At 47.3% G+C, this 143,075-nt stretch overlaps 2 protein-coding genes across 3 annotated transcripts; both read left to right on the forward strand.

Moving 5' to 3' along the window:
• The first annotated feature begins 6,395 nt into the window (after window positions 1-6,395).
• On the forward strand, window positions 6,396-23,772 carry MAPRE1 (microtubule associated protein RP/EB family member 1). Of its 2 annotated transcripts, none has more exons than XM_063147462.1 (7): window positions 6,396-6,507; window positions 10,590-10,713; window positions 14,213-14,358; window positions 16,293-16,500; window positions 17,674-17,792; window positions 19,876-20,028; window positions 21,996-23,772. In XM_063147462.1, exons 2-7 carry the CDS (start codon window positions 10,593-10,595, stop codon window positions 22,050-22,052), a joined length of 804 nt encoding a protein of 267 aa, XP_063003532.1. In that variant the 5' UTR covers window positions 6,396-6,507; window positions 10,590-10,592; the 3' UTR covers window positions 22,053-23,772. The 2 variants fall into 2 exon arrangements, with proteins under 2 accessions (XP_063003532.1, XP_063003533.1); XM_063147463.1 differs by having other exon boundaries at window positions 6,425-6,520.
• Window positions 23,773-26,975: 3,203 nt separating this feature from the next.
• Window positions 26,976-108,807, forward strand: EFCAB8 (EF-hand calcium binding domain 8). Its single transcript, XM_063144221.1, has 27 exons — window positions 26,976-27,076; window positions 30,321-30,384; window positions 35,528-35,708; window positions 36,795-36,913; window positions 38,854-38,957; window positions 40,465-40,648; window positions 47,253-47,358; window positions 50,614-50,698; window positions 51,604-51,716; window positions 53,689-53,762; window positions 55,244-55,374; window positions 66,061-66,128; window positions 67,303-67,451; window positions 71,550-71,687; window positions 72,602-72,701; window positions 75,044-75,267; window positions 77,443-77,513; window positions 79,565-79,772; window positions 81,977-82,210; window positions 84,198-84,335; window positions 90,269-90,490; window positions 92,236-92,394; window positions 96,051-96,219; window positions 99,256-99,388; window positions 102,030-102,234; window positions 105,144-105,242; window positions 108,592-108,807. The coding sequence occupies exons 1-27, from the start codon at window positions 26,976-26,978 to the stop codon at window positions 108,805-108,807; spliced, it is 3,795 nt and encodes a 1,264-aa protein (XP_063000291.1).
• The last annotated feature ends 34,268 nt before the right edge of the window (window positions 108,808-143,075 follow it).

Consider the following 143,075-nt stretch of genomic DNA (forward strand, 5'->3'; position numbering starts at 1 on the left):
CCTGGATTACACCTATAGGTGCTGGACAATCATATCCATTTGATGACATTCTAGAGGACATTGTATGTGGCCTTTATATGTGCTGTTTTGACTTCTTTGAAATGTCAGGGCTTGAAATCGCGGCCCTCCCATGCGTTGAGCCGTTAACCTTGGCAATGCGTTGAATTTGCTGCCATCTGAAAGGTTCTTAAAACCGACGTGCTGCAAGTGAGTGAATGAGCAGGGACCACATGGAATCCCACAGGCTCAAGCCTTGTCCATGGCTGAAACAGAAATGTGAATACATATAATTCAAGAAAGGGAATCAACCGTATGTGCCTTCTGCTCGGTTTCTCTCCCCACAGCTGGTTTTGCCTTCCAGACAGACCTTCCATCTCCAATTCTGCAAGTACATTGAGGCTTTCTGTTTTTCTCTCTTCGTTATTAGAATTAAACATTCTCAACCACAGGAGGATGAGTTTTGGAAACCAAAGTAGAACAAGGACAACAAGGAGACCTTGTTCTTCTTGTTCAATAGCTAAAAAGTCTTTTCCCGGACAAAACCCATCTTTTACCTGCATTTTTAAAAAGATGTATTTCAGAAAACGTCATTGTGTTTAAAAGGACTTCCCCTTATTTTGTTGGTGCTATATTTTTAAACTTTTTAACGTCAAGACTGTGTGTGTTTTATATAACCTTTTAAAAAATGACAAAACTGTCTCTTTTTGTTTCAATTTCTTAAATGAGCTTCTTGGATCAGAAGTTCAGTACCAAAGCAAACAACGATAACTGAGCCTTTTTCGGGGGATGGGGGATTATTTTCTTTTTTTACTGGAAATGATAAAAAAAAAAGTTTCTACGAAGTTTACTTTGAACATTTATCATTGTTTTATTAAAGTCAGTGTTCTTCTATAATTGAGCATTCTCTTGTCCTTTATTAAATGACGTCTCTAAATGGATGTGGTTCATTTCTCCAACTGGAGGGGGGAATTGCCTTCTAAGTTTACATCTTAGAAGGCAAATCGGCCTAAAATATGTTTGGGGATTCCACCAGATCACTGAAAGGAAAGGAGATTGACCACATGTCCAAGGCCGTAGCTAGACCTAAGGTTTATCCCTGGATCATCCAGGGGTCAAACCTGTTCACCTAGTTGACACATGGGATCCAGTGCTCAGGCAGGGGCGAACCCTGGATGATCCCAGGATAAACCTTAGGTCTAGCTGTGGCCCAAGTGTTTTTTAACTTGATCATCAATGATCTGGAATTATTGATGAAGAGGGTGGCCAAGGGGTTGTGAAGAACTCCAAAAGGATCTCTCCAAACTGAGGGAATGGACATTAAAATGACAAATGTGGTTCCATCTAAGCGAGTGTGAAGCGATGTACACTGGGGCAAAAAAATCCTGACTTCTTGTATATGCTCATGGGGGTTTCAGCTGGCAGTGACTGACCAGGAAAGAGAATTTGGAGTTGTGATGGATAGTTTGATCAAAATGTTGACCCAGTATACAGCTGCTATGAAAAAGACAAACTCCATGTTTGGGATCATTAGGGAAAGAATTGAAAATATAACTGCCAGTATCATCATGTCTTTATAAAAATAAATTGTGCAGCTACACTCGGAATACTTTGCGCAGTTCTGGTCACTACACCACAAAAAGGCATGGTAGAGCCAGAAAAGGTGCAGAAAATTGGCAACCAACGAGCTGCACTGAAAACGTAACATTTGGGGCTATTTAGATTAGAAAAAAGGCAAGTTGAGGGGGGGGGTGACATATAAAATTATGCATGGTATGGAGAAAGTGGAGATGTTTTCTCATAATACTAGAACCCAGGATGATTAGGGGTCTGGAAACAAAGCCCTATGAAGAGAGATTGAAAGAACTGGGCAGGTTTAGCCTGGAGAAGAGAAGATGGAGGGGAGACATGAGAGCACTCTTCAAATACTTGAAAGGTTTTATTTATTTTATTTTGTTACATTTATATACCACCCCCCAGCCGAAGCTCTCTGGGTGGTTTACAACTCTCTGGGCGGTTTACAACACTCTAAGTTGTCACCCAGAGGAGGGCCAGGATCTCTTCTCGATCTTCCCAGAGTGCAGGACACAGAATAACGGGCTCAAGTTAAAGGAAGCCAGTTTCCAGCTGGACATCAGGAAAAACGTCCTGACTGTTAGAGAGGTTGTGGGCTCTCCCACACTAGAGGCCTTCAAGAGGCAGCTAGACAGGGATGCTTTAGGGTGGATTCCTGCATTGAGCAGGGGGTTGGACTCGATAGCCTTGTAGGCCTCTTCCAACTCTGCTATTCTATGATCATCCAAGTTGAAAGGCTGGTGATTCAAGGCAGACAAAGGAATTCTTCACACAGCACACAGTTAAAATACGTATTTGTTTCTACAGCAGTAGACTTAAATTGGGGATAGGGCATGCACATAACCCACTGCCCCGATGTGCCTGATTGCCTTCTAGATCTTAAAGTGAGATTTTTTAAGTACTTTCTGCCAAATGCACTTGCAGAATACTTTTAAGAACTTTGCGTCCAACATGCCAAGATCTATAAAGCTGCTGGGCAGGTGCACCCATGTCCCCTCCTTATAGATTTAGGTCTATATCCCAATAGGTGGTGGTTGGATGGTTTTAAAAGGGGATTAGTTAAATTCATGGAGGATTTGCCTATCAATAACTACCCATGAGGATGGCTATATGCCACCTGCTGTATCAGTTTATCTGCCTCTGAATGCCAGTAATGAGGACTGCTGTGGGAGAGGGTTGCTGCCCTCATGTGGAACATGGGTGGGAGGGTGCTCTTGCACCATGTCCTGCCTTGTTGGTCCCTGGTGGCATCTAGTTGGTCACTGTGTGAACAGAGTGCTGGACTAGATGGACCCTTGGTCTGATTCAGCATCAGGGCTCTTCTGATGTTCTTATGTTCATGTGGGCTCCCAGAGGCATATGATTGGCCACAGTGTTAGTGAGGGTGTTGGACTGGATAGGCCTGTGGTCTGATCCAGCACAGCTTATATTCTTGTATGCTATGGACTTCAATAACTTCACCAAGGATAAATCTGCATGGACAGAGGAAGGTATAAAGGAACTAAAAGGGTGGCTGAGAGAGGGGTAAACTGAGGTATAAGACATTGTTTGAGGAAGTCAGCAAGGCCTCAAAGGTGAGGAATGATGGGAGTTGTAGTCCAACACATCCAGAGGTGGCAGGTTGAAGGCTAACCAAGGCAGGATCTACACTACTGCTTTATAACAGTATTGACAACTGTTGGGACCCGCGACACATTCTATATACCGTTTTCAAACCACTTTCAGAGTGTTCTGGCCTGCTTGGTGTAGATCTGGCCTGCGTGAGCTCACGGGCAGAGACAATGTAATAAATAAATAAAAATAAATAAAGATTCCAACTGAGGACTTTCTCATTTGCAGCTCAAACTCTTAGCTGCTGCGCTACACTGGATCTCTAGATCTACTGAAAAATGCAAAACCATTAATGCATCACGCAGGGGAAGCTTAAACCAGGACTGCACAATATGCTAGCCAAGAGTGATACTTGCTAGGTATTTCCCCACCAACTACCCCGGCCACCTTGTTTCACACAGTGCAAAGCTAAACTATGGTCTTCACCCCCAAATAGCAGTTCAGTTTACCTTATACAAGGTCATAAAGAGCGATAAATCATAAATCAGTTCAGTTTCCCAACAGAACAGACCGACTTTTTGGTGTTTCTTCTTGCAGCCCTCCCTCTGAGTGAGGAGTCCGCCCAAGGGGCTTAGGGGTTCATCAGAAGAGCATTTTATCGCATGCTTGCTACTGCCCATTCATGGGTTTTGCGCAGTGGTAAAGCAGCAGTTTCTGCAGCTGAAACTCTCCCCACGGCCTGAGTTCAATCCCAGCGGAAGCTGGTTTCAGGCAGCCGGCTCAGGTCGACTCAGCCTTCCATCCTCCCGAGGTCGGTAATATGAGTACCCAGTTAGCTGGGGGAAAGGTAATAATGGCCAGGGAAGGCAACAGCAAACCACCCCGCTATAAGGCCTGCCAAGAAAACGTCAGTGAAAGCTGGCGTCCCTCCAAGAGTCAGTAATGACTCATTGCTTGCACGAGAGGTTCCTTTCCCTTCCTTAGATGCTGCTGTCCGCCTCCTCCTGCTCCTCGTCTTCTTTCCATCACAAAATAGACACAAACACCAAAAAAAAACAGACTTTTTTTAAAAAAAAATAAGAACAGAAGAGCCCTGATGCTGGATCAGACCAAGGGTCCATCTAGTCCAGCATTCTGTTCACACAGTGGCCAACCAGCCATCGGCCAGCGATGAACAAGCAGGACATGATGCAACAGCACCCTCCCACCCATGTTCCCCAGCAACTGGTGCACACAAGCTTACTGCGTTGGATACTGGAGGTAGCACATAACCATCAGGGCTAGTAGCCATGGATAACCTTCTCCAGGAATGTATCCAACCCCTTTTAAAGCCATCCAAATTGGTGGCCATCACTACATCTTGTGGTAGCATCATGTTCTTATGACTCGGTGCCAGATGGCAGCCGCAGTCCGGCTGGACCAGGGTCCTGTGGGGGTGAGGGTCTTGGCCTGCCTGACCCCCCTGCAATTCCAGGCATGCAAACCTCCCCCCCACCCCAGTGCCATCCCAGAGGAAAAGCCTCACATATGTGTCTCCTGTTCTCATCTATGGGTCTTTATTTTGAGGAGGGGGAAGCATTACTTATGGTTTATATAAGGGGATATGCGGTTATTTGATTTTTTTTTCATGAACCCATATATTTATTTTTATGCAACCATTGTGACAGAATCCAGGTAAACGATGCTGAAAATGTATTCTTCAAAAAGCTCATTATCAGGCACTTTTAACTGGGGTGTGAAGGGGACACAAGCCAAGCCCTGTTTATTTATTAAAATATTTGTATCCTATGAATATTTTGGGGCATCAAAGGGTCTCTGGGATTGTAAACCTTAGGGTGACCCCATGAAAAGAAGGACAGGGCTCCTGTATTGTTAACAGTTGCATAGAAAAGGGAATTTCATCAGGGGTCATTTCGTATTTGTGCAGCACCTGGTGAAACTCCCTCTTCATCACAACAGTTAAAGCTGCAGGAGCCCTGCCCTCTTTTGTATCTGGTCACTCTAGTATAACTCCTGCAGTTTTAACTGCCTTGATGAAGAGGGAGTTTCACCAGGTGCTGCACGAATACGAAATAACCCCTGATGAAATTCCCTTTTCTATGCAACTGTTAACGATACAGGAGCCCAGTCCTCCTTTCCTGTATGGTCACCCTAGTAAACCTTAATAATAATAATAAAAACATTCCTGAACTGAAACCTCCGTTAACACGTAATTTAACACCTAATTTAAATTAACACCTAATTTAAATTAACACCTAATTTAACTTAAATTTAAACTTTTTGCTGTTTTTATCTCCTATTTTAACCTATATTAATTTTTTGCTGTATGGTTTTATCCTGGTTGTGCTTTATTATATTGTATTTTGTATTCATGTTTTAAATGTGTTGGTTGTTTTTAGGCTCTTTTCAGGGTTTTAATTTTTGTGAATTTGCCCAGAGAGCTTCGGCTATTGGTCGGTATAAAAATGTAATAAAATAAAATAAAATAAAATAATAAATTAAGAGTGTCATCTTTACCCTGTGTGGAAGAAGATGCACGGGAGACTGGAGCAGGCAGGGACCATCGGAGCCTGCTTCAGTTGGCCACCGGCCCCTTGGGCTAACATCTTCATCCTGGTTGTGCTTTTTATACTGTATTTTGTATTTGTGCTTTTAACCTGTTGGTTGTTTTATTATGGTTTTAATTTCTGTGAGCCGCCCAGAGAGCTTCGGCTATTGGGCAGTATAAAAATGTAATAAATAGATAAATAAATAAATAAATAAATAAAATCCTGTGGGGAAGAAGAAGGAGCTGCGGGTTTGCCCCTCCATTGGGAGATGAGAGGATGGAGCAAGGCCCTCCCAACAGCCTAAACAGTCTCCTTAATTTCTTTCTTATTTTCTCCCTCTTCCCTCCGCATCCCGTTTTCCTTGCGTGCCATGTCTTCTTTAGAATGTAAGCCTGAGAGTAGGGACTGTCTTCTTTATTGATACATTGTAAACTGCTCCCAGAGCCTTTTGGCTGAGGTGTGGGATAAAAATCGCTAAATAAATAAATAAATAAATAGGGGCGGGGAAACGGGGGTTTGGGCGTGGCCTCACCCGGCGGTGGGGGGGGCGCGGCCTCCGGCTTCTGTGTGGGCGGGGTCGCTCACGGCCACCAGCCAATCAATGAAGCTGGGAGGCGGGCGGATAAACGCCGGCCTTGGGAAACGGTGCGTGGAAACCGTAGCAACGCCGCCCCGCCCCCTTCCCTCAAGCCCCTGTCAGCGGCGTAGAAGGGCGCGGCTGCGGCCTCCTCTCCGTGACGCTCCTTCCTCTTCCAGCGGCCTGAAAGTGACGTCAGCGCGCCGGGGTGCGCGTGACGTCAGATCCCGGGCTAAGCGGGCGGGGCCGGTTTGAACGGTGAGCGACTGAGGTAACGGGGCTGAGGGGAGGAGGGCGGCTTCGAGGCCTGCGCCGGTACCGCTACGGCTCGCCTTCTCCGGGGTGGTGGCGGCAGTGGTGAGGGTGAGGCGAGGCACGGCCCCGCCCCGCCCTTGCCTTCTCCCTCCGGCTCCCGAGGAGGCCTTTCCCAAGCGCCCCGTGATCACGGTTTTTATGCAAATGAGCCTCCTCAAGCGCGCGAGGGGGAGGGGTGGTCTCCGCGTGTGCGTGTGAATGCGGGAACGGGGCGCCCACGTGCGGCGGGGAGCGGCGCCCTGGCTGGCTCGCGAGGGGAGGAGGAGGAGGAAGAGGAGCGGGAGCCCGGGCGGCGTCCCCACGAGCGCTCACGGGGGCCCGGGGCCCGGCCTGCCCACCCCGCCCCAGAGACAGGGCCGCCAGCCGCACCTCGCAGCAGCTGCGCTCTGAGGGGGCGGCCGGAGGAGGAGGAGGAGGAGCAGCAGCCCCGCTCGGGCCTGGGCCTCCCTGGCCTGGCAGCCTCGTACATCCCCCCCCCCCCCACACACCGTGTGAATCATAGAATAGCAGAGTTGGAAGGGGTCTACAAGGCCATCGAGCCCGACCCCCTGCTCAATGAATGGGGGGCTTGCAGGTCGATGACACGGCCTTGGAAGGAGGCCGAGGGGTGCAAAAAAAAAAAGCAACAAAGTTCAAATAATGAATGAGGAGAAGCAGGGCTATGGCTGCCCTTTCTCATTCATTACTAGTTTGTCATCGTAGAAAGGTTAGCATCTCCTTAATGATGTATGTACAAATCACAGAGCCATATCCGAGGCCACCCATTATATCTTACAGAGACAGGATTTCATAGAATCATAGAATAGCAGAGTTGGAAGGGGCCTACAAGGCCATCGAGTCCAACCCCCTGCTCAATGCAGGAATCCACCCTAAAGCATCCCTGACAGAGGGTTGTCCAGCTGCCTCTTGAAGGCCTCTAGTGTGGGAGAGCCCACAACCTCCCTAGGTCACTGATTCCACCGTCGCACTGCTCTAACAGTCAGGAGGTTTTTCCTGATGTCCAGCCGGAATCTGGCTTCCTTTAACTTGAGCCCGTTATTCCATGTCCTGCACTCTGGGAGGATCGAGAAGAGATCCTGGCCCTCCTCTGAGTGACAACCTTTTAAGTATTTGAAGAGTGCGATCATGTCTCCCCTCCATCTTCTCTTCTCCAGGCTAAACATGCCCAGTTCTTTCAGTCTCTCTTCATAGGGCTTTGTTTCCAGACCCCTGATCATCCTGGTTGCCCTCCTCTGAACATGCTCCAAATATGGCAGCCAGGTTGGTCACCCGTACATCTAGGGGTGACCATATTACACCAGCTTTAAAATCACTACACTGGCTGCCAATTAGTTTCCAGGCGAAGTATAAAGTGTTGGTTATTACCTTTAAAGCCCTACATGGTTTGGGTCCAAGTTACCTGGGGATCACCTTCTCTCGGATAATCCACCCCACACACTCAGGCCCTCTGGGAAGAATTTACTCCAGTCAGCAAAAACTAGGCTGATAACTGTTACCCAGAGGACCTTCTTTTCTGCTGCTCCCAGACTGTGGAATGGCCTGCTGGAAGAGATGTGTCAACATCAGTCTTCCGGAATTTAAGAAAGCCATAAAGACAGATCTCTTCCGGCAGGCTTACCCAGTTGAATTTTAAGATGCCTTTTAATAATGTGCTACCTTTTAATAATGTATTAGTTTTATATTTATTAGTTTATATCTCCGTCTGATCCAGGGATAGCTTGGGCACGGTGGTACAGGCATTGGTAACCTCAAGATTGGATTACTGCAACGCGCTCTATGCGGGGCTGCCCTTGAAGCTGCTCCGGAAGCTGGAGCTAGTGCAGAACGCTGCAGCTCGGCTGTTGTCTGGAGCTGCCCCTTTCCAGCATGTAACTCCTCTGCTGAGGGAACTGCACTGGCTGCCTATTTGCTACCGGGCCAGGTTTAAGGTTCTTGTACTTGTGTACAAAGCCCTAAACAACTTGGGACCAGGATACCTGAGAGAGCGCCTTCTTCCCTACCAACCTGCCCTGTCACTGAGGTCATCCGAGGGCCTGCTCCTGGTGGTTCCACATAGACCCATCGTCCGATTGGAGTCCACCAGGGGAAGAGTCTTCAGCGTGGTGGCCCCCCTGCTGTGGAATCCCCTGCCTCTAGAGGTCAGGCAAGCGCCAACCTTGTACTCCTTTCAGCGCCTCCTGAAAACATCTTTATTCCAAGAAGCCTTTCCTTAATACGCAGCCTTGAATCTCTGTTTTTGCTTCTTTAAAATTTTGTTTTAACTGTTTCATTCTGTTTTTGTTTTTATTTTATCTTGTGCTCCACTGTGAAATTTTTCAATGGGGAGCGGTATATAAATATTATAAATAAATAAATAAGTCAGGGCTCTTCTCATGTGAATGGGGGGGGAGTTTGCGGGGCAGAGCCTTCATGGCCCTCCTTGCCGAGTCGCGCCCTGTTCAGCTCTCCATCCTTTTAGCCTTGGCCTACTTTGTTCTGTAAACTGGCAGGGACCACGGTCACAGTCTGTTAGCACAAGGGCGACTCCCTTTGCTCTGTCTGGCTCTTGGGCACATGTGCAGCCTAAGGGTTGCTCGTGCTGCCAATGGCTTGAGCTTTAGGAACTCTTAACAGGCCTGAGTTCTTGTTCTGGAGCAAGGAAGACTGAGGGGAAGGATGAGTCTCCTCTTTAAAGTTCACAGACCTACCTGTATAGGCTCATTAATGGCATCTTGGGAACGTTACTGGAACGGGGTCAGCGTTATCCCTTCCAGCATAGCTGGGCCTACTGTAGAAGAGAGGTGATGCTACTTCTGCTGGAAAGCAGAAGCCCTCTGTGATGTCCTTGCACAACTCTCTGTATGGAACGTGATCGTTGTGTTGGGGTTGTTCTTCTCTTCATAAAGTATATATCAGCCCCGGCAATAGTAGAGAATTCAGTCTCAGAATGTGGCATGTTAAGCTAAAGAAATGGGACATGCTGTCTTTCTGAATTACTTCTTCCATTGTGAGGACTTCTCTTATGTTGTTCACACAATATAATTTGTTTTAAGTGGAATGTAAACCGCAGGTTAACCTTCCTGCTCTAAATGAATTTGATTCGTTTATTTAAATTATATTTTAGTCACCTTTTATTATTACACCTTTATAAAGCAATATACAATGAAGGAAAAAGGCAAGACACAAAAATAAAAATGGCCTCAATAACAAGCATACAAAATACCTTGATAAGATGTTTTCAGATATATAAACTACAATTTTGGATTAAAGGCAGCATTGAGGAGGAAGGTCTTCAAGCCTTTCTTCAGTGCCTGTACACGAGGTGTAAGGCAGCAGGAGTGCCACAGTTTTGGGGCCACCACCTAGAAGGCCCTATCTTGTGCATACCAACCTCAACCTCACCACTCTTAACAGGCACTCTGTAAAGACCCCAGAAGCAAATCTTGATGTTGGCAGAATCATATGGTTGAAGTCCACCCTTCAAGTAATCTGATCCCAACCAGGTGTATCAACTGGCTGCAGCAGACTTCATTTTGAGCACCATAAAATGTCTTTTGTCCCCTTCTTCCTGTCGTTAATGCTGATGCCTCTTTGGTTGATCTAGTTTGTGCACGGCAAATGAGCTGACTCTGCTCATTTACACACTTGGGAGTAGAGAAGTGTTCTGAAACAGCTGTTGAATCGGTTTGGTTACCTTCCTCATCTCTAGTGGATCAGGATGACCATTACAGTATGTTTCCTGCTACAATAGGATAGGTTTTCTTACTGTATCAGGGTATGTGTCCAGCATCTGATTTCAGCTATTTATAAATATAGGCTTATCACATTACTGGGGCAGTGAATTTTTGAAAAATGGCTAGACTGTCTCCAGTAAACTGACTCCTAAGGAGGTGGCCTGCATCCAACAGATGTGACTGTGTACTCGACAGCTAAGGAAGGCTTCCTGTTCACTTTGGAGTGTCTGATGGGGGAATGTGAGGTGTGTCAGGGGTTCACTTTACTATCCTCTGTATAAACAAAATCTCTCATTGCTTAATTTTCTCCAGAAAATGGCAGTTAACGTGTATTCCACTTCAGTGACAAGCGATAACTTGAGTCGACATGACATGCTCGCCTGGATCAATGAGTCCTTACAGTTGAACCTGACAAAGATAGAGCAGCTTTGCTCAGGTAAGGAGACAGCTGAGAGCAGAGGAGGCGCTGCTTGAGGCTCTCAAAGCATTTATTTTTCCTTTGAGGAACGAGCTGGCGATGCTAGAGAACTCTCTCTTTCTGGAGGTTGGCGGTTTGGGTGTCTGCCTGCTCTCCATCTTAGGGGTATTGAAGGAATTTTCCACAGCAAAGTGAATACAAAAGTTTTGGGGGCCTTTCTCCATCGGCACAGCCTTCCTCGGTCTAGTGCTCTCCAAATGCTTTGGACTACAACCCCCAGAATTCTTGACCATTGGCTAGAATGTGGCTGAGGCTGATGGGAATTGAAGTCTGAAACATCTGGAGGGTGTCAGTTTGGGGGAGGCTGCTATAGTAATTGGCACAACTTGCTTGAGCCATCTACTTGTAACAACATGTTCCTTGTCCTGTGGGTATCTTCAACCACTAGTGTCCTTTGCTTGTGGTGTAATCTGATAGAACGCTTTTTGGGGTGGATGTCATAGCGCAAGCATGCTTTAACGTTCTCCCAATCGTTCTGCAGTACCGGTGGGCCTTAAAAGTAGATGTTTTGGTCATAGTGTTGGAGTGGTGGCAAAATGGATCTTGCTTGGTTTTATACCTGAGTTCAAACGTGTGTCACTTGGGGACTCTTTAAAGGAGAGCTTCTGAGCTTTGCAGAAGATAAAACTGGGAGCTGTTTTTGCAAACCCTATATTGGTCCCTGTGGAAGGCTGCACAGTGTTAGCCATATTGTTGTAAGGCAACATGATTGTGGCTAAGCCTCAGAGGGGATGAATCCATAGTGATGATGGCAGAGTTTATGCCTTGCAACCTTGTGCTGCTGCTTGTAACGTACAATAGCAATAAGAAAAGCAAAGGGAGAATGAGGTAAATTTTAGTGTACGGAAACTACTGAAGAAATTTTAGGAGGGATTTCAAATAAGATTTGAGTCGTATATAACATTCTGTGTGCACTGATTATCAGTGTGAGAAACTGATTTATGGAAAAGGAAGGTGGTACAGCATGAGCAAAATGAATAGGTGGCAGGGGAAATGTACTGCCAGGGTCGAGTTATACATTTAGTGCAGGCAAGGGGAGCAATGTTGCCTGCGTTGGGTGAGCACTGATTTGCTTAGAGCAGAGCAGTACTATTGCTGAGGGGGAAATCTGGCTTGGAAGAATTAGGAAAATGCAATTTGCTAGATGTTTAGGTTGGGGCGATTGATCTTTGAAGTAGGCAGATCTGCGCAGGGCAGGAACTTAGCTACATCAGAGCAGAGAGCAACAATTGTTGTCTGCTGACTTTGAGTAAAGACATAGTTGGCTAGGATGGAAGGAAATGGGGAGTTCTCAGTCTCAGGGTCAACTGTCAGAAAGGTAAAATGAAGATTTCTAGGTTCAGTTATGTGATTTAGAATTCTCTAATTCCCTGGCCCTCTGTGGTGCCCAAAGAGAGCTAGATTTTGAGAGATGGTACCCCCGATGGTTATTTTTAGTCTGGTCCCTCTTCTACAAACTTTCTCCTCTGTCTGAAGCAAACTTCTCAGTCTTATTCTACAGTCAGAATTTTGTGCAGACGCAACTCTTGAAATCTTTTGTTGTTGTGAGTGAGGAATGCTTGAGAAAGCTTGAAATTTAGAGGCCCCTCTTAAGAATGCAGAGTGGGATCCTGAGAAAAACAATATTCTATTGTGGACTAGTAAAACATTTCCTCAAATCCCTTTCATTTAATTTTAACGGGGCATGTACAGAAAATATTACTGGTAGATTAAGCCTAGTGTTCTTAGGTACTGGGAATATTGTAGTCTGGGAAGTTAAAGTACTTTGCCATCTTCCTGCAACAGGCATACGCTTTTTCTTTTGTTTCACTTGGGTTTAATATATTTATTTATTTATTACATTTTTATACCGCCCAATAGCCGAAGCTCTCTGGGCGGTTCACAAAAATTAAAACCATAATAAAACAACCAACGTGTTAAAAGCACAATTACAAAATACAGTATAAAAAGTATATACAGTGTAAAAAGTACAGTATATGTGTTGAAATGAGTGGAGTAGTGGAAACATTGACTTCTCATTCTACAGTAATTTTCCCCAGCAATGAGCTAACTGTTCAGTACCATTATTCAATACTTGCGACCTCTGCATTTATTTAGCAGGCGCTGAATAAAGACTGTTGCTTCTACATGCCCAGGGGATAGCAACCTGCCAAACCCCGGGTGATCATAGGGGTGGCCAGTCCCTGAACAAAACATACGTGTGGCAGGGTGGAAGCAGGGTGGCTTTTAAGAAGAATGCTTTTCGTTGAACAAAGCAAGAGGCTAAGTTATTGTCATTACCTGGCAGTGCTTGTCCATGATGAAATAGACTGTATATTGACCAGGGTTATTTTTTATTTATTTTATTTAAGGATTTTTATGCCGCCATTCAGCCAAAAAAGGCTTTCACGGCGGCTGACAAAAGTATTTCTTGACAGTCCCTGCCCACAGGCTTACAATCTAAAAGACATGACACAAAAGGAAAGGGGATTGGGAGGGAGGAGGAGGAGGGGGGGAACGGAAAGCAAATTCAGGCACTACAGTCTTAGTTGGAAAGTTCAGCAGTTATAGGTGACAGCAGGAGGGAGGGGGCTCTCAGCTGGAGCTGGACCCAGGCACGGTGGAGAGGTGCCTGGCTGCTGCTTCCTCCCTCACTGGTGGCCTCTCCAGAGACGGTAGCAGGAGGGAGGGGGCTCTCAGCTGGAGCTGGACCCAGGCATGATGGAGAGGTGCCTGGCTGCTGCTTCCTCCCTCACTGGTGGCCTCTGCAGAGACAGTTGGTAGCAGGAGGGAGGGGGCTCTCAGCTGGAGCTGGACCCAGGCACGGTGGAGAGGTGCCTGGCTGCTGCTTCCTCCCTCACTGGTGGCCTCTCCAGAGACAGTTGGTAGCAGGAGGGAGGGGGCTCTCAGCTGGAGCTGGACCCAGGCACGGTGGAGAGGTGCCTGGCTGCTGCTTCCTCCCTCACTGGTGGCCTCTCCAGAGACAGTTGGTAGCAGGAGGGAGGGGGCTCTCAGCTGGAGCTGGACCCAGGCACGGTGGAGAGGTGCCTGGCTGCTGCTTCCTCCCTCACTCTATGTCAGTGGTCCATTTTTGCTAACCCTGACTTGTAAAGGCTGTAGGGCTCATAATCTGCCCTGTCCCGTTCAAAAAGGTGGGCAGTCTCTTGGGTGGCTAAAGATATGACCTTTCTTGCAGAAGTGATTGCTGTAGCCATCTATAAGGGATGCAGTCCCAGAAACAGTTCTAGTGAATGTTTTGTCACATTGTAGTTCTGCAGGCTCATTTAATCTGGTTGCGGACTGGACTGCTGCGATGATCTTTAGATGGGAAGCAGTATAGGAATATTGCAAATAAATAAATAATCCTAGCAATTCTCTAAAGGAATTTAAAGTTTCTTTGTTTTACTTGACCATGTCACATACCGTTTGCTAAGGTTTAATTATCCCACGGATGGATGTTCTGTTCTTTTCTTGGCAGGTGCTGCGTATTGTCAGTTTATGGACATGCTCTTCCCTGGTTCTGTAACACTTAAGAAAGTGAAATTCCAGGCAAAATTGGAACATGAATACATTCAAAACTTCAAGGTTCTACAAGCAGGATTTAAGCGAATGGGTGTGGACAAAGTAAGCAGCCTTGCATTTCAGTACATGCGCTTGGATTTCATCCTGATGGAGCGTTGGCAGTTTTAAGGACACTCATTTAGAGCACTCCTTCCCTTTGGCAGCACTTGGCCTGGATGCTGCTGTGTCTTAAATCGCTAAACTTTTCTACTTATTGTGTGTGCCTGGCAGTCACCAGGCAGTATTTACTCTCCCAGTTTCCCAACTAAAAGTTGATAAGTGTGGAGTTCTATCTGCCACTTAACAGTCAATCAAAACTGCACGTGTTTCTTTAGATTAAACTGAAGCCATCTATATTTTCCTAACTATAGTTTATTTTCAGCTTCTGTTCATGCCTTTTCCAGCTATTTTTTCTTACTCAGAAAAGATGTGTACATATAAGGTTAGCTGCAGAATAATGAAAAATGCATAGAAGCTGTAGGATTACTTTTTTTCATTGTTTGGGTTTGTACAATCAGCGAGGGGAACAATGTAGCGTTGGTTGTTTCCTCTGGGCGTGCTGGTCTCACCACCAGGATTACCCTAATTACCTGTGCCGTGATGCAGTTCGTTGTGTCACTGGAGCCCCGTGCATGGTGCAGTGATGGTGAGTTTTCACCCACCCCACAACCCATAGTTGCAATAGGGATTGCAGGCTGGGTGAAAAGTTAGTAACACCACACCACATACTGGGTCCAGATGCGATGTGGCACAGCCACAATATGGTGCAGATAATTAGGGCAGTCCCGGTTTTGCGACTGGCGGTGGAAACAACCAATGCTGTGGTGTGCACTGATCGTCCAAACACACACAGTGCCTCTTCAACTTTTAGACAGATGGCTCATTCGTGAGGAGATGAATTTTCCAATTCTCCCTGTTTGGAGACTGTCGGACAAGTATGAAAACTTTATCAGCCCAGAATAACAAAATTACCCACCCTTTCTCTTGCAAATAATCAGGTCACCAGGTGGATTTGAGGTATAATTTTTCAAAGGGTGGTGAACAAAAAAGGTAGCCATCAGAGCACGGGAGGGGGAGGATCGGGGTGAGGAGGCAAGACTGGATCTCCCACCAGAGTCAGCTGGAGGATTGAGGTGGAAGGAGGGGGCCATCAAGCCACAGCAAGCTCGATCCTCTGTCGGGCATACTGTGTGTTGTTCAGCTAACAACTAGCCCACCGTGGTTCATTCACAGGTGGCTTTGCATGACGTGCTAACCCACACACACAGTCTCCGTTTGCAACATGTTCAGTTTCAACTGTATCTCTCATCTCTCTGATTACATATCTGTTTTTCCTGTGACTGCTGGGTGTGTTTTTTTTGGGTTTTTTTGTGGGTAGGTTAGATTCCTCGACATGTTGGGATCCGGGGCAGTGATTTAGTGCACCAGCATGCCCAAGTGACAACATGCTGAGATGTCAGACATACAGAAGTACCTTTGAATGGCTGTTTGCACCTGCCTTTAAAGCATTACAGTGGCAGAATAGCTAACTTCCTCAGATATGGACATATTGCTGTAGTCGTCCATGATTTAAAGACTGCATGTACAAGGTTGTCTTGGCCAGATGAGAATTAAACCTCTGCATTTAATGAAGGGGGAAGTTCTTTCATGCATGCTCCTATTCTCTCTTTAAGGGGCAAATCATGTGACATGGGAGTTCCTACTGAGACAATAGTAGCTCTGAGTGTGTGGACAATCTTGATTGTGACAAAACAGGGGTGAGAATACTTAACTTGCCCTGAGTGAAAAATCTCTGATCAAAATTCTCCCCCCTTACCCCCACTATTATTTTTAAAACTGCAGTCCACATTTCCCATGTCACATTTAAATTATCCTAACTTTTAAAATGCCATCTTGAGCTAAGGAATTCTATGTACGTGTCGTTGAAACATCTGATTTGAGTCTTTGAGTAAGAATGTTCCTCCTTTGTGCTAAATATACTCAGTTTCTTTCCTCAGATAATCCCTGTGGACAAACTAGTGAAAGGAAAATTCCAGGATAATTTTGAATTCGTTCAGTGGTTCAAAAAATTCTTTGATGCAAACTACGATGGGAAGGACTATGACCCTGTGGCTGCCCGGCAAGGCCAGGAGACAGCGCCAGCACCTGCTCTTGTTGTACCACTGCTGAATAAACCTAAGAAAAACCTTGGTTCTGGCGGCACAGGTAAATGCAAATACTTGACAAATGCAACTAAGTAGTCTAGCTTTGCATTTGGGGTCACCCATGAACTGATGTTCTAATAAACTTCAAAAGGGTCTGTTCAAACGACACTTCAGGTGCAACCCGGGCTGTCGCACACAACACTTTAAGCCACGGTTAGACCCGCTAACCCTGCTGCAGACAGTCCGACTGTGGTTAGCGAGTGAGCAGGGTTTAGCAAAATGCATCGCACAAGATACCTTAAACACGGCAGCTTAACCAAAAGCCTTAACACCAGCAGGGTTTAAGACGCCTTCTGAACTGGCCCATTGTGAGAGAAGGAGTTGCATAAGTCCAGATCCTTTGCCTGGTTTTGCCATATTAAGGTGCCTGAGGAGTGGGAGGCAGCCTGAAAATGTAGTTTTTCTTGCAGACTAACCAAAGTGGCAAGAATGACCAGACGGACCACCAGGCATGACCTGTTTCCAGCCTCAGTGTTCGTCTTAATACTTAGTGTGACTATCCATGTGCCATCTGTATCCATATCTGGAGTTATGCTTAGTGTAATGAGATGGTCCAGGGTTGTGCTTGTGCCAGGGTTGTGCTTGTGCATTATGTGAGGATTGTATGCACATCGTTTTGCACCTGTGCAGTCCTTTTGATGTATAGGCCTGTGCATCATTGTTGAAATCAAGTCTCCGCTGTTGAAACTTGTGGCTTCCTAGATTTCACAGAGGCTTCAAACAGGAAATGAAATGCCATTTGTTTGAGATTGCCCTTTAATTCTGCTCTTCCTCAGTCATAGCCATGGTAGGAGGAGGGAGGGGGTTGCCTTGCGTGTTACCTGGGACCAGATGCTCCTATTCCAGTGGCATGCAAGGTGCTTTGGGTCATTGTATAACGGCTAGAAATGCTCTCCTTTTGTAGATACCAGTTATGTACGGACTTCAGAACTGAAGGCTGCAAGAGCAGAATGTACTGCTTCCTTAAAGAAAATGGCCACGATCGGTACTAAACGTCTTGCATTTGGGAGGCATTCTTGAACTGTTCTTTGGGGCTGTAGGGTTTTTCCCCCCTGCTGAAGCACATGGGACTCCACACTTTGGGTGTAGTTCACTTTGGTTGGCTGATATGCAGAGGCACGGGTTTGTCATGGTCGTGTCCTTAGACTGCGGCTCACACAATTCTATATTGCAGCTCCAACACGGCCTATGGTTGCACAGAGGACAACGGTGGCTAATAAAACTGGACCCACCATGGTTAAAAAGCCTCCTGCAGGAATCGGGGAAGACGAGTCTGCTGAATTGATCCAGCAGGTGGGTTTTTGACTGGCTGTACCGATGAGCAAGCAGAGGCTAATGGCACGTGCAGCCTCGGCTTCTCTTAGGTCTTGCCTTGTGATGTCACAACATGTGATTATAGGAGTTATCCAACTTTCCATGCTGATCATTCCTTCTGAATGTAATAAAATATATGGACTAATTTTCTTTGACACAATCTGGATTCATGAGCTAAGGCAGCCTTCCTCAACTTGGGGCGCTCCAGATGTGTTGGACTGCATCTCCCAGAATGCCCCAGCTGGCTGGGGCATTCTGGGAGTTGTAGTCCAACACATCTGGAGCGCCCCAGGTTGAGGAAGGCTGAGCTAAGGTGTTGGAGAGGGAGGAGTTATGAACAGCTATGTTTCATTATTTATTTTATTTAGTTATTTATTACATTTTTATACTGCCCAATAGCTGAAGCTCTCTGGGCGGTTCACAAAAATTAAAACCACAGTAAAACACCCAACAGGTTAAAACACAATTACGAAATACAGTATAAAAAGCGCAACCAGGATAAAACCACACAACAAAGTTGATATAAGGTTAAAATACAGAGTTAGAACAGTAAAATTTAAATTTAAGTTAAAATTAAATGTTAAAATACTGAGTGAATAAAAAGGTCTTCAGCTGGCGACGAAAGGAGTACAGTGTAGGCGCCAGGCGGACCTCTCTGGGGAGCTCGTTCCACAACTGGGGTGCCACAGCGGAGAAAGCCCTCCTCCTAGTAGCCACCTGCCTCACTTCCTTTGGCAGGGGCTCACGGAGAAGGAGCCCTGTGGATGATCTTAAGGTCCGGGTAGGTACATATGGGAGGAGGCGTTCCTTCAGATAACCTGGCCCCAAACCGTTTAGGGCTTTAAATGTCAATACCAGCACTTTGAATCGGGCCCGGACTTGGACTGTCAGCCAATGAAGTTGTAAAAGGACTGGCGTAATGTGATCTCGCCGGCCAGTCCCTGTTAATAACCTTGCTGCCCTGTTTTGCACCAGTTGAAGTTTCCGGACCGTTTTCAAAGGCAGCCCCACGTATAACGCATTGCAGTAATCCAAATGAGAGGTTATCAGAGCATGGATAACTGTAGCTAAGCTATCTCTGTCCAGATAAGGGCGCAGCTGGTATATCATAAATAGATCTTGAGTGGAAGAATTGGAACATCCCATTTAGTGACCCACATAGTTTCTTCCTACAGATGTTACCAGATCAACTTGAGACTGGACCGTAGGAAATGTTGCTTCCACACTATTCTGCAATGTGAATTGGACTGAAGATTGCTGCTGAATTTGTCCAACCCCTACACTAGAAGTGCAGTTTTGTTTAAATTTGCCCATGTTCATTAATGATAATAGATATTGCTAATAGCAGAACCTTGACCCTGTATGGCAGAGAAGGAATAGATTGATACATGATTGATTGGTAAACGTTGCCTTTTCTGCTTCTCTCCTACCCCCTCCTGGAATAGTGACTTAGTGGGGGAATTGGGGGCATTTGCTGTTCAATTCTTGTTCTTGCTCATGCCTTCATCTGGGCACACGTAGAAGATGTAACTCTTTACGAATTTCTGGCCAGTATTGAACATTAATTAAAGGATTTTTAGGTAATTGATGGTCTGTTTTGAAAATTACTTAGCATTTTATATTATCTCTAGCATTTTCCTATTTGAAAGAAGTGGTTTCAACTCAGTCTTAATAAACCAACTACCACTTGTTAGAAGGAAAAGCAGTCTTAACTCTTTTTATGCTTTGGGAGTATAAATACTCTAAATTTGCTGTAGACAGCTTCAATGGCTTTTTAGTAAATGAGACAGTATATAAATGTTGATGTTGATAACAACAACAATTTCAAAACAAGTGTAACTCCCATCCCGCACAAAGGAACCAACTACCATTTTGGCTTGGCTGCTTTTCAGTGGTGGATTAAGTGTAATCCTATGCCTGCCTGCTCATAAGTAAACTCCAATGAATTCAGTGGGACTTACTCCCAGGTAACTGTGTAGTATTGCAGTCTGAAGCCTGCAAGCTGCTTTGTGGTACCTCTTTCATCAGGAAAGTATTGTGATTGACTTTCTTTTTTTACCAGATCAATGTATTAAAGGCGACTGTTGAGGATTTGGAGAAGGAAAGAGACTTCTACTTTGGAAAACTGAGAAACATCGAGCTGATTTGTCAGGAGAACGAAGGGGAGAGTGACCCAGTTCTGCAAAGGATTGTGGAGATACTTTATGCTACAGATGTAAGTCTGTGTGGTTTCCTCGTATCTGGTGGATACACGCACAACTTCTAGGTCAGATAGTGTTTGCTTCTAAATCGACACTTGGGTCTCAAAACACTAGGAAGGTCTCTTGTGCCGGCCCCACTGAAACAAGTCACATCTGTGCAACTCTGGAAGTGCTCCTGCACAGTTTCAGTGAGTCTTACGTCGGTGCATTCCTAGTTGAGTGGGCTACGGCTAGTAGGGCTGCTGAAGTTCAATTACCAAAATTCGAGGGCAGATGAGATCTCCATATTTGGCTAGGGCAAAGTAGGGTGTCAACCAGCAGCACCTGGATGGTCCCATCTATAAGTCTGTGCCACTTTAAAAGGTCTGTGTTTACAGCTGTTTGCTCTTCACATATCTTCCTACTTGCCCGTGCTGCGTTTTGCCCCTGGATGGAGGCTTTCTCTTGCTCATGTTTCCTGTAAGAATGTCAGCTTGTTGGTGACAGGATGAGCTAGAATGCTAAAGCGAACTCAAGAGTTATGATATTTTATGCACCCGTTTTATTTGGGCTTTTATATGCTACTTTCCCATCGTGTGGTTCTGAAAGTGGCTTGCAACCAACTTGGTAAACAATTTGCATAAAATGTGGTTTTATTTGCTCTGTGTCCTTGGCAAACCCAACAGCACAATCCTATGTATGTTTACTTAGCAATAAGACCCACTCTTGTCCCACTCAGATAAGCATAGGATTTGAAGTCATTAGAGTATTTGGATGCTTCCTATGTGTAAGTGATGCCACCTATGCATTTTCCCCAAGCACCAGATCTTAGTAGTTTTCTTAATTTGAAAGGCTAAAACCTATTGCTAAAAGAAAGCTGAGAGTTTGAATTCTAATAAGCTTCTTGAAACTGTACCAAGGTACATCCATGTACTAAAACTGCTACCTCCAGTATCCGAGGCAGTAAGCATTTGTATACCAGTTGCTGGGGGACATGGGTGGGAGTATGCTATTGCCCCAGGCCCTGCTTGTGGGTCCCTCGTTGACAGTTGGTTGGCCACTATGTGAACTGAGTGCTAGACTAGATGGACCTTCGATCTGATTCGGCATCAGGGCACTCCTTATTTATTTATTTATTTATTTTATTCCATTTATAAACCGCCCCACAGCAAAAGCTCTCTGGGCGGTTCACAAAAGCTAAAAACAGTAAACATTAAACTTGAGCATACAAAACCTAAAAACCATCAGAGACATAAAAACAACAGTATAAAAACAGCAGCATCCATTTAAAACAACAGTTCTGGGGTCCATTAAAAAACAAACTTAGCGTTCAATGCCATTAAATGCCTGGGAGGAGAGGAAAGTCTTGACCTGGCGCCTGAAAGATAACAACGTTGGCGCCAGGCGAGCCTCATCGGGGAGATCATTCCACAGTCGGGGGGGGCACCACCGAAAAGGCCCTTGTTGCCATCCTCCGAGCTTCCCTCGGAGTAGGCACTCGGAGGAGGACCTTAGATGTTGAGCGCAGTGTTCTTAAAACAGGCTGGTGGGAGACAGGATCTATTAACTGTGCTTTAAGTTAACTTGTGCTTTTAGCATCACCTATTAGATTCTCTCCTACCAAAGTTTCCATGTGCCACAGTGCTTGGCTCATAATGCTCTTTCCTAAAAGCTTTAATATGAGCCAGTTTCATTGAATACATTCCTTGTTCTTCTCAGTGCTTACCAGACCCCAGCCTAAGGCATCATCACAAGTAGTTTTCTTGCAGCATCTATAGATAGTAGGATTTGCTACTGTTAAAGAGAACTTGGATCGCATCTCGGCATGTCTATTCAACATAGATTGAAGACAAAATACTGTGTGGCTTTTAATACAAGCCCCCAAATTGTTTGCTCCTGAGATAGTGGGGACGGGGAAGGAAAGAGGGTACCCTCCTGCACACATTCGCTGTTGTTTGATCAGTAATGCAGTCCTCTCCCTCCTCCTCCTCCTCCCATGCAGGAAGGTTTTGTGATACCAGATGAAGGCGCACCACCAGAGGAACAAGAAGAGTATTAATGGTCCATCTACTGTACCAGCAGAGCAGCAGCAGCAGCAGAATTCAGAAATCAGAATTCTTTGCCCCAATCATGTGCTTATCTGTAAAATACTCCATTGTATTCTGAGAGGACTCACTGGTTTCTTTTCATAAGTAAAAAGTACCTCTTCAAATGCACTTTGCGTAAGTTTTACTACTTTCCCCCCCCTCTGATGGGTTTTATTTGAGAGCTTTTTCTCACTTTTGTAGCAGAGCAGTATTAACATCTAGTTGGTGTAATTTGGAAGCAAGAGGTTGAATATTTGGAGTTTGCAGAGTTGCTTGGTTGCTGGTAAGTCACTGATTTGTGGAAAGTTTGCTGTACTGTGTTTTTTGGGCGGGCGGGGGCAGGGGAGTGTGTAGTGGAGCAATTTCAGGACTGACTTTTCTGCAGGAAGGTTTGAGCAAGTGTGAAATGTGTTCTGCAGTTACAGAGATGCCTTAAGGGGGCTTAAAATGTGCTTCCAGATGCCAAATTTAAGTAATGTGACGAGAGATTTTTATGTGCTCTAAAATGCGGTTAGAGCAGCTGGCTTTTCTTGTTTTGGAAGGAATTGCTAGGCACCTCCAGCCATGGAGGGCACTGAAAAGCGCCATTAAAACAGCCGAATTACTATATAACATCGTCTGCATGGTTGTTGGCTTTCAGAGGAGGAAGGACCTTGCTGCACGCCGTTGTGGGACTGTTGTGGGTATGTCTCAGATGCCTGAAGTCATCTCAGTCTTACTGTACTGGCTGGTGGTATGCAGTATCTTCCAAAGCAATAAGGCTGTCACTTTGAAACTCTTCGCCTAATTCACTGCCTGCATCTAGTCGTTCCCTCCTCCCCCCCTTCTGCTTCTGTGTGTCTGTTCCTCTAAATTTTGTGGGTCCTTCTGTTCCTCTCTGCACCCCTTCTTCCACCTCCTCTTCCAAGCCTGCTGACTAAACACTGATGCAGGGCTAGACAGCCTGGTGTCCTCCAGATGTTTTGGATTGCAGTTCCCATAATCCCCATCCAATGGCCATGCTGGTTAGGGCTTTTAGGGATTGCGGTCTGAAACATCTGTAGGGCCCTAGATGTCTTACCCTGCTCTGATGGATCTGATACTTCGTTTGCAGTGCTGCACTGAGACCAGCCTTGAGTTCCAGGCTGTGTGCCTGTTGTGTGTGTTCTTCTTGAGTTGGCCTTTCACGTTTAGCCTTTGCTAGTACTCCAGACTACTGGTGAAGAAAATTGATTTGGTGTGCATTAAATAGGAAAGCCAATGCAGAAAATGCAGTGCTGAGATGAATTTTGATTGTTACAGTATTTCATGCTTGACCCTGTCCCTCTGACGTGGAGCAAATCTCCCGCCCCGATTGCTGCTCTTTGGGAGACCTCCTTGAGATGTTGTTGCCCACAGCTGAGACTAGGCCTCTGAGGTTGTGTGCTGTTGTTCATTTGCTTCCGGTGGTTATGTGTCCTAAATGTGTGTAGAAAGCAAAACATTTTATGGTAAATGTTGTGTAGTGCATGAATCCCTATGAAATTCCAGAGGAAGACCCAAATTCAATGAATGCCAAAAAAAGCAAGCCATTATTTAAAACATCAGAGGTGCTATTTCTCTTGTGGCCTTCTAGATACTTGTTGCCCTAAACCATATTCCACCCAGACTCCTCTTGACAGGGTTTTTTCTACTTTTAAACAGTTTTTAAATAAAGTTCTGTTATTTGAAGAATGTTATGTCTGCTGCGGTGTCATGTTCTTGTGGGATTGGTTCTCTTCTTGACTCCCAAAGATCCCATTTTCTTGAGCGTGGAAGTTGCACAACTCCTACCTTCACATTGCTACTAAGTTCACTACATCATGCCCCCTCAGGATACACCTAGTATCAATTTTGTGGAAGAACGTCACGAACCTAAATTTCAGTGTGTTCTTCCTAATCTCTCTTGCCAGAAATTGGGTTGGGAGACAGCAGAGTCTACTGTGATTCAATGTACTTGCTTAGTGGTGGCTTGCATCCTAAAAGACTGGGGTGCCTAGTCACTCACATAGCTAGTAGGTGTGTGTGTGTGTAGGGGTGTGTGTGCTTCCAGTGTCTTTGGCAATTGCTATAATGCCTTACCAAGCGTTTAACTGAGTGCCTGCAGACTCTTGTCCTGCGTGACAACTCTTGAATTACCACTTCTGAAAATATGTGTTTGAGTTCTAAACAATATTGGGGGGCGGGGGGGAATAACAGCTTCGGTCACAAATACTGTCAAGTGATTAATTGACTTAGCTGGGGATTTTAATCAGTGCATAACACCTTGCCGTTTGGCTTGAGATGAAAATTCTCCACTTCTCAACTGAGGATGCTGCTTCTTCCTGCACACTTGAAAGAAAATGTATTGGTTCAAGGCATGAAGCGCTGAGGATGCCAGGAAGCTCCATCTAGTTGATGCCCTAGGAGGACTAGATTCTGCGTTGGCTGGGGTGGTTGCTGGGTCTTTGCTGAAGGGTTGAAGGAAGAAAGGCACGTGGGTCAGTTACCTTTTGAGCTAAAAAATGTGAGTGACAGGCATCTCCCTATTCTAGAAGTGCTTATTTTGGCCTCTTACCTATCCTGTGTCCACTCTGTATTGGTACAGAATAGAAACCGTTTTGGCGTGTAGCAGCTTAACTTGTAGAACTCCCACTTTCTGGCCAGAGAAGGTGGGGTACTGGAGCTGAGACTGCCCTGTGTGGTCTTTTTAGGACTCTGTAAGAAGTCTTTATTTCATCTTCTGGACCAAGAACTGCCACAACGTATCCTCCCCAGATGATTACGAATAATCTGCTGACCTGGTACAGTACCTGATGTGAAGTTTTCGCTTGCTGAAAGGGTTGTTTCACTTGAAAATACAAGTAGCCTTTCTTAGTCTTCTCTTTTATCCCAAGTTACCTGGAAGGCAAGCAAAATAGAAAAAAAGAAAGAGGCATGTACTTTTCTGTACCCAACAGGATATGTCTTTCAAGTGGGCTTGTGGGAGATCTTTTCTTAACTCTGTTGTTCAGTCTTGTCAACCTTCTGACTTGCAATGACAATTCTTACTGTAACTGTCAAAAGACTAAAAAATAAAAACACAAGAATTTCCATTAAAATCTTGCCTTTACAGCATCATGATTTCTCTTGAGTAAAGATTTGTATAAAACTTGTGTCCAAAGTTTTTCACAGATGGCCACCTGTACAACTGTGAAAGAGCTTGTGACTCCCCTCCCCATCCCATTCAGGAATGGAGACAGTAGGGCTGACGGGTGACCCTCTACCGCACGTTTCTTCTATCATTCATTAAATTTATATCCTGCATCTCTACTACAAATAGCACTCAAGAGTTCACAAGTGAGCTACATGTGCAGTAATAGGACGGTAAGTATCCAAATCCGGCAGTCTGCCAGCTCCAAACACACGGCCAGAAACGTTTGCATTTGCTAGTGCAAGCCAGGAAACAAGCTTGAAATTACCACTTCTGGAGTAGAACAATTTAGTGGGGCTCCTTTCCAACATAGTGGCAGCACTGGATAATGCTCTGTGTTGCTTTAACTGCTGCTAGGTTGCATTCCCCAGCTTCATGGGATCTATAAACTGAAGCTCTACCCATGTTCTCTGTCCCAGACTATAAAGTTTAAAAGAAAATATAGTATAAATCAAAATCGTGGAATGTGACACAGCTGTGTGCAGCAAACTAAATCTATTTTATCTAGTAGCTATTTATCTATTTTATCTTTTTATATTGTGTAATGTGATGTTCCCTTCACTTACAAAAGTCTTAGGGTGGCCTTGTCTACAAATTGAAACTGGGATTGTTTAGCTTGGAAAAAAGGAGGCTAAGGGGAGACGTGATAAGAGGTGTACAAAATCGTGCATGGTGTGCAGAATGTGGACAGGGAGACATTTTTCTCCCTTTCTTGTAATACTAGTACCCAGTGGGGTCGTCATTCCATGAAGCTGATTGGTGGGAGATTCAGGACAGATAAAAGGAAGGACTTCTTCACACAGCGCAGAGTTAAATTACGGAACTCACTACCACAAGATGTGATGGCCACCAATCTGGATGCCTTTAAAAGGAGGTTGGATAAATTCCTGGAGGAGAAGGCTATCAATGGCTACTAGCTCTGATGGTTATGTGCTACCTCCAGTATCAGAAGCAGTAAGGCTGTATAAACCAGTTGCTGGGGAACATGGGTGGGAGGGTGCTGTTGTACCATGTCCTGCTTTGTGGGTCCCTGGTCAACAACTGGGTTGAACAGAGTGCTGAACTAGATGGGCACTTGGTTTGATCCCACAGGGCTCTTACATCATTTGTTCTTGAATCCCTCCAAATTACAATTCAGTTTTTGGGTTTAATCCTGCACACACACACACACACACACACACACACACACACACACACACCATAAAAGCAAACCCAAAGCAAGGTGTTGGTGGCAGAAGAAGTCTGCTTCCCTCTACTGATTCAGAAAGAAAATTGTAAATGCTTAGTGGCTGAAATTTGGGAAGATACTAGTAAACAATGCAGGTGACAATCTCTGAAGAAGAACTGCATTATAAGTACTTTGTAAATTATACAATTACTGGGAGCATAGTTTACCCTTCAACATTTGATGAACTAAGTGTAGCCCTTTCTGAACCACTTTCACTTTCCCTACACTTCCACAGTCCCAGTCTAACTACTCATTTGCAGGTCCTCGATCTCTCCCCATTCCATTCCAACCGATTTTCCTGCTAGGTGCACGTTTAGTGGTGGCTCTAGTAGCGAGAGTTCTAGGGCCTGGAGGCCCCTCCCTGAGGTTCTGTGAAATGAGGTCATCATTCCAACGTTTGACATCACAGTTGAGTTTACTGGTACTTCAGAGACCGTTCCAAGCGGTTTGCCAAGTCCTTGGCAGAACTCACAGCAAGAGACAGTCTTATAAAGCAATATGTCTACCTTTGGGAAATCCACCCACTCTGCTGAGGGCTCCTTGACAAGCTCCCGGTTAAGCACACCTCAGAGACTGAGTATTCACCCCTCTGTGACATGGTGAGTGTTGGGTGATAGGGCAAAGTCAACATTACTAAGTGGGGGCTGATGGGTTGGACGGCAGGGCAGCTAATGGTAGTAGGCAGAGCAGAGAGGACACAGTAAATCATGACTAAAAGAGTGCAAAGCAAAGGTTTTGTTTGAGTAGGGCGATTCTCACCCCAAAAGTAACACAAAAGCACTCTTGAACCCACATTTTTTGGGTTCCAGGGCAGGCGCTCATTACACAAAGGGGGCAAGCTAACCTAACATGGAAAGGAAAGGAACCTCTCGTGCAAGCACCGAGTACTGACTCTTGGAGGGACGTCAGCTTTCGCTGACGTTTTCTTGGCAGGCCTTATAGCGGGGTGGTTTGCCATTGCCTTCCCCAGCCGTTATTACCTTTCCCCCAGCTAACTGTCAATAAATGATGGAAGCTTGTGCTTAGTGTGTCCACAGCACTATTGCTCCCTCAGCGCTCCCTCATGTTCTGCTCTTAGGATCTGCACAGAACCCATATTTTTTTTAAAAAAATGAAACAGAAAACTGAGCACGGTTGGCTTGCACATGTGGGCCAGAACCACTCTTACTAATTTATTTATTTATTTATTACATTTCTATACCGCCCAATAGCTGGAGCTCTCTTAATTGCCACTTAATTGCTGTTGGTCCTTATTTACTCGGGACCGAACATGGCCGTATATAGCAGTCAGACTTGAGACCCTGGCTAGTCGGCTCTTCAAAAGAGTGCAAAGCGTGACTGAGGAGGATCATAGAATCATAGAATAGCAGAGTTGGAAGGGGCCTACAAGGCCATCGAGTCCAACCCCCTGCTCAATGCAGGAATCCACCCTAAAGCATCCCTGACAGATGGTTGTCCAGCTGCCTCTTGAAGGCCTCTAGTGTGGAAGAAGGAGCATTTATTTTATTTATTTATTTATTAAATTTTTATACCGCCCAATAGCCAAAGCTCTCTGGGAGGTTCTGGGCTCTCTGGGCATGCACAGGTGGGCATACTGCTCATGTGCAAAGTAGCACCAGACTGTTGTTTTTGCTATGACAGGTCAACATAGCTTCCCCTTTGGAAATTAGACACAGCTGCTTTGCCATCCCACACCTCTCCTGGCCCCTGCCTTGATAACAATGTAGATTTAAAAGTCTTCTGGCAGAGAGAGAGACCTTGTTCCTTTTGTTTTGTACATTACTTCAGATAAAAACCAGCACTAAACAATTTTTTTTAAGGACCCAGAGCCTTTTAATGACGTGCATCATTTCTCAAACGTTCATGAGAACTGTGGTGTTTTTTTAATTTCATTCACTTTCCAAACAGCTAGGGCTGTTACCCAATTAAAGAATTCTTGATAGATCAATCAAATTACAGTCATTAGAAGTGTGTGTGAATGCATACTTTCTTTGTGTGTGTGTGTGTATGTGTGTGTGTGTGTGTGTGTGTGTATGTGTATATGAGCTATGAGAAGAACTTTATATGCTGGAGGTTTTGAGCTGTGAGAAGAACTTTGTGTGGCTAAGCAACAGGATATCTAAACACAGCTGGGAGTGGTTGGGAGGGGATGGAACCCAGAGAGGAGGCTGGGCAGCTCACCAGCATGTGTACAGGCCTCAGGTAAGTCCCTTAGGTTGGTGGGCATGTCGGCGGGGGGAGTTTCCTGGGAGGGCTCCAGATCAGCCTCCTGCCCGGCTTTTCCAGGCTCCATGGAAAAACTGCAAAAGTATACTGAGCAATAAAGTACTAGCGTGCAGATGGTTTGCGCAAGTCAAGCTAGTATTTATTTTTTTAAACATGTGGTACTACAGCTCCCATCATGTCCAGCACGGCCATTGGAATCCAGCATACCTGGAGGGTCATCAGGTTAAAAAAAGATGGATTAATCAATTGAGGTTAGAGCTTTACAAATGACTCTTTTGAGGTTGCTTGGGATCATTCCTATTTTACAGGGGGGAAACTGAGACTGAGTGTAAGAGCCATATCCGAGGCCACCCATTATGTCTTACAGAGACAGGATTTCATAGAATCATAGAATAGCAGAGTTGGAAGGGGCCTACAAGGCCATCAAGTCCAACCCCCTGCTCAATGCAGGAATCCACCCTAAAGCATCCCTGACAGATGGTTTTCCAGCTGCCTCTTGTGTGGGAGAGCCCACAACCTCACCAGGCAACTGATTCCATTGTCGTACTGCTCTAACAGTCAGGAAGTTTTTTCTGATGTCCAGTTGGAATCTGGCTTCCTTTAACTTGAGCCCGTTATTCCGTGTCCTGCACTCTGGGAGGGTCAAGGAGAGATCCTGACCCTCCTCTGTGGGACAACCTTTTAAGTATTTGAAGAGTGCTATCATGTCTCCCCTCAATCTTCTCTTCTCCAGGCTAAACATGCCCAGCTCTTTCAGTCTCTCTTCATAGGGCTTTGTTTCCAGACCCCTGATCATCCTGGTTGCCCTCCTCTGAACACACTCCAGCTTGTCTGCATCCTTCTTGAATTGTGGAGCCCAGAACTGGACGCAATCCTCTAGATGAGGCCTAACCAGGGCCGAATAGAGAGGAACCAGTACCTCACGTGATTTGGAAGTTTGTTTCTGTCTTCCAGGGTATTAGCTATCCCACCCAATTTTGTGTCATCTGCAAATTTGATTAGCGTTCCCTGCACCTCCTCGTCCAAATCATTAATAAAAACGTTGAAGAGCACTGGGCCCAGGACTGAGCCCTGTGGTACCCCACTTGTTGCCTCTCCCCAGTTTGAGAAGGTTCCATTGATAAGTACTCTTTGAGTCCGATTCTGTAGCCAACTGTGAATCCACCTAATAGTTGTTCCATCTAGCCCACTTTTAGCTAGTTTGTTAATCAGAATGTCATGTGGTACTTTGTCAAAAGCTTTGCTGAAGTCAAGATATATTATGTCCACAGCATTCCCACAGTCCACAAGGGAGGTTACCCGATCAAAAAATGAGATCAAATTAGTCTGACAGGACTTGTTCCTGACAAATCCATGTTGGCTTCTAGTAATCACTGCATTGATTTCAAGGTGTTTACAGATTGACTTCTTTATAATCTGCTCCAGAATTTTCCCAGGGATGGATGTCAGACTGGTCTGACTTCCCAGGTTCCTCCTTTTTGCCCTTTTTGATTTCAATCTCTGTTGTCTAGAGCTGGGCCCGTGTCAGCTGTCATCTCAACCTTGGGTCAACGACAAGACTGAAAAGCCTCAATTCAAATACTTAAAAATGTTTTGGCTTCTTTCCAACATTTTTAGGGGCAGCTTGGACTCTGAAGGAGACCTTGGCGTTAAGCAGCAGTCCCCAGCCATACCTATCCCAGTAAGTAAATGACCAACACGGGGTGGAGAGCCATCCTGCTCCTCTCTCAAGCGAAATGCTATCAGTTTTCAGGATTGAAATGGCCGCACTTGTGGGGTGACCATATGAAAAGGAGGACAGGGCTCCTGTATCTTTAACAGTTGTATTGAAAAGGGAATTTCAGCAGGTGTCATTTGTATATATGGAAAACCTGGTGAAACTTCCTTCATCACAACAGTTAAAGCTGCAGGTGCCCTGCCCTCTTTTAAATCTGTTCACAATATAGCTGCAGTATAGCTCCTGCAGATTTAACTGTTGTGATGAAGAGGAAATTTCACCAGGTGTGATATGCCTACAAATGACACCTGCTGAAATTTCCTTTTCTATGCAACTGTTAAAGATACAGGAGCCCTGTCCTCCTTTTCATATGGTCACCCTACGCACTTGTCATAACATTCCCTAGTTGAAGGTGGAAGTTAGATGTTGGTTTCCATCCTAAAAATTTCTGGGATTCTAAGAGTGTTTGTAAATATGTTTGGGGTATACAAAATCTCTGGAGTTTCTGCAAACCGAGGATTGGGAGAAGGGGGATAAATGAAACATTTAAAAACCTGGCCAGGGGACGGGAAAGCAGAATTTGGGCTTCTGCTCACAGTAATGTCAGTGTCAAAGATTTAACACCCTTTCATCTTTCAGGTCTACTTGCAGTCAATTGAATTAATTTAGTAGTACATGAAAGGCTGAATTCTTCCTATACTTTCACTGCATTTTATAGAGTGAGGCATTCTACTAATGTTGGTATGACTTCTTAGAGAATAGCAGGGCAATCCAAGCCCAGCTGTGTTCAATGAGTCCCGTTCCTAGGCAATTATGTGTAGGATTGCAGCTTCAGGCTGTACCCACTTGCCTGAGAGTACTTCTAAGTAGACGCACGATTGTCCTGGTGTGCGCGTTCGTAGTTGTGAGCACAGAAAGAATATGGAGTCGCAATTATTCTGGGTTATTTGTTTATTTATTAAATTGATATGCCACCCCATAGCTGAAGTTCTCTGGGCAGTTTACAAAGGTTAAAAACAGTGAGCATTAAAAAAAAATACGCAAAAATGTTAAACCAACAAAAGCGTAAAAACAACAATAGAATCATAGAATAGCAGAGTTCGAAGGGGCCTACAAGGCCATCGAGTCCAACCCCCTGCTCAATGCAGGAATCCATCCTAAAGCATCCCTGACAGAGGGTTGTCCAGCTGCCTCTTGAAGGCCTCTAGTGTGGGAGAGCCCACGACCTCCCTAGGTAACTGATTCCATTGTCGTACTTCTCTAACAGTCAGGAAGTTTTTCCTGATGTCCAGCTGGAATCTGGCTTCCTTTAACTTGAGCCCGTTATTCCGTGTCCTGCACTCTGGGATGATCTCTGTGTGACAACCTTTTAAGTATTAATTCAATATTAAAACATATCCCACCCTATAGGATCTCAGGGTGGCATACAGATAAAATCATACATATAAATTAGAACAATAAATACATGATTCTAAAACAAATCAAACCTTTAATATGTTAAAACCAGGATGAGATTTCAAACCAGTAAAATCCAATTAATGCAGAATTAAATAGGTGTGATTGTTTATACGTGCTGTTAGTCTGGGGAATCTTTGTGTGAGAAGAAGGTCAAGGAAATATGAGCTGATGTAACCACTTCTAATTCCTCTCTGCAAAAGGCTACACTCAGTATTTCATTCTCCTATTTTGGAGGCCCTCTTCATTTTCTGAAGCCTGGAATTATTGGGATTAATCACGGGTGTATGTGGGGGGGGGGGCAATCAAGGAGAGAAATATGTGTTTTTGGTAAAACTCCTATAAAATGCACTGAGTCCATGAAACAGGGTGTCCTGTCAATATTTTTATAGGCATGCAAAGTGAAGAGGTTGCTATTTCTCTTGAGTCTCACATAGCTAATCTGTTTTTTAATAGCCATGTCTGGCTAGACAATGCTTGCTAAATCTGCACTGACGGCCTTTATTTCTCTTCACTTCCCACCCAAGCAAGTGAAGTGTTGTAGCAGCTAGTAGTAACTACCAGCTAACAATCTTCTGACATTTTTCTTTCGGCAAATGCCAGGACGTGAACATTCACGTAAACGTCGGTTCTTTGCCTTATTCATTACTATAATTTTGCCTTATTAATTAAAACAAAGATGTGTAAAACTACTTTACTTTTTTGACTGGCTTATTCAGCAAACTTGCAGAACCATTTTCTCCTTGCTTTTTGCAGAGATTTGATGCTGTAGTCAAGTTTATTGCTTTTGGCCAATGGCTTTTGCATAAAACAAACAACAACAACAGTAGTATAATCATGCTAAAATATAGAAAAACAAAGAATTTACAGAAGTTAAACATAATGCATATAGACATAATGCATATAACACAGCCTTCCTCAACCTGGGGCGCTCCAGATGTGTTGGACTGCATCTCCCAGAATGCCCCAGCCAGCTGGCTGGGGCATTCTGGGAGATGCACTCCAACACATCTGGAGCGCCCCAGGTTGAGGAAGGCTGATATAACACATGATATACAAAATTTAAAAGTATAAAATAGTGTGTCATGGGTGATCAATAAGCAATATGATGTAAATCCGACATGGTCAAATGCAGCCATCTCCTTTACAATTGACGGCTATCTCTGCTATGTATTTCTTTCTGATCTTTCTGGCAGCTGTGGCAAACAGAGCTACACTCCAAGTCACATATTTATCCGTATCCACTAGGAGGTAAAAAATCGCATCCAGTGGGCTCTGGGAAGGACAATTTTCAACTAAGGGTGTCACAAATTGTTCCCTTGGGTAATTGTATAAGGGACAGTGCAAAATATAATGGGCAAGGTCCTGTGGCTCAGGGTGACCTCAAATACAGGAATGCTCATTTATTGGGATGCCCCTGTGCCTCCCATCTCTATAGGCTGTGTCCATCACATTTAGCCTTAACTCTGAGAAAGCTTTGCGAAGTTGTGCAAATATTAAGTTGTTAAAATAATCTGCACATTCACAAGCCTCTTTGAGTTTAAAATATAATGGTGCACATAAGCAGAATTTAAGTCCTTTTGAGTAACAACCTCCTTTATAGTTCTCTTGATGATGTTTTTCTGTATATTTGGTGGGAAGCCTTTAAGCTGTCAGTGAAAAACCATATTTGATGGTAAATTGAGCTGCATGATGTACCCAGTTTTTAATTCATAGAATCATAGAATAGCAGAGTCGGAAGGGGCCTAAAGGCCATCGAGTCCAACCCCCTGCTCAAGGCAGGAATCCACCCTAAAGCATCCCTGACAGAGGGTTGTCCAACTGCCTCTTGAAGGCCTCTAGTGTGGGAGAGCCCACAACCTCCCTTGGTCACTGGACTGGTTCCATTGTCGTATTGCTCTAATGGTCAGGAAGCTTTTCCTGATGTCCAGCTGGAATCTGGCTTCCTTTAACTTGAGCCGATTATTCCGTGTCCTGCACTCTGGGAGGATTGAGAAGAGATCCTGGCCCTCCTCTGTGTGACAACCTTTTAAGTATTTGAAGAGTGCTCTCCAGTCTCCCCTCAATCTTCTCTTCTCCAGGCTAAACATGCCCAGTTCTTTCAGTCTCTCTTCATAGGGCTTTGTTTCCAGACCCCTGATCATCCTGGTTGTTGCCCTCCTCTGAACATGCTCCAGCTTGTCTGCGTCCTTCTGGAATTGTGGAGCCCAGAACTGGACGCAATACTCTAGATGAGGCCTAACCAGGGCCGAATAGAGAGGAACCAGGACCTCCCGTGATTTGGAAGCTATACTTTTATTAAAGCAGCCCAAAATAGCATTTGCCTTTCTTGCAGCCACATCACACTGTTGGCTCATATTCAGCTTGTGATCTACAACAATTCCAAGATCCTTCTCGTTTGTAGTATTGCTGAACCAAGTATCCCCCATCTTGTAACTGTGCCTTTGGTTTCTATTCCCTAAATGTAGAACTTGGCATTTATCCCTATTAAATTTCATTCTGTTGTTTTCAGCCCAGCACTCCAGCCTATCAAGATTACTTTGAAGTTTGTTTCTGTCTTCCAGGGTATTAGCTATCCCCCCAAATTTTGTGTCATCTGCAAATTTGATAAGCGTTCCTTGCTTATCAAATTTGGTAATCTATTAGATAATTCTATCAAACATTTTTAGGTAGCCTAGTATTATCCATCTGTTGTACCTTAAACCAATTGCTTATTATTATTTTGTCTATTTGGCTCTCTATACTCAGCCCACAGGTTTCTAACCGAATCATAGCAGATAATACATCTTTAGGTAAGCCTAGCAATGCTCTCAAAAAGTAGTTCTGAGGGGGTTCTAAGCCTAATGCCTTCGAGGTGCCCCAAATCTCTGCCCATAAAGGATTTGTGCCATTGTTTTGGCTTTATAAGCAGTTAAGGCAGGGTTTACTAAATTTCCTCCTTTAGAGGCAGCAAACTTCAGAATCGCCGATTTGATGCTATAGAAATGGGTCTGTTTAAATGGAATGTGATAAATTGCTTCCAACCTGGCCTATTATTCAATGCAAGCCACAACGGTCATCCCATGAAGCTGATTGGTGGGAGATCCAGGACAAATAAAAGGAAGTCCTTCTTCACACAGCGCAGAGTTAAATTATGGAACTCACTATGATGGCCACCAATTTGGATGGCTTTAAAAGAAGGTTGGATCAATTCCTGGAGGGGAAAGCTATCAAGGGCTACTAGCCGTGATGGTTGTGTGCTATCTCCAGTATTCGAGGGAGTAAGCCTGTGTGCACCAGTTGCTGGGGAACATGGGTGGGAGGGTGCTGTTGCACCGTGTCTTGCTTGTTCATCCATGGCCGGTCAGCCACTGTGTGAACAGAGTGCTGGACTAGATGGACCCTTGGTCTGATCCAGCAGGGCACTTCTGATGTTCTTATGTTTGCTGAGGGCTGAGAAGGAGCTGGAGCAGGGGTGGAGGTGGGGTGTATGTCTAAGGTCATTTATGCTGCTTGAGGGGTACTGGCATTACTTTAAAGACTTGCCTTGTTTGGGTGCGTGTCTGCTGACCGTATAAAGAAAGGCCAGTGTTAAAATTTCCTGTGCAGAGGGAAACAATGTGAGTAAATGCCCAGGGATGGTTCCCCTGGTCTGACGTTGTGTTCCTTCCAGCCCAAACTTCCGGGGATCCTGAGCAAGGCAGGACGCGAGTGCTCATCTCACCGGCATCTAATGAAGATTGCGGACTTGTGCGATGAGGCCCGCTCCAAGAAGGTGGAGGATCAGATCAACTACGACCACTTACGGAAACTGGAGCGCATGTTCCATGAGGCCGACACTGATGGCGGAGGAGGTGAGGGGCTCATCCTGCAGGCCGCGTCTTTTCTGACACCAGCTGCTCCGTAGAGCAGGCAGCAAGCTTCAAACTGATTGATTGGCGCTGTTGATGGATCAATCCATGACTCACCGATTTGAAAAGTGATGAACTGCATGCATGGTTTGCTGGGGAGGAGAGTGGTCCTGTCCATGCTACTTGGTCACCATGGGCACTTAGAGTGACCCTACAGAAAGGAGGACTGGGCTCTTGTATCTTTAATAGTTGTATATACAGGGCCAGCGCTGCCATAGAGGCCAGTTAGGCAGCCGCCTAGAGAGCCAAGGTAAGGGGGCACCGAACGGCGCCCCCGGAAGTCACCCTCCCATTCCCAGAGCCGCTCTGGCCGAGTGAGGGCAGCTTCCGGGCGCACCGTTCCGAAGCCTTCTGCCCCGCCCCCCAGTGTCCCTGGCTTGGCTTCGGCTGGGGGCTTCCAGCCAAACGCAAGCTGGGACGCTGGGGGGGGGGGGGAAGGAATGGCTCCACGTTCTGACTTCTGGCGCATGCCGAAAGTCAGAACGTGGGGCCGTCTGACTGCCCTCCCCCAGCTTCCTGGCTTGGCTTCAGCTGGGGGCTCCCAGCCAAAGACAAGCCGGGATGCTGGGGGTGGGCGGCGGCGAACGGACGGTATTGGAGCTGCCTGCCCATCCCACCGCAGCGTCCCGCCAAGCCAGGAGGACTTCGGGCGAAGGACAGGTAACCTGTCTCTGCCTACCTGGGGTGGGGTGGGGGATACAGTGGGGTGGGGGGGTGAAAGCAGCTCACCTTGCCTAGGGCGCAAAAAAGCCTGGCACTGGCCCTGTGTATATAAAAGGGAATTTCAGATACAAAAGAGGGCAGGGCTCCTGCAGCTTTAACTGTTATGATGAAGAGGAAAGTTCACCAGGTGCTGCATGAATACGAAATAACCCTTGCTTAAATTCCCTTTTCTATGCAACTGATAACGATACAGGAGCCCAGTCCTCCTTTCCGTAGGGTCACCCTGCTTTCCCCTCATCCTGGTGATATGCTGTCAGGTCCACAGGCATCTTCTGTGCTGAGGGGGATTTATCTGTTGCTGTTTAGGACTGGATATAGAAGAATTCCGAAAGGCCATGAAAAAGATCATGGGGAATATTTCTGATGAAGACATTGATGTCATTTTCATGAAAGTGGACACCAACTGTGACGGCTCTGTGGACTGGGTAAGGCGTCCGGTTTGGTAGAGCGCACCCCTGCCCCACCTGCCCCCTGGGCCTAGAGGTGGGTTACATCGATATTTCCCTGTTTCATAATAACGAGGCACAAAACAGAAGACCATTACACTAACGATATGAATATAAACTGTGCAACTGGGCAACTGAATTAGCTAAACATTTAATTCTTTATTGTCACAACACTTATAGTATATGTATGACCACAGAATGTTATTGAATTTTTTATATATGAAAAATCAAAGGTACTTATTTGCTGTGAATATAATGCACAGATGATATATAATTGTCAAGCAACGTGTTTGCTGTGAAAAACTGCAGAAAGTGAGACGTATTATTATAAAGCACAAATTTGCTATAAAAACACTACACTGAGTGAAACGACTATTCCGGATTGTTTTCACGTTTCGTTGCTTCATCAGTCACTCTGTAACAGGGAAGTTTAGTTCGTGTGTGCGGCTTCATATCTTACTCGCTTTCCTCTCCCTGAGCGTTGTAGATACAGCTACAAGCACAAAGGTGATATTTAATGAGCAACTACTCATTCCTGCAAAACTTACTGAAAGGTTTCTTAACTCTTTTAATAAGGGATTCTGAAACATGGTACCTTCCTACATTAGGACTTTTGAATTTCTTAGAGCCAAACTTCAGTAACGTTCTGCAGGATCTCACCTGCAGGCAAAATTAAAAGGTGAGACAATTATAAATTTAACCATTCTTTTTAATACATTATATATCAAATAACTTGCCTGTCAACGCCATTATGTGCTGAGCTAATAAGGGACATAAGGAGCTGCCCACGGTGGCTTAAATAACTCTGTTGTGTCTTCTGTATTGAATTGTAGATAGAAGGCCTTGAGGGCAGGGGTCTATTCTCTTGTCCTTTGGAAAGCACCACGAGCAATGGTTCAATACCAGCAACTACACCAGGGTGGTGTAGAATCATAGAATAGCAGAGTTGGAAGGGGCCTACAAGGCCATCGAGTCCAACCCCCTGCTCAAGGCAGGAATCCACCCTAAAGCAGCCCTGACAGATGGCTGTCCAGCTGCCTCTTGAAGGCCTCTAGTGTGGGAGAGCCCACAACCACCCTAGGTCACTGGTTCCATCGTCGTACTGCTCTAACAGTCAGAAAGTTTTTCCTGATGTCCAGCCGGAATCTGGCTTCCTGTAACTTGAGCCCGTTATTCCGTGTCCTGCACTCTGGGAGGATCGAAAAGAGATCCTGGCCCTCCTCTGTGTGACAACCTTTTAAGTATTTGAAGAGTGCTATCATGTCTCCCCTCCATCTTCTCTCCTCTAGGCTAAACATGCCCAGTTCTTTCAGTCTCTCTTCATAGGGCTTTGTTTCCAGACCCCTGATCATCCTGGTTGCCCTCCTCTGAATACGCTCCAGCTTGTCTGCGTCCTTCTTGAATTGTGGAGCTCAGAACTGGACATAATACTCTAGATGAGGCCTAACCAGGGCCGAATAGAGAGGAACCAGTACCTCACGTGATTTGGAAACTATACTTCTATTAACGCAGCCCAAATTAGCATTTGCCTTTCTTGCAGCCATATCGCACTGTTGGCTCATATTCAGCTTGTGATCTACAACAATTCCAAGATCTTTCTCATTTGTAGTATTGCTGAGCCAAGTATTCCCCATCTTATAACTGTGCATTTGGTTTCTATTTCCTTAGTGGCTTAAGTGTTGGACTGGGAGTCAGGAGATCCGGGTTCTAGTCCCCACATGGCCATGGAAGCTCACTGGGTGACTTTGGGCCAGTCACAGACCCTCAACACAACCTACCTCACAGGGTTGTTGTGAGGATAAAATGGAGATGAGGCGGCTTATGTATGTCACCTTGGGTTCCTTGGAGGGGTGAAAAGGAGGGATATAAATGCAATAATAAAACAAGGAGAATCTCCCTCTGCCCCGTCCCGCTCGCAGGAGGAGTACCTGAACTATATGCTACGTGAATACCGAGGGAAGGACGACATGCTGAAAAATAAGATGCTCCCAGAGTTCCAGACGCCCATGACATCTATTTCAGTGTAAGCGTCCCCTTGTGCACTGGGCAGGAGGGAGGTGGGTGAAGGCCAGGCTGGCGTGTTCTAGTGACACACTTGGGCAATGGTGATTTTCACGATCCCTTGTCTCCAGGAGCGAGGGATTCCAGCCACGCTCCTCGCTGGCTGTTCCTTTGCACCTCACTTCCCCAGGGGATAAAAAACCCTGCCAGTGAGTACTTCGCAAACACCACTTCTGCGTTTCCGGTGCAGTGGGACCTGCTGCCTTTGGAGTGCGGACATGCTGGGGGCTCAGTCAGGCAGGGAACCACGGAAAGCGAAGGCAGCTGTGTGGGACTGTAAGAAAGGGGTGGTGGTGGTGGTGGTGGTGAGGGAAATGTGGGGCCTTGGGAGGACCAGGCAAGCTGTTTGGAGGAAGGGATAAACACATATTTAACTCAAAATCGTGCTTCCGCACATACACCAGAGTGGGGGCTTTGCTAGACCTATCGCCTAATCCGGGCACCTTGCTAGACATGGACGCGACAGGGGAAAGCAAAGCCCTGTCGCATCCGCCATTTTTGCATTTTTTTTTAAAGGGGCCAGACGCAGGAACGCTCCTGCGCTTAGGTAAGGCCCTTAAAAAAAAGACCTTCTCCCCCATCCCTGGCCTTGAGTCCCCCCCTCTCCTGCCAGCTTTGTTCCCCCCCATCCCTGCCAGCTCCGTTGCCCGCCCACCAGCCCCCTTCTCCCCCTGCCTCTGATCTTTCCCCCTGCCTCCCCCCGGCTCCGATGTCCCCCCCCCCGGGCTTCGCCGCTTGTCCCAGCTACTCGTGAGCGCAGTAGCCGGGAAAAGCGGCGGAATGAGCTAGACGCTCGCAGTCTCGGGCTGAGCCCGAGGCCACAGGTAATACTGGGCCAAAAGAGATTCTGGTTAGCCTGGGCCGAAGGAGGTTTCAGCGCTGGCTGACCCCGGGATCCCCTGTGCGTCATCTGGATGCACAGAGGTGAGCCCGGGGTCAGCCCGGGCTGAAACCTCCGTCTAGCAAAGTCCTGGGATGGGAAAGATTTATGTATACAGATGTGGGCAGCTGGCTTTTGGGAGGGGATGTCCACATGGGTTCTATGCACACCCAGCAAAACAATGTGCATTCTCTGTAGCTAGTTCTATTGCTCGGGGCCATTTCAGGTGGAAGGGTTCGTGTGCAGCTCTTCCTTCCTTCCTTCCTTCCTTCCTTCCTTCCTTCCTTCCTTCCCTTCCCTTCCCTTCCCTTCCCTTCCCTTCCCTTCCCTTCCCTTCCTTCTGGTAAGAGAATGATAGGAAAACACTGGATAGTTACAAAGGGAAGATAAGGTTGTCTGGATTCCCTGTAAAATGCCATGAACTAGGCAGGCTGTTTGCATGATGAAAGCCTCACCTGCAAGCACCCTGGGTCCCCAACAGATAAGTTCAGTTCAGGCAAGATGGGCAAAAGTCAGGGATGGCTGAGAGAGGAACTCAATTTGCGGCCGTAGCCCTTGGCTTCCTCACCCTCTTCTCCTTTTGCTTCAGGGCCCACACGGAGGAAATCGTCCAGATCCAGTTTTTCCCAAACCAGAGCAGGGGGATTGTGGAGAGGAAAGAGAAACCTAGAAAAGGTGTCGTCCGGTCCACACCCGGGCGATTCCTCACTGTGAGCAGGGACGGCATCCTGCACTACTGGAGCGACACCTTCAAAATGCTTCGTACTGTTTATGTAGGTGACCTGGTCAGCAGGGGTGGTGGGGTGGATTGTCCTTGGATCCTCCTGGAAAAGGGCTTTGACCTTTCTCCTTACCAGTTGTCTTCCCCCCATTTCTATATGAGATCCGGCCACTGTTAATGCTTGTCAGGGACTTTGAGCACCAAAGTGCCTCTTCCCAAGGTAGGGCTGAGTAAGGCGAGAGCTAACTGAATGGCATGGAGACTTGCACTGCCTCTTCTCCCAAGAATATAGCGCAGGGCGTGGAGTGCCTTCTACAAACTCCGGTTGGTGGCCCAGCTACACCCCTATCTGGACAGGGATAACCTGGCTTCAGTTGTCCATGCTCTGGTAACCTCCAAGTTAGATTACTGCAATGCCCTCTACGTAGGGCTGCCTTTGAAGACGGTTCAGGAGCTGCAGCTCGTGCAAAATGCAGCGGCCAGATTGATTTCGGGAAGCAGAAGATTCGACCATATAACCCCTGCTCTGGTCCGCTTGCACTGGCTGCCTGTATGTTTCCAAGCCCAATTCAAGGTGCTGGTTTTGACCTATAAAGCCTTACACGGCTTGGGACCACAATACCTGACGGAACGCCTCTCCCGACGTGAATATACCCGGTCACTACGTTCAACATCTAAGGTCCTCCTCCGGGTGCCTACTACGAGAGAGGCTCGGAGTGTGGCAACGAGGGACAGGGCCTTTTCGGTGGTGGCCCCCAGACTATGGAACGATCTCCCTGACGAGGCTCGCCTGGCGCCAACGCTGCTATCTTTCCGGTGCCAGGTTAAGACTTTCCTCTTTGCCCAGGCATATGGTAGCACATCTTAATCACCCACATGTTTAGTTTTTTTTAAAGGTTTTTAATGCTTTATGTGTGTATGCTCTGTGTTTTAGAATTTTAAATTTTGTATACTCGTTTTAATCTTAATTTTAGAATTTCTGTAAACCGCTCAGAGAGCCCTGGCTATGGGAGCGGTATATAAGTGCAATAAATAAATAAATAAATAAATAAATAAATAAATAAATAAAATGGTGAACCTACTTTCCAGGTGTTCCATCATCATCATCATCATCATCATCATCATCATCATCATCATCATATATTTATTTCTTCTCCCTTTGGATTGAGGCGGGGAACAACATTAGTACAAGAATCAATACATCTTAAAAAATCTTGATTTTACATCGATCTAGGTAGGCCTGCCGGAAAAGGCTAGTCTTTAAAGCTGCCGTAAAATCATACAGAGTTAATTTTACGAATCTCCTCCGGAAAGGCCATTCCACAATCTGGGGGCGACAGAAGAAAAGGTCCTCTGGGAAACTGATGTCAGCCTAGTTTTAGCTGACTGAAGTAAGTTCACCCCAGAGGACCTGAGTGTGCGGGGCGGACTGTATGGGAGAAGGCGATCCTACAGGTAACCTGGACCCAAACCATTTAGGGCTTTAATGGTAATGACCAACACTTTGTACTTTGCCCGGAAACTAATTGGCAGCCAGTGGAGTGATTTTAATGTTGGGGTAATATGCTCACCCCTAGATGTACCGGTGACCAACCTGGCTGCCATATTTTGAACTAGTTGAAGTTTCCGAACTAGGTACAATGGTAGCCCTGTGTAGAGCGCATTGCAGAAGTCGAGCCTTGAGGTTACCAGCGCGTGCACCACTGTCTTTAGGTCTTCCGACTCTAGGAAAGGGCGCAGCTGGCGTATGTTCTGGGAAGGCCACACATGTATCTTAAGTCTCTCCAGCTCTTTCTAGTTTGAGGTCCTTGCAAAGCTACCAAAGCCAGGGACAGACCTACACCAAGCAGGATATGACATTTTGAAAATGGTTTGAAAAGTGTCTATGGTGCGTGTCCTGGGCCCCAACAGTTGTCACTACTGTTATAAACCGTTTGAAAAGCAGTAGTGTAGATCCTGCCAAGGCCATGTTTTCGTTGCCTTGAAGAGCGAAAGTCCAAATCCTTCCTTGATGTTACCTCAATTCATTGTCCCTGAATAGGTCTGGGGACGTAGGTAAATCTGCCCCTATTTGCTTATGCAGAGTGCTGGTGCTCCATCACTCGGCTTCTGGAACTACTACTCTCCTCTGGAAGGGATGTTTCCATACTTCATCAGAAGTTTCTAATGGGAACTCAACCATGAAGCTGCCCAATTTGGAACTCCTTGTAAATCTGACCTGGTGCGAGTTAATTAGCCTAACTAATTGTCACTCTGTAGGTAGTTATTAACCAGTTGGTCATCTTATGCCTATTAATCACCAGTGGCTTGTCGTCATGAGTGGGTCAGACCCATGTGGATTGGACCTTGTATTCATTAAATTGGATTTTCTATTTGCACTGCTCTTCGTTTTACTGCTATTTCCTGTTTTATTTATTTATTTATTTATTTATTTATTTATTTATTTATTTATAACATTTATATACCGTCCCATAGCCGAAGCTCTCTGAGTTAAAAACAGTAAACAGTAAAAAAAAATATACAAATTTTTAAAACATAAAAACAACAGTATTCATTTAAAACAACAGTTCTGGGGTCTGTTAGAAAACAAACTTAGCGTTGTTAAATGCTGTTAAATGCCTGGGAGAAGAGGAAAGTCTTGACCTGGCGCCTGAAAGATAACAATGTTGGCGCCATGTGAGCCTCATCGGGGAGATCATTCCACAGTCGGGGGGGCCACTACCGAAAATGCACTCTTATAGAATAATAGAATTAGCAGAGTTGGAAGGGGCTGCAAGGTCATCGAGTCCAACCCCCTGCTCAATTTATTTATTTATTTATTACATTTCTATACCGCCCAATAGCCGGAGCTCTCTGGGCGGTTCACAAAAATTAAAAACATTCAAAGTATAAAACAACAGTATAAAACCATAATATAAAATACAATATAAAAGCTCAACCAGTGCAGGAATCCACCCTAAAGCATCCCTGACAGATGGGTTGTCCAGCTGCCTCTTGAAGGCCTCTAGTGGAAGAGCCCACAACCTCCTTAGGTAACTGGTTTCATTGTTGTACTGCTCTAACAGTCAGGACGTTTTTCCTGATGTCCAGCTGGAATCTGGCTTCCTCTAACTTGAGCCTGTTATTCCGTGTCCTGCACTCTGGGAGGATCGAGAAGAGATCCTGGCCCTCCTCTGTGTGACAACCTTTTAAGTATTTGAAGACTGCTCTCATGTCTCCCCTCAGTCTTCTCTTCTCCAGGCTAAACATGCCCAGTTCTTTCAGTCTCTCTTCATAGGACTTTGTTGCCATCCTCCGAGCTTCCCTCAGAGTAGGCACTCAGAGGAGGGAAGATGTTGAGTGCAGTGTACGGGTAGGTTCATGTCGGGAGAGGCATTCCATCAGGTATTGCGGTCCCAAGCCATCTTTTTCCAAATGGTTTTATTTATTAATTTATTATTGCATTTATAGCCCCCCTTTTTTCCCTCCAAGGAACCCAAGGCGGTGTACATAATCCTCCTCCTCTCCATTTTATCCTCACAACAACAACCCTGTGAGGTGGGTTGGGCTGAGAGTCTGTGATCCAGTGGGTTTCCATGGCTGAGTGGAGACTAGAACCCCGGATCTCCCGACTCCCAGTCCGACACTTCAGCACCTTAAAAGACTAACAAATTTATTTTGGCCGAAGGTTTCGTGGGCGCTGTCCACTTCATCAAATGCTTGAAGCATTAACCTCAAATTGGCAGCTTTATGTACACATGCTAAGGGGGCGGATTTTTTTGGGGGGGGGATGTTAACTCTGTTGTTAAATGGAATTGAAATGCAGAAAGTACAGACAGTGATGATTACCTTAACAGCTGCCATTCCCAAAATGTTGTTCACACCAGTCATTGCCATGATGAGCTGATTAACATATGTAGTAAACAAGACAAAAGCTCAGTCCTTATTCAATTCACAGGAAATGGTGTTGAATTGTACTTCAGCAATTCCGCTTGATATCATGTCTTTGAAATTCCTTTGTTCAAGAATGGCCACCTTGAGAGATTGAAATCCCCTCTCCACTAGTTTCTGAATATTGCCCTTCCCACTGTCAAATTTGTAGATATGGGGACAGAGGCGGCATCTGTGTCCGCTACAGGATCTATGTAGTTCCTGTGTCTGCATCTCTGCTCTGAGGTCTGCTGTGGCTGGTGAGGAGCCTTTTTAGACTGGGCAAGTACAGGGCTCCCACCCAGTGCCTGTGAGAGGGTAGACTGATCACCCAGGATGAGCTGTAGATCAGTCGTGATACGTTTGAGTGGTCTTAATTGAGAACTAAAGGTGATACTAAGGACTGTTTCGTTGTTTTCTCTGTTCTGGGTAGGTATGTCCTATAGTAGATTATTCTGGAGAAGAGAAGATTGAGGGGAGACATGATAGAACTCTTCAAATCCTTAAAAGGTTGTCACCCAGAGGAGGGCCAGGATCTCTTCTCGATCCTCCCAGTGTGCAGGACACGGAATAACGGGCTCAAGTTAAAGGAAGCCAGATTCCGGCTGGACATCAGGAAAAACTTCCTGACTGTTAGAGCAATCTGACAATGGAACCAGTTACCTAGGGAGGTTGTGGGCTCTCCCACACTAGAGGCCTTCAAGAGGCAGCTGGACAAGCATCTGTCAGGGATGCTTTAGGGTGGATTCCTGCATTGAGCAGGGGATTAGACTCGATGGCCTTGTAGGCCTCCTTCCAACTCTACTATTCTATAATTCCTGAATACCAGCCTGGCTGTGTTGATAGTTTTTTTCCAGTTTGTTGCGTGGGTATTGTAGTCTGTGAAATACATTCATTCAGATCACAAGTCTGCTTTATACCACTTAGCCGTTGTGACTTCCACCAAAGAATCCATGGAATTTAATCTTTATTCTTGTGACCGTATTGGTATCCCAGTGGTGTGAACAGAGTGCTGGACTTGATCTGATCCAGCCTGGCTCTTCTTATGTTCCAGTTGCTCAGTTGGGTGCACATGGGTATTGGCCCTTTTTATCTCGACAAAACCCCTTTGAAGTATGATAGGCTAAGAGCATGTGAGTGAACTTCAGAACTCAGTAGGGAACCAGTATATTCAGTTAGTGTTTATTATAAGCAATATGACTTCACAATATAGTACAACACACACACACTCACAAATATATATAGATGGTCAGATAAAAAAACCTCTCCAAACCAAACCAAGGGGAAAAAAGACAGATCATAGATGTTCTGACTGTCATCCGTACTCACTGTCTAATACAGCTGTGGCTCGCCTATTATTTTAGTTTGACAAAGACCCACCGATTTCTCTCTAGTAGTCATGTAAAAGGACAATATGTCATGCGTATGCTTCTTAGTAGCTCCAGGGCTACACAGAGCAGAGCTTTGCTTCGAAAGGTTTACCTGAAAATTCCATAGTTTGCCATCAAGGAGACAGAAAGGCCTTAAAAACATGAATTAAATGATCACAAATGTAATAAGAAACCAGATACTTGAAAGTCAGTGATAGGCAGCTAATCTAGTCTTCATCAGAAATTTAGCTCTAGCAAACAACCTTGTCCTAGCAAAAGCTCCTCCAAAACACACACCTGGGCAGCAATTTGTGGACGTGAATCAACCAGGACTTTGGACAGAGTCTCTTTGTGGCAGCCATATTCCCCTTAAAGGAAAAGGGTTTGAACTCAGGCTTCACCGGTCCAAGCTCTTGCTGTCATATCACACAGGCTCTCATAGTGTGTTGAAGGTGTTGAGTATTCTGCTAAGTATCCTGAATTTAATTATGATTTCTTTAGTATTATTTGCTAGGGATTTTCTATTCCACCATTTAAATTATTTCCTAGGGTGGCTTACAATACAAAATCAAAAGTGCAATGCAGAGCACTGAAAAACATAAAAGTACTGTAGACGAACAGCAGTAGGATCTGAAATCTAAAAACAGTGTAAGAGCCTCACAGAGATAAAAGAGCGACCCTGTTCAGATGACATGCTAAGCCATGGCAGTTAAGCATTTTGAGCTAAACATGATGGCTTAGCGTGTCGTCTGAACCATGATTTAACGCGTCGTGTGAACGATTCCTAACCATGGTGGCTACATAACCATGGTTTAAACATACTCACTAACCATGTGCTGCAGAAGGGTTAGCGGCCTAACCATGGCTTAGTGTGTTGTCAGAACAGGCCCAGTTTAATCATAAAACCTTGAGAAAACCAAAAGGCCTTCATGGGGTGCTGAAATGACATTGAGGTAAGCCCCAGGCAAGTCTCTTTGGGGACAGCATTCCACAACGTCAGGATGCCACCACTGAGAAGGCCCCCTGCCTGGTATCTACGTGCCCCCAAGGTGTAATGAAGGGCTTTAAAAATCCAAAGCAGCACTTTGAAACAGACCTGGAATAGAAAAGGAGCCAGCGTGGCTGGATGGAATATGAACATAAAACTTGGACCATGTCAGCGGTCTGGAACAAAGTGCACTTTCTGAATGGCCTTCAAAGGCAGCATAAGGCTTAAGGTGTTGCAGGACTCTAAGCTGGAGGTTACTTACTAGAACCTGTAGACTGCTGCTGGCCATCGCAGAACTACAGCTCCCAGGGACCAGTGAGCCCATGTAAGATACGGACTGAGGCCTTTTCTCTTTTTCTTTCTCCCTCCATCCCCTGCCCTGCTAATAGTTGGACCAGACCAAGCGGCGCCACAGTTTGAAACTCTGGGTGACTGACATGTTGTGCTTGCCGAATATCAACTTGTTGGCGGTTGCAACGACTGATCAGGACATTGGTAAGCAGACAAGGCAGCGACAATCGGTCCCCCCACCGGGCCCTTCGCAAAGCTGAAAAGGGCATCTCCGTATTGCATTGTGTTCCCTACTTCCCCAAGCAGGGAGGCATGCCAGGCGCTTCCTTAGAGAGCGAGAGAGCGCATGCACTGGAAGACTGTGGCATTTTTCCAGTACGTGTGTTATTTACAAAGTGCAATACAGGGAGCAGAGGCGGAGGGAAGGGCCATGTCTGCCGCCTCCTGTAAGTTCTCCAGAGAGGGCACATGTCGGCCCCAGATGCTGCCAGCCTTCAACTCACACGCCTTCTGCCTCTGTTTCTGAACTGCTTCTTTTGTGCCTTCACTCACGTGTATATACAAAGACCCCCACCCACCACATCTGCTCTCTTAAGAACATAAGAACCATGCTGCATCAGACCAAGCGTCCACCTAGTCCAGCACCCTGTTCACACAGTGGCCAACCAGCCGTCGGCCAGGGACCCACAAAGCAGGACCTGGTGCAACAGCACCCTCCCACCCATGTTCCCCAGCAACTGGTGCACCCAGGCTTACTCCCTCAAATATTGGAGATAGCAGACAACCATCAGGGCTACTAGCCATGGATAGCCTTTGCCTCCAGGGCAGGATCTACACTACTGCTTATAACAGTTTATAATGGTTATGACAACTGTTCAGGCCCAGGACACATTACTTACACCGTTTTCAAAACATTTTTAAAGTGTTATATCCTGCTTGGTGTAGATCGGGCCCAGGAATTGATCCAACCCCCTTTTAAAGCCATCCAAATTGGTGGCCATCACTACATCTTGTGGTACTGAGTTCCAAAATTTAACTATGTGCTGTGTGAAGAAGTCCTTCCTTTGATCTGTCCTGAATCTCCCAACAATCAGCTTCATGGGGTGACCCCATTGGGTTCTAGTATTTTGAGAGAGAGGGAGAAAAATGTCTCCCTATCCACATTCTCCATCCTTCCTTTAAGCTGGAATGAGCATAGAATAGCAGAGTTGGAAGGGGCCTACAAGGCCATCGAGTCCGACCCCCTGCTCAATGCAGGAATCCACCCTAAAGCATCCCTGACAGACGGTTGTCCAGCTGTCTCTTGAAGGCCTCTGGTGTGGGAGAGCCCACAACCTCCCTAGGGAACTGATTCCATTGTCGTACTGCTCTAACAGTCAGGAAGTTTTTCCTGATGTCCAGCTGGAATCTGGCTTCCTTTAACTTGAGCCCATTATTCCGTGTCCTGCACTCTGGGAGGATCGAGAAGAGATCCTGGCCCTCCTCTGGGTGACAACCTTTCAAGTATTTGAAGAGTGCTCTCATGTCTCCCCTACATCTTCTCTTCTCCAGGCTAAACCTGCCCAGTTCTTTCAGTCTCTCCTCATAGGGCTTTGTTTCCAGACCCCTGATCATCCCGGTTGCCCTCCTCTGAACACACTCCAGCTTGTCTGCGTCCTTCTTGAATTGTGGAGCCCAGAACTGGACGCAATACTCTAGATGAGGCCTAACCAGGGCCGAATAGAGAGGAACCAGTACCTCACATGATTTGGAAGCTATACTTCTATTAAGGCAGCCCAAAATAGCATTTGCCCAGTGAGCTTCCACGGTGAAGCGGAGGCTAGAACCCAGATCTCCCAAATCCCAGTTGTCTACTCCAGCCTTCCCCGATCTGGACAATGTTCAGGAATGCTGGGAGTTGTAGTCCGAAACATTTGGAAAAGCCGATCTAGGGGGTGTCTACAACAGCTGTTTATTCCAGGATTGTATCGTAGTAGTCACTAACGAGTCACATGTTGTTCATCGGCTCCCGCGGTGATCTCGGCTACATCTTTCAGTTTTCCTGGAATACCTGTGACTGCTTTTGTCACGATTTTATCAGCTCTCTCGCATCCACTGTGTGCGTTGTTGTTCGCCGTGAGTTCCAGGATCAGCAAACAGCCAATCAGCTGTGAGGGTCGTGTGCATATGGGTATCATCAACGTATTTCACCGCCGTGTTTTTTTAAAAAACAAACACACATCTCTGCGCAGGAGCGCATATTTGACGGAGTTCCTATCCCTCCATGTGTTGCTGTGTATCTGCACTCCTGCGCATCCCTACGGATTAATTTAAAAATAATAATCCTGTGCCCTGTAGCCATCTCCTTAGCCCCGCCCACTTCTACTGATATACAGGCGCAAGCGTCGTAACGGGCCACACGTGCTCCCGCAACGGCACTCCTGTCATTGTGGGAAACTTCGCTCGCGTGAGTGCTGATTGCTGAAATAGGAAAACTCGCTATCACCACCCCTCCTCCCTTGTGGAAGGGCTGTAGGTGTAGAAAGGCCCTTAGTCTGGCAGGGGCTGTTCAGGGTCTCCGGCAGAAACTTCTTTCCCATCATCTGGAGATCCTAGGGACTGAACTGAGGAGGTTTTGCACCCAAGTGTGAATTCCAGCCCACAGGGTTTGCCCCTCTTGCCTGTCAAGACACAAATCCTGTAGCTGTGAATTCCACATGCTAACCCTTCACTGCATCCAGAAGAGTTTCCTTTTGTCCGTTCCAAATCTGCTTCCCATCAGCTTCATACGGAAACCCCTGACTGCTAGCATTCGATATTGTCTGTTTTTGTTTGTATTTTATGCTTTTTATGGTTTAAAATTTTGTATGTTTCTTTTTAATGTTCACTGTTTATTTATTTATTTTATTTATTTATTGCACTTATATACCGCTCCCATAGCCAGGGCTATCTGGGCGGTTTACAGAAATTCCAAAATTGAGATAAAAACAAGTATACAAAATTTAAAATTCTAAAACACAGAACATACACACATAAAACATTAAAAACCGTTAAAAAAAACCCTAAACATGTGGGTGATTAAGATGTGCCGCCATATGCCTGGGCAAAGAGGAAAGTCTTAACCTGGCACCGGAAAGATAGCAGCGTTGGTGCCAGGCGAGCCTCGTCAGGGAGATCATTCCAGAGTCTGGGGGCCACCACCGAAAAGGCCCTGTCCCTCATTGCCACACTCTGAGCCTCTCTTGGAGTAGCTATGGGGCAGTATATAAATGTAAATAATGATAATAATAATAACGGGAGGAGGGAGAAGAGGGATGGCGGAAGCACTCGATGGGCTTTGCATGTGTGAATGGAGCACCAGAGGTCAAGCTCCAATGGGACCTCCATCCCACGGCATCTGCTCGTGGGTGGAGCTGGGAAAGCAAGGGATGCACAGGCAGCCCTTGAAGACTGTTTTCTGCCTCCTCTTTCTTCACTCAGAATTCTTTGATATCGGCGGTAACAAATGTGACCGGGTATTTACCCTTGTGGACCTGGACGGGTGTGCCACAGCCATGGATTACTGGTAGGTTGACAGCAGCCCCAGGGGTGGACCCCCAGATAGTGATTGGCTCAAGAGTCACAGGGTGTTTGATACCCAGTGAAGATCCGAAGATCCGAACCTGGATCCCCCACCGCTCCTAGTTTAACACTCTAATCCAGTTCTCCCCAACCTGGTGGCCCCCAGAGGTCTCGGACTGCTACTCCCATCAACCCCAGCTAGTATGGCTTTGGGTGTCTTTCTCCTGTTTCACGAGTGGCCAAGGAGCAGTCCTTGGGCTTCGTTTCAAAAGTTCTCATGGGATCAGTTCAGATATCTGGCAAGAGCAGCCGGCCCCTTCCCTGCCAGCCTGCTGGATGGGAAGGAAGAGTGGGAGAGGGAAAAGGGGGGGGGCAGAGAGAGAGAGAAAGGGGTGCCCACCCAGCCCTATTAACCCTGTCCGGATGTCATGGTGGCATCCGGTAGCAAATCATAGGTTAAGAACATCAGAAGAGCCCTGATGCTGGGTCAGACCAAGGGTCCATCCAGTCCAGCACTCTGTTCCCATAGTGGCCGACCAGCAGTCAACCAGGGACCCACAAGCAGGATACGAGTACAACAGCACCCTCCCACCTGTGTTCCCCAGCACCTGGCGCACACAGGCCTACTGCCTCGGATACTGGAGGTAGCACATAGCCACCTTGATCGCCTTCTATCAGGGATGCTTGCTGTGCCCAAGCAGCTTCCTGTCCCTGTTATCAACCCTTGGATGCCGCATTCACAATGTTGCCGCCACTGTCAGCGCTGCCATCGACGCCCTGTAGCAAGGAAATGCGCAGCCCCGGGTGCCTGCCACCGACCTGCTTCCAGGCCAGGCCAAGTTCCAACCTGGTCAGAATCTGCGGCGTATCTGCAGGGTCTTTTGTCTCTTCTCTTCCTACCTGCACTAGGACAGATGGATGTAAAGGGGTATTCTGTGTTGGAGATGTGAAAGGGAACGTCCTGATTTTCACCTCGACGGATGTTGTCATGAACGGGCTTTTCAATATCCGCAGCTTCATAGGTAAGCGATGGGCCAGGTGGAGGAGAGCAACGGAGGAAAGCCACGGGGCAGGTGGAGGAAGGCAGCGGCCTCGGTGGTGGTGGTTGGGTTGATCATAAAATCATAGAATAGCAGAGTTGGAAGGGGCCTACAAGGCCATCGAGTCCAACCCCCTGCTCAATGCAGGAATCCACCCTAAAGCATCCCTGACAGGTGGTTGCCCAGCTGCCTCTTGAAGGCCTCTAGTGTGGGAGAGCCCGCAACCTCCCTAGGTAACTGATTTCATTGTCGTACTCCTCTAACAGTCAGGACGTTTTTCCTGATGTCCAGCTGGAATCTGGCTTCCTTTAACTTGAGCCCGTTATTCCGTGTCCTGCACTCTGGGAGGATCGAGAAGAGATCCTGGGCCTCCTCTGTGTGACAACCTTTTAAGTCTTTGAAGAGTGCTCTCCAGTCTCCCCTCCATCTTCTCTTCTCCAGGCTAAACATGCCCTGTTCTTTCAGTCTCTATTCATAGGGCTTTGTTTCCAGACCCCTGATCATCCTGGTTGCCCTCCTCTGAACACGCTCCTTTGGATGGCTATGGATCTATGGATGGCTCCTTTCTGGATGTCTTTCACAGGTCCCTGAAGACAAACTTTTGCCTGCTAAGTGTCTGGGTCTGCCTCTGTGTTTGGATTGCTTTCGTAGTTGTATTGCATTTCTTACTGAATGTATGGTTTTATGGAAAGGAGGACATATCTTTAACAGTTGCATAGAAAAGGGAATTTCCGCAGGTGTCATTTGTATGACACCTGCCCTCTGGTCACTCTAGTACAGCTCCTGCAGCTTTAGCTGTTGTGATGAAGAAGGAATTTTACCAGGTGCTTCATGCACACTAATGACACCTGCTGAAATGCCCTATTTTAAAGATACAGCAGCCCTGTCCTCCTTTCCATAAGGGTCACCCTAATTATACTGTGGTTTTAAACTTTGCAAGGGCACTAGAAGAGCATGATATAAATTTTTATGTCAAGCTGTAGATCAGCCTTCCTCAACCTGGGGCGCTCCAGATGTGTTGGACTACAACTCCCAGAATGCCCCAGCCAGCTCTGGGAGATGCAGTCCAACACATCTGGAGTGCCCCAGGTTGAGGAAGGCTGCTGTAGATCCACTACTCCACAGCAGATTCTCAGAGAGAGGGGGACACAGAGAGAAAGAAAGAAAAAATGGGGAAAGGGAACAAGCTGTATCCCAAGATGCCTTCAGCTAACCTGCAACTTTCTCTCTTTCCCTGCTTATTGTTATTATTATTTATTTATATAGCACCATTCCAGTGCCCGCAGGTGCCAGATTGACTATTCAAAGCCCCAGCGACAACTTGATGTGTCATCCAAAGCGGGGTGGCAGGTGTTGTTTGAGGATTAAATAACTCTCAATTAACCCATGGTCTGTCTGGATGACTCCCAGGGTTCTAACAGTACAGCAAACTATGGCAATCCCCCCCACCAAGGGTTGAGTATTCAAAATGGCCACCCACCCACATCACAATCTACCGTGGCCTAAATCGTCAGAGCCACAGCGGGCTGTGGAGATCATGAGAACAGTCTGTTCAAAACTTCCAGCTGCTGTATCTTCACACACGCCAGTTTGCGTGACCACTACAGCTTAAAAATGGGCTGTTTTGGGGATATGCGAGGCTTGTTTAACCCTCAAACAAGCCATACCGCCTGGCTTTGACCAACTCAACAACCCGACAATGGAATCCGTTACCTAGGGAGGTTGTGGGCTCTCCCACACTAGAGGCCTTCAAGAGGCAGCTGGACAACCACCTGTCAGGGATGCTTTAGGGTGGATTCCTGCATGGAGCAGGGGGTTGGACTTGATGGCCTTGTAGGCCCTTTCCAACTCTGCTATTCTATGATTCTATGACTAGAATCAATAAATATGCCATATGTTGGAGAAGTTGGAATCTGCTGGCTCACGAGTGGTTGCTTGGCTCTTGTCCTCACAGGTGGCTTAGCGAGAGTTCCCGTGCAAATCCTCATGAAAGGGAAGACCCAATCGTACAAGAATTTCACCGTACCTGTGAGTTTTCCACGCGCTTGTCCATTCCAGAGTTATGATGCATTCTGTCTGGTCCCCCCTGCTTAAAGACTGTGATGTTCTCTGGTAGCGTGCCGGTGATGCCTAAGTCCAGTGCTGATTTGATCCTGGGGGTCTTAGCTGTCTCAAACACCTGCTCCCTGCCTTGCCCCCATAACTCAAGCTCCCGAGTTGTATACGGATCCTGCATGGCAAAACCTCGTAAGGAACCAGATGAAGTGGAGCAGGGGCATGAGTTGTCATTGTGCAGCTGGGAAAGAGGGCTTTTCTCTAGTTCTCCTCTGTTGCTTAGGTTCCCACTCCCAGGATTGAAAGGTAAACATTGACTTATATCTTGAGTTGTTCGGGGTCAAAGCCAAAATAAATACGCCCTTTAAATGTTCTTCAAAACAATGTAGGAGCCGGGAACAAAAGATCCAAAATCCAGTTAGGCAATGCCTTTCTCAGGACCAACCGAATGCCACAAAAGATTGTGCCAAGTCTTTGTCATAAGAAGAAAAACTGAATAGTCAGTCCAGATGATATTGTGTGGCATAACGACTGCAGTTTCGGCTCAGTTTCAAAATGGGGATTGCGGAGAACCGTGGGTTACAAATGTGGGTTGTTCCTCCCCCAACAAATTGCAATTTCAGGATTGGAAGTCTTGGACAACAACCCAGGGACAGAGCACCCCTGGGTTGTTTAGCTCTGCAGGGCTGGCTGGGATCTAGCTTGCGTGTCCCTGATCATTTATGGCTATCCTGGGTAGCTATGACGTGCGAACCAAGCTGATAAAACATTGGTAGGGGTTTCAAGTATCAGATAGCAGCACCTGACATTCTGGGGAAAAGAAGCAATGGGTGACCCCCCATTTTGGGAAATATAAAGGCCAGCTGTAACTCTGATTTGTTTTTCGCCCTGGCCAAAATACACGGGCCTTGGAGCAGGCAGAGAGAAACATGACAGCCTATATATTTGCAAAGCCAAAGATTAATTGTATGTGTTAGATTCTGTTGTTGCTGTTTTTTACTCATGGACTAGCATCTTCATTTTTCCAAACAATCAATCATTTTGATTGGAGACAGGTGATCGTCTTCTTTTCAATAATTTGTAAAGGGGATTGCTGCTTATGCTCTGTGCACCCATCCCACTTTTGCTTCTGGAAAAGGGATTTCCAGGTGTTGGTATTGTTTCAAAAACCAATTTGACCAGAGGCGACAGTGGAGTAAAAGATGTTTTTGTGCACACCATCGAAAGCAAAGCAGGCCTAAACAATGATACGTTATGCATTTATTTGTACTGTTCTACAGTACCATCCTTTTTCCCTTTCCAGCCCGGTGGGGAGTGGTCAGGGAAGGGGGTCTAATTCTTTTAGGCTTTCCAAAAATTGGGATGCATGCAGGCCTCTCCCTACACCCGCTAGTTTACAGCTCCGTCCCTGCAACGTTTTTCTTATTCTCTCCCTTCCGCTCCACCTTTTATAGGCTTTGCACGGAGACTGGTGTCAACAGATCAGGTACATCCCCCAGCTCAATGTGGTCGCCTCCTGTACGCCAGCAGATAAGACCGCCATGGCCCTGACGTCGCTTCCACTGCATAACATTGGTAAAACCCAGTAAGAGAGGCATTTTTCTCTCAGCTCTGTAACTATGCCACCTTAGCTCCAGGGAGCGCTTAAAGCAGCCTTCCTCAACCTGGGGCGCTCCAGATGTGTTGGACTACAACTCCCAGAATGCCCCAGCTGGCTGGGGCATTCTGGGAGGTGCAGTCCAACACATCTGGAGCGCCCCAGGTTGAGGAAGGTTGGCTTAAAGCATCATTACTGTTCCCACAAGTAGTGGGTTGGGGGTTTTTAACGGGAGGGGATGGGTCAGAATGATCAATGCAGCATAAATGGTGAGAAAGAGCCATCAGGGACATGGAACAGAAGCTGTAAATGCACAATAGTTTCCCAGGTTCCCTTCAAGTGGGAGGTCTGTTTCTCTCAAAGGCTTCTGAGAAATCAGTGGGAGGGATGTTGTGAATTTCTTTTGTGCTGGGCAGAAAATTGGAAAGTCCAAACCTAGACTCTGTGTGTATTTTTGGGCGCTTCCCACCTGCAGGAATAATTATTTCTGTATCCTGTGGCAGTCGGGCTGATAATTTATACAGGCACAGTTGCGTTTGTACAGTCCGGGCATTTAAATATATATCACTTTAAATTCCTAGCATTCTCTTCTTTATGATATTGCGAGTATTTGCACCTATTCTGCGTTCACAGAAGAAGAGTCCTGATGGATCAAAGCAACGACTCGTCTTATCTCCGCTGGGGAGTTGATGTCAATGAGGGTGGGCTGCATAAGGGAATAAGGACGCTTCATAGGTTCACTTGTGGGTGGTTTTTAATGGCAGGTGCAAACCTGACGGGGGCTTTTTTTTTGTCCCTCTCCTTTTGTGCAGCCAGATGCTCAATTTCTTGTCCCATCCAGTCCCTTTCCTTGCCCTCCTGTTTGCATTGTCCCTCTGTCCACACCCCCCAAACTCCACCCATGTTATTTTAGCCTCTTGCTTTTCTGTGTTCTCCACTGTGTTCTGTGCACTCCACTCCAATGCGATATGGCTGCAAGAAAAGCAAATGCTATTTTGGGCTGCATTAATAGAAGTATAGCTTCCAAATCACGGGAGGTCCTGGTTCCTCTCTATTCGGCCCTGGTTAGGCCTCATCTAGAGTATTGCGTCCAGTTCTGGGCTCCACAGTTCAAGAAGGACGCAGACAAGCTGGAGCGTGTTCAGAGGAGGGTAACTAGGATGATCAGGGGTCTGGAAACAAAACCCTATGAAGAGAGACTGAAAGAACTGGGCATGTTTAGCCTGGAGAAGAGAAGATGGAGGGGAGACATGAGAGCACTCTTCAAATCCTTAAAAGGTTGTCACACAGAGGAGGGCAAGGATCTCTTCTCGATCCTCCCAGAGTGCAGGACACGGAATAACGGGCTCAAGTTAAAGGAAGCCAGATTCCAGCTGGACATCAAGAAAAAATTCCTGACTGTTAGAGCAGTACGACAATGGAACCAGTTACCTAGGGAGGTTGTGGGCTCTCCCACCCTAGAGGCCTTCAAAAGGCAGCTGGACAACCATCTGTCAGGGATGCTTTAGGATGGATTCCTGCATTGAGCAGGGGGTTGGACTTGATGGCCTTGTAGGCCCCTTCCAACTCTGCTATTCTATGGGCGTTACTAGACGAGGCTGTAGCGCGCGTTACCTTCCGCAGCCACGTCGAGGCTTCTAGATGACGTTCACGAGGATCCGCCGTTATCCCGCGGTGAAGCCTCTTTCTCCCGACTTTAAAAAAGTGAGTTGTAGTGCGCCTTTTCCTGCTGTCCCGCGGTAATTCGGAGTACGTGTGGGAGGATGTGAGGTCACTGCGGTCGGCACTGGTCAGGAAAAGGCGTGCTAAGGGGGAGTGGTCAGCGGCTTCGGTCAAGCCGCCTCCGCCATTTGCGCGCAGTCCGCCAGCTGGGGCAGCGCGGCGGAGCGGCTTTTTTTTTTTATTTCCCCAGTGACAGTTTGCGCAGGAACGGAGGACCGCAAAAGTGGCTGGTGACTCCTTGCGGTGGGCAGCTACCGTGGCCGCATAATGGCGGTGCTGTACGCTGCCTGTTAGTGTGGGTACCAGGCTGGCAGAGGGCAGAGCTGTTTGTGGGCTGCTGCCATGGCTACGGCCAGATGTGGGTTGGCTCCTTGGGATGGGGCACAGGGCACAGAGGCGGTCATCGCCGCCGACACCTCAGAGGCATGATGGGAGATGTAGGCACAGAGTGCCCATGCAGACGATTGACCTCGGGTCATATGACACCCGCCACGACCCCCATCAGGAAGTGAGCGCATCAATGTTGACCCTCAACAGCACCAGCAGCACTTCAGCTGGCACTGGCATTGCCGCCGCTGCCGCCGCCAGGGCCGGCGGCGGCATCGCTGACGGCTGCGCAAGTTTGCGGTCTTTCGGACGTGCGCAAACCGTGCAGCGAGCGAAAAAAAAAGCCGCGGCAATCAGGCCGGTGTGGCTGCGCAACCGTGCTCGCGGCGGCAGCAGCACAACCGGCGCAAACTTCCGCCATAAATCGAAGGCAGGTGTGGATCATGAGGCGTCACGGCTGAACGGGAAAAGCCGCTTTCACCACTCCTCAACGACGGAACACCCGGTACGTCTAGCAACGCCCTATGATTCTATGATTCTTTTCCTCTTTTGGAACAAGCAAGCAGCTCTGAGCAGCTGTCCCCCAGCCTCCTGTGAGCGAAGAGGCACAGAAGAAAAACTGCTTGGCTTTCACTCGTGATATACCAGCTCTGTCCTCACCTCCTAGGATCTTGCTAAAATCATCCATGATGTAGGAACCTCCTGATTGGCATATTGCAGTGGGTATTACTGCAGCTTGGATGTTACTTTTATTCTATCTTGTCTGTACTGGTTCTGATTAATTCCCTGTCCACCAGAAGGAACATCTCCTTCCACATAAATGCCCCCCCCCCACCTACACACCCACACTCCTGGTCCACTGAAAAGGCTCCACTTTAGCTTTCATCCTTTCAGGTTCTAGGTGAGGATCTTCAAAGAGAGTGTGCCCATGTTGTGGAATTCCCTGTCTAGGGAGAACCATTTGTCTTCTTCCTCTATTATTTTCACTGGCAAGTAAAGGCCCGGTGTTTCCAGGAGCAACTTTAGGAGGTGTTTATATTGATCGAGGGCTGAAATAGAAATGTTATTAATCCGTAATTGTGAATTACTTGCTCTGTGGATTTTTTTTTATATGTAGTGTTTTGATGAGTGAATGTTTTCTAGTATAAGCTCTTTGAATAATACTATGATGTTTAAAATTGTTTTGGAAATTAAAAGTTGATGATAATAAGAAAGAAAGAAAGAAAGAAAAAAAGGAAAACTGCTTGGCTTTTGGCCAAATGCAGGCATGTTTTGGCCCCACAGTCCAGAGCTGCTGTAGTTTGCAGAGATGCCTGGAGGAGGCCTGGGGGGCATGATATTTATTAGGGCTGTGCTCCGCTTCTCTTTGGGTCGGAGAAGCAGTAGCGGATTGGGGTGCTTCACCTCCCCTTAAGGCGGAGGCGAAGAGGATTGGGGGGGCAGTGGAGTGTCGTGGAGAGGATTGAGATGAAGGCAGATCCTTCGCCTCGATCCGGAGCTCTGAGAAAAAGGTAAGGGGGCCTTACCTGGTGCTGCTGCCGTCTGTGCGGCGACGGCGACAGAGCCAGGTAAGGGGGCAGGGGGGAGGGTAGGGCCAAGTGGGGCCTACAGTTCCGGGTTGAGCCGCAGGCTCAAGTGAAGCTGATGACGGGCTGTGACGGACCAGGTAAGTGGTGTGCGTGAGGGGGGGTTACCTGGCCCTGCCGCCGCCGCCCGTGCGGTGACAGCGACAGAGCCAGGTAAGGGGGCAGGGGGGAGGGGAGGGCCAAATGGGGCCTATAGTTCCGGGTTGAGCCGCAGGCTCAAGTGAAGCTGACAATGGGCCGTGACGGACCAAGTAAGTGGTATGCGCAAGGGGGGGTCTTATCTGGCCCTGCCGCCGCTGCCACAGTTCGTGTGGCGACGGTGGTGCAGCCAGGTAAGTCTATGGGTGTGTGTGGGGAAAGGGAGCTCTGCTTTGGATCCAGAGCTCCGTAACGAAGTGGACCGGGCCACAGGCAGATCGTGGCAGGGTGGATCGGGCTGCGAAGAGGATCGGGGGGTCCGTGCACAGCCCTAATATTGATTACTTCTGCAACTGCCCTCCGCTCCCTGCCTCCCGCTGCTGAAATTCTACCAGGGCACTTAGCCTCTCTTCTTTTCTCTTCTCTTTTTGGCCTTCACCCCTGCCAGCTCAAGCCCTTTATGTTGACTCCAGTGCCAGGACAGCGTTTCCACGCGTCCCAGGAGCTGCATCCTCTGTGAGAAATCATGGGGTGCCCTTCTCACATTCAGCGCTGCTTCATGGGAACCCTGTATGCGCATTGCCCTTGATGATGATGATGATTTACATTTATATACTGCCCCATAGCTGAAGCTCTCTGAGCGGTTTACAAAAGGTCAAAAATCCAGTGGAAAGCAACGCCTCTTCAGCAGAAGGAGCTGGTCTTAGGGCCTTTTCCAAAAACCACTCCCAGCCTCTTTTGCTCAGCTCAAGGGAATATTGGGAATGTTGTTCTTTACCTGGGGGGGAAAGTGGCTCATTTTCTTTTAGAATAGAATATTTATTTCTTACCTGCTTCTCCCTCTGGATTGAGGCAGGGAACAACATTAAATACAAAATCACCATAAAATGCATAAAACTGATTAAAAACATATCAAACTGATACAATATTAAGATAACAATTGGACATGTTTTTAAAAAAGGCCTTAGGAGCCTGTGAGCTCCCACTTCAGAACACGGTGAAATCAACAAGTTTCTCTAGACCTGGCTTTGGGTTATTATTGTCAGTTTCTCCTCTGCTCCGATTGCAACCAGGGAAGGAAAATTGAAAAAGCTCTTTTATGCTTTTCCCACGGCAGCCGTTCCAAGAGCTAAACTTTCAAGGCAAAGGCTAGACAACCATGCATTCACCTCCGCAGGGAATCCACTTGAGCGGCGTCTCCAGGCATTGCTTCAAGTGTGGAGGCTGCAGAAGTGGGATGTGAAAGAACCTGGTCAATTTTGTTTCCCTCTGGGCAGCAAAAGTAAATTGGCTAAAAAAAGAGAAGCATCTTACTGTAAGGGCTAAAAATGGCAGGTATGAACAGGCCTTTTCTCATTGAAAAGGATATAACTACCCCCATCCCCCAATTAGAGCAACACCTTGCCTCTCTCCCATTACCTGCTCTTAGGGGTGTGTGCATCAAGGGAATTAGGATCATACATATCAATCAATCATAGAATCATAGAATAGCAGAGTTGGAAGGGGCCTACAAGGCCATCAAGCCCAACCCCCTGCTCAATGCAGGAATCCACCCTAAAGCATCCCTGACAGGTGGTTGTCCAGCTGCCTCTTGAAGGCCTCTAGTGTGGGAGAGCCCACAACCTCCCTAGGTAACTGGTTCCATTGTCGTACTGCTCTAACAGTCAGGAAGTTTTTCCTGATGTCCAGCCGGAATCTGGCTTCATTTAACTTGAGCCTGTTATTCCATGTCCTGCACTCTGGGAGGATCAAGAAGAGATCCAATAAATCTTTATTGTTACGGTCCGTGACCAGCATTGGATCACACATACAGAAGACATGAACTATGTTTCTGACCCGCCCAAGGGTCTCTGCTTCTCTTGGTTGGCTTCGTCCATTTTCTCTTGCTGCCCCTGATGCCTGGAATTCTCTTCCAGAATATTTGCAGATCACGAATTCAATGACTGTTTTTAAAGCTCAGCTGAAATTTTTTCTTTTTTCTACAGCTTTTAGAACTTGACTTTGTTATTACTTTCACACTGTTAGTTTTATTCTCCCCTGTGCCTATTTGGTGCATTCTCTTCCCTTTCTTATTGTTTTCTTATGATTTTATTAGAATGTAAGCCTATGTGGCAGGGTCTTGCTATTTTATTCTTTTACTATGTACAGCATCATGTGCATTGACAGTGCTATATAAATAAATTAATAGTAATTAATAATAATAATAATAATAATAATAATAATAATAATAATATAATTATTTGTTACCCGCCTCTCCCTCTGGATCGAGGCGGGGTACAACACAAATGCAAAACACCATAAAATACATATAATTGATTAAAACATATGAAACTAATACATTCTTAGAAGCAGGACATTATTAAAAAGGCATCTTAAAATTCAACTGGGTAGGCCTGCCGGAAGAGATCAGTCTTTATGACTTTCTTAAATTCCGGAAGACTCTTAATTTGATGAATCTCTCTCCTGGCAAGCCATTCCACAATCTGGTAGCAGAAGAAGAAAAGGTCTTCTGGTTAATGGTTGTCAGCCTTGTTTTGTGAACACTGAGAAGGTTAAGAGATAAGCACTTTAAAATTAGCGATGCAGCGAGCTACATAGAAAAAGGTCCTTCCTGGATTGAAAGAATCCAAGAATCCATAGATTTGGGATGACCTTTATGTAGCATCTTGAGCAATGAAGAGATCTGCAAATCTCAAAAGCTTGCATATTATCTTGCTGTAAGTTGTGACAAACTGCCCTACATTCTGCTATTTGCGGGAAGGAAGGCTGCGTTTGGGAAAAGAGGAACTCTTCCAGCCTTGGAAAGGTTACAAGGTTTATCCCTCTTCTCAGCAGGGATAAACACAATAAAACAAAGTTCTCACTTCAAGATGGCTCAGTTTGGGAAATTGATTTGAAGGTGCCAGTCAGAGAGAGAGAGAGAAAGTAAAATGCCTTTTCTCTTTCCTTTCCTGGTGTGAGGGGAAAGGATGTAAAGGGGTCTTTGCATTCCCACCTCTGGCCATATCCTGGGGCGGATTTTCATCTTTTCACAGGAAGGTCTCTTTGTGATTATCTTAAATAAAGGACCTCACTGAGGTGACAAAGGTAGCCTCATAGACTTGAGCTATTGTGTCTGTTTTTGAGGCAAATGCTGCCTCCCCTCCCTCCCCTCTTCTCAATTAGTTCTGACACACTATTCGGGTTTGAAAACTTAGTAGTAATAGTAGTAGTAATAGTTGAGCGAAGGAAGATAGATGCTTTTGAACTGTGGTGTTGGAGGAAAATGCTGAGAGTGCCTTGGACTGCAAGAAGATCAAACCAGTCCATACGCCAGGAAATAAAGCCAGACTGCTCACTTGAGGGAATGGTATTAAAGGCAAAACTGAAGTACTTCGGCCACATAATGAGAAGACAGGACACCCTGGAGAAGAGGCTGATGCTAGGGAAAGTGGAAGGCAACAGGAAGAGGGGCCGACCAAGGGCAAGATGGATGGAGGATATTCTGGAGGTGACAGACTTGACCTTGGGGGAGCTACGGGTGGCAACGGCCGACAGAAAGCTCTGGCGTGGGCTGGTCCATGAAGTCACAGAGTCGGAAGCGACTGAACAAATAAACAATAGTTAAGAGTATTGGACTGGGAGATCCGGGTTCTAGTCCCCATTCAGCCATGCGGCTCACTGGTCACTCACTCTCAGCTTAACCTACCTCACAGGGTTGTTGTGGGAATAAAATGGAGAAAGAGGATGTTCATGTACACTGACTTGTGTTTCGTTGGTGGGATGTAAATGTCATAAATATAAAGATGGTGTAAAGAAAAGCTAACATAAAACTGGTGCATATTTTTTTCCTTCCGTGTGGCTTAAACAGGAAGGCTAAAAATCGAAGTCAAAAGATACCTGGGTGGCTCTTCGTTGGCTGTTGCCCTGAGTCAAGACCTGCAATTCACAAATGATAAAAGGTGGGGAGGGTGTGTGGGTGTGATGGAGGAACTCAGGAGGCAGCAAAGGTCATCAGCGGAGGTGCTTACATTGTCGTAATGGAGGCTTCCTTGTAAACTTTTCCAAGGCTGGAAGAGTTCCTCTTTTCCCAAACGCAGCCTTCCTTCCCGCAAATAGCAGAATGTAGTGGCAGTTTGTCACAACTTACAGCAAGATAATGTGCAACCTTTTGAGATTTTCAGATCTCTTCATTGCTCAAGATGCTACATAAAGTAGGTTTGCTGGGGAGTGGCAGGGGGGCTTCCTCTTACCTGATGAAGAGATCTGGAGATTTTGAAAGCTTGCACCCTTTTTGTGACCTTTTGGTTGGCCTAACAAAGGTATTCTTTCATTCATTCATTTATTTCATTTCTGTACCATTCAATAGCCAAAGCTCTTTGGCTTGTTCACAAAATAACAAAACAGAAACAATATAAAAAGCTTTAACATACAAAATTTAAAAACAATTTAAAACAGCCAAAGAACAGTTAAGAACGTAAGAAGAGCCATGCTGGATCAGACCGAGGGTCCATCTAGTCCAGCACTCTGTTCACACAGTGGCCAACCAGCTATCAGCAAGGGATGAACAAGCAGGACATGGTGCAACAGCACCCTCCCACCCATGTTCCCCAGCAGCTGGTGCACACAGGCTTATTGCCTCGAACACTGGAGATGGCACACAGCCATCAGGGCTAGTAGCCATGGATAGCCTTTGCCTCCAGGAATTTATCCAATCCCCTTTTGAAGCCATTCAAATGGGTGGCCATCACTACATCTTGTGGCAGTGAGTTCCATAATTTAACTATGCACTGTGTTGAAGAAGTGCTTCCTTTTATTTATCCTGAATCTCCCACCGATCATCTTCATGGGATGACCCCATTGGGTTCTAGTATTTTGAGAGAGGGAGAAAAATGTCTCGCCGTCCACATTCTCCACACCAGGCATAATTATGTACAACCAGATACACGAACATGGATTTTTGGAATTTTTTAATGGCCACTTCTGAATATGGTGGGGGTGGGGTTTGGCCAGTTTCAGACAGTATGGCAACCCTTGTGGCATCATAGATAATTATGCAAATCACAGTTGTGTGCATGGGTCCTATGTGGTTGATCATCTGAACCCAGTGAGTGCCTGTTACATCTGTCTAATATTATTAGTTACAAGAGTCCAAAGCTGCAGTTCAGGGTATAGGACAGCAGATGGTGGTGTTGTACTTCATTTTATTAGAAAGCTTTTTATACGGCAGTTCATCAAAAGGATCCCAGGGCATTTTACAACAAATTAAAACGATAAAATACAAACAAGAAAGAAACAAACAAAAATTGGCCAGGGCCCATTTTTCTTAGATTGAATAAATGTCTAAGCAAAGATTAGCAGCTGAATACAGTAAAATCGGCTGACAATGGGGCATAAATTAATAGGCCCTCCATGAGTTTTAGATGGCACATTGCGCAGGGCAATAATAAATGAATTACTTGCAATTACTTGCAACAAACCATGGACTATTTTGCTAGCTACAAGAGACATACGTACAAATATCAGAAAATAGAACCCAATGGTTTTTCCCTTCACTCTGTACTAAGCGATTTTGCCTTTTAGGGACTATTCATTGATCCGAATGATGGATGGTGTGTTACCAAGTATCCTAATTGGCATGCATGTAGAGCTGGAAAAAGTGCAGAAAAGAGCAACTAAAACTACCCAGGGGCTGGAGCATCTCCCTTATGAGGCAAGGTTACATCAACAGGGATTGTTCAGCTTGGAAAAAAGGAGGTTGAGGGGAGACAGGATAGAAGGGCACAAAATGATGCATGGGGTGGAGAATGTGGATAGGACAGGGAGACATTTTTCTCCCTCTCTCAAAATACTAGAACCCAAAGGGGTCATCCCATGAAGCTGATTGGTGGGAGATCCAGGACAAATAAAAGGAAGGACTTCTTCACACAGCGCATAGTTAAATTATGGAACTCACTACCACAAGATGCAGTGATGGCCACCCATTTGGATGGATTTAAAAGGGGGTTGGAGAAATTCCTGGAGGCGAAGGCTATCAAGGGCTACTAGCCCTGATGGTTGTGTGCTATCTCCAATATTCGAGGCAGGAAGCCTGTGTGCACCAGTTGCTGGGGAACATGGGTGGGAGGGTGCTGTTGCACCAGGTCCTGCTTTGTGGGTTGTTGGCCGACGGCTGGTTGGCTACTGTGTGAACAGAGTCCTGGAATAGATGGACCCTTGGTCTGACCCAGCAGGGCTCTTCTTAGTTTCTTAAGGTCTTAAAGTAGTGCCTGGGCTCCTGCTTATGTGCTCCATTCAAACTCAAACAACAAAAAGCCCTTGTGGCCTCACGGAAAGGCGTATATTTGTTAAACTGACTCATCCTCCCATCTTGGCAGGAAGGAGACAACATTAGCAGGCTGTAGGAGTCATTTACCTGGTGATGCTTTTGGTGCTGGCACCAAGGCATGCAATTTTGCAAGGAGGAAGGAAGAGGTCAGTGGATTGAGTCTGGAGAAGAATTCACTGCCAGTGAGGGATCACACATCTTCTAGGGCCAGGCCGGGCTTCTATGAAAGCAAAACGGCTTCTCCCGCGCTTTCCCCAAGCTGGAATGCAACCTCTTCCCCTGGCACAAATTACTTTCTCAAAAACAGCAGGATGTTTGCATGTTTGGTAACAGGAATAAGGTGGAAACTCTCCTGGGACACCTGCATTGTGGCCTGAGCTGCTTAATTTGGATCGAGTATGAAGATTTGGAGACTTCTCTCTCTCTCTCTGTGTATGCGCAAGTGGAGGTCCTGTAAAGAAAAACAGACCCTGTGAGTTAAAAGTTTAACTGTTACGCTTTGTTTCAGCGACTGAAGGATCGAAGATGGTGAAAAAGGTCTGTCTTCTTTTACCACTTACATTACGGGACTTCTTTTCCTCCTGCTTGTCCCAGGTCAGCTTTGATTGTTCTGAAGAAAGGCATCCTCTGCTTTGACTACTCCTCGGAAATGAACATTCTTGGTATGTTTTCTAGGAACTACTTATTTTATCTAGTCAGTTTCTTAGCTGCCTTTCCAGACCCTTTACTCCTCCTCCCAACGTCTGGCACTGCCTTATGCCGAGCTCAATGCATGTACCTTTTGGGGAAAGGTGCTTGTGTGGGTGGTGGCTGTGGGCCTCCAGATTCTCTTGCCTGCTTTCTGGATCCAGGTTTCAGCCTTGTTCCTGACCTAGCCGTGGAGGGCACGCGTTGGGAAAGCGCTCCCCGGGGAGGCTCGGCGAACACCAAGCCTGATATCTTCTCAGGACTCTAGATGAGGCCTAACCAGGGCTGAATACTGGTTCCTCTCTATTCGGCCCTGGTTAGGCCTCATCTAGAGTATTGTGTCCAGTTCTGGGCTCCACAATTCAAGAAGGATGCAGACAAGCTGGAGCGTGTTCAGAGGAGGGCAACTAGGATGATCAGGGGTCTGGAAACAAAGCCCTATGAAGAGAGACTGAAACAATGGGGCAAGTTTAGCCTGGAGAAGCGAATGTTGAGGGGAGACACGATAGCACTCTTCAAATACTTAAAAGGTTGTCACACAGAGGAGGGCCAGGATCTCTTCTCGATCCTCCCAGAGTGCAGAACACGGAATAACGGGCTCAAGTTAAAGGAAGCCAGATTCCAGGTGGACATCAGGAAAAACTTCCTGATTGTTAGAGCAGTATGACAATGGAACCAGTTACCTAGGGAGGTGGTGGGCTCTCCCACACTAGAGGCCTTCAAGAGGCAGCTGGACAACCCTCTGTCAGGGATGCTTTAGGGTGGATTCCTGCATTGAGCAGGGGGTTGGAATCGATGGCCTTATAGGCCCCTTCCAACTCTGCTATTCTATGATTCTATGACTAGGAGAAGGTCTCTTCATTTGCTGAAGCTTTCGGGGAGGACATTTTTATGCATTGCTTTATTCTGGTCTATACGATACTTCTGCTTGACTGCTTTATATTGCTTTACGTTGTTTTTGTACGATTCCCATTGGCTTCTGTTTCCATGATGTCAGCCATTCTGAGAGAGGTTTTGCCTGAAGAGCAGAATGGGAATTTCCTAAATGAATAAACGTAGCTTGCAAATTAAATACCGCTGCCCAGATGATGAAAAGGAGCAGATGGGCTGGAGTTTTGAGAGTGGCCTTCTCCCCCTCTCTCTTGCCAGTGACCGGGGGATACGAACCGCTGATCCGGGTCTGGAACCCGTACGTCACCAGCAGCCCCATCACCCATATGAAAGGCCATGCCACCGCCGTCACCCACATCGTGATCAATGGGCACAGGAACACCATTGTCAGCATCTCGAAAGACAAAGTAGGGAGCTGGGCGGGGAGGGGGGCTGGGTGGGGTGCGAACCCCCCTTCTGGCTTGGTGTCCACCTGGAAGTGTGGGGATCCCGGTCCCCGAGGGAGTGAAGGAGCAGGCATTGAGGAGGTCTTGCATATTCAAGCCAATGTTTTTGGCTGACGGTGGGCTGAAACTTCTTTTAATCAGCTCAGGAGATGTGGGTGGGTGGGTGTTTGGAATGATAACCTTGCATTGTATTGCCACAACTTTCAATTTGCTTCTTTTAAAAAACCATTTTAAGGTGTTTTATTCTGTTTCTATTGTGTTTTATCTCGTACACCATCCCGAAATTTTGAATGGGGAGCGGTATATAAATATTGTAAGTAAGTAAATAAATAAATAAATAAATAAAATATTTTACTGGAAGCTGCTTTGGAAAATTAGTTTTACAATCAGGTTATTTTTTATTTATTTATTTATTTATTTATTACATTTTTATACCGCCCAATAGCTGAAGCTCTCTGGGCGGTTCACAAAAATTAAAACCATAATAAAACAACCAACAGTCTAAAAACACAACTACAAAATACAGTCTAAAAAGCACAACCAGGATAAAAACCACGCAGCAAAATTGAGATAAAATTAAAATACAGAGTTAAAACAGTAAAATTTAAATTTAAGTTAAAATTAGGTGTTAAAATACTGTGAGAATAAAAAGGTCTTCAACTGGTGACGAAAAGAGTACAGTGTAGGTGCCAGGCGGACCTCTCTGGGGAGCTCATTCTACAGCCAGGGTGCCACAGCGGAGAAAGCCCTCCTCCTGGTAGCCACCTGTTATTATTATTATTATTATTTATTTATATAGCACCATCAATGTACATGGTGCTGTATAATGTACCTGCCTCACTTCCTTTGGCAGGGGCTCACGGAGAAGGATCTCTGTGGACGATCTTAAGGTCTGGGCAGGTACATATGGGAGGAGGCGTTCCTTCAAATAACCTGGCCTCAAACCGTTTAGGGCTTTGAATGTTAATACCAGCACTTTGAATCAGGCCCAGACCTGGACTGGCAGCCAATGAAGCTGGAAAAGGACTGGCGTAATGTGGTCTCACCGGCCAGATCAGAAGGTTAGAAGTAATTTATAATGCAGCCCTATGCATGTTTAGACAGAAAGAACTCCTACAACTTAGGAATACTTGGAGTTGTAGTACTTTCTTTTCTATCTAAACATTCATAGGATTGTACCCGTAAATGCTGAATACCGGTAAAGCAGGCGCATGGGTTTGATGTAACGCTTCCCCACAACATTTTTTTCTCCCAGCTTTTCATCTCCCAGGGAAAAACCTCCGAGGGGGAAAATTGAGGAGAAAGTGTTGAGGTTCTCTGTCTGTGTTATATCTTAAACCTTCCACCACCCCCCGAAAGGAATTCAGTGGCAACCAAATCCAGAGGCACGGGTCTGCCGTCCTCACATCTCCTTTGCCCTCTGGGTCAGGACTGGACAATGTCCCCTCAGGACACTGTCCAGTCCTGAGGGGCCTGAGCCCATGCAAGGATAGACCTAGCTGATGCTGAAAGGAGTCGATAAACAGGCAGGGCTTGGTGTGGACGTTCCGAGACTATTATTTATTATTTATTTATTACATTTCTATACCGCCCAATAGCCGGAGCTCTCTGGGCGGTTCACAAAAATTAAATCCATTCAAAGTATAAAACAACAGTATAAAACCATACTATAAAATACAATATAAAAGCTCAACCAGATAAAAAAGCAGCAATGCAAAATTATGAATTTAAAACACCAAGTTAAAATTTATTTATAGATTGTTAAAATGCTGGGAGGATAAAAAAGTCTTCACCTGGCGTCTAAAAGCATATAATGTAGGTGCCAAGCGAACCTCCTTAGGGAGCTCATTCCACAGCCGGGGTGCCACAGCAGAAAAGGCCCTCCTCCTGGGAGCCACCTGCCTCACTTCCTTTGGTAGGGGCTTGCGGAGAAGGACCCCGGAGGATGACCTTAGGGTCCGGGCAGGTACATACGGGAGGAGGCGTTCCTTCAGATAGCCTGGCCCCAAGCCATTTAGGGCTTTAAATGTTAATACCAGACTAGGAACCACAGTCCAGAGGACAAGGGCTATCAGGAACCCTGGGAGCAGATAACTTGCACCAACCGGTTCCAACGGAGCCCATAAATCAGGTTTGGGCAAGTTGTGGCATTACAGATGTTAGCCAGAGGTAAGGGATCATGGGAGTTGTAGGCCAAAGCAACTAGAGGGCCACAAGTCAGCCAACCCTTCCTTATATCCAGTGTGGCGTAGTGGCTAAAGTGTTGGACTGGGAGTCGGGAGATCCGGGTTCTAGACCCCACTCAACCATGAAAACCCACTGGGTGACTTTGGGCCAGTCACAGACTCTCAGCCCAACCTACCTCACAGGGTTGTTGTAGTGAGGATAATATGGAGAGGAGAAGGATTATGTATGCCGCCTTGGGTTCCTTATGGAGGAAAAAAGGCGGGATATAAATGCAATAATAAATAAATAATATCCTCGCTGGGCCTGACTATTCCTCCCATTCGCCACCCCCTCTTGAGCTGCAGAGAGCCGTAATGGTGCAGTTCTACGGCCTGGAGCTTAGCACCCCATTGCCTCTCTGTTGTCCCACCTGATAGGTCTCCTGCTTTGGTGAACAGGCACTGGGGAGGCTATTGATGGCTACTAGTCCTGACTGCTCTGCCCCCCAGGATCAGAGGCAGTGTGCTTGTGTTTACCAGTTTCTGGGAAACACCACTGGGATGACTCATGTCCTGCTTGTGGGTTTCTCACAGGTAGTTGGTTGGACACTGTGTGAGCAGAATGCTGAACTCGATGGTCCCTTGGTCTGACCCAGTGTCAGCGCTCTTCCCACATTCTAGCCCATTATAGGGCAAGTCTGCCCCAGGCGATATCCTGGGGATTGTTCCTGTGTGTCCACATGACGCACAGGGGATCCCAGGAGCAGGGAGTTAAGATCCCTCCATATCCCCGGGATATTGCCCTACCCTTTCTTCTCGGTTTTTCCTGCGGTATCAGGATTGTCCCGAGACCGTGGGAGGTGTGGGCGGCCGTCCCAGTTTTGTCCCGGCTCCTCGCGAGTAAATGAGAGGAGCCAGGAACCAGGCACAGAGCTCTTCAAGCGCTCTGTGCCCATCAGGGGTGGGGCGGGGAGTAAAGTCGGGGCTTTTTTTTAAAAAATGGTGAGCGTGATGTCCTTCTTCCTCCCCGGATGTCGTGTGCCGCGTGTAGACGCAGGGGGAGGATTTCACGATCACAGTTACAAGATGGGGGATACTTGGCTCAGCAATACTACAAATGAGAAGGATCTTGGAATTGTTGTAGATCACAAGCTGAATATGAGCCAACAGTGCGATATGGCTGCAAGAAAGGCAAATGCTATTTTGGGCTGCATTAATAGAAGTATGGCTTCCAAATCACGGGAGGTACTGGTTCCTCTCTATTCGGCCCTGGTTAGGCCTCATCTAGAGTATTGCGTCCAGTTCTTGGCTCCACAATTCAAGAAGGACGCAGACAAGCTGGAGCGTGTTCAGAGGAGGGCAACCAGGATGATCAGGGGTCTGGAAACAAAGCCCTATGAAGAGAGACTGAAAGAACTGGGCATGTTTAGCCTGGAGAAGAGAAGATTGAGGGGAGACATGATAGCACTCTTCAAATACTTAAAAGGTTGTCACAAAGAGGAGGGCCAGGATCTCTCCTCGACCCTCCCAGAGTGCAGGACACGGAATAACAGGCTCAAGTTAAAGGAAGCCAGATTCCAACTGGACATCAGGAAAAACTTCCTGACTGTTAGAGCAGTACGACAATGGAATCAGTTGCCTGGTGAGGTTGTGGGCTCTCCCACACAAGAGGCAGCTGGACAAGCATCTGTCAGGGATGCTTTAGGGTGGATTCCTGCATTGAGCAGGGGGTTGTACTCGATGGCCTTGTAGGCTCCTTCCAACTTTGCTATTCTATGATTCTATGAGATCCTCCTCCCTCCTTCCTGGAATGCTGGGAGGTGTAGACGTGCCCATAGATCCCATGGATGTTCGAGACCTTTCAACTCTTGACTTCTTCTCTTGTCTCCTTCAGAATATCCGTGTCTGGGATCTGCTGGACCACTTTTGCTTGCAGTCCATCCATGGCAGGAATGTCCCACTGGGCAACTATCCCATCTCTGCTGCCTACTACCACCAATCTGGCAATTTCCTGGTTTGCGCCACTTACACGGTGAGAGGGTTTTATGAAATTGGTGCATAGGGTGGGGCGGGGGCAGAGGCAGAGCGGATTGTGGGAGAACAAATAGCAAGTCTGTTGCCTTGGCCCTGCTTCGCAGGACAGCGATCCGGGTTTGGTTTTCATTCTCTTTGCTGGTCTGCCTGCCATTTTCTCAGTATTTTAACACCTAATTTAACTTAAATTTAAACTTGGCTGTTTTAATCTCGTATTTTAACCTATATCAAGTTTTGCTGTGCGGTTTTATCCAGGTTGTGTTTTTTATATTGTATTTTGCATTTGTGTTTTAAATTGTTGGTTGTTTTTATGCTGTTCGTGGTTTTAATGTTTGTGAACTGCCCAGAGAGCTTCGACTGTTGGGCGGAATAAAAATGTAATAAATAAATTAAAAAATGAGCAGCATATGAGGATCTACTTGACTCACAGGGACCACTTGGCTCAAGGCCCAATTAACTCAACCAGGTCACCATGGATGCATTCAAATGGGACAGACCCAAATAATAATAAAAAATAAATCTACATGGGTTTGCAAAAAGATCCCTCTTACACATCTTCAGTGAGTGTTAGAAGCTTACAGTGGCACTCTGGCTGCTGTGAAAACAGAATGTTGGACTAGATGGGTCCTTTGTTTGATCCAGAAGCCAAAAGCACAGTTACAAGATGGGGGATACTTGGCTCAGGGCCTGACCAGGGCCAAATAGAGAGGAACCAGGACCTCACGTGATTTGGAAGCTAGACCTCTATTAATGCAGCCCAAAATAGCATTTGACTTTCTCGCACTGTTGGCTCCTATTCAGCTTGCGATCTACAACAATTCCAAGATCTTTCTCGTTTGTAGTATTGCTGAGCCAAGTCTCCCCCATCTTGTAACTCTGCATCTTATGCTTTTCTGTGTCGTTTTCCTGTAGATTGGCTTGTTCTTTGGTACAGAATTTTCCGAAGCCGAAATCAAGTCCCACGACCAGCCAATCTGCTGCGTGTTGTACAACAAAAACTTTAAGGAGGTGAGTAAAATGCTTAGCACGTGCATAAAGTCAACTCCAGACCTGGGCGGGATCTACACTACTGATTTAAAATGGTTTAGAACAGTAGTGACAACTGTTGGGGCCCAGGACATGCTCCACAGACAGTTTTCAAACTGTTTTCAAGGTATAGATCTGGCCTAAGTAAGACAATAAGATCAACTCCAGTTTCCAGTCCAATATATTTATTGAAGGACCAAGCAGAGAGAAGTTCAGAAGTTCAGTTGCTTTTAAAAAATAATATGAAGCATAACACTAGATTACTAGCACTTTAGGGTGGATTCCTGCATTGAGCAGGGGGTTGGACTCGATGGCCTTGTAGGCCCCTTCCAACTCTGCTATTCTATGATTCTATGATTAGGATTCTAAGAGTAATTCACAAAAGCAGTTAAATAGAAGGGGGGGGGGAATCCCCCCGGGATGCTGGAACATGAAAGTGTTTTGCCTTGAAGGAAGCCAGATTCCAGCTGGACATCAGGAAAAACTTCCTGACTGTTAGAGCAGTACGACAATGGAACCAGTTACCTAGGGAGGTTGTGGGCTCTCCCACACTAGAGGCCTTCAAGAGGCAGCTGGACAACCCTCTGTCGGGGATGCTTTAGGGTGGATTCCTGCATTGAGCAGGGGGTTGGACTCAATGGCCTTGTAGGCCCCTTCCAACGCTGCTATTCTATGATTCTATGATTCTATGACCCTTTGCCAACCACCAGAGAGACGAAGAAAAGATTTCGCAGTTCAGGTGTGTCTTAGTTCGAGGATCCTCCTCCTGTCAAGTCCCAGTCAAACGAGATTCAGGGGTTGCTAAAGTGCGACAGTCACAAATGGATCAGATTAACAGTTTCTTGATTACACAGAGGTGATAAATGGATGCAGAAAGAATATATAAAGAAAGCTCACATGTCCCTCCAGCAAATCAGAGCCTCTGTCACAGCTGATTGTAGGGTCCCCACAGCGCAAGAGACGCGGCCTCATGGACCAGCAGATTTCCAGAATGGTAGTACATGTTTCCCCCCTTTGCTTGAAAGAGCAAAGCCAGTGAGCTGGATTTTATGAATGCCTCTCCCTACCTTCATGAGTTCTCTCTGGCTCCCTCTCTGCCCATTCAGGAGAAGGGGGGGGGGCTTTCCTTCCCACAGGAAGCAAAACTTATCTGGTCTCACAGAATGAGATCATGCAGCTAGCCGAAACATCTCCAAGGTGAAGATATAAATTACTGGTCTGTGTGAGAGGCCTTCCTAATTAACTAAAAGCTGGCAATTATACAGGCATACCTTGGTTAGCTAAAATCAGCTCACTATGAGCTCCATCACACCAGCGGCTTATCGCATTGGTATGTGTTTTTGCAGCCGGGACTCACATGATATCATCTTTGTCCTGCGCTCATCTTGCTTCTCCTCCTCCCTTTTCCGTCTTATTTCGGAGTGGGGAAAGTCTGGTTTTTCCTCTCCAAGCGTAATAAAGCCCTCCAGGTGAAAAGATACAGATTGAGGGGAGACATGATGGCACTCCTCAAATACTTGAAAGGTTGTCACACAGAGGAGGGCCAGGATCTCTTCTCCATCCTCCCAGAGTGCAGGACACGGAATAACGGGCTAAAGTTAAAGGAAGCCAGATTCCAGCTGGACATCAGGAAAAACTTCCTGTTAGAGCAGTACGACAATGGAATCAGTTACCTAGGGAGGTTGTGGGCTCTCCCACACTAGAGGCCTTCAAGAGGCAGCTGGACAACCATCTATCAGGGATGCTTTAGGGTGGATTCCTGCACTGAGCAGGGGGTTGGACTCGATGGCCTTGTAGGCCCCTTCCAACTCTACGATTCTATGATTCTATGAAAAATGCCCAGCGCTTGACTCGCTAAGTAAACAGAGGGGGAAAACGCGGAAGAAAATCGAAAAAAGTAGGTGTGGTGGAGCCCTATATTACAAGTCTCTGTGCATTCAAATCTGGCTCCTTGCTAGTTCTGTTGTCAAACTCTTACTACAAGGTGTTTTTATGGGGGCTGAGTGGCTCCCAGAGGGGGGAATTCAAATTGTCCAATCAGTAGTCTGGGAGGACCTAATGACGCCCGTCCTTCAGGTGATTTCTACAGTACCTCTTTTCCATACAAAGGCAGATTCCAGGGTCAAACAGCTGCCTGGCTATGTTCTTTGAGAAAAGTTCTTTGCAGGGTGAAGGGATGCGAGAAGGTTTGTTTTGTTTCAGTAAACCACCTCAAAAAGCAGGGAGAAATATTTCAAATGATAAAACACATGGATTTGCAAATATGCGGCGATGCCCAAGAAGCAGACTGAGTTCATTTCCCCTGGGGGTGATTTCTCTTGCAGGCAGTGAGCGGTTGCTACAGTGGCATCATCAGCGTTTGGGACATCTTGAGTGGGCAGAAAATGATGGAGTTCCCCACCGCCCCGGAGCATCCGGTGGAAATCACCGCCATGACCTTTGATGCGCCGGAGAGGCGACTGATCACAGCCCTGAAGAATGGGTCCATCAAGCTGTGGAACTTCAACAACGGTGCCTGCCTGATTGAGCTGCCCTTTGAGGGCAAGAATGAGGTCAGCCCCTGTGGAAGGAAGGGGATGTGCTGGGCTATAGGGCTACTCAGTCAGCAATGTCCTTTCTCCTCCTGGAAAGGGGTGCAGGAGTTAAGGAGAGGAAGGTACCAGTTGGGGAGGTTTGGGACTATGCGTGAAGCCCCTCCTATGACACCCACTGGAATAAACTGCAGCTCAGTGACTGCACACCTACTTTGCATGCAGAAGCTCCCAGGTTCAATCCCAGCATTTCCAGGTAGAGTTGGGAATTTGGTAAAGCTTCTGCCTGAAACCTTGGACTGGCTCCGTATAAGGCAACTTTCTCTGATCTTATACTGAATTCTACATGCTGTTGCTCTATCTGTGCAATTTAAAGTATGACTAACTGTCCCACAATATGAATGGACCAGAAATGTTCGTGTCACGTAGCTGGCTTTAGACATTTTAAAACCAGTCATGGTAAATGTCACCCTGTGCTCATAAATGATGGAATTGAGGATATTTGTTCATTTTCTGTTGGCCTCCAAAATTCTTGAGAAGTACAAGTAAACCTCAACATTCACGATATTTGTCATGTTTAGCATAGTGACAGGGAAATCTGAAAGTACCCCTTGTCTGATGTGGCAAAGTGCACAAGCACCCAGAAATACTCTGATCCCTTTTCCCTCTCCCCTCCTTGCTTTTGAGTTTGGAGACACAGGAAGGCTCTTGGCTATCCTGATCTCTTGGCTCCTTATCTGCCATGGTCACATGTTGCTCTTCCCTTAAACACGTCTGCTTTGTGTTTAGGAACCAGGACAGACATGAAGGCGCATTGCTTCATTGTTGATCACCTAAGGCCCCTGACTGGGCATTTTGGAAGGGTCAGAGCATACTCTGGACTTTCTATTTCTCCTTGGGATGCTTATCAAAGAACAGAATGCAACATTTTGTACCGGTCATAGGCTGCCAAAATATGGCATTGTTTATGTAAGAATGTTTTTTTGTTTATGGAACATGCATGGGACATGTGATCAATCACGGGAGGGAGGAGGGAAAAGTAGGATTTCATCAGAGCAACTTTGATGAGTATAAAAATATGCTGGTGTGGACGATGGGCAGAAAGTCCAGTCTTCGGCTTGCTGGAGGTGGGCTTCTCTCCTACACGTGTAGTTCTAATAAAGCCTCTGAATCTGGACCAGTCTGGAGTCGCTCCATCGCTACTGGATACGGGGAAATTTCCCTGACAATAGCATGTATTACTTGGAGTTTTTTTGTCCTAACTTGATAAGGCTGCAAGAAAGGCAAATGCTATTTTGGGCTGCATTAATAGAAGTATAGGTTCCAAATTGCGTCCAGTTCTGGGCTCCACAATTCAAAAGGACGCAGACAAGCTGCAGCGTGTTCAGAGGAGGGCAACCAGGATGATCAGGGGTCTGGAAACAAAGCCCTATGAAGAGAGACTGAAAGAACTGGGCAGGTTTAGCCTGGAGAAGAGAAGATGGAGGGGAGACATGAGAGCACTCTTCAAATACTTAAAAGGTTGTCACACAGAGGAGGGCCAGGATCTCTTCTCAATCCTCCCAGAGTGCAGGACACAGAATAACGGGCCCAAGTTAAAGGAAGCCAGATTCCAGCTGGACATCAGGAAAAACTTCCTGACTGTTAGAGCAGTCAGGAAGCTCAACTAAAAACTTTTCTTTTTCCTAAAGCTTTTAAAACTTGATGTTGCGCAGACTTTATACTGTTAGTTTTACCCTACCCTGTGCCTGCTTACCCTACCCTGTGCCTGTTTGCATTCTCTTCTCCTCCTTATTGTTTTACTATGATTTTATTAGATTGTAAGCCAATGCGGCAGAGTCTTGCTATCTACTGTTTTACTCTGTACAGCACCATGTACATTGATGGTGCTATATTAATAAATAATAATAATAATAATAATAATAATAATAATAATAATAATAATAATGCAGTATGACAATGGAACCAGTGACCTAGGGAGGCTGTGGGCTCTCCCACACTAGAGGCCTTCAAGAGGCAGCTGGACAACCATCTGTCAGGGATGCTTTAGGGTGGATTCCTGCATTGAGCAGGGGGTTGGACTCGATGGCCTTGTAGGCCCCTTCCAACTCTGCTGTTCTATGATTCTATGATTATTGCCCAAAGTAGCTTACTATGTATGCTTTCTACACTTTTGCTTTTGTGTCTTTCTAATAGATCAACTGCATCTTGTACATGAACCACAAGATTTTTGTGGCAGGATGGAGTAAAAGGGTGACATGGTACCTGTAAGTAGGAATCGGACTTTGGTGGAAATTCTGGCAGCGTGGGGACTTCCAGCTCTTCACCATGCAAAACTTTCCATTTCATGCCTGGGGGGTGGGGGGGAGGGGGAGAAATAAGTTTTAGGTGAGGAGGGACCTCAGTCTGGTGGTGGATCACCTGCTCTGCACCTGGAACGTCACAGGTTCCATCCCTGGCAGTCACCACCAGTTCAAAGGATCAGCTAATAGTCTGGAAAAAGACCATGATTTGCCCTAGTTTCTGCAGCGCCCACTGCCAGTTAGAGAAAGCAATATTGGGCATGAAAGAACTGGGCATGTTTAGCCTGGAGAAGAGAAGATTGAGGGGAGACATGAGAGCACTCTTCAAATACTTGAAAGGTTGTCACACAGAGGAGGGCCAAGATCTCTTCTCGATCCTCCCAGAGTGCAGGACACGGAATAACGGGGTCAAGTTAAAGGAAGCCAGATTCCGGCTGGACATCAGAAAAAACTTTCTGACTGTTAGAGCAGTGTGACAGTGGAATCTGTTACCTAGGGAGGTTGTGGGCTCTCCCACACTCGAGGCCTTCAAGAGGCAGCTGGACAACCCTCTGTCAGGGATGCTTTAGGGTGGATTCCTGCATTGAGCAGGGGATTGGACTCAATGGCCTTGTAGGCCCCTTCCAACTCTGCCATTCTATGATTCTATGGGCAAGGTGGTCCACCAGGTTGCCTCTGTCTAAGGCAGATTCGTATCCCGATGTGTTGGATGGGAGAGGAAAATTAGGAAATTCTTTTTCTCTCCTGTTAGCATTCTCTCCATGCTAAAGCACAAGCATGCTGGATTCTGGGCCAAACCTCAGAAGATCAGCGGTTTCATGGGACTTCCTTCTGAATATGTATTTCTTTCGGCAAAAAGCAGTGTGAGGCTGAAATTGGCAGTAGAAAACCCAGGTGTGGGGAGGTGTACAGGGCTGTTGCATAACGGTTTCCCTTTCTGCTGTTTATCTGCTCAAAATCAAACCTCTCCCCCTCAAGGTATTGTTTGGTAAATCTTGTAGTGCATATTTATGCTACCAAGTTCAACTGTCATCCTTTCCTTCCCGCTCCCCTAGCTCTGCGGCACCGATCCAATTTCGACCCCCCCATGGCAGCTTTTAATTTTAAAATCAGCATGACCCAGCAAACCTTGGTCTTATCTGAGTATGGGTCTCCCTCCATCTCATCTAGGTTTGTCCTAAGGTATTGGGCCGGACCAAGGCATTTTGATGTACAAAGGGAAAAACACACACTGTAGGGCACCACATTTCCCTGTGATTGATCCATGGGGCAATTCTCCTTTTCAAGTTTTCTTGAGATGAAGTCAAGGAGGCAGGAGATGTTCCCAATTTATTGTGCTCTGGGCATCACCTCACTTTGCCTCTTGACAGATCCAGGTCTGTTAAGGTGTATATAAGTACCAAAGAGACCTGGAAATTAAGGTCTTAAGGGAGAGAAGTATGTTGGGTTCCTCCCCCCCCCACCCCTACACTTGATCTGGAGTTCAGGTAGGGTGACCATATTTGGGAAACCAAAAAAGAGGATACCTAGTGTGTGTGGGGGGAAGCAGCTTTCTGAGTCCTGCAGAAAGTACATTATAGAATGTAAAGAACCTTAAAGAACCTGATTAGAGTGGAGGAGGGGAAAAGTTTTCATTCTGCACCACCACCATCCACTCCAATTGGGGCCTTTTCTATAATGTCCACGAATGACCCACTTTCCCCTTTAAGACCTCAATTGGAGCTTGGAGTGGGGGAATGACGTGCCTCAAGAAAGCATGTCACTCCCTCCTGCCATGCTAATGGCAGCCTTAAAGAGGAAGGTGTGTCATTCCAGGACAGTATTGAAAATGATAGAAAATCCCCCCTGACACCATGGAAAGAACAAAAACCAGGACAAATCCGGGGAAATCCTGACAGTTGGTCACCCTAGTTCAGGGAGGGTGGCATGTGCTTCCCTCCTCTTCTCATACAGAGCATTGACGGGGCGTCTCTCTCTCTCTCTCTCTCTCTCTCTCTCTCTCTCTCTCTTACCAGAGACACCAAAGAAGAGAATAAGGTGATTGAGTGCAAGCACTGGAAGTCGTACCATTCCGACGACATCTTGTGCATGGACAGTTACAGCAGTAAGCTTTTGGTGACCGCATCCTGCGATGGCGACATCGTGTTGTGGAACGTCAACTCTGGGCAGGCCTTCTGCCGGTTCAATGCCTCGGAGAGCCCTCTGGTGCTACTTCCCAAGCGGGTATGTTCAGAGTCCTTCAGGCATGGAGGTTTCTTTGTGATTCCGCTTGCAGCTGGAGCTTCACTGGGGCTAAACAAGAGCTAAACCTTCTGCCAATTAAAGAAATTCTTCCATCAGCACCCTCTTTTAACACTCACACACACACACACACACACACACACACTTACACATGCGCAAAAGATTTTTTAAAATAGAAATTCTTCCCCGTCTTAATTTGCGCTTCCAAAGTCTGCGATAAAAGTGGAGCGCAAGGTTAACATTTGTAGAAATACATGCTTTGTAGTTCAAATAATTAGTAAACATGAGCCAGCACTCATTAAACTGATTACATCTTTGCATACCTCCTTTTGTTCTTACATAGTCTGCTGATTTACTTGTTAACAACGTATTTGTGCCACAAATTTTCCTACCCTCGTATTGTAGAGCTCTCTCTCTCTCTCTCTCTCTCTCTCTCTCTCTCTCTCTCTCTTTCTCGTTCTTCAGGATTTTGCAGAAATAATCTTTACAAGCCTTGTTACCAGTATTTATACTTTTGACTACATAGTTCATATTACCTCCAGTTATTCTATGAATTGCTCCTTCCTTCCCCCCCCCCCTTTTTTTATCAAATCTCCACTCTGGTCTTCCTGGTTGCACCTCGACCTTCTCACCTCTGATGACAAATTCAGTCACCTCTTCTGTTGCTCTGATCACCTGATGTCCCTCCCTTGAATCCCGACATTGGCTGGAAACAAAGCCCTATGAAGAGAGACTGAAAGAACTGGGCATGTTTAGCCTGGAGAAGAGAAGATTTAGGGGAGACATGGTAGCACTCTTCTGAAAGGTTGTCACCCAGAGGAGGGCCAGAATCTCTTCTCGATCCTCCCAGAGTGCAGGACACGGAATAATGGGCTCAAGTTAATGGCAGCCAGATTCCAGCTGGACATCAGGAAAAACTTCCTGACTGTTAGAGCAGTACGACAATGGAATCAGTTACCTAGGGAGGTTGTGGGCTCTCCCACACTAGAGGCCTTCAAAAGACAGCTGGATAACCATCTGTCAGGGATGCTTTCAGGTGGAGTCCTGCATTGAGCAGGGGATTGGACTCGATGGCCTTGTAGGCCCCTTCCAACTCTGCTGTTCTATGATTCTATGATCTTCACTCTGTTTCCACCCAAACCCCACCCTTTCTCCTGTGTGTTTGGAACAGCCCCACGGAACACCTGCAGGATGTCACTTCTCTCGCTTCTTCCAAATCCCCAATGCCCACCTTTTCCTTAAAGCTTTCCTGACAACTCCACATCATGCCAGTCCTTTCCCAGCTTCATTGGTTGCCAGTCCAGGTCCGGGCCCGATTCAAAGTGCTGGTATTAACATTTAAAGCCCTAAATAGCTTGGGGCCAGGCTATCTGAAGAAACGCCTCCTGCCGTATGTACCTGCCCGGACCCTAAGGTCATCCTCCGGGGTCCTTCTCCGTGAGCCCCTGCCAAAGGAAGTGAGGCAGGTGGCAACCAGGAGGAGGGCCTTCTCTGCTGTGGCACCCCAGCTGTGGAATGATCTCCATAAGGAGATTTGCTTGGCACCTACGTTATATGCTTTTAGATGCTAGGTGAAGACCGTTTTATTCTCCCAGCATTTTAGCAGTCTATAAATAAATTTTAACTTGGTGTTTTAAATTTGTAATTTTGCGTTGCTGCTGTTTTTATCTGGTTGAGCTTTTATATTGTATTTTATATGATGGTTTTATACTGTTGTTTTATACTTTGAATGTTTTTAATTTTTGTGAACCGCCCAGAGAGCTCCGGCTATTGGGCGGTACAGAAATGTAATAAATAAATAAATAAATAAATAAACTCCATGGTTCCCAGTTTCCCTATTTCAGTGTAAAACAGCCTTACGTCTGGGTCACGGAAATGAGCTCCTCTTCCACATTTCCCCTCGATGCCATGCCCTCCCCTTCCCCTGTTGTCTCTGCTGTGACAGATATGAGATTGCAAGTTCCTTGGGGCAGGGATCTGTCCGCTTCTGCTTAGTAAACCAGCAGGCACGTTTGTGGCACTACAACTACTATCTTGTTCAGATGCTGAGATAGGATAGATCATTAATCCTAATACATTTCGGCTGAACGAACACGTTGGGCTCCAAGATTATGGCAGAGATGGGGGTGGGGAAAGGACCATGTTTTGACCTCTCCTGAAGTTACGACGGTCTTCCCTCGAACCAGGAGTTCTCTGTGGATGCAGAAGGCCCTGCGCTAAGCGATGTTCTCAAGAAGGGAGTTGGCGTACAGAGCAAAAGTGGGAAGAAGCACTGGGCCCACACAAAGACAATGAAGGTGCCCACGAGCTCCCCCCTCCCTCCAAGACCGGCCAGTGCTCACGTCCCTCCAGTGTCTTCCTTGCACGGCCGGAGTCCAGGGTCTGCTCTACTCGGAGGCCGATTCATGCAGCACCCCCAGGTATTGTTCGAGGAAGAAGATCCCCTGGACACAGGGGAAAAAGGGAGTTGAATTCATATTTTTTGTTCCTTGTTGCCTGATGCCAAATCATGCAGGCTTGTAAAGCTCAAGTCGCAGGCCTGTTGAACTGGCGGGTGGCTGCCTCTTTCCTGTTGGGGTTATGTTTATTATCAGTCCACTGCAGATGGTCTCATGGGGGGGGAACAAGCCTGTGTGTCACCCTCGAGCAAAAAAATATGGGAGATCCCAAGCAGAATGTGAGCCAACAGTGTGCTGTGGCTGCAAATACAGCAAATGCTATTTTGGCCTGCATTAATAGAAGCGTAGCTTCTAGATCGCGTGAGGTACAGGTTCCCCTCTATTCAGCATTGGTTAGGCCTCATCTTGAGTATTGCGTCCAGTTCTGGGCACCACACTTCAAGAAGGATGCAGACAAGCTGGAGCGTGTTCAGAGGAGGGCAACCAGGATGATCAGGGGTCTGGAAACAAAGCCCTATGAAGAGAGACTGAAAGAACTGGGCATGTTTAGCCTGGAGGAGAGAAGGTTGAGGGGAGACATGAGAGCACTCTTCAAATACTTGAAAGGTTGTCACGCAGAGGAGGGCCAGCATCTCTTCTTGATCCTCCCAGAGTGCAGGACACGGAATAACGGGCTCAAGTTACAGGAAGCCAGATTTCAGGTGGACATCAGGAAAAACCTCCTGACTGTTAGAGCAGTACGACAATGGAATCAGTTACCTAGGGAGGTTGTGGGCTCTCCCATACTAGAGGCCTTCAAGGGGCAGCTGGACAGCCATCTGTCAGGGATGCTTTAGGGTAGATTCCTGCATTGAGCAGGGGGTTGGACTCGATGGCCTTAGAGGCCCCTTCCAACTCTACTGTTCTATGATTCTATGATAGCACTCTTGAAATACTTAAAAGGTTGTCACACAGAGGAGGGCCAGGATCTCTTCTCGATCATCCCACAGTGCAGGACATGGAATAATGGGCTCAAGTTACATGAAGCCAGATTACGGCTGGACATCAGGAAAAATGTCCTGACTGTTAGAGCAGTATGAGAATGGAACCCATGACATAGGGAGGTTGTGGGCTCTCCCACACTAGAGGCCTTCAAGAGGCAGCTCCACAGCTATCTGTCAGGAATGCTTTAAGGTAGATTCCTGCATTGAGCAGGGGGTTGGACTCGATGGCCTTAGAGACCCCTTCCAACTCTACTGTTCTATGAGGCACAGTGCTAAGAGTGCCTAATAAACGCTGACTTCCAATAATTTGTAGGCTTTCTTACTCCCATTGGTACCTAAAAAGTGCCCTGCAGCTAGATCAGATGAAGGCTGCAGCATCCTTTATCTCAGGGAGGCCAACCACGTGTCTCTGGGAAGACCACAGATAGGGAATGAAGGCAGCAGCAGCTGACCACTGTCATTTACCCCTGGCAGCTGGTCCTCAGAGCGAAACTGCCTCTAAACATGGAGGTCCCACTGTGCTGTTGTGCTTCACGGGAGTATAAGACAGGGGTGCAGCGCCTGCCAGTCACCAAGCTTTAAGAGAGGCATTTCAAACGACACAAAACCTGGGAAACCACCAAACAATCAGCGTTAGGGTGGAAGGGTTTGGCGTCAGGAAGGGGTGGGACCCCAGTAGGGTTAGGTTTGGTTCACAGGCCTGAGGTTCCCCTCTCCTGCTAAAAGAAGAGCCCTGCTGGATTCGACAAAAGGGGCCCCCATGTCAGGATCAGGCCTGGTCTCCCCAGTGTGGAGCTGAAGAAGAAGACCAGTCAAAACAGGAAGTGGGGGAGGAGGTTCTCCAAGACTCTCCAAGCGTCCAGGAGGAATCTTCCCAGGAGCTTATCAGACAGGAGGCCCAGGCTCAGAGACCGTCTTCCCCTGCTCCCTGTCCCTGGGAACTCAGTCTTTGTTAGATGAGGAGGGAACATTGGAATTGACCCTCCATCAGGCTAAGAGTGACCATGCTCCTTGTCGTTTTGCAGGTAGCTTGGAACTCCGAAGGAAGCAGTAAGAGTGGTCACTCTGCCCAAGCGCTCGGTGCTGCCGAGAGCCGGACGCCCAAAAAGGATCCCCTAACCTGGCAGGAAGAAGTCAGTGCCACCCAGGATGCCATCGAGAAGGTCGGTAGTGCCATTTTCTCTACATTGCAAAGCATTTTGTACAGTGAGCAAGACTGTCAAAATACTAATACTAATACTAATACTAATACTAATACTAATACTAATACTAATAATAATAATAATAATTTATTTGTTAACCGCTTCTCCCTCTGGATCGATGCAGGGTACAACACACATGCAAACACTATGAAATACATATAACTTAATTAAAACATTTAAAACTAATACATTATTAAAAAGCAGCACATTATTAAAAAGGCATCTTAAAATTCAACTGGGTAGGCCTGCCGGAAGAGATCAGTCTTTATGGCTTTCTTAAATTCTGCAAGACTGTTAAGTCATCTGTTAAGTCATCATCCATTACTACTTTTTGTGTCTGTGCTTAAAAAAATGACATTCAGCATGTTTGGTAACAACGTGAAACAAAGAATTCATGGATCGTGATAAATGTGAACCGCTCAGGGAGCTTCGGCTGTTGGGTTGTATAAAAATGCAATAAATGATGATGATGATGATGATGATGATGATGATGATGATAATAATAATAATAGGGGTGGACAACTGTGGAGAGTCTGGGAGCCATTTTGCCCTGCTCCCCCCCCACTCCCAGGCCTGGGGTGCCAAAGAAGATGAACCCCGTGGACTGAAAATCAGCAGTAAACTGCTTAGGAAGAGTATTGGACTGGGAGTCGGGAGATCCGGGTTCTAGTCCCCACTCGGCCATGGAAGCCCACTGGGTGACTGTGGGCCAGTCACAGACTCTCAGCCCAACCTACCTCACAGGGTTGTTGTTCTGAGGATAATATGGAGAGGAGAAGGATTATGTACGCTGCCTTGGGTTCCTTATGGAGGAAAAAAGGCGGAATAGAAATGTAATAATAAAATAATAATAATAATATGTAATAAAGAATTTTTTTTGCTGCTAATGCAAATTTTGTGGCGTGTTGAAGAGGCTGGCAGGGAACGCATCAGGGGCCTGGGAGGGCAGCATAATCGTCCTCCCCCGTGCCAGGCTATCAAGTGTTAAATAAATATGCATATTTTCCATTATTTCATTCTGTTGAACGTATTTTTATTCTGGCTTTTCATAACATTATTTCTCAAGGCGGCTTCCAAATGAAAAACAAAAAAACAAATTCAGAGCGGCCATATTGCAAAGTAAAAACTGTAGAAGTCCTAGAGCTCTTACTGAGGGCCGGTCCTGCCATTAGGCAGAGCACAGCAGGTGCTGGGAGGCAGCACGGAGCAAGGTTGTGAGTGGTGGGCCCTGCGGCCTGGCCTGTGCCCCCTAAACTGCCCTGCCTTTGGGGCGGTGTTGGAGGATGCTGTCCCATTGTCACGGTGCTGAAGGAAGAGTCACCTGCCAGACTAGTTTAGTCTTTTGTACCTGGAATGGGAGGGGTCCGCCATCTTGCTCTCTGCCTCTCCACTCTTCCACTGCTCAGTTAAATCGCTAATAAACACCTCCGGTATTCAGTCTTCTCAAGTTCAGCACTGCACGTCTCTGCTGCTGCCTGCCCTTTTTCCGGTGCAACGATTCCATCTTCAGACTGTCTAACTTCATTCCTAATAGCATTCATTTCAGTGGAGAGCATTTTTGTCAAAGAAATCCATTTTGCTATCAATATGCAATTGTAGCCTCCTACTGTTTTTCCGGGAAGTTGAGCACGTGTCACAGTCCTTCTCTCTGTCCATTTATTCATTGAAATTTAATGGATAAATGGCAAAGTGAAGAACTATGCTTCGTTTCAGTCTGAAATGCTTCATTTAAGTCTGAATAAAGCATCGCTAGCCCTACGTTTTCCCAAAGGGTTAGCCTAAATGTAAGTTTGAAGTGTAAGACTGAAGGAAGGGAAGGCTGATTTGAACAACAGCTGCGACACACAGGTGTCCCAGGGAAGCCGTTGGAAACGTCCTTGCATGGTGGTGCTGCAACGTGATTGGCCGTAACATGTGGTTGCAAAGAAAGCAAATGCTATTTTGGGCTGCATTAATGGAAGTACAGCTTCCAAATTGCATGAGGTACTGGTTCCTCTCTATTCAGCCCTGGTTAGGCATCGTAGAATCATAGAATAGCAGAGTTGGAAGGGGCCTACAAGGCCATCGAGTCCAACCCCCTGCTCAATGCAGGAATCCACACTAAAGCATCCCTGACAGATGGTTGTCCAGCTGCCTCTTGAAGGCCTCTAGTGTGGGAGAGCCCACCACCTCCCTAGGGAACTGGTTCCATTGTTGTACTGCTCTAACAGTCAGGAAGTTTTTCCTGATGTCCAGCTGGAATCTGCCACACTCGAGGCCTTCAAGAGGCAGCTGGACAACCATCTGTCAGGGATGCTTTAGGGTGGATTCCTGCATTGAGCAGGGGGTTGGACTCGATGGCCTTGTAGGCCCCTTCCAACTCTGCTATTCTATGATTCTAAGTCTTGACCTGGTGCTGAAAAGATAACAATGTTAGCGTCAGGCAAGCTTCGTGGGAGAGATCATTCCGTAATTGAGGGGCCACCACTGAAAAGGCCCTCTCCCTTATCACCAAGGAACTGGTCTAGAGTCAAGGGAAACCCAGGTCAGCCGTGAGCTCTGCTATTTGAAGTGAAGGGGCCCTAGCTCAGGAGTAGAGTGTGTGCTTTGCAGGCTGGGGGTTGAATCCAGTCTAAGTCCTACTTAGTACAGACCCACTGACATGACTGGGAGTTAGCCATGGCTAATTTAAATCCTGTTCATTTAAATGGATCTACTCTAAGTAGGATTTACACTGGATTTAATCCAGAAAGCCCCAGGTTTAGTCCCTGCCCTCACCATTTCAAAGAAGGTCCAGTAGCTGCATAAGGAAAGTCCTTGGAGAGTTGGGCCCAGTCAGAGCAGGCAAGACTGGCCTTGATGTGGGTGAAAGGTGGATTTGGGGTGGACGACTACTGGCCAAAGCTTCTATGGGCTTGTGTGTAAATGGAGAGGAAGTAGTATGAGGATAGGAAAGGAAAGGAACCTCTCGTGCAAGCACTGAGTCATTACTGACTCTTGGGGGATGCCAGCTTTCGGGGACGTTTTCTTGGCAGGCCTTATAGCGGGGTGGTTTGCCGTTGCCTTCCCCGGCCGTTATTACCTTTCCCCCAGCTAATTGGGTACTCATTTTACTGACCTCGGGAGGATGGAAGGCTGAGTCGACCCGAGCCGGCTGCCTGAAACCAGCTTCTGCTGGGATCGAACTCAGGCCGTGGGGAGAGTTTCAGCTGCAGAAACTGCTGCTGAAACTCTGCGCCACATGAGGCTCTAGTATGAGGATAACCTTCAGCAAAATGGCTTTATTGATTCCAAGACTGAAATAGGATATTGGGCTGGCTTTCTTCAGGCACTTTATTAGGAACCTATTTTCCAGAACCCACAACGGTTTAGAAGAGTGAATTGGAAGCAAACCGAGAGCTTACATTTCCCACAACCAGTAACAGGTTGCTTCAGGTGAACAGGTGAAATTCTCATGGCTGTTTTGGAGTTGTTTTCATGCACAGGTGACCATGGGTACAATATCCCTGTATTTATCTTCATGCTAAATGTGCCGTGAATGTTTACATTTTACCACAACCTTTATTTAATTTTTGTTTATACGATGATGCATCTGTTGCCATACGTGCATTTTATACAACCATGTTCCCCCCCTTTCTTTGGGGAAATTAACATAGTGAAGGCAGCTTCACTGTCAGGGATGCTTTAGGGTGGATTCCTGCATTGAGCAGGGGGTTGGGCTCGATGGCCTTGTAGGCACCTTCCAACTCTACTATTCTATGATTCTGTGATTCTATCCTTCTCAAACTGGGGAGAGGCAACGAGTGGGGTACCGCAGGGCTCAGTCCTGGGCCCAGTGCTCTTCTACATTTTTATTAATGATTTGGACGAGGAGGTGAAGGGAACGCTTATCAAATTTGCAGATGACACAAAATTGGGTGGGATAGCTAATACCCTGGGAGACAGAAATAAACTTCAAAGTATCTTGATAGGCTGGAGTTCTGGGCTGAAAACAACAGAATGAAATGTAATAGGGATAAATGCTAAGTTCTACATATAGGAAATAGAAACCAAATGCACATTTTCAAGATGGGGGATACTTGGCTCAGCAATACTACAAACGAGAAGGATCTTGGAATTGTTGTAGATCACAAGCTGAATAGGAGCCAACAGTGCGATAGGGCTGCAAGAAAGGCCAATGCTATTTTGGGCTGCATTAATAGAAGTATAGCTTCCAAATCACGTGAGGTACTGGTTCCTCTCTATTCAGCCCTGCTTAGGCCTCATCTAGAGTATTGCGTCCAGTTCTGGGCTCCACAATTCAAGAAGGATGCAGACAAGCTGGAGCGTGTTCAGAGGAGGGCAACCAGGATGATCAGGAGTCTGGAAACAAAGCCCTATGAAGACAGGCTGAAAGAACTGGGCCTGTTTAGCCTGGAGAAGAGAAGATTGAGGGGAGACCTGATAGCACTCTTCAAATACTTAAAAGGTTTTCACACAGAGGAGGGCCAGGATCTCTTCTCGATCCTCCCAGAGTGCAGGACACGGAATAACGGGCTCAAGTTAAAGGAAGCCAGATTCCAGCTGGACATCAGGAAAAACTTCCTGACTGTTAGAGCAGTACGACAATGGAACCAGTTACCTAGGGAGGTGGTGGGCTCTCCCACAATAGAGGCCTTCAAGAGGCAGCTGGACAAGAATCTGTCAGGGATGCTTTAGGGTGGATTCCTGCCTTGAGCAGGGGATTGGACTCGATGGCCTTGTAGGCCCCTTCCAACTCTGCTATTGTATGATTCTGTGATTCTATGATAGGCCCATATTTGTTGGGAGCAAGGGACAGGTGGGAAATTTATTGGATTTGCATTTTTATGCAAGAAAACCCCGTTCGCAGCTCCCAGAACCAAATGTTGGACCGGTACACAATTTGCAGTCAGAAATCCAGATGTTTATAGGTTTGCGATGTGTTTTGCGAAAAAAAGAAGACAAGCATTCAAAAACACATGGACATTTGAAAACATACACATGGGGAAATGCGTGCATGTGAAAAATGTACAAAAACATGCTTTAGTCAATGGATACATAGTACAAAATGCATACGTCTTGAAACATGCGCTCAAAGAATATCTGTGTGTCGGAGAAAAACAGTCTTGCAAGTCTTAGGCAGAACCGGAACGGAAAAACATGGCAGTGGGAAAATGAGAATCTGAATGAGATGGACCTGCACAGATTTGCCTGTCTCTACTCAGAACAAGCAGATTTCAGATTCTTGCCAGCAGACTTGGGGATGACTCTTCTTGGGAAAGGAAAGGAAAGGAACCTCTCGTGCAAGCACTTGAGTCATTGCTGACTCCTAGAGGGACACCTACTTTCGCTGACGTTTTCTTGGCAGGCCTTATAGCGGGGTGGTTTGCCGTTGCCTTCCCCGGCCATTATTCCATTTCCCCCAGCTAGCTGGGTACTCATTTTACCGACCTCGGAAGGATGGAAGGCTGAGTCGACCTGAGCCGGCTGCCTGAGAACCAGCTTCCGCTGGGATCGAACTCAGGCCGTGGGGAGAGTTTTGGCTGCAGAAACTGCCGCTTATACATCAACAATATCGGAACTCGTTGCAGAGAGCTGAGACCCTTGTTTCATGTAGGGAGGGGTTCATTCCAACCAAGTTTACCTCCTGTCTTTCCTAAAAGATCAGGGTGGCTGGCCTTTGCAAAAAGTTGGCTCAGCAACTTTCCATCTGGTTCGATACATCCCAGGTGGTGGGCAATTAGGCTTGAAAAGGCTGCCGGTTCTTCTAGTGGGGTATTTCTTTACTGCTCTGAGTGGTCTCCAGTCTTGAACAATGTATTGCTGCTCCTGGGACCAATTGCCCAACCATTATACTATACAGAAAGGTCTCTCTTGGGCCCTGTCACAGTGCAGAATCTTTTTGGCCTTTCTAGGTCCTCTTCCTGAACACTCGTGAGCGAGGTCCCAACACAGCCATTTTGCTGACCAGCTGTGCGGGCGGGTATATCTACGCTTGGGCGGTTGGCAGCAAAGGTGGAATGATGGGCAAATTCCGAGGAGCCCATGGCCAAGCCCGGGACACAGTGGTCTGCTCCATGTCCACGGATGACAAGGACTTGGTCCTCTTTACCGGGGATTCCTTGGGCTACATTAAGGTCAGTGTCCCATATCTCTTTGGATTAGTTGCTGGGGAGTTCTTGGTAGGGCTGTGCACGGACCCCCCAATATGCTCTGCCCTGTGTCGATCCGCCTATGGTCCGCTCCGCTGCAGAGCTCTGGATCCGAATTGGAGCTCCTCAGCGGCACCACATAAGGCCCCCCTCCCTCCTCCCCCTTACCTGGCTCCTTCGCATTCCGGTGGTGGCTTCAGCTGAGCCCAAGGACTCAAACAGGAAGACCAGGCTGCAGCTGCGGCCTGGTCTTCTGGTTTGAGTCCTTGGGCTCAGTTGAAGCCGCTGCTGGAATGCGACGGACTCAGGTAAGACCCTCCCCCCCTGCCCCCTTACCTGGCTCTGCTGCTGTCACCACATGGACTGTGGCAGTGCCAGGTAAGCCCCCACTTAACTTTTTTTCGGAGCTCCGGATCGAGGCGAAGGATCCGCTTGGTCTCAAACCTCTTCGCCTCGCTCCTCAGCCCCCCCGACCCGCTTTGTCTTTGCCTTTGTCGAAGGTGAATCAGGCCGCCTCGCTATTGCTTCTACGCTCCGAAGCGAAGCTGAGCACAGCCCTAGTTCCTGGGGATGCATTCTGGCCATGCCTAAAATGTAATTAACGTCCCCCACCTGCACGCCCACAGGTTGCTGCAGAGAAATGGAGAGGGATTATGAATGAAGCAATGGCATGTCAGCCAAAGTGCAATGCACCTCTCCTTCTGCTTGTCTGGGAAGACTTTTTCTGGGGATGCCTGGCTCCTAGGCACAGCTAGAAACATGGATCCTTGCAAGACGAGAGCCCCAAGGCAGTAGCAGAGCTGGTTCCTGAGGGAATTGAGGGCAGGAGTGCACAACCGTTTCAGCCCCGAGGTCTGCATATGATCAGGGCTGGTGCCAGACTATATTGCGCCCTAGGCAGGCGCATTCTGAAGCCTCCACCCCGCCCCCCATGCACGCACGCACCCGCTCCCGGCTTTAAAGCCAGGACGCTGGGGTTGGGGGGCGGGGCGGGGCGGAGGCTTCGAAGCGGCGCACCTGGAAGTGGCTTCCTGGCACGTCGTTCTGAAGCCTCCACCCCGCGCCCGCTCCTGGCTTTGAAGCCAGGATGCTGGGGTGCGGGGCGGAGACTTCCGGATGTGCCGTTCTGAAGCCTCTGCCTCCAACCCCAGCATCCTGGTTTTGAAGCCAGGAGTGGCTTCTGGCCAGGTGCTGGCTTTGAAGGCAGGATGCTGGGATTGGGGGGCGGCCGGGGCGGCGGCTTTAGAACAGCGCGCCCGGAAGCCGCTCTAGGAGAGTGGCTTCCGGGTGTGCTGTTCGGCGCCCTCGTTTGCTTGGCGCTCTAGGCCGCCGCTTGAGTTGCCTCTATGGCAGCGCCGGCCCTGCATATGATGCTGGGTTGGGGGATGCACCCCCGTCAGCATCCCTCATATAGGTCTTTCTTTCCTGGTTGCTGGTGCCAGCAAAGAAAGAGGGATCGATGTCCGTGTTGCTGGGAAAGGGAATATGGTAGTGCGGTGGATGTAGTTAAAGCCTTGCAGGACTGCAGGTTGTGCACCCGATTTAGAGGCTGGGGCAGGCAGTGGCACAACAAGGGTTGGAGTAAAGAACAGCCTGGGATCACAGAGGTGACTTAAACCAGTGGCTATGACTGGCCATCTTGCTGCCTCCTGGGAAAATGCGAAGAGATGAAGGCATCCATCGAAACAAAGACAGGTTCCTTTGAACTGCCTCCATCCCTTTTTCTCTAGATCTGGGACATCATGAATTACTGCACCGTGGCAGAGGCAGGAGATTCTGTGATGGATCTGAACGATGGGCCGCCCCCTGAGAAGAACCGTTTTTGTGACTTAATTCCCGAATACTGTCGAATTCCTGCGAAATTCCAGGCGGATCGAGCCACCCGGCAGGTTAGCAGTGCTCCTGACATCCCATTTTCAGGCAGGTTCCAAGTGGGTTCATTGGGACTCTGGAAGAGGAAGTTCGTAGGCACTTTGGTGACCAACCCTGTGCATGCGGGCTCAGCAGCTGCTCGCGAAATGCCCACGCCTGGCATTTATGTGCAATTGCCAAGACGTAATCACCCGTGTAGAACAGATGCAGACTTGAGCCTTAAGTTTGGAACGGATGCAGAACTGTTTGCATTCTCTTCCCCTCCTTATTGTTTTACTATGATTTTATTAGATTGTAAGCCTATGCGGCAGGGTCTTGCCATTTACTGTTTTACTCTGTACAGCACCATGTACATTGATGGTACTATATAAATAAATTATTAATAATAATAATAATAATAATAATAATAATAATAATAATAATAAATACCCTTCCTTGGAGCAAGGGAAGCCACGTGGCACACAAGGCATCATTAATGCAGTGTGATCAATGCATCGTTAATGTCTGGTGGCTTAGAAGGCTTTAAAAGCGGATTAAATAAATTCACAGAGGAGGAGGAGGAGGACCTTTCATGCAAATAAATGCTGCCTGTCTCTGGGACTATAAGAAGTGTCCTGCTGGATCAGACTGAGAATCCTAGAATAGCAGAGTTGGACGGGGCCTCCAAGGCCATCGAGTCCAACCCCCTGCTCAAGGCAGGAATCCACCCTAAAGCATCCCTGACAGAGGGTTGTCCAGCTGCCTCTTGAAGGTCTCTAGTGTGGGAGAGCCCACAACCTCACCAGGTCACCGAGGGGAAATAGGGGAAATAGAATTTGTCTCTGTTTTGTTATAGACAGTTCAGGATTGGTATTTATTTGGGCCCCGTGACTGGGCTATTGTGGTCTTGGAGGTGTCAGGGTCCGGGGCGTGGGCGGCAAGGCCTCAGCGCAGGGACGCCAGGGCCAGGATGGCTGGCTGGCTGGCGGTGGAACCGGAAACAGAGTCCAGGCAGGGCCGGCGGCAAGAGGCGAGGTCCAGAAACGAGCAGGGTTCAGAGTACAGTAGCAACAGGGTTCAAACAGGGCCAGAGGCAAAAGGTGTAGTCAGGCAAGGCATGGAATCGCAGTCAGTCAGGAACGGGCTATAGCAGGCACAGGAGACTGTGTTGCTGTGGCAAAGGCTGGAATGGAAATGCTGTTCTTATATAGCCCTTTCCTGGCTGCTCCCAGCTGGTCTGCATCAGTCCATCTGGGAATGCTTGCTGATTTGGGCCTGGATCCTGCAAATACCCTACGGCCGGCAAGGTGCACTGCGGCCACCAGGTGGTGCTGCAGGGCAAAACCTGACAGGAGGGCAGGAGGCTGACCTGCTGCCTAAACATTATCAGGCCTTCTCACACTGCCTGAACCCACTGTGTAGTATATGGTGACCCTATGGAAAGGAGGACTGGGCTCCTGTATCGTTAACAGTTGCATAGAAAAGGTAATTTCAGCAGGGATCATTTCGCATTCATGCAGCACCTGGTGAAACTCCCTCTTCATCACGACAGTTAAAGCTGCAGGAGCCCTGCCCTCTTTTGTATCTGGTCATGCTAGTAAGGCTCTTGCAGCTTTCAGTGTTGTGATGAAGAGGGAATCTCACCAGTTGCTACGTGCATACAAAATTTGTTGTTGTTTATTCGTTCAGTCGTTTCCGACTCTTCGTGACTTCGGGACCAGCCCACGCCAGAGCTTTCTGTCGGCCATTGCCACCCCAAGCTCCCCCAAGGTCAAGTCTGTCACCTCCAGAATATCATCCCTCCATCTTGCCCTTGGTCGGCCCCTCTTCCTTTTGCCTTCCGCTTTCCCTAGCATCAGCCTCTTCTCCAGGGTGTCCTGTCTTCTCATTATGTGGCCAAAGTACTTCAGTTTTGCCTTTAATACCATTCCCTCAAGTGAGCAGTCTGGCTTTATTTCCTGGCGTATGGACTGGTTTGATCTTCTTGCAGTCCAAGGCACTCTCAGCATTTTCCTCCAACACCACAGTTCAAAAGCATCTCTCTTCCTTCGCTCAGCCTTCCTTATGGTCCAGCTCTCGCAGCCATAGGTTACTACGGGGAATACCATTGCTTTAACTATGCAGACCTTTGTTGTCAGTGTGGTGTCTCTGCTCTTAACTATTTTATCAAGATTTGTCATTGCTCTCCTCCCAAGAAGTAAACGTCTTCTGATTTCCTGGCTGCAGTCAGCGTCTGCAGTAATCTTTGCGCCCAGAAATACAAAGTCTGTCACTGCCTCCACGTTTTCTCCCTCTATTTGCCAGTTACCAATCAAGCTGGTTGCCATAATCTTGGTTTTTTTGAGGTTTAACTGCAACCCAGCTTTTGCACTTGCTCCTCAGCTCCTCCTCGCTTTCAGCCATCAAAGTGGTGTCATCTTCATATCTGAGATTGTTAATGTTTCTTCCTGCGATTTTAACTCCAGCATACAAAATACACCTGCTGAAATTCCCTTTTCAATACAACTGTTAAAGATACAGGAGCCCTGTCCTCCTTTCCGTAGCATATAAAATCATAAGCAAGTGGACACCCAAAATCTACAGACCCTGTCACTCCCAACTCTCACTTTGTCTCAACATGTTAAGATCACAAGGTTCCTTTTCAAAACCAATTCTGGCTGCTTGAAATCCTGTTTAGGAAATGCCCCAAAGTGGCCGGAGATGGCATTTGCCCTATCCAGGTAAGCGAGCTTTGAACAGGTTGTGCTCACATGGTAATGCCAGCGCTCACCACACGAGGGCGCCCATTCGCCATATAAAATCGACCTGTAATAATTAAACACTTTGGGGCGACCTGCATTAGCTGATCCTTGTTTTAACGGTTATTCATTTATTTGTCTATGATTCTACTCCTCCTTCTTGCCCAATGGGAGTTTTGGTTCTGCCTACAACAAAGCCGAGGGTCTGTCTGCTGCTAGGATTGTGTGGCTTGTAGCCCGCCTTTACATGTGGTTTAAGTAGAGTGACCGTATGTCTTCTTTTAATTGATTTTACAGTTTGAAAATTTCATATTGGTTTTAACATGTTAATGGTTTAATTTGTTTTAGAATTGTATATTTATTCTATTTTATATGTATGATTTTATCTGTACACCGCCCTGAGATCCTTGTGATGTAGGGCGGGATATAAATGTTTTAATAAATAAAATAAATATATATGGAGAGGAGGACAGGGCTCTTGTGTCTTTAACAGCTGTATAGAACAGGGAATTTTAGCAGGTGTCCTTTGTAGGCATGCAGCACCTGGTGAAATTCCCGCTCTATCACAACAGTTAAAACTGCAGGAGCTATACTAGAGTGACCAGATACAAAAAAGGGAAGGGCTCCTGCAGCTTTAACTGTTGTGATGAAGAGGGAATTTTGCCAGGTGCTGCATGCATACAAATGACACCTGCTGAAATTCCCTTTTCTATTAAAACGGTTAAAGGTACAGGAGCCCTGTCCTCCTTTCTATATGGTCACCCTAAAAACGGGTGAGCCAGGGGGAGTGGGCACATCCTTCTGGGAAATCCAGAAGGTCAGATGTAGCCTCCAGGCATGAGGTCTGGCATCCCTAGTTGCAAGAGAAGGAAGCATCTCAGCTTTTCCATGGCACTGTTTTTGGTGCCTGCCTGGGCCCTTCAACACTGGGCAGGACAGCTTTGTCTCTTTGGCAGGTGCACAGCGGCTGGGTGACCTCCTTGGTTCCCCCAACCTGCCTCAGCTCTTGGAGGGGACATCTGAAGAATATAGTCAGCATCAGATACGTCGAAAGATTCCGAGTGATTCTCACTTCCAGCCACGATTGTACCATCAAGCTCTGGATGCTGACAGGCAAGCACGTAGGTAAGGCACACCTTTTGAATCCCAAGCTGTTGGTACCAGGAACTGCAGAGCTTGGGTTGTAGGAATGCAGAAGGACTTCCTTCCCTCTGTTGGGCCGAGCTAGAAACAAAGCGACTGAAGAGAGACTGAAAGAACTGGGCATGTTTAGCCTGGAGAAGAGAAGATTGAGGGGAGACATGATAGCACTCTTCAAATACTTAAAAGGTTGTCACACAGAGGAGGGCCAGGATCTCTTCTCGATCCTCCCAGAGTGCAGGACACGGAATAACGGGCTCAAGTTAAAGGAAGCCAGATTCCGGCTGGACATCAGGAAAAACTTCCTGACTGTTAGAGCAGTGCGACGGTGGAATCAGCTACCTAGGGAGGTTGTGGGCTCTCCCACACTAGAGGCCTTCAAGAGGCAGCTGGACAACCCTCTGTCAGGGATGCTTTAGGGTGGATTCCTACATTGAGCAGGGGGTTGGACTCGATGGCCTTGTAGGCCCCTTCCAACTCTGCTATTCTATGATTCTATGAGATCCCAAACTGTGAGCCACACTGACTAGCTCTCCCTTAGTGACTCCTGACTGTCCGGGAATTTGCCCTCTTCTCACATGTCCTTAACTCGCGTAGCTTCGTCTTCTCAATGTTTTGTAATGCCTTACTCTACTTGGTCTACCTCTGCAGGTGAGTTGCGAGTAAGGCTGGTGTGTAACTCTTTTGTTCTGTGCGTCCCCCGGGCCAAACTGGATTTCTGCAGCAAGGCAATCCCATTTCTGTATCAAGAAAAGGTCTATCTTCGTCCTGCATAAACAGTGCAAGTCAAGAAAGCTTGCACATCACTCCTTAGCTTCCAAAATGTATTCTGCTGGCTTGGAAAATGGCTGCAACTCCATTCCTCTAACCAGTGCAAGCCCTGCTCAGACCGCAATCTGCCTTCAGAGTTGATGTCACTATATACTTTAAAGCCTCTCCTGAAAGAAGGTTGTTTTTTGTGGCCTTTAGGAGCTAAAAAGAAAAGGAAAGAAACCTCTCATGCAAGCATTTAAGTCATTGCTGACTCCTAGAGGGACGCCTGCTTTCGCTGACGTTTTCTTGGCAGACTTTGTAGTGGGGTGGTTTGCCGTTGCCTTCCCCAGTCGTGGTTACCTTTCCCCCAGATTGCTGGGTACTCACTTTACCGACCTCGGAAGGATGGAAGGCTGAGTCGACCTGAGCCGGCTGCCTGAGAACCAGCTTCCGCTGGGATCGAACTCAGGCCGTGGGGAGAGTTTTGGCTGTAGTGATTGCCGCTTACCACTCTGCGCCACATGAGGCCAGGAGCTAAAAACCTCCTTTAAAAAAAGAGGGGAAACCCCCCCCCCAAGTAATTGTTCTGAGTTTCAGTGGGTGCTAAATTCTGCAGCTTGTTCCAAATCCTGTGGCTTTTTTTGCCCTTGTGTCAAAGTGTGGTGTTTTAATTTGGGGGCCTGGTCCAGCCAGGACCCCCACACTAAACAGATTCGAGGATACCAATAGGACTCAAGTCCACTTTTGTGAAAGAATGATAGAGTTTATTGATGGAAAATGGATGCAGAGAAAGCAAAGAGAGCTTACACACGCCCTTAGTTCTCAGTTCAGCCACCCCGGTTCACAAAGAGGTGACAGGTGCTGTCCCACAGGGCTGATGATCTGAGTAGGTGGCGTGCCCCCTCACTCTCAGGACGAGAGCAGGTAGGCCAATCTGCTGAGGATTTGATAGGGCTGGCCTCACCATCTAGGTCAAACTGTCAGACTGCCCCCCCCCACTTCCCTTCACCCAGACGGAGAAAAAGTTTTCTTCTTGACAGTAGTTACTTATTTATTTCATATTTATACTGGCCAACAGCCAAGGCTCTCTGGGCAGTTTACAAATAAAACCATGGTATACAAACATCATGGAATCATAGAATAGTAAAATTGGAAGGGGCCTCTAAGGCCATCGAGTCCAACCCCCTGCTCAGTACAGGAATCCACCTTAAAGCATCCCTGACAGGGGGCTGTCCAGCTGCCTCTTGAAGGCCTCTAGGGTGGGAGAGCCCACAACCTCCCTAGGTCATTGGTTCTGTTGTCATATTATTTATTTATTTATTTAGTACCATCAATGTACTTGGTGCTGTACAGAATATACAAATAAAACTGCAATACCCTGCCTTGAGGCTTACAGTCTAAAATCACATTAAAACATATGAAGACGGGAAGGGGTTACACAAAACAGAAATAAAGGAATAATCATAGCAATGAGAACAGTAAATCAGGCTAAAATACCAAAAGCTCTAACGGTCAGGAATTTTTTCCTGATGTCCAGCCGGAATCTGGCTTCCTTTAACTTGAGCCCGTTATTCCGTGTCCTGCACTCTGGGAGGATCGAGAAGAGATCCTGGCCCTCCTCTGTGTGACAACCTTTCAAGTATTTGAAGAGTGCTATCAAGATATAAAATTTAAAAAATGCCATAAAAAAACAGAATAAGTTATAGTCCGGGGAAAGCTTGTCTACCAAGGTACTATATGTTTTCAGGAGGCGTTTGAAGGATGTTACATTTTCTGCCTCCCAAAATGCACGAGGGAGGGTTTTCCAGAGGGTGGGTGCCACTAAAATAAGTTTCTCACAGCACAGAAGGAAGCATTCCTCATCAGCTAGAAGGTTCACACTGTAAAGAGTGACGACTGTGCATTGTTTTAGCTTCTGCTACTAGCAAAAAAGCCACCCCACTGCATGTGAATAATACAGCTATGAGAACCTATTCAAAAACCATAAAGATGGCTCACTGCTCTAGCAATTTAGTGTACTTGCGCTGCTCTACAACGCATATGGCGCTGTGTACATTTACACCAATCTCCTCGGCATTCTTCTGAATCCAAATCCAATGCAGGTGGAACAGCCACAGCCTGTCCTTGGGATTGTGGGAGCGACGTGGCTAAATTGACGTTGCCAGGTTAGTGCTAAGCGGTGGGACGGATGCTGCCATGAGAAGCCACGGAAGGAGGCAACGATGCAGCTGGTGCCACTGAGACCTTTGCTCCTGGCTTGACTTGCAGGGACTTTTGGGCAGTCTTTGTGGAGACTGGGAATACAGCACATGATGGAAGCCGAAGTGCCGGAGGAGATCCGCCGCGTGGGCTCCTTGCATACCCTGAAGGTCCTGCATGAAGGTCGGCAGCCCCACTGGGAGTGAGTAAGCAGAATGAGACGCGGCTCTGTGACTGGTGCTGGTTAAGTTAAATCCTTCCCCTTCTGGCCTTGGATGTGCAGACGTTGGGGGTGAGCAATGCCATAGCCTGTTTTGGCTCTGTGACCCACGGCCTGTGGCTGTTTTGCACATTCTTCTGAAGCCACAACACTGAAACCTACGGCCGTCTCCATATTGACTACTAAAGGTTACCAGTCATAAGAACATCAGAAGAGCCCTGCTGGATCAGACCAAGGGTCCATCTAGTCCAGCACAGTGGCCAACCAGCCGTTGGCCAGGGATGAACAAGCAGGACATGGTGCAACAGCACCCTCCCACCCATGTTCCCCAGCGACTGGTGCACACAGGCTTACTGATGGCAATGTGCTACCACCAGTAGCAGAAGCAGTATGCCTATGTACACCAGTTGCTGGGGAACATGGGCAGGAGGGTGCTGTTGAACCGCGTCCTGCTTTGTTGGTCCCTGGCCGACAACTGGTTGGCCCCTGTGTGAACAGAGTGCTGGACTAGATGGACACTTGGTCTGATCCAGCATCAGGGCTCTTCTGATGTCCTTAACAAGCCGTAAAGCTGATCAGCAACCTTGCATCCAGTTTCTTCTTTTCTCCCCATGTTCATTAAGGGAAATACAGTCTGTGTTGTCTTCTCCATCAAGGAGGTGAACAGGAGGTGGGGGCTGCCACTTCCAAGATTGAACCTTGCCCTTCACCAAATTAGCCAGGATCGAGCTGTCCACATGGCTAAGGGAGGGATTAAACAGAGGGGTGGGCATGGCCCCTCTTGCTTAAGGGACCTTTGCTGAAGAAAGCTTTTCTTGACCCAACAGATTTTGGGAAGCATTCTTGTCTTGAGAGGGTGATGGCTTTGTAACTCCGGAAGTGTTTGGATGGTTCTGGTCATCTGGGCCCATTTCAGCTTGGCTTTCTGCTGGCATATTGGATGGAGACTGCTTCAAGGACCCTGGTGCTTTTGTGAGCCTCCTGGCAGGCCTGGCCCTTGAAGGCACCATATTGCAGTGGTTCCGGTCCTTTCTTGCAGGTCATGTCCAGGAGGTGGTCTTGGGTGGTTACTGTTTAGTGCCATGGCCATTGGTCTATGGTGTCCCCAGTGATATTGAACATCTACATGGGACCAGTGGGAGAGGGAGCTTTGGAGTGAGGTGCGTCCATGTGCAGGTGACACTCCACTCTGTTGCAGGTGATGCCCATGAACATTGCTGAAGCTCAGTCCTGGGCTGGATGAGGGTGAACTAGCTGAGATTGTAATTTTTGTGAACCGTCCAGGCAAGATAGAGATGCTGTTACTCAATAGAAGGTCTGACTTCAACCTGTTCTGGACAGGGTCATGCTCCCCCTGAAAGATCAGGTGCACAGTTTGGGAGTGCTCCTAGATTTCACACTGCCCCTGGATCTCCAGGTAACAGTGGTGGTGAGGAGCACATTGGCATGGCTATGTCAAGTGCTCTACCTGTGACTGTTCCTGAGTCAGTCTTATCTGGCAACAGTAATCCATGCCTTGGTTACATCATGGTTAGACTAGTGTTTGTGTTGTTCTTGGGGCTACCCCTGGAGAGCATCCAGAAACTTCAGTTGGTGTGAAATGCAGCAGCTAGGCTGGTAATGGGTGCATAACATGGCAACCACATCACCCCAAGAACGGAAGATTGGCACTGGTTGCCAAATGCTTTACAGCCTCAATTCAAGGTGTTGATTTTAACCTTTCGGGCTCTAAACAGCTTAGAGCAGAGGTGGGCCACTTTGGAAAGTGGCCGTGGTCCGGGGGTGCTGCTGCAATTTCCACCCCTTGGACCTGCCCAGGGAGCCACACCGTGCTTCTGCCACGCTGCTGAAATTCATTGGCGTGGTGTAACAGAGTCTGGAAAGGGCCTGTGGGAGTGAAACGGCCAAGAACGGTTGCCTTGCATGGAAGGCTTTGTGTCCGGAGGTGCAAGAGACACTGAACCTCCCAGAGAGCTTTGGCTATTGGGCGGTATACAAATGTAATAAATAAATAAATAAGAGGGCAAGCAGACAAGATGTGGGGAAAAGGGGGCTTCTGTGCCATAGGGTGGGATCCCATTGGAATCCTTGGGGTGTGGGGTGGGGTGGGCCAGCATTTAAGCTGGGCAGGTTCAGGAGTGTCTTCTCCCACACTCGATGGGGTTGGGTGTGTGGTGACATTTAAAGCATGAGTGCTGATTTGTGTTAGCTGAAGTGGAGTGAGGCTCCTCAGTGAAGGGAAAAGGAAAGGAACCTCTCGTGCAAGCCCTGAGTCATTACTGGACACTTTCGCTGACGTTTTCTTGGCAGGCCTTATAGCGGGGTGGTTTGCCGTTGCCTTCCCCGGCCGTGATTACCTTTCTCCCAGCTAGCTGGGTACTCATTTTACTGACCACGGGAGGATGGAAGGCTGAGTCGACCCGAGGCGGCTGCCTGAAACCAGCTTCCGCTGGGATCGAACTCAGGCCGTGGGGAAAGTTTCAGCTGCAGAAACTGCTGCTTTACCGCTCTGCGCCACATGAGAGTTTGTAGCTCCTCCCCCTCCCGTCCCCTCCAATTCCCTGGGAGGGAGCGCGGGTGCTTTGCCCGTAGCCTACCCCACCCTTTGTTCTGCCACGTCCAGGAGCACCCGCAGCATTGTCCAGACGCTGAGCCAGCAGAAGAGGCAGCAGTCCCTGCTGATGGACTTCCTGCACGTGAAGTCATCCCTCAACGAGGATGCTGCCAGCCGGATGCAGGAACTCATCCAGAAAGAGACCCGGATAGCCCAGTTCACCGACGATCAGATCGAGGCTGCCTTCCAGAAGTGGGAAGAGTCAGGGAAGCAGGTGAGCAGCAGCCCCTTGCATCTACGAAGAGAGCAGGAGGCGGGTGGGCGGGCCAGGGGGTTGGACTCGATGGCCTTGTAGGTCCCTTCCAACTCTGCTATTCTATGATTCTATGAAATATACTTGCAGCCCAAAGTGGTTAGGGGAAGGGGCCGGAGCTCAGTGTGATGGGGCCCCTGCTTTCTATGCAGATGGTCCCTGTTCCATCCTCGGCTTCCCCAGATAGGGCAAGGAAAAGAAGGAAGGAAAGGAAAGGAACCTCTCATGCAAGCACTTGAGTCATTCATAGAATAGCAGAGTTGGAAGGGGCCTACAAGGCCATTGAGTCCAACCCCCTGCTCAAGGCAGGAATCCACCCTAAAGCATCCCTGACAGATGGTTGTCCAGCTGCCTCTTGAAGGCCTCTCAGGTGGGAGAGCCCACCACCTCCCTAGGTCACTGATTCCATTGTCGTACTGCTCTAACGGTCAGGAAGTTTTTCATAGAATCATAGAATAGCAGAGTTGGAAGGGGCCTACAAGGCCATTGAGTCCAACCCCCTGCTCAAGGCAGGAATCCACCCTAAAGCATCCTTGACAGATGGTTGTCCAGCTGCCTCTTGAAGGCCTCTAGTGTGGGAGAGCCCACAACATCACCAGGCAACTGATTCCATTGTCATACTGCTCTAACAGTCAGGACGTTTTTCCTGATGTCCAGCTAGAATCTGGCTTCCTTTAACTTGAGCCCGTTATTCTGTGTCCTGCACTCTGGGAGGATCGAGAAGAGATCCTGGCCCTCCTCTGTGTGACAACCTTTTAAGTATTTGAAGAATGCTCCCCTCAATCTTCTCTTCTCCAGGCTAAACATGCCCAGTTCTTTCAGTCTCTCTTCATAGGGCTTTGTTTCCAGAGCTGACTCCTAGAGGGACGCCTGCTTTCGCTGATGTTTTCTTGGCAGACTTTGTAGTGGGGTGGTTTGCCATTGCCTTCCCCAGTCGTGGTTACCTTTCCCCCAGCCAGTTGGGTACTCATTTTACCAACCTCGGAAGGATGGAAGGCTGAGTCGACCTGAGCCGGCTGCCTGAGAACCAGCTTCTGCTGGGATCGAACTCAGGCTATGGGAAGAGTTTCAGCTGCATTAACTGCTGCTTACCTCTCTGTGCCACATGAGGAAAAGAACCCCGCCTGAAACCCTGGAGAGCCGATGCTGCCAGTCAGTGTTGCCAATACCGGGCTGGATGTTCCAATGGTCTGACTCAGTACAAGGCGGCCTCCTACGTTTTTGTACCCCACTTTTCTATCAAAACAAGGGCAGCTAACAAAGTTTAAAGCACCAGTCAATGCAACTGAATTTAAAACAACCAAGAGACAGAGCCGGGCAATGCAATGCAACGTTGCAGGGAACACGTACAGTTCAAGAAGCCAGAGGGTGCTGCCAGAGGAGGCTTTTCTGGTGCAATTGCCCCGACTCATTCCTGGAATTTTGCTGGGGTGGGAGGGGTCCTGGTGTCGCCATCTTCCGCCTTTCACCCTCCTGTAAACTTCGTGTCCTGGGCCCCAGCAGTTATCAGTACACTTCAATACGACTATAAAGCAGCTGGGTAGCTCTCGCCCAGGGCAAAATGTGATCGACTGTGGTGGGGTCCACCCATCCCAGTTCCAGTGGTGGGGAAAAACAGAGCGGGGCCTCTCAGGTCAACTGCAGTGTTTGGGCAGGTTCCTTTGGGAACAGTAACAATGTCTGTCATCATGGTGGTGATTCTTACGGCTATTTCAGTGTAAAATGTAACCTTTTACTCTTAAAATGAGGGGATTGCAGTCTAAATTTAGCCTGTGCTTGGGTAGAGGCAAAGATGACAAGTCCCGGAATATGGGCAAGGTCAGCCACGTGGGGCTCCTGGCTGTGAGGATGGAGGGGGGATCCGAAGGAGGGAGGACCATTGCCATTGCACCGCTGCAGGCGTGGGGAGCCTCTTTCAGCCCAACGGCCCAATTTAGTTTCATAGAATCACAGAATAGCAGAGTTGGAAGGGGCCTACGAGGCCATCGAGTCCAACCCCTTGCTCAATGCAGGAATCCACCCTAAAGCATCCCTGACAGATGGTTGTCCAGCTGCCTCTTGAAGGCCTCTAGGGTGGGAGAGCCCACAACCTCGCTAGGGAACTGATTCCATTGTCGTACTGCTCTAACAGTTTCCTGATGTCGAGCCGGAATCTGGCTTCCTGCAACTTGAGCCCTTTATTCTGTGTCCTGGGCTGATCGAGAAGAGATCCTGGCCCTCCTCTGTGTGACAGCCTTTCAAGTCCTTGAAGAGTGCTACTGTGTGTGTGTGTGTGTGGTGCAGGGGGGCGGGGTGATATTCAGAAATACCAGGGTATCTTGGCTTCAAGCTCTTTCTGCTAGTCACTAAAGCCCTAGGAGAGATGTTCCAATGTTTTAGAAAGGGAAAAACTGCACAAATAGAGTGACCCTATGAAAAGGAGGACAGGGCTCCTGTATCTTTAACAGTTGCATAGAAAAGGGAATTTCAGCAGGTGTCATTTGTATATATGGAGAACCTGGTGAAATTTCCTCTTCATCACAACAGTTAAAGGTGCAGGAGCTATACTAGAGTGGCCAGATTTAAAAGAGGGCAGGGCACCTGCAGCTTTCACTGGTGTGATGAAGAGGGAATTCCACCAGGTTCCCCATATATACAAATGACACCTGCTGAAATTTCCTTTTCAATACAACTGTTAAAGATACAGGAGCCCTGTCCTCCTTTTCATAGGGTCACCCTAGCACAAAAGCCCTTGAGGGTTGGATTTGGCCATAGAGCCTGAGGTTCTTGGGAGGAAGGGCAGGTCTGGGGGGCATGAGCCCTGGAGAAACACAGCCTGCTTCCCCCCCACCCCAAATCCATCTCTTGGTTCTGTATCTCGCCGAGTGCAGAAGAGCGACATCCTGGGCCGTGCATACAAGCAGAAGGTGCCGCGTCCCTTGCTGAAGCAGCTCCCAGAGATGAAGGCTTCTGTGTCTTGCAAGGATCAGGTAAGTGAGCCAAGCGACCTCCGGGTCAAGGCAGGACAGGGGGCTGAGGGGCAGCCCTGGCTTAACCCACTTCCACATTCAGCCATGTTTACCACCTGCATGTGGCCGCCAACACATCACCCCTCTCTGCATCTGGCCTTTATTTATTTTATTTATTTTGAATATTTATATACTGCTCCCCATTGAAAATTTTTGGAGCGGTGTATAAGGTAAAATGAAAATAAAAACAGAATAAAACAGTTAAAACAAAATTTTAAAGAAGCAAAAACAGAAATCCAAGGCTGCATGTTAAAGAAAGGCTTCTTGGAATAAAGATGTTTTCAGGCGGCGCCGAAAGGAGTACAAGGTTGGCGCTTGCCTGACCTCCAGAGGCAGGGAATTCCACAGGAGGGGGGCCACCACGCTGAAGGCTCTTCCCCTGGTGGATTCTAATCGGAGGATGGGTCTATGTGGAACCACCAGGAGCAGGCCCTCGGATGACCTCAGTGGCCGGGCAGGTTGGTAAGGGAGAAGGCGCTCTCTCAGGTATCCTGGTCCTAAGTTGCACCCTTGTTCTCTGTAAAGTTCTGAAATAAGGCTCTGTGCAGAATCCATATGTGTGACTGCACAGAGGGCTATTCGAAGAGGCACATAGAAAACTCTAAACAACTTGGGGCCAGGTTGCCTTCGGCAGCCCCTCCCCTCTGAGGCCCCTGCCCGATCTTTGCGATTATCTGTGAGAGCAATTTGGAGGAGGGTGCCACAGGTCTGCCTCAGGAGGTCTTGCATTAGAGCAGTGGTTCCCAAACTTTTTCAGGTCACCGCCCCCTTGGTTTCACAAACTCATGCCCAGTGCCCCCTACCCAACGCTATAAAAATCATTATTCAGAATAGCAGTTTTCAACAACCCACTAAGGAAGATAATAATAACAAAATTCAAAAGAATAACAATTAATTGAATATTTATTCAAAATCCAATTGCATTTTTTTAGTTTGTTCAATTAAAGATAATGGATGAACTTGATCCAGTGATATCATCTTTTCAAAGTCTAATAATCATTTAGCAAGAATATTAGATATCACTTTTAGTAATGAGGGTAGAGTACCTCACGATTCTGCAAATTCTTTTTTTTTTAATACTATTTTTATTGATTTTCAAGTAAGGACAAATACAATAAACACACAGAGAGTAAAAGAAAACACTCAACAACAATATAAATGTTCCCACAGCCCCACTATAAAAAAGCATGGGTGTTCATTCCTTCAATAAGCACTTGGTACAGAAAAAGATGCAGGTTAAGTTAGAACCTCTGACCAAAAGGATTCCTGATTCATTGGGGGTCTAGGTTTGCCAGGATTCATATTAGTAAATGTGAAAAAGTCCAACCAGTTTTCCACAAATGTGTCTGATGTTATTTCTCCTCTTGCTAACCTGCTGTGTTGTGTCAATTTATCATTTAAAGCTAGTTTCCAAATCTTATCAAACCAGCGTTGACGGTCAAAAGCTCTGTCGCTTTTCCAGAATTGGGCAATTTCCCACCTGGCTGCAACCAGCAAATGGGGGACCAAGGCTTTGGGAATAATGTTTCTATTGGCATTCCTAAATAATGTGCTGGATGGGCTTGATGAAGTGATACCAGTTTCCCAACGTCTGGTTTAAAGTCACTTCACATGAGTCTTAAATCACCACGTTTAGTAATCTGGAGTTGATTTCTTTGCTTGGAGAGAAGTAGGCAGACCACATTAAAACCACATTCCACCAAATATGATGTTGGAAATGCAACCAGGAGCTTCTGAACCACTCTCCATAGTGCAGGAGAGCGATCAGAAATTTCCTTCGGTAACCCAAACTCCTGGTACGGAAAAGACCACCTCGAGTGCCCCCCTGCTGCCCCCTTGGGTCTTAGAGCCCCCCGATGCAATCCCACTGCCCCCAAGGGGGCAGTACCGCCCACTTTGGGAACCACCGCACTAGAGCATTTCGTGAACCGCCCAGAGAGCTCCGGCTATTGGGCGGTATAGAAATATAATAAATAAACAAATAAACAAATAAATAAATACATAAATTTCGTGTTGCAGCGCCGCCCTCCCTCTGAAACACCTTGCCAGTTGACCTTGGAGGGGCCGCCTTGGTGCTGATGTTCAGGCATCGTGCCTTAAAACTCATCCCTTTGTGCAAGCTTTCCCTGGAGTGTGTCCCAGCCGGCTATGGTTTGCACTGCAGCATACCATAGAGAGTGCAGTTTTGTTGCTGATGGATTTTTGTATGGTGTTTCCTTTAGGGTTATAGTCACTGTTGGTTAGATGCCATTACGTTTTATGTTCACTGCTTTGATACCTTTGTAGAAAGTGCTATGTAAATTTGAACCATCAATAAAGACAGCTTTGGCTATTGGGTGGTATCAAAATGCAATAAATAAATGAATACATAAAATGAATAAAGTGCAAACAAGCTGGATGCCCCCTGCTAAAACGGGACTCTTCAGAGGGCCAGGGACCAGAGGCATGGTTGGTGACAGTGGCCGTTGCTAGACGAGGGTTTAGCCCGGGCTGATACCCGGGCTCACCCCTGTGAGTGCAGATGATGCACAGGGCATCCCAGGGTCAGCCTGGGCTAAACCCTCCCTTGACCTGGGATAACTGGATCCGCTAGTGGCCCAGTATTTTTGAGCCCGGGGCTGCGGAAGGTCTAGCTGGTTCCGCGGCTTTTCTTGGCTATGCGGCTTACTCGCGAGTAGCCAGGAGAAGCCGTGCACTGGGCACAGTGCTCCATAGGAGCGCTGTGCCCATCGGGCCCGGGGGGGGGGGAATCGCAGGGGGGAGAGATGGGGCCAGGGGGAAAGAGCAGAGCCAGGGTGGGGAGATCGTGGCCCGGGGGGGGAAGGGGGCATCGGACATGGTGAGCGGGGCGGACGGGCGGGTGACCGAGTGGGGGGGCGGACGGATGGACGGGCGGGCAAGTGGGCGGGCGAGGGAGCGGGGCGGACAGGGGGCATCAGACATTGTGGGGGGGAAATCGGGGGCAGGGGGAGCGGGAACCCCCCCTTTTTTTAAAAAAAGACTTACCTTATTGTTGGAGCGCTCCTGCGCACATGCCCCCTTTACATTTTTTTAAAAATTGCCGACGTGACAGGGCTTTCCCTTACTCCGTCACGTCTCATGTGTAGACTGGGGTGACGGCACGCGCCAGCTGCATCGCAGCCTCGCCCCTACTCCCTACTAGGTCTAGCAAGGCCCAGTCTTTGCAGCTTGCTAATTGTTTTTGAGTTTGCTGGTTTCACTGGGCTTTTGCGCATGGCCCATCATGAGGCTTTGGCATGGTGAACACTTCGATTTGTTGAACGAGGCTTTCTGTGTGTGCTCCCTGCAGCCCCGAATCTATCACTGCATCCAGTATACGGACCTCCATCCGATGATTCAACTTCATGTACCTGAGATCCTGGCCGAGTTGCAGCAGGTACAGGCCGCAACAGAGCTACGGAATGCCAAGAAGAGCAGAAAATGGTCGACTCTCACTGGTTTACTCATCAAGCCCACCCTGAAGAGCTACATGATGCGCAAGCATGCTCAGTACACCAAAGAATGAACTAGCAGCCATCAAAAGGCGGCCTGGCTGAAGCAGGCTGGAGGGGACTGACCGTCCTTTCAGCTTTTGCTCTCGTGTTCCGTTTCCAGAGTCCTAGAATGGGCATTTGACATAGGGATGTGTCTGTTGCTTGACAATAAATGTGATATTTGGAAGAGTATGGCAGGGCTGTCGAACCTCTTTGAGCCTGGGGGCTGAATCCCACTTTAGACGAACACTCGGAGGTGGGGTTGAAGTAAAAGGGTGGAGGCAAAAGTAGCAGCAGTTTTTAGCTTGAAGCTCTTAGCTTAGAGGCTGGGTGAATCTGTCCCCCAGGCCTGAGGGTCTCCACTCACTCCAGGTGTCTGGCCTGGGATTGTTCCTCTTCCAGGAGAGAGTGGGAAGCCTTTGATAATGGAGGACTCCATTGACGTTAGGTGAATGGAAGATGCTTTCGGGTACAGAAGATGGTGTGTCACCTGTGGGCCTCACAAAGGGCAGGAGCTTCTTGGTTTAGCACCCACACCCAGAAATTGCTCCACATTTCCCTTCAGCTGCACATTGGAGGGGAAGGCCGGTCAGGGACCAGAGGAAGGAATGTTGGGAGAGGCGTCTCGTTGAAGAGTTTCCAAGGGATCTTTTTGCTCTCTTCCCGGGACCCTTGTTTGGAAACCATTGGGCCAGGACTGCTATGACTGGCCAGCAGGCTGAAGAACACATGGGGAGCCCTGAAGATGGATATCGCCCCCTGCAGATGGAGAAGCCCACAAGCAGAACCCGGAGGCAGCTGATCATCCTTCCCTGCATTTGGAGATATACTTCCTCTAACCATGGAGGATCTACTTAGCTCTGATTTATTTATATATTTTATTGCTGCATTCTGCTCATCCTGTGAGGCGCTCAGGGCTGTTTGCATGATTCTGCCAGGAAGGCCAGGTTGAGGAATATTGGTTGGCCCAACATCACTTAGTGAGTTGCGTGACTGAGTGGGGTTTCAAAGAGTAATCGAGTTGGAAGGGACCCCCAATGATCATCTAGTCAAACCTCTGCTGTAAATGCAGGAAAGCCACAGATGCACCATTCCTGATAGCTGGCCATCCAAGCTTCTGCTGGAAAACCTCTAGCAAAGAGTGTCCATCACCACCTTCAGGAAGCCTGTTCTACTGTTGAAAAGCCCCTGCTGTCAGGACGTTCTTCCTAAGGTTTAGTCAATATCCATTTGAACCTGATGGTTCAGGACCTACCCCCAACAGAAAATGCATTTGCTCCATCTGTGAAGCAGCCCTTCAAAGATTTGAAAATGGCTTGCCGTTTCACCGTCACCTTTTCCCCAGGTTAACCTGGATCTCCTCTAATGCGCTACTGTTGTGGTTAGACTACCGGTGGCTTAGAACTGGGGAGACGCAGATACAAATCCCCGCACTCTGCCATTAACCTTACTGGATGGCCTTTGGCCAACTGCTACTCAATTGACCTCACAGGGTTGTTATAGGGATAAAATCAAAGGGAGAACCACATACCTTGCCTTGAGTTCCTTAGAGAGAAGTTGGGCTGTAAATGTAATGAATAAATAAATAATCACACCTCACTGGTGAACAGGCATTAGTAAGCCCTCTCCTCTATGAACTGAGCCAACCTTTTAAAGCCATCTAAGCCAGTTTCCCTAATCACTTCTTGCGGCAGTGAATTCATGTCTGGCAGTGAATTCCATGGGTTTATTATGTTTTGTGTGGAGACATCTGTCCCTTTGTCTTGAATCTAAAGGCAATCAATTTAATGGCTGCCTATTTTCTACTCGGCCAGGTTTAAGGTTCTAGTAATAGTGTACAAAGTCCAAAACAACCTGGGAACAGGATACCAGAGAGAGCGCCATAGAATCATAGAATCATAGAATGGCAGAGTTGGAAGGGGCCTACAAGGCCATCGAGTCCAACCCCCTGCTCAATGCAGGAATCCACCCTAAAGCATCCCTGACAGATGGTTGTCCAGCTGCCTCTTGAAGGCCTCTAGTGTGGGAGAGCCCACAACCTCACCAGGCAACTGATTCCATTGTCATACTGCTCTAACAGTCAGGAAGCTTTTCCTGATGTCCAGCTGGAATCTGGCTTCCTTTAACTTGAGCCCGTTATTCCATGTCCTGCACTCTGCATCTCCTTTACCAACCTGCCCAGTCACTGAGGTCATCAGAGGGCATGCTCCTGGTTGTGCCACGTGGACCTATGGTCTAAATGGAGTCCACCATGAGAAGTGCCTTTTGTGTGGTGGCCCCCTTTCTAAGGAACTCCCTGCCTTCGGAGGTCAGGCAGGCACCAATGTTGTGTTGCTTCCAGAAAACATTGGTTTTCTGGAAGCTTTCTTTGAGTGATCGGCCATAGATTTACCAGAACTTGGGTTTCATCAGAACTCTGTTTCTTTTAAAAACAGTATTTTTTTTAATATAGTTTTTTTTTAAATCATAGCTGTTGTTCACTGCTTCAAAATCGTTTGGATATGGAAAAAGAAAGGAACCTCTCATGCAAGCACTGAGTCATTACTGACTCTTGGAGGGACGCCAGCTTTTGCTGACGTTTTCTTGGCAGGCCTTATAGCAGGGTGGTTTGCCGTTGCCTTCCCTGGCCATTACTACATTTCCCCCAGCTAACTGGGTACTCATTTTACCGACCTCGGGAGGATGGAAGGCTGAGTCGACCCGAGCCGGCTGCCTGAAACCAGCTTACGCTGGGATCGAACTCAGGCTGTGGGGAGAGTTTCAGCTGCAGAAACTGTGGAGTAGTATATAAATATTGCAAATAAAATGAATAAAATAAAATCAATGAATTGAGTGACCTCCCTCCTCAAAGTTCTGGTGTTAAGAGGCCTTCAAGATGCAGCTGGACAGCCCTCTGTCAGGGATGCTTTGAGCTGGATTCCTGCATCGAGCAGGGGGTTGGACTCCATGGCCTTATAGGCCCGTTCTAACTCTACTATTCTGATTCTATAAAATCATAGAATATGAAGAGAGGCTGAAAGAATTGGGCATGTTTAGCCTGGAGAAGAAAAGACTGAGGGGAGACATGATAGCACTCTTCAAGGACTTAAAAGGTTGTCACACAGAGGAGGGCCAGGATCTCTTCCTGATCCTCCCAGAGTGCAGGACACAAAATAATGGGCTCAAGTGACAGGAAGCCAGATTCTGGCTGGACATCAGGAAAACACTTCCTGACTGTTAGAGCAGCATGACAATGGAACCCATGAGCTAGGGAGGTTGTGGGCTCTCCCACACTAGAGACCTTCAAGAGGCAGCTGGACAGCCATCTGTCAGGAATGCTTTAAGCCGCTTTCAACTCTACTATTCTATGATTCTTCAGGGTGTGGAGGGGGGAGGGAGAAAAAGGGAGCAAATAGTGTCAATATCCAGGGCCATGGCTCAGTCTTTTGAGCAAGACTTGCTTTTGTGAGACCCTGGCATCATAAAACAAGAGTAGTGGGTTGCCAGAAATACACAGGAGGGAGGAGAGCATTTATTTCACAGGGAGGGGAAATAATCCAGACTTTCTGCACTCCAAAAAGAAATGAAACATGGAGGACAATAACCGAAATGAGCGCAGGACGTGAACGACGTCATGTGGGTACCGGGCTGCAAAACTGCATACTAGGCAGGGGGAGTGTGGGATAAATCGCTGGTGTGGTGGAGCCCTGAGCAGGCGTACATGCTGTGGGCGAAGGTCTCCTGACTCTTCCTTGTCTAACTTTAAAGCAGCCATGAGGATGCTCCAGTTTTGAACAACGTTGGTGGTGTAACTAAGCTAAATTGTATCCCTCCCAGCTTGCTGTCAGTCCCACTGGAGAAAGCACACACGCACATACATATGCACAGAGGCATAATAAAGGTATCAAACACTTAAATTCCTCTCCCCACTCAGCACCACTGCTGAGCTCATGGGCTTCGTCAGACAACTGTTTTATCGCACGCTTGTTACTGACCACTCACAGTTTTCCGCACGTCCTTTAGACAACATCCGCCTCCCACATGCCTCCTGCTTCTTCTGTTGGTTTTTCCATCGCTAAATAGACCCCCTTTAATCCTACTTTTTTTTAAAAACGGAATGTGCCGCAATCTCCTCCTGTGTGCAGGAAAAGCAGCGCGATAAAAACAACCCCTGAAAGGGCTACGTGGTCTTTTGTTTACTTCGTCTTTCCTCTGTGGGAGGAAAGAGGAAGTAATGAAGGACAGAAGCAGGGACAGAGAAGCAACAGTAGGGAAATGTGACACTCCCCCCCCCCCCGTGTGATGACACCATGTGGCTACTTGATGTATTAAAAAAGAATTTGGGGGGGGGGAGTGCGGGGGAGAGATCTGATCCCAGATTTTCTATGTCTTGTCTGTTTTGGTTAGATACTTTTCATAGAATCATAGAATAGCGGAGGATGATCCCGGGTCTCACCCCTGGATATAGCCTGGTCTAGCAAAGGACTAAGAAGCAGGAGCTACACTACTGCTTAATATTGAAGTGTACTGACAACTGTTGGGGCCCACTGACACATACCATATGCCGCTTTCATACCATAGAATCATAGAATAGCAGAGTTGGAAGGGGCCTACAAGGCCATCGAGTCCAACCCCCTGCTCAATGCAGGAATCCACCCTAAAGCATCCCTGACAGATGCTTGCCCAGCTGCCTCTTGAAGGCCTCTAGTGTGGGAGAGCCCACCACCTCCCTAGGTCACTGATTCCATTGTCGTACTGCTCTAACAGTCAGGAAGTTTTTCCTGATGTCCAGCTGGAATCTGGCTTCCTTTAACTTGAGCCCGTTATTCTGTGTCCTGCACTCTGGGAGGATCGAGAAGAGATCCTGGCCCTCCTCTGTGTGACAACCTTTTAAGTATTTGAAGAGTGCTCTCATGTCTCCCCTCCATCTTCTCTTCTCCAGAGATGCCCAGTTCTTTCAGTCTCTCTTCATAAGGCTTTGTTTCCAGACCCCTGATCATCGTGGTTGCCCTCCTCTGAACACGCTCCAGCTTGTCTGCGTCCTTCTTGAATTGTGGAGCCCAGAACTGGATGCAATACTCTAGATGAGGCCTAACCAGGGCGGAATAGAGAGGAACCAGAACCTCCGTGGGCTGGGCATATGGCATCGTCATGGACTGAATGGCACTGGAATAAATGGCATAGAACTGACGCCATTCCCTGCTCAGTGTTGCGCACGCGGGCTTTCTATTAGCCACAACAGTCCCTCTCTAAATAATTAGGGCTTTGATCCCTGGACCGTGGCACTCTGCTGGGAACAGCCACTTCATGGATCTCATCACAGCTGCCAAGATGTCTTGCGTCTGATTCTGGGTTGGTCGGTAACAAAGCACGTCACATTGGCTCAGCTGCAGAAAACTTGCTTTGTTGCACTCAGGCATGTGGGCTGGAGGAGGCGAAGGAGTCGTTCACTCACGGTGCGGAGCTGATATTTTTTGAAAGGAGCGAGGAATCAGCATTGACCTTTGTGGGTGATTCTTTTGCCATCCATGGAGGCTTTTGGCTCTGGGCACAGGAGACCACGTCCAAATTCTTCCCCAGAAATGCAGCTACCCAGGTTGTAGGCTGCCCAGATGAAAGCAAGGACGGGGCTTTTGTACATTTTAATAGGGAAGGAAAATGGCTTTGGGTGAGATGTGTGTGTGTGTGTGTGTAAAAGGGGTATACTGTAGCTTTTAAACAACACTTGCGACAAGTGAAAGAAGCCCTGATTGTACTGTGTCTGTTTTGCTCCCTTTCCCCCAACTCTGACATTGCTGAAAAACGCTTTTTAGAAGAACATATGGATTGCTTTGCTGAGCAGACTCAAGTCTACCTAATCCAGCATTTGGTTTCCAGCAATGGATATTTCTAACTGATCAACCCGAGGGTCAGAACTCAAATTTTAAAAGTTTATCCTTGATTTTGGTCTGTTTAGAAGATCCTTCTCTGCTTCTGTTTCCAGATCCTTCCTGCAAATCCATGGCTTTTTTTTGTTTTGTTTCAGCATTGTGACCTATTTTTGCACACCTTTTCTATTTTCAGATATTTTTGTGTGGACAATTTGTTTCGGTCAGGATCAACTTGTATTGGAAAGGTGTTTCAGAGTCGCAATGGTTGAATATAGGTGGACCAGACTTTAATGCAAAGGCTAGAGATTGCTTGGGTCCGAGGTTCTGTCGGGGACTTGGAGAGGGAGCACATATGATTTGGGAAAGGAAGATGAGCACAGGAGAGCTAGGACAGTCTTCTGGATGACCTATGTTTGTCCTAGGGTTGCTTAGTCCTCCTGCCTGAGCAAGACCAAAGCAGAAGCTTTGGTCTTTTCCCCCTGCTTCCGGGGAAAAAGAAAAGATAGATTCAGGGCACCGGTTCAATCACACGAGAGATCACTGTGATCCTGGCTCACTGTTGTAAGAGCAGCTGCTTCCCTTAGAATCATAGAATAGCAGAGTTGGAAGGGGCCTACAAGACCATCGAGTCCAACCCCCTGCTCAAGGCAGGAATCCACCCTAAAGCATCCCTGACAGAGGGTTGTCCAGCTGCCTCTTGAAGGCCTCGAGTGTGGGAGAGCCCACAACCTCCCTAGGTTACTGATTCCATTGTGGTACTGCTCCGACAGTCAGGAAGTTTTTCCTGATGTCCAGCCGGAATCTGGCTTCCTGTAACTTGAGCCCGTTATTCCGTGTCCTGCACTCTGGGAGGATCGAGAAGAGATCCTGGCCCTCCTCTGTGTGACAACCTTTTAAGTATTTGAAGAGTGCTATCATGTCTCCCCTCCATCTTCTCTTCTCCAGGCTAAACAGGCCCAGTTGTTTCAGTCTCTCTTCATAGGGCTTTGTTTCCAGACCCCTGATCATCCTCGTTGCCCTCCTCTGAACACGCTCCAGCTTGTCTGCGTCCTTCTTGAATGGTGGAACCCAGAACTAGACACAAGATCAACTTAGCCTGCAGCTAGCCAGCCTGGACTAGTAGAAGTGAAAACTAAGTCCTAGGTGAGATCGTTCAAGAAAGTGTCATGGAGAAACCCGTGGGTTAGTTGTTTTCCTCCTTTTAAATATGTTCTCTAGCCTGCAGGGAGAGGAGTTCCAATGATCTCTGCAGCTTTTTGTTTTTGAACTGGCCACGAATACTGAATTCGGAGTGGGTGGGTGTCTTTTGAATGCTGATGATAGCATTAAGAGGTGAGGCCATTTCACTGAACTAAGAATGCAGTGCCTGAATTTGCTTTCCTTTCCCCCTCCTCCTCCCTCCCAATCCCCTTTCCTTTTGTGTCATGTTTTTTAGATTATACGCCTGTGGGCAGGGATTGTCAAGAAATATTTTTGTAAGCCGCCGTGAGAGCCTTTTTGGGCTGAATGGCGCGATAAAAATCTTAAATAAATAAATAAATAATTTCAGGAGTGATTGAGATCTTGAAGTAGGGGACATGTCACTTGTGCTGGGAAAAGCTGGCTGCTGAGAATGAAGATGTGTGCAGTATTGGGATTTGCCAGGGCAGGGGCAGTCTGCAGGTGGGTGAATGGCGATGCTTTGGGAAGACATTCAGGAGAAGTCTGCTCTGAGCTCTCTTCCTGAATCTGGCTATTGGGCCTAGGTCACAAATCATAGAGTTCATAGAACCATAGAATAGCTGAGTTGGAAGGGGCCTACAAGGCCATTGAGTCCAACCCCCTGCTCAATGCAGGAATCCACCCTAAAGCATCCCTGACAGATGGTGGTCCAGCTGCCTCTTGAAGGCCTCGAATGTGGGAGAGCCCACAACCTCCCTAGGTAACTGATTCCATTGTCGTACTGCTCTAACAGTCAGGAAGTTTTTCCTGATGTCCAGCTGGAATCTGGTTTCCTTTAACTTGAGCCCGTTATTCCGTGTCCTGCACTCTGGGAGGATCGAGAAGAGATCCTGGCCCTCCTCTGTGTGACAACCTTTCAAGTATTTGAAGAGTGCTCTCATGTCTCCCCTCCATCTTCTCTTCTCCAGGCTAAACATGCCCAGTTCTTTCAGTCTCTCTTCTGACAACATCAGTTTGTGATGTTGCTTCTCCTAGGAGTAGGATGGGGGGGGGGGGGAATAGGGCGCAGATCTCCAACCTGATGATTATGGAACAGTTTTTCTTCTTGAATCTCTTCCTAATTTGCCATTCTAGTGAAGCTACAACAAGTAGACCTTTCTGAGATGGAAGTGACTGGTTTGGTGAACATTGCAGTATTTGTTGAGGACTAGCAGCCCACCCCCTTCAGGACGAATGGATCTCTTGAAGGCTTCCAGGGGTCAGTCACCTGTGACATGGGCCAGGAGGTGTTTCAAAGCATTCACACGACTGACCGCCATGCCAAAAGAGACACATGTAATCTCATCAGTAGTTTCATCTCATTACTCCTAGAACAAGTTCTTTTAATCCTGATTTTTGGCTCAAACTGCAGAGTTTAAGAGAGTCGTAAGATTCCCAAAATTGGTCTTTTTGAAACATTTGAGAGAAAAAAATATTTTGATGATGATTAATTCCCACCTAAAATTCCTTGAATAAGCCAGGGTGATTTTATGAAAAAAGCCTTATAGATTTTCACAGGACTAATTTACACATCTGGATTATGCTCTATTGGTCCAAATTGACCAGCAATCTTTCCTGACCCCTGATGACTATCCTTCCCTCCTTCTGCTTTGAGGAAATGTTGGGAATGGCTTTTTATACATTTTCTAAAGGTACACACATGTATCCTAGCGTTGCCACTAATATTTTATTAATTAATGGCTTCCTTTGCCTTTTCATCCACAGAAACAATTTAGGTTTAAAACCACAACATCTGGAGATGTAAGCATTCCTTTCTGAATATCCCAGAAGAAGAAACCCAGGAATGTTGGTATTCTCCAGTTCAACAACATCAGTGATACAAGTCCCTTGGCGATTCACTAGTCAGAAAGCTCTACCACACCTCCACATTTATTCCACTTCGTTTCCATGGCGCATGAAAGCTTGCAAACTTACACCTGTGCGCTTGTACGTCCAAACGTCTTTACACCTCTCCTGTAGCGCGTTGCTGTTATCCTGCTGAGGGTCACTCTTACACCCTGTTGTTTTCGCCATCGCCTCCACCCATTGATCTTCTTTGTACCTCCCCCTACAGTTTATTGGTTGTTGGAAGTTGGACAACTCCCCCTCCATTCATCCTGTCTGACAACCGGGTGTTGCACTGGGAGTAGCTTCTCTTGTTACTGAACACTTTTGGAAAAGAACTCTTCCTCCCCTAAGTACTGTCATGGTTATTCGCAAGGCTTGTGGAACCGGGAACAGGCTAGCTGGGTTTCTGCCTGGAGGCTTAGGCACATTGCATACATAGCTTTTAATAAAACTATTTCTGAAACCGCCAGCAGCGGTGTATCTCCCAGGACAGGGCAAGTGCCTCTTACAGCTAGTGTGAAACATTTCCAAACGAAGCAATTCTGTTTACCCATACATTAACTCATTAATCAACTACAACTACTATCAGCTACCAGTTTAGGATGCAGTGTTCCCCGAGTAACACATTTCCAAGTGCATGAAAGGTGTGGGTGCGCTTATTCACCCTTTTCCTCCTGTTTATTTTATTTATTTATTTATTTATTTCATTTATACACCGCCCCATAGCTGAAGCTCTCTGGGCGGTTTACAAAAGTTACACTTGCCCTCTCCTCTCCTGTCTTTCCCTCCACCCCCGAGTTGGCTATCATTCTGCCCCATTACAAGGATTTTCCTCTCCTCTCCTCTATTTCTGTATCGTTGTGCCCCAGGTGAATGACCTTCCTCCCCTGATTCCAACTGTTTGTGTATCGCCTCTCCTGCCAACCCCCCACTCCCCAGTTTCTGAACAATCTTAATGAACTTAAAGTTGCACAGCTTCACATGATCAAAGGAATGGAAGAGTGTTCCTACATTCCTACGATCCTTCGCACTGGGGATTATAAGCTCCAAAGGGTTTGAGGGAGGATATTTAAAAAATCATAAAAAATCAATGGATGACCCCATCAGATTCAAATTTGGTACGCTGAAAGTAATCCTTAAGACCTATCCCTGTGCCAATTTTGATCTCTTTAAACTTACTCAGATGTAAGCATTTGTTTAATTTCCATTTTAAAAATCCTGTCGAGTTCAATTGATTAATCAACTAAAACTCCTATCACCTGCCACTGGAGGTTGCATTGTGTTCCCCTTGTTACACACTTCCAATCAAGAGAGAAAGGGGAGGGGAGAGAAGCTACACAACCCCCCCTATGATGTTACCAATGCATCCCCCTCTCGCTCCCCCCTCAAAGCAAGTCATGAAGCAAAGACGGAGGATCAAAAGTACAATAGACCCTTCTTTCATTCAACCCAGCAGCCAGGAAGCAGGAGGAGGAAAGGATTTGAATTTGAATTTAAAAACACCCACTGGAGAAAAGGCACACCCCTCTCTTTCATCAACAATACCACCCCTTGAAAACATGCCCACAGAACATCGGATTGAAAACGCTGGATGAAAATACACTTTGAAGTTTGAGCGGGGTGCTTTTGCATTACCAGAAGAACCAGACTTTCCACGTGCCAAAATACATCGTTAAGTGGGGTGGGGGGGAGGGAAGAACCACAATCACAGCAGGACATGGTCAACGTCATCTGAGTCCTTTGCATGCAATTCACCTTGACAGCAGACTATAATGCTGGTGTGATGGAGCTTAGAATGTAAACATCCCCAAATCTGACATTTGTTTTTGGGAATTGTTTATTCGTTCAGTCACTTCCGACTCTTCGTGACTTCATGGACCAGCTCACACAAGAGCTTTCTGTTGGCCGTTGCCACCCCTAGCTCCCCCAAGGTCAAGTCTGTCACCTCCAGAATATCATCCATCCGTCTTGCCCTTGGTCAGCCCCTCTTCCTTTTGCCTTCCACTTTCCCTAGCATCAGCATCTTCTCCAGGGTATCCTGTCTTCTCATTATGTGGCCAAAGTACTTCATTTTTGCCTTTAATACCATTCCCTCAAGTGAGCAGTTTGGCTTTATTTCCTGGAGTATGGACTGGTTAGATCTTCTTGCAGTCCAAGGCACTCTCAGAATTTCCCTCCAACACCACAGTTCAAAAGCATCTATCTTCCTTCGCTCAGCTTTCCTTATGGTCCAGCTCTCGCATCCATAGGTTACTACGGGGAATACTTTAACTGTGCGGACCTTTGTTGTCAGTGTGGTGTCTCTGCTCTTAACTATTTTATCAAGATTTGTCAATATTGACATCCAATTTAAAGTGGGTAAAAAAAATGTAAAGGAATTTACGTGATATGTTAATATGATTAATATGAACCCTCTCTGAGTTTCTATAATTATCTCCACAGAGAAAAGTCACAATGAGGCAAGAGAACCTTGCAGCTTTACCATACTTCCTTGATCTGATAGATGCACCCCAGGGTTCCAAAAGAGGCTCAACCACAGTTGTGTCATACTGAAACACTGGAGAGATCCAGGCTCTTTCCTCTAGAAAGCCATTGATATGCTTTTTAGAATCATAGAATAGTAGAGTTGGAAGGGGCCTAAAGGCCATCGAGTCCAACCCCCGGCTCAATGCAGGAATCCACCCTTAGTCTTGTGAGGAAACCTGTAACTTGTAGATTTTTAGTAGCTAGGATGTCAGTGCTGAATTTTAAGGGGATATTACAGCTCCACACTTAAGGGGCAAAGAAATGCTGGGAGTGGTGTTTGACCAACACTGTTGGGTTTTCTGGTGGCCTCTGCTGAGAAGGACTACAGAACTGTCCCACTGAGGCATTCATCTGCTGTGGTTTGGAGCTTGTGGCAAAATAGTTCCAGCACGATACTAGCTATTTCCTTGGACACGCCTTCCTAATCTCTGGCTCCATTAGCTTGCTTACTGGCCTATATAATGATGCTTTGTTCCCATCTGGGTGAGGGCTGTGGCAAGACGGCCACAAAATACCCAGCCCAGATTGAACCGCAACTGCAGGTAAGGAGGCTTGAAGATCGGGTGATAGGTGGCGACATGCTGGTGGGCAGTAGCAGAGGTTGCATTGCTGTACAAGGCTCAAGCCCAGGAGAGGGGAAGGGACGCTTGATCCAGACCTAGAAGTCCAGGGCTCCCTTCGCCTCAGCTACAACTACCCACCACTCAGGTTGTTGAACAGGCATTTCAACACTCAGGGCTGTTTCACACAATACATGGCAGTGTACTCAGGACTGCCACTGAGTCCGCACTGATCAGCCAGCTGCAGACAATCTTTTTGCCTGAGGAGTGTTCACGCGGATGGAATCTGTGCTTATGAAGGGTGTCTGTTGCACCGACATGCTGCACTTATAGGTGTGCATTTGAAACGACTTACGTGAATACCTTAAAGAAAGTAAGAGGTGAACTGGCTCGAAGGAACCCATATGGAATATGTCATCTGCCCCAATGCTGAGATTGTAGAATGAAATTGTTGTCCAGATGAGAGTTGTGGTCCAGATCATAGTGCTAAGTGAACCCACTTCTTCCATCTTCTAGTCCTTACTTTAAAGCAGTGGTTCCCAAACTTTTTCAGGTAACCGCCCCCTTGGTTCCACAAACTCATGCCCAGTGCCCCCTACACGCAGGCTTGTCTGGGGAGGGAGGGAAAAGAGAGCGAACGCCTCTGTTTTGCAGCCGGCATGGCGAGGCACACCAAGCAGGGTATGGCTCTTCATTAGCGTTTTAGTGCTTTTGAAACATTTAAATTCACCGTTAAAAGGACTCTTCTTAAACGGTATTAATACATGTGTGGATTCTTCCCCTATATGGCTTGGGACCAAACTAACTTCTCCCATAAAAATGTCCCTGGGTTTTCAGACCTTCTGGAGAGGCGCTTCTCAGAAAAGACCACCTCGAGCACCCCCCTGCCACCCCCTTGCCTCTTAACACCCCCCTATGCAATCCCACCTCCCCCAAGGGGGCAGTACCACCCACTTTGGGAACCACTGCTTTAAAGCCTCTGTGCTTCTGGTCTTTCCTTATAACCCTCTTTCCTCCCCATAATATACACAAGTGGATTGCGACCAGCCGTTTTTTGTCTTCCTCCCATCTCGATCCCATTTGCCATTTTGCTTCCTATACCTGGTTTGGCCACCCCCTCCCTGGGCTAACCTGCCTTCAAGGTTCGCCTTCCTTGTGTGCCCGCTGCCATCTGCCTCTTCTCCATTGCCACAATTCTGTTCTGACCTTAATGGAGGAAATGTGGGGTACAAATGTGTGACTTAATAATAATAAAAATCCAAAGCCCATTCATATATTTGCTTTGTCTTCCTGTCTGCAGGTTGCTGTGGAAGCCACCATGGCCAAGATCTTCGTTCTGAGTGCCCTCCTGAGTGCTGTCCTCACATTCCATGGGGCCTTGGGCATCAGTGGGGGTAAAGTCCATGCAGTGGGGCTGCAAGCCTGTAAGGGAATTTTCTATACCTCCTCAAAAGTTCTACCTAATTTTAAACTCAACAATTAATCTCTTGCCTTCCGGTCAGCCGTCCTATGCCTTTTTGCAAAAACAGGCTGCTTGAATCTTGATATGTTGTTGTACAAGGCAGATTGTTTTCCTTGAGAAGGGCTGTAGCTCAGCTGCAGAGCACCTACTTTGCTTGCAGAAGGTCTCAGGTTTAATCCCTGGTATCTCCAGGTAGGGTACCAGAGGTCTGGAAGATGGCCGATGTAACACCAATTTTTAAAAAGGGATCCGAGGGGATCTGGAAAATTACAGGCCGGTTAGCTTAAAGTCCGTTCCAGGTAAATTGATTGAAAACATTATTAAAGATAAAATTAGTAAGCATATAGAAGGAGAAGCCCTGCTGAAAAAGAATCAACATGGCTTCCGCAAAGGTAAGTCCTGTCTCGCTAACATTTCAGAGTTCTTTGAGAGTGTCAACGAACATGTAGACAGGAGTGATCAGGTGGACATTGTTTACTTGGGCTCCCAAGATGCTTTTGACAAAGTCCCTTACCAAAGACTCCTGAACAAATTTAGCAGTCATGGAATAAGAGGAGAGGCCCTCTTATGGATCAGCAACTGTTTAGAGAACAGAAAGCAGGGAGTAGGAATAAATGGTCAATTCTCCCGATGGAAGGAAGTAAATAGTGGGGTCCCACAGGGATCGGTATTGGGACCAATTATTTTCAACTTGTTCATAAATGATCTGGAATTAGGAGTGAGAAGTGAAGTGGCCAAGTTTGCCAATGGCACATAATTATTTAGCGTGGTTAAAATAAAAAAAGGGATTGTGAGGAGCTCAGAAAGGATTTCTCTGAACTAGGAGAATGGGTATATAAATGCCAGATGCAGTTCAATGTAAACTGCTGCAGTTTGGAGCAAACCCCTCCAACTTCAAGTATAATTTGATGGGATCTAAGTTAATGGTGACTGACCAAAAAAGAGATATTGGGGTTGTGGTGCACAGCTCAATGAAAGTGTGCAGCTGCTGTAAGGAAGGCAAACTCCATGTCAAGCATAATAGATCCTGGTGCCAGGCAGAGTTGATCTGTGCCTGAGCTCGGGATCCCCTGTGCGTCATCTGGACGCAAAGGGATGATCCCGGGTCTCACCCCTGGATATAGCCTGGTCTAGCAAAGGCCTAAGAAGCAGGAGCTACACTACTGCTTAATATTGAAGTGTACTGACAACTGTTGGGGCCCACTGACACATACCATATGCCGCTTTCATACCATAGAATCATAGAATAGCAGAGTTGGAAGGGGCCTACAAGGCCATCGAGTCCAACCCCCTGCTCAATGCAGGAATCCACCCTAAAGCATCCCTGACAGATGGTTGTCCAGCTGCCTCTTGAAGGCCTCTAGTGTGGGAGAGCCCACCACCTCCCTAGGTCACTGATTCCATTGTCGTACTGCTCTAACAGTCAGGAAGTTTTTCCTGATGTCCAGCTGGAATCTGGCTTCCTTTAACTTGAGCCCGTTATTCCGTGTCCTGCATTCTGGGAGGATCGAGAAGAGATCCTGGCCCTCCTCTGGGTGACAACCTTTTAAGTCTTTGAAGAGTGCTATCATGTCTCCCCTCAATCTTCTCTTCTCCAGGCTAAACATGCCCAGTTCTTTCAGTCTCTCTTCATAGGGCTTTGTTTCCAGACTCCCTGATTATCCTGGTTGCCCTCCTCTGAACACGCTCCAGCTTGTCTGCGTCCTTCTTGAATTGTGGAGCCCAGAACTGGACGCAATACTCTAGATGAGGCCTAACCAGGGCCGAATAGAGAGGAACCAGTACCTCATGAGATGTTTATATGGGGAAAAAAGTGTGTCTTAGAATCGAAGAAATAGGGTATATCCAACACGACACATTTTAACAGACATTTTTAACATCTACTGAAAACTGTTGGAACTACAGTTTTGCGATGCTGCCAGGCATTCTGGGCTGTGCATCTATAAACCCCTTTCCTTGTGCATCAGCCGTAACTTTTAATAGCTCAGAAGCCAGTTGAAGGTAGGAGTCCTGGGTCAGGGGGCCATTTGTCCCATCTCAGCTCCAACCCACTTAAGAACTTGGTCCTTGCCTCTGCCATCTTTAGAGCCAGGGAAGAATATCCTGATTGTTGCCTTTGTTCTTACAGTTTACGATTCTACAAAGGGTCACTGGGTGCCGGGCCTCGAGGGTGTTCTGAAAGGGGTTCTCATCCCTACTTTGCCTGGAGACCTCCTAAAGTAAGTGTCACTCTTTCTACTAGGAAGCTGCACATCCAGGTGTTTTTTATTTACTGTTCCCCGCCTCGATCAGAATGGAGACAATGGAGGCAATGGAATCAGTTCCCTAGGGAGGTGGTGGGCTCTCCCACACTAGAGGCCTTCAAGAGGCAGCTGGACAGCCATCTGTCAGGGATGCTTTAGGGTGGATTCCTGCATTGAGCAGGGGGTTGGACTCGATGGCCTTGTAGGCCCCTTCCAACTATGCTATTCTATGATTCTATGAATTAAAGCTGCAGGTGCCCTGCCCTCTTTTGTATCAGGCCACTCTAGCTAAAGAGGGCAGGGCTCCTGCAGCTTTAACTGTTGTGATGAAGAGGGAATTTCACCAGGTGCTGCGTGAATGACAAATGACACCTGCTGAAATGCAACTGTTAAAGATACAGGAGCCCTGTCCTCCTTTTCATAGGGTCATCCTAGGGTAGGATAAAAAGTTGTTGCAAGTTAAAGCTGCAGGAGCTATACTGCAGTGACCAGATTTAAAAGAGGGCAGGGCACCTGCAGCTTTAACTGTTGTGATGGGGAGGAAATTTCACATATACAAATGACACCTGCTGAAATTCCCTTTTCAATACAACTGTTAAAGATACAGGAGCCCTGTCCTCCTTTTCATATGGTCACCCTACCAATAGGGGCCTCTGGAAAGTGCGTCATCCCCCACCACACTAATGGTGGTCTTAAACGGGAAAGTGTGTCATGCCACGGCATTATAGAAATTTGCAGAAAATCTCCCCCGGACAGCCAGGTTAGAAAAAAAAACAAAAAACCAGGACAAATCCGGGAAAATCCTGACAGTTGGTCCTCCTATGGTTCCTAGGCCTCTCCCATTCCAGAAGCATTGCAGTGCTTTTAAGGATGCCTTCTTGCTAAAGGCAAAAAGCCGTAGTGAGGCAATGGTCAACCATCTGTCAGGGATGCTTTAGGGTGGATTCCTGCATTGAGAAGGGGGTTGGACTCGATGGCCTCGTAGGACCCTTCCAACTCTATGATTCTATGATTGTCGGTGGTGCATTATTTGTAGGAGGCACCAGGGTTCCTGGAGGGAGAGGGAGAGCTTGGAGGCTCCTTCTTCTAATACCCTCTTTTCCATTTCCATAGCTGTCAAGTCAGTGTTGTTCTTTTTCTAAAATTGGAGGTTCATCTGATACCGGATTTCGGTTTGCACGTGATCGTTTGCGTGGAGATACATGTCTATTGTCAGACGTGAGTATAATGCTTCCTGGATCTTCATGGGTTGGCTGGGAGAGGTGTCATTACCAAGGGTAGTAGCTCCCGCACCCACTGCCACCACGTACACTCCGACAACGGGGTGCGCCCCTTGCTAAGGCAGTCAGTGACCTCTGTGACTTTATGAACACTGACCATATGGGACCCCCTTCTCCTCCCCAAAAGCACCTCCACTCCCTCGGTGGCTGCTAAACCCACCAGCTGGATCAGAAAAGTCATTTCAGTCAATTGGTTGCTAGTACCCTAAATGCTTATGGCTGAAATGCGATCCATGGGGGATTCCACACGTCGTACTGAGGGCGCTTCCATGCGCCCCCAGTGCGACCCCAAAGCGATCGTGTAGCTTGCCTGGAGAAGAGAAGAGGAAGAGGCGTCCTTGAAGAGGCTTCTGCTCTCCACCCCGCCTACTTCTGCCGAGCTCTCCAACCTGGCCGGCGAGGAGGTAGGTGGGTGGTGGTGGTGGTGGCGGTGGCAAGGACGCCTCTTCCTCTTCTCTTCTCCAGGTAAGTTACACGATCGCTTTGGGGTCGCACTGGGGGTGCATGGAATCCCCCTCAGTACGACGTGTGGAATCCCCCTCAGGTGCTCAGCTGCCCGTTGGGGATCTTGCAGTGGATGAGATCTAGGAGTGAAGAGGGGGGAAAGGACTGTGCAATTAGTTTCCACATTTCATTTTGCAACATCCACACAGGCTTGTGGTTAAACTCTGCCAAGGCTGAAACTGTGGTGACAGCAGCCCTTAAGTCAAGAACAAACCATGGGTTCAAACTCTGGGTTGTTTCTGCCTCAACTGCCCAGAGTTCTGGGTTCACAAGTCATGGAGCACGACCTAAGGATAGGGCGTCCCTGGGTTGTGTAGCACAGCAAAAGTAGGTAAGCGGCCAGGAGCCAACACTTTGCTCCTAGTTGGGTGTTGAGATACTAAAAAGCTGAGAGAACAGTACTTGGGGAGAGGCGGAGGCCATATGGACTTATATCAGGTATTGCAGCTTGGGACCGCAATACCTGATGGAACGCCTCTCCCAACATGAACCTACCCGTACACTGCACTCAACATCTAAGGCCCTCCTCCGAGTGCCTACTCCAAGGGAAGCTCGGAGTGTGGCAACAAGGGAGAGGGCCTTCTCAGTGGTGGCCCCCCGACTGTGGAATGATCTCCCCGATGAGGCTCGCCTGGCACCAACGTTGTCAATTTTTTGGCGCCAGGTCAAGACTTTTCTCTTCTCCCAGGCATTTTAACATTTTAACAGCATTTAACAATGTTAAGTTTGTTTTTAATGGAGCCCAGAATTGTTGTTTTGAAATGGGCACTGTTGTTTTTATACTGTTTTTTATGTTTTTGATGGTTTTTAAATTGTGTATACTTTTAATGTTTACCATTTTTAATTGTTGTAAACCACCCAGAGAGCTTCGGCTGTGGGGTGGTATATAAATGTCATAAAATAAATAAATAAACAAATAAATAAATAAATAAATAAATATGGAGGTGAGCCAAGGATGGGGGAGGGTTCAGCTCTCCTCACCCACCCCTTTCCCTTTTAAATTTTGGTCTCTTTTGAAATGAGATAGGGGCAGTTTCCATGTCTAGAAACCTGGAACTTCTGCCATTGTGTCTAGGCTGGGGTGCTAATGATGGCGGTGTTGATGATAATGAGAAATTGATGTTTACAAAACCCAAATGCTTTAGCACAGCCTTCCTCAACCTGGGGTGCTCCAGATGTGTTGGACTACAACTCCCAGAATGTAGTGGGAGATGCAGTCCAAAACATCTGGTGCGCCCCAGGTTGAGGAAGGCTGCCAGGAAGGTTTAAATTCAGGGCAGAGTGTCGGTGTGAAAGCGGAGTCAAGGGAGAATGAGTTAGATGAGGTAAAGGGGGTGTTAATTGATTGGCAGCACATCCATCAGACCGACATGGGCCCTGAGTTCAGCTGCTGACATCACAGGTGAAAGGCTCACCTGAGCTGGCACGGGGCGGTGGCTCTCCTCCCGAGAGGCCTTCAGTAGCCAGGACCAGGATAAATGGGCCATGGCCTTGTCTTGGCATAAACCAACTCAGAGTGTTGTACTGCCATGCCCATCATCCTTGGCCAGCATGACTGTTGGTTGGGCTGGCTGGGAATTGTGGAAGTTGCAGTCCGACACAGCGGGAGGACTCAGGTCAAGGAAGGCTGCTATATAGCAACATCCTCTACCCTGGATTTGGGACTCGGCCTCTTAGGTCAGAGGTGGATACCGGCTGATTCTTCTCTCTCTCTTTTCACAGGGTGCTTTCCCTGAGGCTATGGGTGAAAGTGAAGGCGTGTGCCACCATCAGCCTGAGGGCTGGACTCTATGGGCTGATCGTGGACAGCTGCAGTGTTGCGTATTTGGACGCCACTTTGGATCCAATCCTCAGGTCGGTGGGGAACAGGTAGAATTTCTCAGTCTGCGGCTGCTTCCCTCTTGATACTGCTCCCAGACTGTGGAATGGCCTGCTGGAGGAGACTCGTCAACTTGACAGTCTACTAGCATTCAAGATAGCTATATAGACAGATCTCTTCCGGCAGGCCTATCCAGGGGAATTTTAGGATGTTTTTAGAATGTTTTAGGGTGTTTTTAAGGATGTTTTTAACAATGTATATTATGTTTTAATTCAGTTTTATGTATTTTATCTTTTATTGTTGTTCCCCGCCTAGATCAAAATGGAGAGGCGGGTAAGAAATAATAATAATAATAATAATAATAATAATAATAATAATAATAATAATAATAATTCCTCGCCCTTTCCCTCTCCCGGGGCCAACACCAAGGAGGAAGGGTGGGGTCTCCGGGCGGCCATCTGGGTACCAGAGCCACCCCGCCTTCTTCCTGGTGGAAGGCGACCAATACCGGACGCCTTCCACTAGGCACCCCCACTGGGTTGACACCAGATTGGCCCTGGAGCGATGCCAGACAGTGGAAGTGCCCTATTGGCATCCACTCCGTTTGAAAAAGTCAGGGTAAATCTTTTTCAAATTGCAGCATTTGCAGGGTGGCTGCAAAGCTGCACTTGTGTTGTATAACCGCCGCGGTGTAGATCCATAGCCAGCACGGGCTTTCCCTGTGTATAGACAGCTCCTCTGTCTCTCTCTCAAAGTCCTCTTGATATTCAGACAGAAAGGTGCTGCGTTTGGTTCACTACGGATGCACAGGCAACACTGACAACTGTGGAAATACGCCGTGGAGTTAAAGTTCCACAGAGGAGAGGGCTATCAGCGGCTGCCATGTACCGAGATATGGAACCTCCATGTTCTGAGTCAGCCTACCTCTGCAAACCACTTGTTGTGGGGCAAAGAACCGAGGGGAGGTCTGTTACACTCATGCCCAGGGGTGCTCTACCCCAGTGGGAACGGCACTGCGCAGTATCCATTTCCCATTGGGGAGGACACGACTCAGAAAGCTCCATCACACCTAGGAAGAAACGCAATGGCTCCCGTCGCTTCTCCGTCATCGCTCAGTTACTTCCTGTTTGAAAACAGGAAGTAAACAAGGAGCACAAGGTAGGGTGCTCTGTATTGAAAAGGGAATTTCAGCAGGTGTCATTTGTATATATGGAGAACCTGGTGAAATTTCCTCTTCATCACACCAGTTAAAGCTGCAGGTGCCCTGTCCTCTTTTAAAATGGTCACTCTAGTATAACTCCAGCACTTTAACTGTTGTGATGAAGAGGGACTTTCACCAGGTTCTCCATATATACAAATGACACCTCCTGAAATCCCCTTGTCTATGCAACGGTTATAGATACAGGAGCCCTGTCCTCCTTTTTATATGGTCACCCTAGCACAAGGCCCATTTAGTTCGGCAGGAGAAAGCAGCAACTGGACTTTTTCTGGTTTTTCTTGCGGCGCAAGGAAGGCCGGAAGGGGCGCGAGAGGCAGACGACGTCATGGGAGGGACCTCTGAGGAATCCGTGAGTGCCCAGTCACGAGCGTGCAATAAAACGCTCGTCGGATGGAGCTCAGAGTCTCAGTTGCTTCTTCCCAGGTGGGAAAAGGATGTTGCATGTGTAATACCTGCCAAAAAAGATTTGTGTGTTGCATGGAAGCCACCTTGCTTTCTTCCTGCCCCAAGGTTAGTTGTTGGGGGCCCTTGGGGCAAGAAGGAGGAGGAGACAGCTCAGAGCAGGCAGCAGAGGGTTGTGTTCATCCCAATCATGCTGTTATATTTACATGCACCCCTAATCTTGAGACACACCTCGTCTTAGTGGCCTTGCCTGCGTCATACTTTGCCCAATAAGGAAGAACCTGAGGGTACACTTACAAGCAAAACTTTAGAGGTTCGCAAAGACTTTGTTCTTCACTGCAAACTAGAGTCCAGCTGTAGGGGCTGTGTTGCTCAGTGGGTAGGGCCCCTGCTTTGCACACAGGAGGTCTCAGGTTTGATCTCTGGCAGCATCTCCAGGCAGGGCTGGAAAAACCCCTTCCTGAAACCCTGGAGAGCCATTGCAGCTGCCAGTCAGTGTCAACAGTACTGGGCTAGATGGACGCAGGGTCTGGCTCAGCGTGAGGCAGCTTTTTGCATTCCAAAGGAAGGAGGAACAGCCTGCATCTGGATGACATTCCTATTTCTGTTTCCTTTGCAGTGTGAATATATTGCTTATCACGAATACTTTGGATGGCCTTTTGAGTAGTGTGGTAGGTCTTACAGAAGCAATTTCTCTGTCCTTTGGTACCACATCAAAGTCACTGGAACAGTAGCCCAGAGTGGCGTTAGATGGCTGGGAAGAGAACATTTTGACCAGGAAACCAGGGCGTCTACCTCAACAGAACAGGACCTTGAGATCCCGTTAAAACATCCCTCTAGGGCAGCCTTCCTCAACCTGGGGCGCTCCAGATGTGTTGGACTACAACTTCCAGAATGCCCCAGCCAGCTGCTGGGGCATTCTGAGAGATGCAGTCCAACACATCTGGAGCGCCCCAGGTTGAGGAAGGCTGCTCTAGGGAGAGGGAGGTGGGCAAGAAAAAGAGAAGCAGTTGGAAGAAAAAAAATATGGGGCCAGGAGAAGACAAAATGGCAAGTCCTCTTCACTGTGGGGAGCCATCAAATCTGGGGAAACCATGATGAGTGTGTGTGTGTGTGTGTGTCAGAGAGAGAGAGACATTTGTTTGGTTCACATTTTGTCACATTTCTAATATGCTTTTTTTGTGTCAGGAAGCACTTAGCTGAGAATTCAGGAGAGTTCTCTCTCTCTCTCTCTCTGTGTGTGTGTGTGTGTGTGTGTTGTCAGGGAGGGATGTTTAATGTTGAGGTTGTGATTCAGGTGCGTGTGTCTTCTGTGCTAGGTGCTGGGATTAGATTGACATCTTTCTCAAAAGAAAGAAAAGGGAAAGACGCCTTGTTGATACTTATTTGTATCGTGTTTGCATGCACACTGACTGGGACAAAGAGATATAAATTAGAGAAACAGACAAGAGATTAATTGTCGCCCCCTCCCCCCCCCCCCGCCACCCTCCCCTGCCCCTGGCAACAGTGTTTGAGCTAATTCCTGACCACTGGACCTTCTCGTTTGCTTCATCTCTTGCAGTTTTGCAAACGAGCTCTGGAGATTTGTGCTGAACTGAATTACGCACTTGAGGCTGACGATGGTAAGCGTTAATGGGTTGAATTAGGAAGCCCCTCAGATTGCAAACACAGCAGCAGCTCTCCTAGGCTGTCATCTAGATTTTTTTGGGTTGGAGGCACCTTCAGAGGCAGGCTAAGCTGGAGAAGCAAGACCTCTCTCCACGGACTTTGCACCTCCTGCTGCCCCGGCCCTGATGAATCTGAGGGTAAACTAGGTGGGAATCTACACTGATGTAATTCAAACGTTTTGAATGGGTTACTGTGACGCACAGCGTCACGTGACCCTGGGTCTCCAACGTTGCAAATGAGTTCTACTTACTGGTTCTATTTCTTAGTTGCAGCGCGGCTACAGATCCATGTGCCTCCTTCTACCGGTAATTTTCCTCTCCCTCTTCTCTGAGAGTAGCAGAGCTGCTGGGTCTGCTCCGCCCACTTCCTGTTCTCCTTCCTTCGCCCCGTTTGCTATCTTATCTGCTACAGCAGTTGGAGCTTTATCACACCAGCGTTATACTGTGCAATCACTGACAATTGCATGCAAAGGACTCAGAAGTTTTCCACCTTAGAATCTGCTTATATTGTGAAGTACTCCCAGGCATCCTGCCTTAATTGTGCTCCTTTTGCAAAAGATTCGCCCGAGCCGCTGCTGTGGGCACAGGAGCAGGATTTTAAACAAATGCTTACATCTGCGTAAGCTTTATAGATAAAGACACCAAAATTGGCACAGTAATTCAAATACCAAATTCGAATCAAATTGGGTCATCGGTTGATTTTTTATGATTTTTTTTTAACATCTCCCCCCTCTTTGCAAAGGAGCTGAGGAGCGCTCAAAGGATCGCTGTAGCTCCGTGCAGGAAAATTAACAAGGGTCTCTGCTCCCAGTCCAAAACAGGGCTGCTGCTAAAACTTTTCAATTTGGTCTTCCATCCAAACCCTGACCAGACCCAGCCCTGCTTAGCTTCAGCAAAGTGGCTGGCTCCTACGCATTCAGGCAATTCCCTGGGACTTGTGTTAAGATGTTTTGGGAGGGGGTTTGTGAGTGCTTATGACTATTGCCCTGCACTGCTGGCTAGGAATGAGGCAGGCAGTGGGCGGAGCAAACCCAGCAGCTCTCAGAGAAGAGGGAGAACAACAGAAAGGATTGAAGAATGTGCCCTGCAGTAACTTTGCAGCTAAATGTAAGTCACGCTAGTGTGCCCCGTGATACAGAGAACCACGTTAGAAAGGGACACTAGCAACGTTATAAGACTAGTGTAGATCCGGCCTAGGGCCACAGCTAGACCTAAGGTTTATCCCGGGATCATCCAGGGTTCGCCCCTGCCTGAGCACTGGATCCCCCGTGTGTCACCTAGATGAACAGGTTTGACCCCTGGACGATCGAGGGATAAACCTTAGGTGTGAAGCTCAATGATCCACCTCAGGGCCACTGTTACTTCTTTTTTTAAAAAAAAGGAGAAAGAAAAAGAGACAGAGAGGCCCATTCTTTCAACACCAGCCGTTTTTCCAGGGATCATCCCTGTGTGTCCAAGGCCTCATCTACACCAAGCAAGATATTGCACTATGAAAGTGGTATATAAATTATTATTATTATTATTATTATTATTATTATTATTATTATTATTTATTTATTTTTTTATATAGCACCATCAATGTACATGGTGCTGTACAGAGTAAAACAGTAAATAGCAAGACCCTGCCGCATAGGCTTACAATCTAGCAGGAGCCACACCAAGCAGGTTATAGCACCATGAAAACGGTATATGGTCTGTGTCAATGGGCCCCAACAGTTGTCAGTGCACTTCAATACCGCTATAAAGCAGTTGTGTGGCTCCTGACTCTTATATATCGCTTTCATACTGCTTTCATAGTGCAATATCCTGCTTGGTGTAGATTAGGCCGAAATGATGCAGAGGGAATCCCGGCATCAGGGAAGGATGATCCCTCCATCTCCCTGGGATAACTGAAACCTCAGTTATCCTGGCTTTACATGCAGTCCCAGGATGGGGGATACTTGGCTCAGCAATACTACAAATGAGAAGGATCTTGGAATTGTTGCAGATCGCAAGCTGAATAGGAGCCAACAGTGCGATATGGCTGCAAGAAAGGCAAATGCTATTTTGGGCTACATTTATAGAAGTATAGCTTCCAAATCACTTGAGGTACTGGTTCCTCTCTATTCGGCCCTGGTTAGGCCTCATCTAGAGTATTGCGTCCAGTTCTGGGCTCCACAATTCAAGAAGGATGCAGACAAGCTGGAGCGTGTTCAGAGGAGGGCAACCAGGATGATCAGGAGTCTGGAAACAAAGCCCTATGAAGAGAGACTGAAAGAACTGGGCATGTTGAGCCTGGAGAAGAGAAGATGGAGGGGAGACATGAGAGCACTCTTCAAAGACTTAAAAGGTTGTCACACAGAGGAGGGCCAGGATCTCTTCTCGATCCTCCCAGAGTGCAGGACACGGAATAACGGGCTCAAGTTAAAGGAAGCCAGATTCCAGCTGGACATCAGGAAAAACTTCCTGACTGTTAGAGCAGTATGACAATGGAACCAGTGACCTAGGGAGGTTGTGGGCTCTCCCACACTAGAGGCCTTCAAGAGGCAGCTGGACAACCCTCTGTCAGGGATGCTTTAGGGTGGATTCCTGCATTGAGCAGGGGGTTGGACTCGATGGCCTTGTAGGCCCCTTCCAACTCTGCTATTCTATAATTCTATGATTCTATGATCCCAAGGACCGTGGCTGGTGTGGGTGCCCGTCTCGGCTTCTTCCCTCTTCCCTGTGCGTAGCAGAGTCATCAGAGGGAAGGAGCCTGGATTGGGGGGGGGAATGCAGGGCACTCGGGGTGGGGTGGGGAGCAGGGTCGGGGCTTTTTGATGTTTTTCCCCCTTACTTTTAAATTTTCGCTGGAGTGCAAGCGTGCTCCAGCTCTGGCTGTTTAAGAAGAATGGCGGCCGCCATGGGCACGATGCCTGTGACGTCGCACGGCCCTTTTAGACTGAGGGCGACGGTCCCAGAAGTGGGTAAGTCCGGTATCGCCCCCTCTCCCTCCCTCTACACCCCTAGCTGTAGAAAGAGCCAGAGAGGGATTGAGGGAGAGAAGGAAGAGAAAATCCCAACCATGGGATTAAAGGCCACATTTTATCATGGGAGTAAAAATGGCAGGTGGGTTGCTGTTATTGATAGTGTTGGGATTATTATCATGTTGTTGTTGGTATTATTATCACCACTGCATAAACGGTGGGGTAGCAGTAAATGTTGGTGTGCAGGCGCTCATCGAAGTGCAGCCCCTCATCTTAACTGTCCCTGTAGGAGTCCAAAAATGCAGACAGCTGTGTTGATCCATATCAACAAATCAGTTGTAGTGGTCGTCATCTCCATCAGGACCAAGTCTTTTGTAGAGTGAATGGGTCATTGCCACTGCAAAATGCTTTGCACTGCAACAGGGTACGAGATATTGTTGGTGGGAAAAACCATTACCCTCAAGCTGTTAAGAGAATTGCAGCTCAGCTCAGGGGAAAGTGGGAGACTGAGGGAGTTGGCAGATGATCATAGAATCATAGAATAGCAGAGTTGGAAGGGGCCTACAAGGCCATCGAGTCCAACCCCCTGCTCAATGTAGGAACACACCCTAAAGCATCCCTGACAGATGGTTGTCCAGCTGCCTCTTGAAGGCCTCTAGTGTGGGAGAGCCCACAACCTCCCTAGTGAACTGATTCCATCGTTGTACTGCTCTAACAGTCAGGAAGTTTTTCCTGATGTCCAGCTGGAATCTGGCTTCCTTAAATTCAGCCCCTTATTCCATGTCCTGCACTCTGGGAGGATCAAGAAGAGATCCCAGCCCTCCTCTGTGTGACAACCTTTCAAGTATTTGAAGAGTGCTATCATGTCTCCCCTCAATCTTCTGTTCTCCAGGCTAAACATGCCCAGTTCTTTCCGTCTCTCCTCATAGGGCGTTGTTTCCAGACCCCTGTACATCTTGATTGCCCTTGTCTGAACATCCTGCTTGTCTGCATCATTCTTGAAGTGTGGTGCCCAGAAATGTTCTAATGTTCTAAAACACTTCTGCTCTGTGTATGTGATTTTGCAGAGAACGTCTGTACATTAAGGGGAAACCCCCCACCACCTTTACCAGGCTTTCTTCTTCTGTGGTCTTTCTGCATTTACTACGGATCCTCAAGACAGGAACCAATTGGGATCAAATGATTTGTAATTTAAAACCTCCTCTCTCCATCAATTTCAATGAAACAGCACCATTTAGTGGCTGTATTATAGCTCAATGCTGACTTCACGCACTGGGGATATCCCATGATATCCTGTGATAGTATTAAATAGTGCATCATCTCACATCTTTTTGTAAGCGAGATTACTGGGTGAAGATGCGGGCGACATCCTGGAGGTTGACAGTGTCACGTAAAGGACATGCAAACCTCTGTGTGTGGCCAATTATGAGCGTGCAATAAAACTACGAAAATGAATACTATGGCCACAACAGCTCCAAAGACCACCAGATAGCACAATGCATAGGGAGATGGGAGTTAGGATTTGGCAATTCTTGAAGGCTTTGGTAAAAAGAAAATGTTGACCTGTCTCTGAAAGGCAGCTGCATAGGCCTCTCTTGGAAGGGACGTTTGAATGTGGAGGAGCGGCAGAGAAAGCCTGGGGCAGCTATGCCAGTCTCCCTATGTTAGAATCTGGAGCAGGCTGTTGAGGGGAGTGGGCATGGGTGGGCTTTTGGTTTTATTGAGTGGTTGTTTTTTGTTAATTAAATGCATATTGGATGTTGTTTTAAAGCAGGAACTTTTCACGTTGCCTCTTGGACTGCATGGAACGCCCACTTGGAGTGGCCCCAACTCTCTTGGGCTGGTTTGCTTTGTGTTACACTTCTGCAAATGTCTCCTCTTTTCCCCAGCTCCGCATCCGTTACTACCGGGCTGCCAATGCACATATAGAATGTACAAACCTGTGCTTACTTCAGCTGCACTTGAGTTCCGTTTCACCGTGAGTGATTTCATGTTCTGGGAGTCAGCCATATAGGGTCACCAGTAGGGCTGTGCATGGACTCCACCCTCCTGATTCACTTTGGACCGATTCGGACCTGTTTCGCTTCACTTCGAATCTGTTTCGAAGCTCTCCGAATCACTCCGATTCGCCTCGGATTCGGGGTTTGGCTCCAAAGTGGTGCATGGCCCTTGTCACTGTTATTGCTACAGAGGGAGGGGCACATCCCACCTATTGCTGCTGTCCTGGGTGGCCTTTGGGCCCTCTTTCTTGTAGGCTTCCCAGAGGCATCTGATTGGCTGCCATGGGAAACCAGATGGAGCCTCTGATGACCTTCTCTTCTGCTATAGACTTGCTCAAGAAGCCTCAAACTATGCCGGAATTTATCCATCTTTCCCTCCTTGCCCTTGCAGCCTGTGCTTCAATGTGGAGGATCTAGTCTTCCTTTTCCCATCGATCCCGACTACAACCTGCCACTCACTGGAGCCCCATACGACATTTTTTTCCTGATGTACTACACTGCACCTCACCTTACGTTTATACTGGGATTTTATCGGACAAATCAAGTCTTTGATGCTGAAGACAATCTGGGGGTGAGTGATCCTTGTCGTGGGCCCTTCTGTGGCAAAGTCGAGAACTAATCCAATGTTCAACGCCGGGGTGGTTTTTTTGCCTCCGCCAGAAAAATACAAAGGCTGTAAAAAGACTGCAGCTTCATCCAATTCAGGTGGAACCCTTGGAGATCAGAGGCTTAAGGGGCAGCTCAAATATTCTTTGTGGCAAGGGATTTAAGAGCATTTAATGAGATGCAAGGCTGTTCTTGAGTTGGTGTAATCTTGTCTCCTGAATGATGTTGTTTCAAAGAGCTGTGCAGTAGGTCACCCATTGCACCAGCTCCAGCATTTCCCAATTCACACATTGTTCTGCTTTGACATTATTTACACTAGCGAAAGCAAACCCTGTTGGGTACTTCTGTAGGGTTTAGTTGGTCTCTGGTGCTGCATAGCTCCCGTGTGTTTTAGAAAGAGGCATGCTGCGTGCTCTCTGTCCCCACCTAAGAGGGTTGTTAGTATCCTGACTGTTAGAACAGTACGACAATGGAATCAGTTGCCTGGTGAGGTAGTGGGCTCTCCCACACTAGAGGCCTTCAAGAGGCAGCTGGACAACCATCTGTCAGGGATGCTTTAGGGTGGATTCCTGCATTGAGCAGGGGGTTGGACTCAATGGCCTTGTAGGCCCCTTCCAGCTCTGCTATTCTATGATTTTAGGGAAGCAAAATCATAGAATAGCAGTGGGGTTCCACAGGGATCGGCATTGGGACCAGTGCTTTTCAACATTCATAAATCATCTAGAATTAGGAGTGAGCAGTGAAGTGGCCAAGTTTGCCGATAACACCAAGTTATTTAAGGTGGTTAAAACAGATAGAGATCGTGAGGAGCTCCAAAGGGATCTCTCCAAGCTGAGAGAGTGGGCATCCAAGTGACAGATGCAATTTAATTTAAGGAAGTGTAAAGTGATGCATGTTGTGACAAAAACAAATCCTGTCAGACTAATCTGATCTCATTTTTTGAACTGGTAACCTCCCTTGTGGACTGTGGGAATGCTGTGGACGTAATATAACAGAGCCCTATGAGGAAAGACTGAAAGAACTGGGCGTGTTTAGCCTGGAGAAGAGAAGATGGAGGGGAGACATGAGAGCACTCTTCAAATACTTGAAAGGTTGTCACACAGAGGAGGGCCAGGATCTCTTCTCGATCATTCAAGAGTACAGGACACGGAATCACAGGCTCAAGTGACAGGAAGCCAGATTCAAGCTGGACATCAGGAAAAACTTTCTGATTGTTAGAGCAGTATGACAATGGAACCAGTGACCTAGGGAGGTGGTGGGCTCTCCCACACTAGAGGCCTTCAAGAGGCAGCTGGACAACCATCTGTCAAGGATGCTTTAGGGTGGATTCCTGCATTGAGGAGGGGGTTGGACTCGATGGCCTTGTAGGCCCCTTCCAACTCTACTATTCTATTCTATGGACTCCTGTTCCCTCCTCAATTTAACACCCTCTCAATGTGAACCGTGCAGACATATCAAAGAGTAATAATTTTGAAAAAAAATCCATTTATTCAACTATGGATGTGCATTCCAATCTTGTGCGTGATTACTCAGAAGGAAAGCCTACGAACTTCCACAGGGCTTCCTCCCAAGCCAGTGTGGAGAGGTCTGAAGCCTTGATGCTGGTGTAGCAGTCATTCCCTCTCTGCAACAAACTCCTGAGAACTGATGCTCAGTGCTGACCCATCTGCATTTTACACTTCATCCATTGACTTCCTTTTATTATTACCGTATTTCTTCGATTGTAAGACGCCATCGATTGTAAGACGCACACTAATTTCAGTACCACCAACAGAACCCCCCCCCAAGACACACTCGCATTTCTAAGATGCACCCCATTTTTAGAGATGTTTATATGGGGAAAAAAGTGTGTCTTAGAATCGAAGAAATAGGTTACCAAGAAAAGAACGGTACGATATGTTTAAACAGTGGCAAAATAATTTGTAGTGTAGATCTGGCCTTCAGCTGACCCTGGCCCCAAACTTAAGTACTCTGGGAACAGTAATCTAATCATAGAATCATAGAATAGCAGAGTTGGAAGGGGCCTGCAAGGCCATCAAGTCCAACCCCCTGCTCTTTGAATAGAGCCCAGAGTAATGAGATCACAAAAGACAACGACCATCAAAGTGTCTTTTCTTTCCACAGGACACCGTGACCACCACCTCCTTGATGGCACACGTTCCAGAGGTAGGCGATTTTTCCTGGCCCTCGTACGTTAGCCGAATATCCCTTTGTGGTTTCAGAAGATGGACAGAATCAGATTTCCGCAAGAAAGTTTATTTTTATTTATTTATTTATTTATTTATTGCACTTATATACCGCTCCCATAGCCAGGGCTCTCTGGGCGGTTTACAGAAATTCTAAAATTGAGGTAAAAACAAGTATACACAATTTAAACTCTAAAACACGGAACATACACACATAAAGCATTAAAAACCGATTAAAAACTAAACATGTGGGTAATTAGGATGTGCCGCCATATGCCTGGGCAAAGAGGAAAGAACCTGGCGCCGGAAAGATAGCGGCGTTGGTGCCAGGCGAGCCTCATCAGGGAGATCATTCCACAGTCTGGGGGCCACCACCGAAAAGGCCCTATCCCTTGTTGCCACACTCCGAGCCTCTCTCGGAGTAGGCACCCGGAGGAGGACCTTAGATGTTGAACGTAGTGACTGGGTATATTCACGTCGGAACAGGCGTTTCGTCAGGTATTGTGGTCACAAGCTGTGTAAGGCTTTATAGGTGTCATTGTAAGGCTTTATAGGTCTCCCTCTCAATCCGTTCCACTGGCAGGCACAGATCCGACCTGGGTTATCATCCGAGTCAGGCACCATTTGTTAGATCAATGTTCTTTCACCCAAGGACGAAATCCAAACAGCCCCTAAGCACGACTCCACTCTTCCAGCGACAGAGGGTTCAAAAGCGCTTTATTGATTAGTAATCAAGGCCTGGTCTCTTCAAAGGGAGTAATCAGACAAAGACATTGGGAATTCAGCACAGCATTTGAGCCTGCAAGGGGCAGGACCCTGTTGCAGCATAAACCAATCAGAACATAACACTGGGGCATAGCTAATTTTGCTAAACAATTATCTTTGTTTTATAAACAATCCCTTTGCCTTCCATTATGCTAACTTTGACACAGGAGCACTGGAGCCGAAGCTCTTGTTTATGTTAGATAAGACAGATGCAAGGAGACATCCAAGGAGACATTCTCGCATGCATGACATTTTGCCTGCTGTACGATGGCTACTTTACAGTTTCCTTTTAAAAATGGAGACACCTATGCTAACATACAGGCAGCCAGTGCAAGCGGACCAGAGCAGGTATTATATGGTCAAACCTTCTGGTTCCCGAAATCAATCTGGCCGCTGCATTTTGCACGAGCTGCAGCTTCCGAACCGTCTTCAAAGGCAGCCCTACATAGAGCGCATTGCAGTAATCTAACTTGGAGGTTACATGGACAACTGAAGTCAGGTTATCCCTGTCTAGATAGGGGCGTAGCTGGGCCACCAACCGGAGTTTGTAGAAGGCGCTCCGTGCCACTGAGGTCACCTGAGCCTCAAGTGACAATGATGGGTCTAAAAGAACCCCCAAGCTACGAACCTGCCCCTTCAGGGTGAGTGCAATCCCGGTAGAACACCCCCCATCCTGTCAGCGGAATCACCTACTAACAGCATCTCAGTTTATTAGCCCTCATCCAGTCCATTGTCGCAGCCAGGCACCGATTCAACACATCCACAGCCTCTCCTGTCGCCCAGAGGGTCGGGGTGGTGGTGTGGGTCTTTTATTATCTAGTTTGTGCCAGCCTCTTTCCATTCCACCTTCACATTGCTTCTCCTCTTTTGAGGTACATGTGGTGAGGCTCTTCGCTTCACTGCGACTGCGGGTTGCAGTTCTGTACCGCCCCCCAGGCTCGTCCTCAAAATTTATCTCTGATTTTGATTCGTGGCTGTCCTTTTTCCTCTCTGACAACTGTCCTACTCTTATCCTGGGTGATTTCAACATTCATGTGGATGACCCTCAAGATGCTGCAGCTCTACGATTTCGCTCATTATCTTCCTCTTATGATCTTAAGCTTTGGTCTGATGCACCCACACATTCCCTTGGACACTGTCTGGATCTTGTTCTCACTCGGAATTGCTCTGTATTGGACTTTTCTACTGCTCACTTTCCGCTGTCAGATCATCACCTAGTTTCTTTCAATATTACTCATAATCCTCCTCCTTCACGTCCCGCTTCTCGCTCTTGTCGTGACTTGCAATCTATCAATTACGAGGCTTTTTCCCAGTCCCTAGCCTCCTCCCTTCCTTCTGTCTGTTCGGCTGTCTCCTTGGACTCAGCTGTCTCCTTCTTTAATTCCTCCTTATCTTCAACTCTTGATAATCTTGCTCCATCTACAACTCGGATAGTTCGCACTTCTCAACCCCAACCGTGGCTCACCTCTTCCCTCCGCTACCTTCGCTCTTGTTCCCGGGCAGCTGAACGCCTTTGGCGTAAGACCAGGGACCGGGCAGACTTTGTCCATTACAAATTTGTACTTTCCTCTTTCTCTTCTGCCATCTCACTGGCCAAACAGCAGTACTACTCAACGCTGATCCAGTCAAATGCTAGGCATCCTCAGCGGCTCTTTGCGTCCTTCAATTCTCTTCTGAAGCCTAATCCGCCATCTCTCCCCGCCTCTCTGTCTGCTAACAACTTTGCCTCTTTTTTCAATGCTAAAATCCAAACTATCCGCTCTGATCTGGCCAGCTCTGCTCCTCTTCCAGTTCCTGTTCCTCATCTGTCAGCTCCTCCTGCAAATTTCTCTGCGTTTCCTTCGGTCTCTGCGGATGAACTGTCTACAATACTGCGCTCTTCGAAGCCTTCCACTTGTTCTCGTGATCCGATTCCTTCTCGCGTCTTTATTAATCTTATTCCTGCTATCCTCCCTTCCTTGCTACATATTATTAATCTTTCTCTGTCCTCTGGTTCATTTCCTTCTGCTTTTAAACATGCTACAGTCTCTCCCATTCTCAAGAAACCTACTCTTGATAGGCTATCTCTGTCTAACTACCGACCTGTCTCTTTGTTGCCGTTTGTTTCAAAGATCCTGGAGCGTGCGGTCTACTCTCGCTGTCTTGACTTTCTTTCTAGTAACTCTGCTTTGGATCCATTTCAATCTGGATTCCGTCCTCTGCATTCCACCGAAACAGCCCTTACTAAGATCACCAATGATCTCCTTACTGCCAAGTCTAAAGGCCATTATTCCGTTCTTATTCTCCTTGATCTAACTGCAGCCTTTGACACGGTTGATCATGATCTTCTCTTAGATTCCCTTCATGACCTTGGATTTTGTGGCTCTGTCTATAACTGGTTTGCCTCCTATCTAGCGGGTCGCTCTTTCAGCGTGTTGACTAATGGCAGCTCGTCTTCCTCCTTTCCCCTTTCAGTAGGGGTTCCGCAAGGTTCGGTGCTTGGCCCGTTGTTGTTTTCCTTATACATGTTGCCCTTGGGCAAGCTTATTCAATCTCATGGTCTCCAATATCATCTGTACGCCGATGATACACAACTATATCTGTCATCTCCGGAACTTTCTCCTGATGTTCACGATCGTATCTCGGCATGTCTTTCAGATATCTCAGCTTGGCTGCTTCATCGTCGCTTGAAGCTTAACATGGCAAAGACTGAATTGCTTGTTTTTCCTCCTAAACCTTCTCCTCATCTCTCATTCTCTCTTACTGTCAATGATGTTACGCTTACTCCGGTCAAGGAAGCTCGTAGCCTTGGCTTTATCTTCGACTCCTCGCTCTCCTTTATTCCTCATATTGAGGCAGTAGCTAAATCTTGTCGATTTTTCCTGTATAATATTGCCAGGATTCGATCATTTTTGTCTGTCTCTTCTGCCAAGACGCTTGTTCATGCACTGGTTATTTCACGGTTGGACTACTGCAACCTTCTTCTCTCTGGCCTTCCTTCTTCTCACATCAGCCCGTTGCTTTCTGTTCACCACTCTGCCGCAAAGATCATCTTCTTAGCACGCCGCTCCGACCATGTTACTCCGCTTCTGAAATCTCTTCATTGGCTTCCAATTCACTTCAGAATCCAATATAAACTTCTCCTGTTAACCTTCAAAGCTTTTCATGGTCTAGCTCCTTCCTATCTCTCCTCTCTCATCTCACACTATTGCCCCGCTCGTGCTCTTCGCTCCTCTGATG

Source organism: Elgaria multicarinata, chromosome 1 (genome assembly GCF_023053635.1).
Source record: "Elgaria multicarinata webbii isolate HBS135686 ecotype San Diego chromosome 1, rElgMul1.1.pri, whole genome shotgun sequence".
NCBI lineage: Eukaryota > Metazoa > Chordata > Lepidosauria > Squamata > Anguidae > Elgaria > Elgaria multicarinata.

Bases quoted from the DNA above. Each gene is read 5' to 3' on its own strand.
- EFCAB8 (XM_063144221.1), top strand. From the start codon at position 26,976: ATGTCTACCTTTGGGAAATCCACCCACTCTGCTGAGGGCTCCTTGACA. The intron at 40,649-47,252 runs GTAGGTGACCTG...CCCTGCTAATAG, and splicing joins AAATGCTTCGTACTGTTTAT to TTGGACCAGACCAAGCGGCG. The intron at 84,336-90,268 runs GTCGGTAGTGCC...TGGCCTTTCTAG, and splicing joins CCCAGGATGCCATCGAGAAG to GTCCTCTTCCTGAACACTCG.
- MAPRE1 (XM_063147462.1), top strand. From the start codon at position 10,593: ATGGCAGTTAACGTGTATTCCACTTCAGTGACAAGCGATAACTTGAGT. The intron at 10,714-14,212 runs GTAAGGAGACAG...TTTTCTTGGCAG, and splicing joins GATAGAGCAGCTTTGCTCAG to GTGCTGCGTATTGTCAGTTT. The intron at 14,359-16,292 runs GTAAGCAGCCTT...TTCTTTCCTCAG, and splicing joins AGCGAATGGGTGTGGACAAA to ATAATCCCTGTGGACAAACT.